This window comes from Trichogramma pretiosum, unplaced genomic scaffold (genome assembly GCF_000599845.2).
Source record: "Trichogramma pretiosum strain Unisexual culture from Peru unplaced genomic scaffold, Tpre_2.0 scaffold16, whole genome shotgun sequence".
Lineage (NCBI taxonomy): Eukaryota > Metazoa > Arthropoda > Insecta > Hymenoptera > Trichogrammatidae > Trichogramma > Trichogramma pretiosum.
In genome coordinates this window covers 2,306,992-2,441,866 of record NW_019641647.1, presented here as the reverse complement: position 1 = coordinate 2,441,866, position 134,875 = coordinate 2,306,992, and the positions used below count along the sequence as shown (strand labels likewise).

At 35.2% G+C, this 134,875-nt stretch overlaps 17 protein-coding genes across 30 annotated transcripts in view; 5 read left to right on the top strand and 12 right to left on the bottom strand.

Annotated features, from left to right (window-relative positions):
* Nucleotides 1-11,846, bottom strand: part of LOC106658768 (probable serine/threonine-protein kinase kinX) — a 23,323-nt gene extending 11,477 nt beyond the window's left edge. The window contains exons 1-2 of one of the 3 annotated variants that reach the window (XM_014380888.2): nt 11,697-11,846; nt 7,231-7,448 (exon numbers count right to left, since the gene is read on the bottom strand). In XM_014380888.2, coding sequence (XP_014236374.1) covers nt 7,231-7,326 — 96 coding nt within the window. In that variant the 5' untranslated portion in view covers nt 7,327-7,448; nt 11,697-11,846. The other 2 variants (XM_014380880.2, XM_014380897.2) reach the window with 2 other exon arrangements.
* Nucleotides 11,847-15,809: 3,963 nt separating this feature from the next.
* On the top strand, nt 15,810-18,375 carry LOC106658957. The gene is made up of 2 exons (XM_014381181.2): nt 15,810-16,831; nt 17,204-18,375. Exons 1-2 carry the CDS (start codon nt 16,136-16,138, stop codon nt 18,002-18,004), a joined length of 1,497 nt encoding a protein of 498 aa, XP_014236667.1. The 5' UTR covers nt 15,810-16,135; the 3' UTR covers nt 18,005-18,375.
* Nucleotides 18,376-19,873: 1,498 nt separating this feature from the next.
* LOC106659374 (phytanoyl-CoA dioxygenase-like) lies at nt 19,874-25,319 on the top strand. Of its 2 annotated transcripts, none has more exons than XM_014381906.2 (5): nt 19,874-20,182; nt 23,585-23,728; nt 23,810-23,923; nt 23,985-24,135; nt 24,753-25,319. In XM_014381906.2, exons 1-5 carry the CDS (start codon nt 20,162-20,164, stop codon nt 25,169-25,171), a joined length of 849 nt encoding a protein of 282 aa, XP_014237392.1. In that variant the 5' UTR covers nt 19,874-20,161; the 3' UTR covers nt 25,172-25,319. The 2 variants fall into 2 exon arrangements, with proteins under 2 accessions (XP_014237392.1, XP_023315623.1); XM_023459855.1 differs by lacking the exon at nt 19,874-20,182 and adding an exon at nt 21,558-22,095.
* A 74-nt stretch (nt 25,320-25,393) lies between these two features.
* Nucleotides 25,394-28,811, bottom strand: LOC106659373 (transcriptional protein SWT1-like). Its single transcript, XM_014381905.2, has 9 exons — nt 28,471-28,811; nt 27,476-28,381; nt 27,180-27,407; nt 26,873-27,097; nt 26,547-26,798; nt 26,175-26,486; nt 25,949-26,106; nt 25,725-25,865; nt 25,394-25,651 (listed from the first exon to the last, which is right to left on the bottom strand). The coding sequence occupies exons 1-9, from the start codon at nt 28,627-28,629 to the stop codon at nt 25,408-25,410; spliced, it is 2,625 nt and encodes an 874-aa protein (XP_014237391.1). The 5' UTR covers nt 28,630-28,811; the 3' UTR covers nt 25,394-25,407.
* A 2,198-nt stretch (nt 28,812-31,009) lies between these two features.
* LOC106659333 lies at nt 31,010-42,228 on the bottom strand. 2 transcript variants are annotated; one of them, XM_014381831.2, is made up of 10 exons: nt 41,143-42,228; nt 40,477-40,845; nt 40,012-40,379; nt 39,407-39,944; nt 38,996-39,327; nt 37,815-38,913; nt 34,244-37,744; nt 33,769-34,161; nt 32,321-33,685; nt 31,010-32,210 (listed from the first exon to the last, which is right to left on the bottom strand). In XM_014381831.2, exons 2-10 carry the CDS (start codon nt 40,769-40,771, stop codon nt 31,972-31,974), a joined length of 8,130 nt encoding a protein of 2,709 aa, XP_014237317.1. In that variant the 5' UTR covers nt 40,772-40,845; nt 41,143-42,228; the 3' UTR covers nt 31,010-31,971. The 2 variants fall into 2 exon arrangements, with proteins under 2 accessions (XP_014237317.1, XP_023315584.1); XM_023459816.1 differs by having other exon boundaries at nt 40,477-41,359; nt 41,433-42,228.
* Nucleotides 42,229-42,524: 296 nt separating this feature from the next.
* LOC106658679 (protein phosphatase methylesterase 1) lies at nt 42,525-43,928 on the bottom strand. Its single transcript, XM_014380742.1, has one exon. It carries the CDS (start codon nt 43,878-43,880, stop codon nt 42,732-42,734), a length of 1,149 nt encoding a protein of 382 aa, XP_014236228.1. The 5' UTR covers nt 43,881-43,928; the 3' UTR covers nt 42,525-42,731.
* Nucleotides 43,929-44,092: 164 nt separating this feature from the next.
* On the bottom strand, nt 44,093-45,013 carry LOC106658685 (transcription elongation factor 1 homolog). The gene is made up of 2 exons (XM_014380755.2): nt 44,578-45,013; nt 44,093-44,243 (listed from the first exon to the last, which is right to left on the bottom strand). The coding sequence occupies exons 1-2, from the start codon at nt 44,691-44,693 to the stop codon at nt 44,111-44,113; spliced, it is 249 nt and encodes an 82-aa protein (XP_014236241.1). The 5' UTR covers nt 44,694-45,013; the 3' UTR covers nt 44,093-44,110.
* Nucleotides 45,014-45,787: 774 nt separating this feature from the next.
* On the bottom strand, nt 45,788-48,537 carry LOC106658432. The gene is made up of 8 exons (XM_023459892.1): nt 48,459-48,537; nt 48,081-48,400; nt 47,701-48,009; nt 47,448-47,627; nt 47,083-47,134; nt 46,686-47,017; nt 46,287-46,607; nt 45,788-46,213 (listed from the first exon to the last, which is right to left on the bottom strand). The coding sequence occupies exons 1-8, from the start codon at nt 48,514-48,516 to the stop codon at nt 45,929-45,931; spliced, it is 1,857 nt and encodes a 618-aa protein (XP_023315660.1). The 5' UTR covers nt 48,517-48,537; the 3' UTR covers nt 45,788-45,928.
* A 173-nt stretch (nt 48,538-48,710) lies between these two features.
* Nucleotides 48,711-50,918, bottom strand: LOC106658424 (lipase member I-like). The gene is made up of 6 exons (XM_023459891.1): nt 50,838-50,918; nt 50,242-50,348; nt 49,874-50,178; nt 49,691-49,798; nt 49,387-49,601; nt 48,711-48,803 (listed from the first exon to the last, which is right to left on the bottom strand). The coding sequence occupies exons 1-6, from the start codon at nt 50,916-50,918 to the stop codon at nt 48,711-48,713; spliced, it is 909 nt and encodes a 302-aa protein (XP_023315659.1).
* Nucleotides 50,919-52,416: 1,498 nt separating this feature from the next.
* LOC106659122 (beta-fibrinogenase brevinase-like) lies at nt 52,417-54,283 on the bottom strand. Its single transcript, XM_023459862.1, has 4 exons — nt 54,176-54,283; nt 53,069-53,382; nt 52,707-52,991; nt 52,417-52,648 (listed from the first exon to the last, which is right to left on the bottom strand). The coding sequence occupies exons 1-4, from the start codon at nt 54,237-54,239 to the stop codon at nt 52,463-52,465; spliced, it is 849 nt and encodes a 282-aa protein (XP_023315630.1). The 5' UTR covers nt 54,240-54,283; the 3' UTR covers nt 52,417-52,462.
* Nucleotides 54,284-55,611: 1,328 nt separating this feature from the next.
* On the bottom strand, nt 55,612-57,056 carry LOC106658417 (chymotrypsin-2-like). The gene is made up of 4 exons (XM_014380377.2): nt 56,987-57,056; nt 56,490-56,905; nt 56,132-56,422; nt 55,612-56,066 (listed from the first exon to the last, which is right to left on the bottom strand). Exons 1-4 carry the CDS (start codon nt 57,054-57,056, stop codon nt 55,884-55,886), a joined length of 960 nt encoding a protein of 319 aa, XP_014235863.2. The 3' UTR covers nt 55,612-55,883.
* Nucleotides 57,057-58,413: 1,357 nt separating this feature from the next.
* On the top strand, nt 58,414-61,388 carry LOC106658816 (peptidyl-prolyl cis-trans isomerase FKBP4). Of its 2 annotated transcripts, none has more exons than XM_014380944.2 (5): nt 58,414-58,705; nt 59,079-59,415; nt 59,479-59,599; nt 59,674-60,434; nt 60,971-61,388. In XM_014380944.2, exons 2-5 carry the CDS (start codon nt 59,083-59,085, stop codon nt 61,136-61,138), a joined length of 1,383 nt encoding a protein of 460 aa, XP_014236430.1. In that variant the 5' UTR covers nt 58,414-58,705; nt 59,079-59,082; the 3' UTR covers nt 61,139-61,388. The 2 variants fall into 2 exon arrangements, with proteins under 2 accessions (XP_014236430.1, XP_023315593.1); XM_023459825.1 differs by having other exon boundaries at nt 60,958-61,031.
* Nucleotides 61,389-61,947: 559 nt separating this feature from the next.
* Nucleotides 61,948-88,818, top strand: LOC106659377 (centrosomal protein of 135 kDa). The gene is made up of 19 exons (XM_023459890.1): nt 61,948-62,423; nt 62,585-62,885; nt 62,976-63,220; nt 63,391-63,729; nt 63,800-63,995; nt 64,343-64,482; nt 64,560-64,661; nt 64,752-64,982; nt 65,054-65,143; nt 65,591-65,820; nt 66,010-66,220; nt 66,289-66,404; nt 84,968-85,247; nt 85,357-85,554; nt 85,784-85,960; nt 86,595-86,797; nt 86,867-86,998; nt 87,129-87,290; nt 87,649-88,818. Exons 1-19 carry the CDS (start codon nt 62,232-62,234, stop codon nt 88,682-88,684), a joined length of 4,581 nt encoding a protein of 1,526 aa, XP_023315658.1. The 5' UTR covers nt 61,948-62,231; the 3' UTR covers nt 88,685-88,818.
* LOC106659378 lies at nt 66,671-75,571 on the bottom strand. 3 transcript variants are annotated; one of them, XM_023459854.1, is made up of 5 exons: nt 75,446-75,571; nt 75,360-75,374; nt 69,618-70,019; nt 68,012-68,355; nt 66,671-67,939 (listed from the first exon to the last, which is right to left on the bottom strand). In XM_023459854.1, exons 2-5 carry the CDS (start codon nt 75,371-75,373, stop codon nt 67,227-67,229), a joined length of 1,473 nt encoding a protein of 490 aa, XP_023315622.1. In that variant the 5' UTR covers nt 75,374; nt 75,446-75,571; the 3' UTR covers nt 66,671-67,226. The 3 variants fall into 3 exon arrangements, with proteins under 3 accessions (XP_023315622.1, XP_023315621.1, XP_014237402.1); XM_023459853.1 differs by having other exon boundaries at nt 75,360-75,571; XM_014381916.2 differs by having other exon boundaries at nt 68,012-68,352; nt 75,360-75,571.
* A 205-nt stretch (nt 88,819-89,023) lies between the features above and the next one.
* On the bottom strand, nt 89,024-118,851 carry LOC106659338 (serine-rich adhesin for platelets). 5 transcript variants are annotated; one of them, XM_014381847.2, is made up of 16 exons: nt 117,135-118,851; nt 116,567-116,660; nt 103,217-103,314; nt 102,994-103,145; nt 98,916-100,523; nt 98,620-98,833; nt 98,336-98,534; nt 95,858-96,124; nt 94,955-95,140; nt 94,409-94,867; nt 92,774-94,278; nt 92,543-92,702; nt 92,301-92,465; nt 91,979-92,056; nt 91,072-91,163; nt 89,024-91,001 (listed from the first exon to the last, which is right to left on the bottom strand). In XM_014381847.2, exons 1-16 carry the CDS (start codon nt 117,257-117,259, stop codon nt 90,881-90,883), a joined length of 5,523 nt encoding a protein of 1,840 aa, XP_014237333.1. In that variant the 5' UTR covers nt 117,260-118,851; the 3' UTR covers nt 89,024-90,880. The 5 variants fall into 5 exon arrangements, with proteins under 5 accessions (XP_014237333.1, XP_014237339.1, XP_023315619.1 ...); XM_014381853.2 differs by having other exon boundaries at nt 94,415-94,867; XM_023459851.1 differs by having other exon boundaries at nt 95,945-96,124.
* A 2,222-nt stretch (nt 118,852-121,073) lies between these two features.
* Nucleotides 121,074-133,327, top strand: LOC106659349 (phosphatidylinositol 4-phosphate 3-kinase C2 domain-containing subunit beta). 3 transcript variants are annotated; one of them, XM_023459850.1, is made up of 26 exons: nt 121,074-121,183; nt 121,859-121,941; nt 122,267-122,520; nt 122,599-122,805; nt 122,880-123,108; nt 123,527-123,568; nt 124,119-124,455; nt 124,948-125,177; nt 125,259-125,367; nt 125,449-125,610; nt 125,682-125,911; nt 125,974-126,073; nt 126,152-126,571; nt 126,643-126,847; nt 126,917-127,084; nt 127,147-127,407; nt 127,484-127,898; nt 127,980-128,126; nt 128,209-128,457; nt 128,526-128,962; nt 129,034-129,190; nt 129,551-129,786; nt 129,950-130,150; nt 131,825-132,021; nt 132,143-132,390; nt 132,467-133,327. In XM_023459850.1, the coding sequence occupies exons 3-26, from the start codon at nt 122,267-122,269 to the stop codon at nt 132,635-132,637; spliced, it is 5,412 nt and encodes a 1,803-aa protein (XP_023315618.1). In that variant the 5' UTR covers nt 121,074-121,183; nt 121,859-121,941; the 3' UTR covers nt 132,638-133,327. The 3 variants fall into 3 exon arrangements, with proteins under 3 accessions (XP_023315618.1, XP_014237353.1, XP_014237354.1); XM_014381867.2 differs by lacking the exon at nt 121,074-121,183 and having other exon boundaries at nt 121,756-121,941; nt 124,963-125,177; XM_014381868.2 differs by lacking the exons at nt 121,074-121,183; nt 123,527-123,568 and having other exon boundaries at nt 121,756-121,941.
* LOC106659350 lies at nt 130,184-131,768 on the bottom strand. The gene is made up of 2 exons (XM_014381869.2): nt 131,447-131,768; nt 130,184-130,912 (listed from the first exon to the last, which is right to left on the bottom strand). The coding sequence occupies exon 2, from the start codon at nt 130,895-130,897 to the stop codon at nt 130,586-130,588; it is 312 nt and encodes a 103-aa protein (XP_014237355.1). The 5' UTR covers nt 130,898-130,912; nt 131,447-131,768; the 3' UTR covers nt 130,184-130,585.
* Nucleotides 133,328-134,875: the final 1,548 nt, after the last annotated feature.

The following is a 134,875-nucleotide window of genomic DNA, read 5'->3' as shown; positions in this document are numbered from 1 at the left end:
ATGAGACGTTGCAAAAGTAAATACGTCAATCCAGTCGCCTTCTGCATCAATTCAAAAAAAGCTAAAAAACGTCAATTTTGCGATTTTTCATCCCCCTTCATTGCCCCCCCATAACCGGGGGTTGGTCTATCGAGCTCTACATAATTTTTTTACGAAAAGTACATGTCTTGACCTAAAAAATGCGACCCTCAGAGTTAAAAAATATGCATCGGTGCCCGAGTTACAAATATTTGAATAATACGCAAAAATAGGTAAAAACGGCTATTTTTGGACCTTCGATGGGCCCAAATTTGGGCCCTAAGGCCCCTAGAGGGCTAAAAATTTACCTGAAGGCTATTTTCACATACCCAAATAACATACTAAATTTTGGGGCAGATCCGAGAACCCCCCGCACAAAAGTTGTACATATATGAAAAAACTGCTCATATATAGACTATAAAAAAATTCTGAAAATTTCTAACAATATAAATTAAGAATGAAATGTACTCACAGTACATCCTCTTTTTATTATCTTAGATAGAAGAATTATATTTATTATAATTAGTTTATCAATATTAAAAATTCAGTTAGTTTATATTAGTAGCCATTTATAAAATCGTAGTGTCTATTTAGAAAAAACTCCAGAGATCTCTAGAGTTATTTGGAGTTTTGTATACGAAAATGAAAAATGTCGTGTACAAATTTTTCTCCTCAATAAAAAAACCTTTATAAAAATATTTTTCAAGCCCTTTGCCAATGAAATTTTAATAATGAAATTGCAAAATCAGTGGACTATGTATCTATAAAATAATAAAGGATGAACAATCACGTGTAATTTCAAGCAATAACTGAATTCTTTAGAATTTCGATCATCTAACTACTAGTAATCTTTGTCTTCTACTCAAGTACGTTTCAACCGATTTGCAAATCCATTCTCAGAACGTGACTGCTCGTAAAATCATTCAACGTTCAGTCACCGCCTACCTACACGTCGACTCGGCGTACCAAGCCTCGCGAATTACAAATATATGCTGGCAACTTATTTACTCATCATTTTCACAGTGGTTATCTCGATTTTGAATTTTTCTTGCGAAGGTCCAGCTTATTTAATTGTTTGAAATACACAAAACAAACCAATGGATACGAAAAAAGAATTTTAACCTTACTCACTACAAAGCAATATTTTATCAATTCAATAGTGCATAATAAATCAATTTTTCTTGAGCTGTAAAAAAATACTTGAGATTCTCAACTCTCTGACAAACATCGAAAAAAAACACTACTGAAAGAAACTCTAAAACAGTAAAGCATTATGTAATATTTCCTTGAACAAGCTTAATTTTAAAAGAGTGGCTAACTCTTAAAATTATTGTCACACCTTTGTTTATATACAGTGAACATTATTCTATACTTTGCTACCGAATAAGGAGATTAGTTGGCCCACGCATTTAAGTCAGCTTCAAGTTAAACAAAAACAGTATACACATAGCACGAACACAAATAAAATAAAGTTGATTTCGTACTCGATGTGCGTCGAAGATAAGCTCGGTCTGCAGTTAAAAGACTAGTAATAAACCTTGACTCCTTTTTTTATTTCCTGACTCGAATTGTTGCCCTTTTTCAAGCGAAGCGTGTTTTACAGGCACGAATCTCGTTGCAGCGAAGGTAGACATGAACCTACATTAAATAAAATGTGGGATATTTTTTCTTTTACAATTTTTGCACACTTTGTTCTTCGAGACGTGAACTGCACTAGAAACGTATAATAAATACAGCACGGTTCGAGACATTTTTGCGCTTACCTATACTTGTAATACATATAATACATTAGCTAGGAGCGATGCCAATCGAAATATTTCGAAAAGACAGCGAGGGAAATTTTAAGGTAACGAATTCGATTGGGATTTAGATAGTGCGATCGCAATACTCGTGTTCTGGCTTGTATGTGTGAGAGTAAAAATAGGGGGAAAAATCTAGAGGGTATCCACTAGCATGTAGCTATCCATCCGTCAAGCTATATACGCAACGATTTATCGTCTTCGAGCGTTACCTATACAACCGGGCATTGAATTTATTGCATTGAAAAAGTTTTAGGCAAGAGAGTGGAGAGAGAGAGAAAGGGAGCAACATTTTCCACCTAGGAACTTTTTCGACATTTAAATCTGCAGATGAAAATGTTAAATCCAAGCTGGAAAGAGGAAGAAGAAAAAAAAAGATTACCGAACGAATCGATACTCGTTGACGTCACTCTAAACGTACGAGCATTAAAATTGGCATTAAAGTGTCACTCACGAAGTCTTGACTCGAGTTCTCGGCGCGTAGGTGTCGAAATTCAGCAACGGTTCAAGGCAGCAATGAAACGCGCTCACTTATCAGCCGCAAAACCGAGTCATTGTGAAGAGGCAAACGTTTTCTCGCTCGGTGTAAAGGTCTCGGAGCTTAGACTGGACCATTAGTCCGTGATTAAGATAACTATGCCTATACACACGAAGTCGTGCCGCGGCGATTTCGCTGTAAATGCGCTGCTGCGCAGCTCATCGTTAATAACGAGCGGCTCGGGGCGCGCGCGCGGCGCTATCTTTTTTATTCCATCATTTCTCGATAGTTTACGATCGCAGCACAGGAGTGCGCGAGTGCCGTGAGCTTTTTTTTATATGAACTTTCGTGTTATTATCGGCTTTATTGCGTTGCGTGATGAGAATTTCGAGAAAATGTTTACTCGAATTGCTCAGGACGTCGTCAACGCTGGCATTGTGTATAAATTCGGGTAAGCTTATTATAATACGCGCGCACGAGCTGCAAGTGAATAGCTTTCGCATTCTCTCGGCTCGCCGCACGTCGAATCGTCGCATTTTCATTTTCTTTTGGCTGCATTTCATCTTTCGAATAAAATATAATTCATGTATTACGGTACGCGACGGCTAATTAGCTTTCTAAACTCTTGAAGCGTCTCCATCAACGTCGTCATCGTCGTTGTCACCTTAAGAGACGATATCATTGCAATTATCGGTGCAATGACTAGCACGAGTATTCCGCATATATGAGCGAGACGCGGGCTAATAATTCTTGGTTTGCTCGAAGCACGAAGCATCGACTACGATGTGGCCATTCATGAACGTTATTATACACGTATACGTATAGCGAAAAACTAACACAACTTTCCACATCGACGCTGGATTATGTGCATTATGTGCAGCAGCCTATGCACATTGGCTGGTTCGATACAGCTTATATCCCTTCACCTGCTCTCGTGCATACATACTGTTAGATACGTATGCAGCGCAGTCGCAGCGTCTATATGTACTTGGGAGTTGGCTCGACGAGTTCTCGTACACAATATACGTATAATACGTGGTATTGACGTAACCATCAAAATCCGCTAATCACCTCCCATATACTTGAGTGCACTTTCGACAAAGGGTGATATCGCAAGTGTGCCTGGCTGTATATGAACGCGCTACTGCTCATACGCGTATGTAGGTATATATGCGCACGCAGTCCCATCTCGCGCGCGCTATCAGCCATTATAATACCATTGGGAGAGAATCGAATAATCGACCCCACGAATGCTGCTCGAGGCCTATATAAGCGTACACATTTGTACGTGTGTAGGCCAATGGCTTGCTGTTGCTTTTCGCGAGCGGCAACGATCGAAAAGTACATTTTCCTCCCAGCTCGTGTTTGCCTACGCATGACGCGAGCCAGGTGCATTTGCATAGCGTGAAAACCGAAACTGCCCTACGTTGAAGCGAGAAAAACCAATGAAACAAGCAAAACCAGTCGTTTTAAACGCACACCTATAAAAAACTTTACACAAACGTCTCTCTCTCTCTTTCTCTCTCTTTCACGGAGAAAAAGATAAGGAGAAACGAGCAATGTACTTGCAGGCACGCGATTGCAAGCCATTATTATCTACGACGTAGCTGCACACGCGTTACAGTCCTCGTATATAGCAATAATATCTATTCTTTCTCTCTCTCTCTCGCTTGCGACGACTAAATGGAACGCTCATCTCTGCACGCGGCAGTATGGAATATACCTAGACCGCACTATTTTTATTTCGGATGCGCGTGCGACTCCCAGTACTCGAATATTTCTTGCCATTTTTTTAATAGTACGCTGCTTTTACCAAGTCGGTAATCCATCGGTAATATAATGAAATACGCTGTATCGCACGATTATTTCATAAGAAAATCAGCTTTGCTTTATCACGCTAAGATACTCTGAAGAATATAAATATTACTACCAAACTCGCCAATCAAATAATTCCGATAATTTGACGCTAAAATTATTTAATACTTCACACTATCGATTGGCTGAATTTCGTACGTACAAACGCAGATCTCTACTAGCAATTACATTATATTTATACTGTAAATTATACGCTACATGCATTACGGTTTTAATAACGAATTAATGACAATCTAGTTATATCTCAATTGCAACTTAAAATTCTTATGCCATTCGTGTGCATCACATCATATAATATATTATAATAATATAATATATCTATTCGGTGGCAATCACTCATAAATTATATGCATTAATTACAATATAAGAGTAATGCGCGTGTGCAATGTATGAGAAAATTAGTGTTGCATCGTCTAAAAAAAAAGAAAGTGTGAATACACTCCACGCAAGCAATTAGAAAGTGCTATTTATCGATCCTAATTTGCCACGAGATGCTCGCGCTAATCGCAAAGAATCTTTAATTTTTTCTTTCGCTGTAAAAACATTCTCTTCTACCGAAATTAATATTGTTTTGTGTCACGTGTACACGCGAGATATGAGAAATTCTTTAAAAAAACGCATTTTTCAAGTATAATCGCGACAACATTTTTTTTCATTTGACGCATGTACTGATCATTGGCGATTGTTTTTGGTGGTCCCGAGAACAAGCGATATTTCAATAGGTTTTCTTATCAGCTACTTTTTTGTTTTAGAAGACGAAAAATCATGTTTTCACGTAAATATGTAGGTTGACTCAATTTCTAAGTCGCTGAAAATGTATCAAAATTTACCTCAAAAAAAAAAAATAATTGGTAAAATTAAAAGGTTATACTCACGAATTTCTATTACTCTGTTCTTTATTGACTGTTCCCGAGTTATTTTAAATGTGGCCATGCACTTCTCAATGGTGAGCAGTTCACTATTATCGACACTCGCTCGTATAACATTGCAATTCGTCTTAAAAAATAAACCGATATAGGACTTCAATTGAAAATTTTCTCAACTTTTCCGTAGTGCAGACAAACTTTCCGATTATTTTCGTTTTTACATGGAAAAATAAAACATGAACCTTTAAGTTCATTTTTTCCGCATCATGTTTTATGAAACATTTAGCTCTAGCTTTACGTGGCGATTTTCTCGCTAAAATTGAATATTTGGAAAAATCTAATACCACCGTCGGAAAGCTGAGGAAATTTCCTATCAAATAGATTTGTTATTTAATTTTTTTAGGTAATTAGGTAATAGTTTTGATACTTATTCAGCGACTTATAAATTGAGTGTATCGTCGTAATTGCCTGAAAACATGAATTCCGTTTAAAATATTACTTGTTCCTAGGACCACAAAAAAAAGTCCCCAATCGTGCATCAAGTGGAAAAAAAATGTTTTCACGATTGTACCTCAGAAAATGCGTTTTTGAAAAGAATTACTCATGTAACGTATACACATGCACGAATGCTGCAAAATTTTAGCATGTGTATGGCGTGATACGTAACGCATCCGACGTGTTGCACGGATTCTTTTTACCTGTACAGCTTCGTGCGTCCTTCAATGATTTGGCCATGTACACAAGTACGGACACGCGGATTCTCTCGATTAGGTAATACCAAGCGCCGATTTCATACATCTACTATAGTTTGCAGTGTAACTTAGACGACAGTGCGCCACTGCATCCTTGAGCCATTGCATAGCTACTGGAACGCAAGCTCTGCAGGAAATACACAAATTCGCATGCGAAAGTACTCGCAATAATTTCTCAATAAGTTTAGTTTTCAATCGATAGTTGCCGATTGTCTCTTCGTAATCCAGACGCTACCATTAGTACGCATAAATACAATGACTTAATCCAAATTTCGAACGATAAATATAAATATTAACTTTAGCTTACGCAGGCAATTATGGCTTCGCGCGCTTTCGCGTCATTACCATCATTCATGAGTATTTAATCTGGATTAGTGAAAAAAAGAACAAAAAGAAGGAAAAAAATGACGACGATGATAATAAACAAAGCGCCTCTAACCAAGGTATTTGTATATAATATGTATAAACGGGTACAAAAGATCGCATATATGTGCGCTGCCCATGAATGCAAGGCATCAATCCGTCAGTTTATTGCCTTATACAAAGTGCAGTTTCACATGCGTATAAATTCAAGTCCAACGTGTTCACGTCTACGTGTACAGTACCATGTTTATGAAAATAAAACTCAATTTTTTTCTTTATCCCTCTATAGCACATTTCTAAAAACGAAATATATGTATATATTGTTTATATTTGTACATATATAAATATTTGCACGAAAAATTCGTGACATTGCTTTTATTTTGTTGTTTCGCAAAGAAAAAAGCATCGCATACATCCTGCTTGTTTCAAACTGCCGAAATAATATGAGTGAGTAACGGAATTTCGATCGTGCATCATCCTACAACGGGTAACATTTTTCAACGCACAATAATTTCGCATGACGTTAATCATCGCTCCTGCCGTATTATACGTATATAGCTCCCAATGGTGGAGAGGGAACAAAGACCTGAACTACAGTCTCGAGCTTGTAATCATTTTTCTTCGTCGTTTATACTAAACAGACGAACACACACACACACACACGAGCTTCGAGCAATAAATGCTTCTTACACGGTATATCAGTAAGCTCATCGAACAGACCGTGCTTCGCACGCCTATTGGCCGTTAGAGGTTCGTAATAATATTACTTACATACAGGCCGCCGCCAAGCCGCTATACATCGCGTACGTGGCCTGCTGTAATTAGAATCAATTGACGGCGCGCAAAGATTTATTATGATTGTCACGTGCACGATCGAAGCGACGGCAGCAGCACGTCAAGCTTCGCTAATTATTGACTTTGGAGCGAACGCAAAAAATTAAAAAAAAACAGTAAGAAAGAAGCTTTAAGATTCGTCCTACCACCAAGCAAGCCTAGTCATATGAAAGAGTTTATTCATGAATTATTGCACTGCAAAAATTACTTGAAGAGCATAATAAAAAGCTACTATATATACTTACTCTGTGGGCGCATCGAACGAAAACTCGATCGAGTGGTGATTTCGAATCTTGAGCCTTGACAGATTTTTCTTTGCACCAAGTTTGACCCATTTCCATACACGTCTGAGCAGCCTGTTGTTAATCTTTTTCTTTCTTTTTTCTTTCTTTACTTTGGGGCAAATTTTTGAAAGTGTTTTCCGCTAACTTTTGATGCACTTAGCCATGATGATCAGCGAGACCTGCAAAAATCAATTTAAAGAATCGGCTCAATAGTCGATCAGATATCTTACATCGGTTACAGCAAAGCAAGCATACGATATGCGGGTATATGTGAAAGTCCATCTTATTTAACAATCGATCAGAAAATACTTAGAGAACATCGATGGAAAGATTAGGTAAAATCGTTACGACAGATTTATTCCAAATTTTTTTTAAATTCAGAAAATCTTGCTTTTAATTTCACGGATCTTAAGGCCTATTTTAAAAATTATTTCAACTTTACTTTAATAAATTGATTATAAAATATTATAAAAGTAATCAATAATCTTGTTCCAAACCCTGCTTATTTTAAACCCATGGAGTACAACTGTTCAAATAAGAATTATTATAACGCGTACGAAACTCTATAATATGCATTACACGCCGAGTTATAATTATTATCCGTCTCTCTGTGTTTTTTTCTAGATACTCTAGATTTTATTCTTAATCATTCAAATCTTACATAATATTCTGATTTGCAGTATTTTTATGTATAGTACCAATGGTATATTGTTTATTTTTTTATTGTACTTATTATATGACAAATTAATTTACCAAACAATGGAACTGTCAAAATTAACTATTATAAGCCTTGAAAAATCCAAATTTATATATATAATTTGTATTCCAATAAATCTCATATATTTTACGTACAAAAGTCCAAATCTTAGTTCACGTATGCTTCAAATGAACGCATATTATAATATCCCCAAATAAAGTTTGTAAAAAACGTATGATTTATTCAATTATGAAAGACGTTATAATTTAACTTTGAACGGAATTTATCTAGTTTTCATAATTTTTCCTCACTGACAAAAATGGTAATAGTTAAAACTTCTTTGATTTTACGATTAAGCCAATTTTATCAGCAGTTATATTTTTGTCTCTCAAAATCAGAGGATATCGGGATATTCAATTTGTATGTATATTGCTATTTGTCGTAAAAAAGACTCGAATGCAGGCAAAAAAATAGACAATGCTTCGGTCAATTTCGAGAAATATAATTCGAAACGGAATCGAGATTTTTTCTCAGTGTGTCCGGTCGTGCACTCGCGTATTTCAAATGGTTACGCTTGGCCGACATTGCGTTACACTGCACGCCTGCACGCGTGTACCTATGTACGTATAATATCATTGAATGGAACGTATCAGTGATGTGTATCGCCGCGTGTATTGGATTTGTAAAATAAAAAATTCAACGTATCGGTCACGTGAGTCATATTGGATAAGGATTTTCTCAAGACTGAAATACGCGTTAGATCAATTAACCGAGTATCATTAAATTGTTGACAAGTCCAAAAAGTAAATTTACCAAATTGCAGAATATTTTATAATAAGACGGAGGAGAAGAGCAGCTAAACTTGATTGTAAAAAGTAAAATTAAATAGCAAAGAAAGGAAGATCTTTACATTCTCTTTGCACGGGAATTCGAAGAAAGTTATTTATCATGGGCGGAGATGAAATAGTTACGGGTTTTTATAAACCCGCGAATTTATATTGCTGCTTTATTTCTGCGAGCCGTATGATCATGACAACGTTCGATCTCTAATGCACGCCTGCGCATGATACACTCACAAACATGAATGCGTCAACTACAAAAGACTCGTAATTCATAAAGATCGACTGAAAAGTCGATTCGTTGGGGATTGCAGTATAACACGCCGCGAGAGCTGTGCGTCCGGATCGTGCGTCGTCTTTGTAAATTGTTATAAACAACAATGTGTCAGCAATGTGTACATCTCACGCTTGCGCGAACACCAATTCGTTTATATGCAGAGCGCAGTGACGATGTAGGTCAGAGATAAAACGTTGCAATTATCGGAAATACTTTGAAAAGACAATTTTGTACATTTCTTATCGGCGTTTCATGTGTTCGTTAAATTCGATATATAACTCGAGTCAATTTGACAGTTATAAGTAACTACTATCAGGAGAGAAAATTATTCGTGTCTATTTTTGCTTGAAATTTACTCGATACGACTCGAAAAACCAACGTTCAATTGCTATTTAATTACATTATATAACTGATCCGGAACCACATAGAAATTGAATAAAAGTCGATCGTTTGGTATAAGCAAGTGACAGGCACAGGCATGTGTATAAAGAGATACGATACTCGTTACTAGTCGTTGACAAAAAGGATTTTTCAAGTTCACTCGTTCGTCGCGAATAAAAGTTTTATCAACGATGTACGAAACAACGAGCATGTCAACGAATGACGAAGCAGAAAATTTATACGTACACGTACACATAGTGCACATGGAAAAAGATGTATAGGATGCGATAGATAGATGCTAAATTGCGCACTGGCAGTCATATAAGCGCTTACGGCGACCAGTGCTACATGCAACAGTAGCAGCAGCTAAGCAGAAACTCGCGACGGATCAACAGGTTAAAATAGCAAAAAATAAGGTCTCGTGCGCCACAACATGCAGCACCTAACCCACATTCATACCCGCATTCCCGATGTAGCGTTCTCCTTTGAACGTGTGCCTGATGAGCACATACACTTAGAGGAGCGAGTGCTCGATTCTCTATACATATCCTTTTTTTGTATCGTTGTTCGGTTGCTTCGCGAGACTCGGTAACATAATCGTCGGTTGAATCGTAAAGGACCGAGTTTAACAAAAAACCGATTGTTCTTTGCTGAGCTTTCTCAGCGGTAGCTCGAGTACGCTCAAAACCTTGACCCTTTGGTCAATTGCGTCCAGTGCACTAAATTGATTGCTAGACAATTATAAAGAAAAAAACGTATCGAGATAAATGCACCGATAGACACGACGATCAACGATATATTATTTTATGTTCTCTGCACATTACATAGCTGAGCAGTAAATAGAGTGAAAGTTTTTGCGCGAATCGACGCGACAGCGCGCATCGGGCAAATAACGCGGCCGAGCTCCGCCGCAGCATGTAAAATACAACATTCGCGCGCGCGCTCGAACCGCGAGAGAAAGTATCTTTATACAAATGACGCGCTTTCGAGCTCTCTGCTGAAACATACGCGCGTGCAAAGGCAGCTCGGGTCCGCGCATACGCTGCGAGACAAAATTCTTCATTTTCTTCCGCGTAACTCTTGACTCGTACGACAAATAACGATATACCTAGGTAAGGAAACGCCACTCGTAATTATGCAGCGATCTCCAGCCTATGGAGTTGCCAAACTGAATACGGTATCTATAGGTGCACCTAAGAGAGCATCATCGAAAAGCCAATTCGTTGTATACAAATGACTCAAGCCAAACAAAAATAGTCGAGCGTCCGAGCTAGACTGCCGTCATCGTCGTTGTCGTAGCTTTTCCGAGGAGTTAGCGAATAATCAAATAAAGCCGTGGGCACGTGTGCTCTGCGAGACGATAACTTGTGCGAGAGCAACGGGGCTCGAGTGGCTTTTCTCTTTCGTCCGCCGATGCATCCGTATTATGTATAATGTGTGCGTGTGTCTGTTTGTACATGCGAGCCAGCAAGAATAAACGAAGCATTGACGAAGAAGAGAACGAGCAAGAGTAGAAAGAGAGGAGAAAAAGAGCAAGATGACGAGGAAGAAAATGGAGAAGAGGAGAAACGAGAGATGCTGGCTACTCGCTGCAAGCAACAGAGACATTGACCATGGCTCTATTACACTGCGGGATTTACCCTCGATCGTGCATTTGCAGACAGATAGAGCATATTATATTCCCATGCTGTATGTGTTCCATGATATAGACGTAAAAACGATTCAAATACCAGCTTGTAAAATCGGAGCAAAGAGACAGTCGCGCTGGATCGGTGAATTCTGCTGATGTTTTGGTCGTCGTGCACACCTTCATAAGTGAACAGACCTTCCTCGGCTGTGAATTTTACACACTCACAGACACTCGCAATACTTGATATTTTCAACACAGAAAGATCAAGTGCGCACAGAAACTCGAGGCACAGAACAGAAAAACTCGCGAGTCAAATGCCTAGCAGTGACTTTACGCAGCATTGTTCGCACAAGAAAACAGTTGTGTACACGATCAGCATGTGACATGCAGAACGACGTACGCGTAAATATTTATAATATCGCCGTCAGAAACGAGACTTTTCTAAACATGCGCGCTTGCGTATAAGGTAGGATCGGCTCGGTTTCTCGGCTTCTCGAGACTCAAAGTACAGCAGTCAGAAGCGGTGTAGCAGCAGCTCGGGCGCGAAACTCGCGCGCGCCGCATTCAACCTACGGACTCGTACTGCTCTGGAGACCGGCTCACCTTTCTTCGTCTACGTCCTCTACTACCTCGTCGTCGATATATTCTTCTTTACTTGTCTACCGCTCTCGGATCGCGCGTGAGCCAGACTCGGCAGCTCTCCATGCACAAATGTACATTCGCGTATAAACACACACACACTCGGGCACATACACTGTTACACATTCGCATGTACAAGAGAGCAGCAGCTTGTGTCGAGACGACACTCGTGAGCGTGTAAACATACACACACACACACACACACAAAGCCCCCACCTTGTGTCAGACTGCGGGTCCCTACTCCAATCGCGGACTGCTGCCGGTCTTATAAATATTATATGCTTACCCATACATCTGTTGCATGCGTAAAGTATACAGCTTGGGTCTTTTTCAGGCGTCTAAACGCTGACTCCCGCGGAGATAGCCTACGAAGCTCTCGGTCGCTTCTGTTTAATAAGAGACAGCTTTTGTTTATAATAATTTGTTTCGTGTCGCGCAGAGATATTTAATTACACAGCCAGATGGTCTGCCATATTTTCAAGTGCAATAACTATTATTTTTTTTCTCGAAATTGAAATAAAGCACAATACCGATCACGTAATCGCAATGATCGATTAAAGTCTTGGACGATTCTTATAAGGCTGTATTACATCACGATTCTTACGGCATATAAAATTCTCCGTGAGAAGGAAACGCCGATCGAGCTCGAAGAGAAAATAAAGAATTAAAATCAAGGGACTCGAAATCGTCGGCAAATCCGGTGTTGTTTTTTCACCTCGTAACGTATAAACTCGCGCACGACATGCGACACGACCCGCAGCAATTGCTCATTATAAAATACGGCGCAGCATACGTACGTCGTGGCTCCGATGCCCGGTAACTCGATCATTGCAACGCTAGCGCGCATTGTGCGCATCCTACCCGGCCAAGTCTATTTTCCTGTCAGCTCTTTTTTCACGATCGCTGCCTTGCATCGCTGAAAAATCCTATCCTATGTATAAACTTGTCTGCTCGCTGAAGTCGCAGATACGATCGGTATGTTATGCGCGCGAATTTCTCGTCCGATTTTGCTACCGGTTTTTGAACTAGTCGCGTGTAAGAGCGCCTCGCCGATTTTCTACATATGCTCGGGAAAAGCCCGTGCGTAAAAACAAAAACATTATGAGTGGATTAACGGTGTGTGCATATTTAAATGAAGCGCTCAATCGTCTCCTGTAATTTATATTCTGCGCTCAAGCATAAGTTAGATGGATTCGACGAGCATGTACAGAACGACATGCTCGTGTAGAAGCCGATCGCACATACGACATAAGATGAAACGACAAGAAGTCGTTACATTTTTCCGCAGACTTGAGTCGAGGTATTTCTTGTACCTTACCTATGTCGATCTCTCGGTGCATCTCGTGGCAAAAAATAGCTACGCGCGAGCCTCGCCAAACGGGTCCTATAATGCGGGATTATCGAGTCGTATCATCCATTGCATTCCACCAGCACTCCAGTCGACCGATGCATACAAAAAGATGAACGATTCGGCAATTTTTTCTGTTTTGTTGTTTCTGCATTCAAAAAATTATCAAAACATTCAATTTGGTTAGGAAAACTTTGGGGTAAGAGTCGAAATGAACCCTATAGCGAGATGGATGAACGCGAGAAATCAATTGGTTAGTTTGGCGCAAATTCGAAGCTGCTTTTGCTGCCGTTGCTGTTGAGGCTCGCGCGCATTACAGCTTGGAAATGCACCGAGCTGACGTTGCTCGCAGCACCTGCGGCACTTTGATACTTGCGACGCGCTGCACCGCCGCGACTGCTCATGTACGTGTAATAATTCATTCTTCCGCTTTCGGAGTTTACGTAAGAGCTCTTTTTTTCTCTCGCCCGCTTGATGCGACACAACGCCACTATTCGTAATAATATCTGCATTTTTTTCACTCGCTTGTACCAGCCACCGGTATATACGTTATAATACGGTATATACGAAGCACGATCTCTATGTTTATGTTTATACGCGCGCCTCTGTATGTATAATTACGGGAGAGCGTCAAGACTCGCGCAGCAAGTACATGTGCGTGCATGTTTTTCTTTAGACAGCGCACACACCGACAAGAGGTCGCAGCTTTCGCTCCGACATTACTCACGCATTGGGACTCGCGCATAAGTCCATATGCCTTCACATCATAAAACTCTTCAATTCTTTTTTCCGGCTTGTATATTATACGTTTATGAGCGTACACGTAAGATTATAATTTATAATAAAAAGATACTTGGATACCGAGTTCTTAAAATTAGGTTTCGAACATATTTCAACAATAAGCAGTAAAAATTTCAGAAGGGTTAATCAAGAGGTTGTTGCTGTAGGGTGACCGCCATTAAAAAAAACGTTAAATCGAAGAAAATGAGTTCAAAGTTTTCTTCTGATGACATAAAGCTACTTGCTTGCTCTCAATTCTGAATTTGACTGACTTGGAATTCGAATTTTCATACCAAATATTAGGAAATGATTCTTAAAAGAACAAGTGATTCGATAATGCGAAAAATCGATTTTCAAAAAGTGGTAAAGCAAAATGCTCCCTTAAGGTGGCTAATTGAAATTTTAAATGAACTTGGAATATTTCTATGAGGTATGAGTTACGTCCATTCGCATTCTATTTTAACATAAGATTAGAAAATCCATGTGATATAACACGTTGAAACCTATTTTTCCTGGCGCTGACAAGACAAAAAAAAGAACACGTTATCCTAAAAAACCTTGTGGCAGGACTGATTTCGAAAATATCAGAAACTAACGTCACGATTACTCTGCATTAAAAGAAAGAGAGAAAAAAGAAAGATGGGAGGAACTGAAGCTACTGCCACTGTATTGATGTGTGTGTATTAACGTGCAGCAAATGTAATTTGCTCGGCTCGCCCGATACAATGTCAAAGAGAGAGAGAAAGAGAGAAAGAAATCAAATCTAGCTTTCAAGGCTTCACTTGCTTTGATGTGTGCGCCAGTGTACAACGTATTGTATACATTTAGATTAGATTTTAGGTGTAAATTATATCATTATAATATACGAATCTTATGGGCTCATCACGTGCGAAAACTGGCAATATATGTATGTCTTGACTTATACATTCTATGTATTCGCAAAGTTAAGATACTTTGTAAGATGTATAATGCGGCAAAACTAGCTCGAGTTCTTGGCTATGAGAGTAGTAAATTTAGCAGAGAGAGTGCTTGCTGCGCGAGCAATCGTCCTCCTGACTTGATTCCCACAGCATTCTACTTCTATAACATGTGCATCTATTGTTTTTCACGGATTTTCATCAAGATACAATTATTGTACTTTTTTATAATCATGAATATATTCAATTTTATAAACTAAATTTCAATTTATTCAATAGACAGACAGTGCACACCTTACATCCATTCAATGATATATTGTATATAAGTAAGCGAAATCAAACCCACTGTATTATGTTTTACTCAATACGAAAGCACAAAAATGTTTTGTGTCAAGTATCAGATAAGACAGATTTGTTTAAAGGTTTAACAAAGAATATCTTTTAATCCACAAAAAATCAAAAGAAAACTCGATGGTTTTATAGAAGATGGACAATTTTCCTCTTTAACGTCTGTGTAAAGAAAATATATTTACAACGTGTCACCGTACACAAATTATTTCTCTCCGATTTCTTAGACGAATAAACGAGAGAGAGAGAGCAAGAACAAAATTTCGAGGCTGTCGATAGAATATATGTGAGTATTATATTATATATATGTTAAATTCTCGATGCGTATTGAAGCTATTTATTATCTCGCGCAGGCGGTCGATCAAGCGAGAGCCGTCGAGCAAATAATGGATATAGGCAGCCTAGCTGAACTACAAAAGCCGCCGAAACGTTACATAGGAACATACGCGCATAAGAAATCCATCGGAGCTATTGGGCGTTTCATCAATGAACCGGAACTGTACGGTGTCCGCGAGCTCTCTGCGTACGGCTGTTTACGGCGCGCAGCGGTCGGTGAGCTCTTGTTCGAGTCCAGCGACCAGCGCACGTACAATACGTATACGCGCAGGTAGGTAGCTCGAGTGTGGGCGGCGCAGCGGCGCACGCAGGGGAAACTCAGTCTTAAAGACGCAATATAATAACACGTCTCTTAGCTGTCGACTCGTCGAAATTTGAGTTACGATGGGCCATCTCGATAGAGAGCAGCAGCAACAGCCGCACCAGTAAGTATTGTGGCTCGTACGCATAAGGCAGCTGCGCCCCCGGTCCGATCATTAAGTAACGAGACCATCGAGAGCAGTCGAGCCCAGAGTTCAGTTCGGAGAGCACATCGCGTATAGACTCTGTCCACCCCGAGCGCAGCTCAGTAATAAAACTACGAGCATCGATCGCGACGAATCTCAGCCGTTCTCTGTGTTCCGTGAACTTTGTGTGTACGTTTAGTGTCCAAACTATATCCAAGTGCAAGAAAAATGGGCAAGTGTTGCTTAGCGGGAATTTTGCTGCTGTTCGTGTCGCTGAGCCACGTGCACGGCATGGATCTGACCTACTTGGGAATGATGAAGGACAGAGACGCGAACATCGAGGTGACTCGCTACGCCCAGCCGATCTGCCTGGTAGTGCCGGAAAGCGTGACCGCCTGCAAACCCGACGATCCCCTCTACCCGATCAAACTCACCGGACGATCCATGTCCAGCAAGGCCAAAGGCCAGACCAAGCTCCTCGTGTCGGACGATCGAATCAAGCTCAGCCTCGGACTGGACCAGCTCGAGCCGTCGAGTCTCGTCTATAAGGACGAGCTCCACGTGACGATGCCACCGCCGCAACGAGCGCAGCGAGCCAACTACCGCGTGATCAAAGGTGGCCGCTCGATCAGCTTCTGGCAGACGCGCAGGCCGATCGTCATCAGTCGAATCGTCGAGTCGCCGGTCACGGCCACTCTGATCGTCGCCGAAAATCAGTGCCTGCCCCTCGACTTGGGCATCGAGGCCTGTCCCGGATACAAACTGCCGACCGAGGCCGACTTGCCACCAGCATCCGACGATAAAACCAACCACGAGGAAGATCTACGCGTCGACCTTGACGTCGACGCGCCGATTCAAAACTACGACGAACTGGCATCTGCCCTTGCTACTGCTTTGGAGCGTGACATCTTCAACAATAACAAAGTAAGGAGCCTCGAATCGCTCTAGCTTCTTACTATACTCCAGCGATGATCGTTCAATTGATCCTACGTAAACAGAACTCGTAATGTTTATTTACTATATAATCAGCGGTATATTTTGTCGATATGTGGCCCAAAGTATCCAATCCGAATACGAGGCCTTTTTTTCCTTACATTCAATGCTATTTGAGAATGGAAAAAATGAAAACGCGTGAAATTTCGTTCATCTCTTTTCTCTTTTCTTCGGCCACGCCACGCCGGCCTCTCTAATTACTTCGATATAATCATCGTCGCAACTAATAGCTTCGTGGAACGCAGCGAGTACACGAGCTCGAATTCAAATACGAAAAAGTAACGATGTTATCGACTCTTTCAGATGAACACTGCTCAGCCCGAACAAACGTTCAACATCATCGGCAGCGTGGTCGACACTTTGTTCGGGCCAACATCCAAAGTACCAGAAGCACCGGCTACCAATGACGAAGAGTCGGACAAGTCCGAGTCGTTCTCGTCGTTCTTCGACGATGCTCTGGTCGACGACAATTACGAAGCCCACGCAATAAACACCGAGGAGACTACGTCGATCCCCGAGGGAGAAAAGAAAGTCATTCCTACGACGACGGAAGCGGTAATTACGGAAACCGAGTCAGGAATTATCGCCGATGACAGCTGGAACGAGGCTCAACTCGACGAATTTTCCATGAAATCGTCCATCGAGGTATCGCCTACTGCCGATGCGACCAACAGCGTCCAATCAAATCCATCGACCGCGTCTACGGTTCTACCGACGACTCATCTACCTTCGCTCGGCCACATTCAGAAGAGAAATGTCTCTGCTGCCGAAGTTGTGCTGCAGGCCGACGAATCGATGGCAACTGAACCGACTCCGAAATCCATAGAAGTGGAGAACGAGCCGAGGTCGAAAGTAACAGCTGTCGACGAAGAGCAAGAGCCCGAATTCAACATCGATACCTTCGTCTCGGAACTGCTGACCAATGCCGACGAGCCCAGCTCGGAATCCCACGACGAGAGCGTCTCGACGAATCTCCAAGACGAGCTCGAACGCAAAGATTCGCCAATGACTGTCGAGGAGGCTATAGAAAATTTCATCAGCGTGCCGGACATGGCAGATGTCGTGAGCGACGAGAGTTCCGCCAAGGAACCAAAGATTGCTTAAACTCGCCATGAATCTTTTTATTATCGTCTGTAAATAACTATTTTTTAATTTGTGATTTTTCATTATAATTTGAAAACAAACTGTATAGATGCATTTACCCTGTTTCGCTCAATGACTTGCCGCCAACTCCGTAATTTATCATAACGACAAGAGCATGCTTACTCTGAACATTATTCTCTCAATTATACGCACCTCGAGGACGTGCGTTTTTACTATTAATTTTGCATAAATAATTTACGAGCGAGTCACAGTCAGGCATCGTACTTGTTAGATATCTTTGTACTTAATATAATACATTTAATTTTAAGATTATTCTGTGTAAGACAATGACTGATGTAATGGAAAAGAATAAATAACAAACTATACGTAAATCAGGTGTACATATCCTTACGGAAACTCTTTATTGATTTGTGATCAATACTTGAGGTTATTTCGAAAGATTTTGCCCATTATAGCCCATTAATAAAAATAATAAAAATATAAATAAGCTGGGCAAAAATTGAAATAACGCACATATCGTCGTGCGCCATTTTCCAATCTTCATATATTAAATGTGTATATTTAATGGAAAATCTTATCTGTCGGCTGTGAAATGACGCATCGAAAATAGAAATCGCCTCGAGGCAAGTTGCATTTCACACGTGTACACATTTATATACATATACGTACGAAGCCTATAGGAATCAGATAGACGAGCGCGCAGCTGTCACTTCGGAGCCAAAAAGCTAGCATAAGCAAAAAGCATATCGACTCTCTCTCTCTCTCTCTGGCTTTGTGCTACGTATACGCGAGACATAATACGAAGCAGAGTCGGTCAAACGCCGATGAAGCCGCCGCTCTCGGGCAAAGGTGGGACGTTGCCGCAGTACACCGAGACGGTGGGGTGGCATGCGAGTGTCATAGAGCACATATGCAGCGACAGCAGCTACGGGTCAGCAATTAATTCTATAGAGGGACGTGCGCGCGGCTGGCCGAGCTCCAAGAGCGAGGCTCGATGCACTAATCGCTCGTGTGCGTTGGCTATATTTGCCGATCTCTATACTTGCCAGTGCGATCGACGAGTCTGCTGGGAGCCGTCGCTGCCCGACAAACCTTATTATCGTTGTCGTTGCTCGCTCGATACTCCAAAGTTTCGCTATCGGACGCCCGCAACGAGCTTTTTTTTGGAATTTCGATCGATTTCGCGGCCGCGAGCCCAACGTAGCACGGCAAAATATTGCTGCGCCGCTGCGAGCACGTAGCTCTGTTGCTCCGTTGCGTCTGTGTGTATGCACGCAACAGCTGCGTTAAATCGAGCTCGTGATTATTCGAACGAGCGTCGGGGCGCGGGCGCAAAATTTTCGAGCCCCGAACCGCTCGATTCCACGTAAAATCGTTCAATCAGCTCCCTCCTGCAAATCGACGCGCGCGTGCCTGTGTTTGTTTACCTACACGAGCGCTTACTTATAACGTTCACACGAGCCACGCATATTAATTCGGGAAAACTCGTTATTTCATCCGCAGTATGCGTATCCCACATACCTGTAAGCCATGCAAAGTTTTAATTTAGTACGCCCCTACGCGCGCGCGCGCCTAGCTAGCCCGATCGAAACTTTAATGCATCATGCGCCTCGCCGAATTACAATCACGAGTGAGAATATCAACAAAATCAACGATGAAATACGTATTTGCGAATCGTGTGCTTGTTACCACTGCTTTTTTCAAAGATAAAGAAATTCAGACGTATCGAAAGCGTATGCAACAACGAGAGTTTGGCAAAGCCAAACAGGCGTACAGGCCGAGCGAGCGAGGAAGCCAGCGAACGAGCGAAAGAAAGAGAAAGATTGACACGCGTAAGCGCATCGAACTCGAGACTTGATTTTGCCAACGTCGACATGTGCTGCATCGAAGCTTCAGTCGAACAGCAGATCTGCGAGCGGAATTGACCGACTGTCCGCCCAATTGTGTCTGCAGTGTGCAGTGTGCGAGCAGCGCATGTCGCATCGTGCCTTCTCTCTTTGCGAGCCATTTCTTTTTACGACTGCCCCGGCTATCGCCGCATACGCGTATAGTGCGACCGACCGATATCTCGAGCATTTTTCCCCCTTTGCGATCGATCGATTTTCTTGATCTACGCCGGAGCTCCAATACGCCTACCTATTAATATCTGCAAAAAAAATGCAACAAGTCGCTAATCAGGTAATGAAATCTTCATCTTCGACTAATTAAATTGTACAAATTATGACGAGGTGCACGATGACAATTGCGATATTTTTGCTCTTTCTGATAATTAGAATATCAGATCGTTATGTTTCTTTCTTGTTGTCACTGAAGAAAAACATTTTATTACGTAAATAAATCAACTCTTTCGCATTTCTCCATTTATAGGTCTCGATGTTTTCCACTCATTTTACAAATATTCATACCGATTCTACGTATTATTTCCCTTACTTATCGCTATCTTTTTTCTTCCAGCAGAATAACGTCACTTTTTTCATGCATGCAAGGCGTTAATCTTTTTTTATCGTCAAGTTAAAGATAACAAAAGTATGTGAGCAAAACTGGCTCACATAAGCACGAAGCTCTGTAACAGTTCATCCCAGCCTCATCTGCGCATACTTTCTTTCTCTAATTATCTAGGAATACAATTAACAACTTTTCTTCCTTTTCCTTTTTGTTCTATTCAAGCGTGACCTACATCTTATCCCAAATTAATTGTACATGCTCAACAGCTTATAGAGTTTATTTTCTAGTGCATCGTTTATTTATTTGTCGTATTGGCTCTGCGATATCCAAGAAGCTTTTAAATTTGCTTCGCTAATCTTTCTTTACTATTATTTCTCTTAGGATAATAACAATTCTCTTAAAGTTCCTCACTTTTAAGATGATCACAACCGCGTCAAGGTTCACCCTTTTTATCATTTTCTAAAATCGATTTATCGTTGCTGCATTTTCGAATTGCCTAATTTTCAAAGAATCACATCTCATAAATTTTTATACAGAAATTCATATTCAGAATGTTGATGGAATTTGGACTACCAAACCATTTCTCTTTTAACTTTTAACAGGCACCCTTCATTGCTACAGCTATGGCACTACTGGTCATTTTACTGATTTACCTAGAGGTATAAAAACAAAGAAGGTATTGCTGTTTAGTTTAATGAGAAACCTCTTTAGTTTTTATACCCACAGGCAAAGCAGTTACGTGGCCAATAGTGACGATTGTGAAATAGGCCTACGGAGCCTTTTTCAAAATTATGATACAAAAAAGAGGTTTAGAACAAAACAGGTTTTCTCAAATTTAAAAACAAATTCTCGTCATTTTGTCAGTTTTGTAAAATTTTAAAATCGCTTGATACGTGTTAAAAGCTATTGTTTAAAGCTGTTGTTTAAAGCTAAAATTAAAAAATAGCCGTATCTATAGAAATAGTTGAAATTTATTTATATAATAGTAAAATATGTTCATACTATACCTGATTGACCAAGACAACTCGTACCTAAGCTCTGGAATCCTCAATTACATTATTTTTTTCACAATACCAAATATTGTGATTGGATTGACTTGCCACGAGATTCTGCTGCGAGTTCTTCATCTCAACAATTTTGACCTATGGGGTTTAAATTTCTTAAGAAAAGTACCCTCTTCTGACATTGCAGAATTTTGAAAATATATTTTTTTCCTCTTCTAAGTGCTTCAAAGTGGCATATAGCGTTGATGAGTTATTGACTTTCTTAAAATTTGTTGTATTTTGACGTGTACATAAAGTTGTACGCAATTTTTCCAAATTCTGCTCCGCTCAAGTGGAAGAAGGTAATTATAAATCTCGTAAGTGAAACGTAGTAATTGTTTTCTCTTTGATGATTATTATTCCACAGGACACGGGATTGACTGAAAGTAAAAGTCAGAAAAATGCTGGGCTCGTTCATTAGAAATAACAAATGACTCAAGTTCACGGACATTGTGTTCTTCGAATAATCACGATTTCTTTGTGCTGTAAAAAAGTATTTCCAAGTTTAGTTTGTATTAAACATTGATTGGCTCCGGAGCTTTTGGAAATTATCAGAGTCTCGCGTGCGAATATGCGCAATCTCGAGCGAGTGCAGCAATGCAGGTGAGCGCAAACAAAGAGATCGACAGCCGCAACAAACATTAATGACATATCTGTCGTGCTTATCGTCTCGATGTGCGCACGTCAATGGCACAGCTGATTAGCCGATGGCTCAGCGAGTGCTTACGCACTCAGTTTGGCACTGATAAGTCACGTTTGCTACTAAGCACACAGCCCATAGAAGTACAATGATCAACTTTATTCAGTAAAAGTTTCGTTTTTTTATACTTTTCATTGCTTCGTAAAAAAGAAATTCAGACGGGCATACAAAAGAGATGTTGGATGTAAAGTTTCTTGGAAAATGATGGTGTCCTCAAGTGCATAAGTATCTGATCATTAATTGATAACTCAATCATTATAGTCGAGGAAATAAGTGCGTTTTTCGTAAAATTGTAATTGAATCGACTCAAATCATTACGGTTTTTCACTGCGAGGACCTTTCTTGCGATTTTATATTAATCTCAAACTAGGTCGCGAGAAAAGCAAAGTTTCTGCCTTATGTATACCGGAACGGAGAGGATATACATGAGTATAAACGTAGCGAAGCGACGGGTGGAGAATATTAGATAAATTTGAGTGCGCTACTTGCGGCGTATACTCAAGCTAAAGGAGACAACAATGCGCGCGCTTATTACTTATGTGGGATGTATGGCAGACTCTCTGCCGCAGCTAACTAAACTTTAGATATCATCATCGAAATTTCTCATTGCTCGATGTATTGTATACGCATAGGTGGGGATAGATTATTGTCACGCTGGTGACGAACGAAAGGGTAGCACAAGAGATTCGCCTATATCACCCAAGACTTTCTCCACGGATCGAGTGCGCTTTAATTTACCGTGACATTAAATTTATTGTTTACGCGTTTCGCGTGTATAGGCATTAATGTTAGCTGAATCGGAGTCGCGATTTAATCGTTCCGAAGAATAACACCACAATGTCACACGATTAAAGCCCTACCTACTCGTTGAATCGGATTCCTGTACTCGTCAGTTGAAAAGACTCATTCATTTGCGTTTTCAGCAACTATGATATTTTATTTGACTATATCGAATTCGAGGATAAAAAGTGAAATTTTTCTTTACTAAATGCGGCTGAGCGTAAACAATGCGTCAGAATTTTAATGCTAAAATCGAATAACGTGAGCTAACTGCGAGTAGCAACTTTTTACGCTTTTTCGCTAATTTATCCTCCCCAACGATGAATAAAGCAATAAAAGGCAATATTCGTTTCCGCAAACGCATCGCACACCTCGTTCCATTCTCTACTTTAAATACTCGCGTATAAATTATATGCTGCATGCGATTAATGCAATTATAACTTTATTAGCATAACAATTATAATTTTTCAAGTATAATTATATCCGTGTGACCTGGAATAGCTTATATAGTAGGAAAAATAAATCTTGACTTTGGATGATCGATCGTATTTTGTATTAAAAGTACTAGAAATAATCATATTTTCATTGTTTTTGGTTTTATTTTGGCCACAGTTTGAAAAAGATGGCTTTGTCGTACTGGAAAATTTCTTCAAACCCGAAGAAGTTGACGAACTCAAGTCGGCCGGAGAAGAATTCACTACAAATTTACCGCCCGAAAAAGACCGCAAAGTCTTCGATACCGTTAATCAGCGACAGGTTCGTCGATTGTCTAATTTCTAATTATAAATAACATAATAAAAGCTGCATTAATCTAAAGAGAGCATTTCATTATTTTAGAGCAAAGATCAATATTTCCTGGAAAGTGCCAATAAAATAAGCTACTTTTTCGAATCAGAGGCATTGGAAAGCGATGGGAAGCTGAAAGTTCATCCAAGAGTCGCTCTCAACAAAGTAAGAATTATTCAAATACTACATAAAATAATTTTCTAATTTTAATTAATACTATTGTAAGGTTGGCCATGCTCTGCACTGGCACCATCCTATTTTCAAGAAGTACACATTTAGTGAAAAAGTCAAGGAAGTTGCTTTTCAATTAGGACTAATTGAACCTGCAGTTTGCCAGTCAATGTATATTTATAAAAATTCTGGAATAGGATCTGAAGGTATATTTAGTCATTTAACGTACGCTTACTTCTTAAATATATATATATATATAAAATAAACTTTAATTTTATTATTGTCTATTTTTTTTTAGTATTAAAGAAAAAAGTTACATTACAGTTTTTACTTGTAAATAGAATTAAATAACCCTGTACACATTTTTTTGAGATAATGATAAGGTACACAAAATTATCTCCGCAGTTATAAAATTAAGTATTCAAACAAAATAGTATATTCTACCCTTAGAGAGCAAAAAACTGGAAAGTCTCAGAACACATGTAATTTATCAGACTTGGTTTCGCCTTAGCTGATAATCACGTGCTCTGAGACTTTCTTTTTTCACAACAAATACAGTTTTTGTGAGTCCCCCAGCCTAAAGTAATATTTTGATTTTGCTTTAAAATGTTACTTTAGGGTGAGAGGGTGGCACGAAAATTAAATTTTTTTGAAACAGTAATAAATTGTTACATCTTTAGTTGAAACTGTACAAACGCTGCACATAATCTAATTTTTTATATCTTATAAAACAATAATTTCCAAATCAACAAGATATAAGACTAAGAACAAAATTGATTGAAAGCGAACATATACTTCCAAAATTATATCTGATCCTTTGCAGTGGTAATGCATCAAGATGCAAGCTACTTATATACAGAACCAGTGAATCTTGTTGGTTTCTGGATTGCGCTGGATGACGCCACAGTCGAGAACGGCTGTTTGCACATAGCCGCTGGTTCGCACAAGAGTGGGGTACACAGACGTTATTTGCGTAACAAGGACCCATTGGCCCAAGAGCTGCTGATTTACGATAAACCACCAGCTTATTATCAGTTGAGCACCTTTCGACCGATAGAAGTGCGCAGAGGATCGTGTGTGCTCATTCACGGCCAGGTGGTGCATTATTCCAAGCCAAACAGAAGCGAGACCTCAAGGCACGCCTACACCTTCCACGTTGTTGAGACTCAGCACGTTAATTACTCGCGCGACAATTGGCTTCAACCACCAAAGGCAGGATTCCCCTTGCTATATATGAACTGATGTCAATAATACAATATTTTGTCTCTCTGTTCCTCAATCTTGTACGTCATAGAGGCTGTGCATTTAACATCATTTTCTCTCTTTTTCTCTTAATCAGAAATTGACAATATGTCAACAATAAAGCTTATTTATTAATATGAAACACTTAGAAATTTTAACTCATTATTTATCTACTACGATCAGTCTCATTTTCAAAGTAATTTTACGTTTATAAAATAAACACTTATTTTCCATAATCATTTATAAGTTTTACACTGTGCATTTGCTATTTGGCAAAAATGAAGTTTGAGAGTTTGCAGTTGATCTCTTCCTTTTTCTAGCTTGTCTTTTTTCAATTTTACGCAATAGTAAACGTCAAGAGGAGTCAATAAGCGAAGATCTTCGATGTTCAAATCCGAAGAAAATTGCAATAAAACTTCAAAGAGAGTCAATATTACTCGATCGTTTATTAACAAACCTTCATTTTCGTAAGCAAGAGCCCTATTTAGGTAATAAAAAAATTAAAAACATATAAAAATCGTGAAAAAAGTTATAAATTTGTATTCTTTCTTACTTTTCAAGAGCTGATAGTAGCTTATTTACGTTGATACCGACATCTTTTTGTTGTTCTACAGCAATTTTTGTGGTAATGAATGGATGCTTTTCTTTGTACTCGAATGATACTTTTATACCATAAAAACTGGAAGCTATACCACTGCGAAAAATTTGTATATTAAGTAACAAATTGTTTCAAATTAATGAATGTATTTAACATTATTTATAAGGTTAATCTCTTACCATGTGTCTCTAGCATAGTCATAAATTTCTTCTAAAATTCTGAAAGCTAAATCAGCCCTAACGTTTTGTTGATTTTCAGCGAGTTCCTCACCAACAGAATTTTTAAATCTGGTTTCATTGAAATTGTTGATGGATTCATGACAACGGTGTTTTAATTCCTGAAATTAAACTTTTCTGTTATTTTAGTTATGTACTACTATAAACTAATAACGAAGTCAAAACATACATCAATTTTTTTTATCATTTGCGGTTTCAAAACAGGATACTTGGAGCTACTTATTGTTTGGAACATATCTTCACATTTGCCCAAAAAAAATTGTACATCTTTCAACTTTCTACCGCCTGTTGGTATTATCTTTAAGCAATCAAACAACTCTTTTAATGTAGATTCAGTTTTTCTGGTAAAAGATTCAGAAACTGCAGCCATCCAATGTTTCAAAGCACATTTTAGAGCATCTATCACGGACCAAGGTGGTCTAATAATTACATGTGATTCCCAACCATCACCAAATAAAATATTCATTTCTTTTGATATTGTCTGAAATTAAAATTATTCATTCATTTCAAAATTTAATTATTATTTTGACGTCATAATTACCTCATCAAGAACTTTCTTCAGCAAAGCTTTGCCCTCTTCCATGATATCTTCTGCTTCTAACAATTCTTTTTGAACGGAATGACAATCATCATTTTGCTCGGTTTCTAAAAAACAATGAAGACTATTTGCTAAGAAATCATTTTCTGGTGATGTCTTTAATTCAATTTTATCTAATGGTTCATCTCTACTCAAAGTTGGTATATTATGCAGTAAAGCTTTGTTACAAAGATTTTTATCATATGATAGAAGAACCTGTGAAATTAAAAGTATCATTTAAATGTACTTCAATTAAATTTTTTAATATGCAATGTCAATAAGATAATTACAACAGATCGAGAATAATCTCTAACTTGTAAGCAGGTCTGAAGAATTCTGTCATCAGGGCAATCAATCTCAAATTTCTGATTATTTCTTTGAACATCTTCTGGTGTTTGTCCTAAAAAACGAGGATGTTTACTAGAAAAATGCTTATTCAACAAATCAACAGCTTTCCTGGCTTGGGATCTGAGCTGATGTGACCTATTTTTATTTTCTTTGATATAATCCAATTCCTTTAATCAAAAATGATTTTAAATTATTAGAACTTGATTAAATTATTTTATAGATTATTTTATAGATGGAAAAAATACTAACCTCTATAACTGTCCATGGTATAACTATAAATGGTCTACCAAATTTCTCAGAGTTTGAATCTAGAATTTCTTCAATAAATGATAAATTAGATAAAAAAACATTGGTATCCACAACTATGTACAAAGAACTTTTTTGTTCCGGACAATTTATGGATTGTAAAGTGTTACTTGGCAGTTCACTTGCATTTTCATTTGGTTTTCCAACAAGTTCAGATCTTACTAAATGAACCTTAATAATAAATATTTTCAATGTTACAATTTTTCTGAATTAATCAAATACAATTATATAATACTTACTTCTGACATAATTTTTTCATCTTCAATTGGTTCCCAATCCATATCTTCCATAAATGATTCATTTTTATGAATTTTCTCAGCAAGTCTCTTCGAGATATCAATTTCTTCTGGATCAATATCTGATTTATAATTTTTAGTTAATTGTAATAATGTATTTTTCTGTATTCGATTCTCTATTGAGCACAATCGAGCATGAGCATTGCTTTTTAATGTAGTTTCTGGTTGATTTAATAACTTACTGATTTCTTCTGCAAATTCACAATCATTATTATTCTCTTGAGGTAATGATAGTCGAGTACGTTTAACATGAGGCGTAGATTCATTATCAGTACTGAGACGTTTTCTAAGATTTTCTAATCTTTCACTTGCACAATTTCTTTTTAATGATTTCTTCAAGGAATCATTATCTGTAAGAATAGTTTCAATTTTTCCTCTTGATTTAATATTTTTTTCTTGGATAAGTTGTTGTTTATTTGATTGATTAATTTTTTTTATTTTAGGAAGTTTGTTAATTTTTGGATCAGTACCATTGATTATAGATGATCTAGGTATAGCTGCTGCTCTTATTTTTGATCCTAAGCTGGATACATCTGAAATTGCACTAGTGTTTGATGCTTGGGAAGATGTAGAGCTCGATCGACATTTTTTCGATGGACAAAGTTTAAGATTTTTGTTTAAATGCGTTTTTTTTGAATTTATTTTTTTAGCCTCTATTCTTTCTCTAACTGCTTTCATGGCAGGGGTATCATTCCCTTTGGTACAGCTAATTGAAGATTTTGATGAATTTTTATTATTTTTATTGTATGGATTGATAACCATTGATGAACTACTCTCATAACAGTCTGAAAATGCACCATCTTCATTACTTGTTGATCCATTTAGCGACTTGTGACCTTCGAATTTGTCCTAAAATGACCTAGTATTAACTTTTACTGTTCTAAACAAATTTTCTTATAAAATTTCATCAGATAATTAAATAAAATAATTTTACGTACCTCGCCACTTTTATCAACTGGAGGAAGCCAGGATGACTTTTTCGTCTTTTTATTATAATAATATGGTTTATCTGGATGTTTCTTGGAAATACGTTCTTCCCAGTTGGGAGGTAATGGTGGTTTCATTGATTCCTCTAAATCATCCGAAAAGGTAGACATTTTTAAGCTTTATCCGTGCTCACTATTGAGAATTCTCAATATCTACTGTGACTTTGAAACCTTCAAATTAGAATAAACAAACGTAAGACAGGTTTTGAAAGGTTGGAAAGGACGATTCTTGAGATCATTATAATGTTTAGCAATTTCCCACGAAAGCAGACATGTGCGCGTTCACGAATTCGTTTCGGTGACAGGCTACTAATCTGGCTTATATAATAATTCTTGTGTGTTGGTAAACCGTAAATGACGTTTTGTTTCCGGATTTACCGAACGTGCGCATGCGCGAGTGATTTTTCACTTTTAAAATTTTAACAAAGAAAGTTGTCAAGATGAACATATAATTAAAAATTAATGTTCTCATCAACGAAGGAAATTTATGTGAAATGATAGATTTAAAATTAATTTTTTTATTGTAAACAATGTATTTTACATATATTACTCCCAGCATGTAGTGTGATAGACATCGAAGAGTAAAGCTGAGGTGTAATCTTCGTCAATACATCAGTGATCAATTATCGCTTGGAATATACAATAATATATCTTTTGCGATGTATTACATAATCTATAATAATAATAATAATAATAATAATAATAATAATAATAATTTTTATATTATCATTATTACAACTGCAGTCGATAGAAAACACGCGACCTTCTGACGCATGTTTTTTCATAAAATATTAATTCTTTGTAGCATATACAGGCTATCAATTTAGTAAATCTACGTAAGAAATGTCGTGATTTATGTACAAAATTCGCACTACTCGTTGCATTATTATGTAATATTTTTATTATTACCATAATCGTGATATCGATAATATAAATTATTATATATATAATATATATTCATGATTAAAGTTAGTCCCACTTTTCTTTTCAAACCCTGCGCTTGTGAAGATTGAACGTTACATTTAGAGTTTATTCAATCTGATAATACTTTGTGGAAAACAAATCGATTTACAAGTTGATTGCTACGTAAAATTCTCCATCGTTGCGTATCTGTTATTTTCTGTACATAATTATAATTGTCTTATGTGAAAGATAGGTATGTTTCTTCTCCTCTATCCCTTTCTTCTAGTAAATTGTCACACGATTATATAGATTCGCATTGTTTCGAGCAATCAGCATAAATTTTCTAATTTGGTATGTACATTTTGAAATTTATGATTTTCTCAAAAATTTTTCATTTAATGATGACAAGTTTTAAAATTAAAAAATTAATTACGATCTACGGGCTAACTTATGTGATAATTATAACGCATTAAAATCATACATTGTGACCAAATTGGACAGACCGAGTCGTACCTTATTAAATTAAAAATACACATTGCTCAATGGTAATTATTAAATGCAATTATAGCACAATTACATACCATCATGTTATGCTTATTAGGATTTCATTCAAGCATTTAACATTTTAATCTAAATTTAAACTGTGAAAAATTCAATATCTAAATCAAAAGGCATTGTACAGCCTTGCCAGCAAAGTATACATAAAACATTTTGATTCTAAATATTTTTCATGTTAATGTTTCAGACTTCCGAGATGTTACGCCAAACAAATAAATCCTTTTCTTTTTTTTTAAAATCATAATTGAATATACAGCTAAATATTTGTATACCAAATTTTTGTGTAAAAGTCATGTTTTATATTGTTCTTTCATTGATACAAAAACTAATGAAGAAGTCTTAAGATTGTCGTGTAGCTAGCTAAGTAGCTTTAAAACATTCAGATTTCGGAGTAAAGCGATTGAAATCATCAAGATATTCTTTTGTTAGTTTCCTACTTACAAATTACATATTATAAATGTAATAAGCATAGTGATTATTAATATTAATATTGTAATTATAAGATATTACACTTTTTACATAATAACAACGGATAATTCAAATTAAAACGGAGTTACTCAAAAATTATTTAAATATATTCAGATTATACGTCATTTTTATATTCAGGAACGCTATAGTATGGTACTAATGTTATTTATAAATCCCAGTTTTTTTAATGCATTATTTTCATTTACAATATACAACTTTATTAAATGTCATTCGTACTCTCATCTGCTTTATAGTATGATGATGATGATAATTATATTAAAAATCATATCATCGGATACTCACATCATTCATTTACTCAAGCCTTTGCAATGCACCTTTTCCACTCAAATGAATGTTCGTACAAACCAAATTCTACTTTCATAAGGAACAATATACATAAAAGCGCACTGCTCTCCTGACTGATAGACAAATTAGAATTATCACAGAATCTTGAAATATAACGCTGTATACAATAGGCTCGTTAAAATTTCATTGCATTTTGTTTTTATTATATTTGTAAAAACATACTACACTCAATCTGTATTTTTTTTACTTTAGTTTTGGTTTTTCCTTTTTTTTCTTTTTGATAACATACATATGTCACGTATGTGTATAATTATCAAATTTTTTTAAAACTTGTAACATAATACACGATTTTTGTTACTGGCAGGCTAAGAAATTTATGTTTTAAAAGAATACTGTTTTAACGTACGTGATAAAAATCACATAACGGCTTTTAATGAGCAACATAATATCTTGCACTATGTATCAAAAAATGTCCATAACATTATAGTTGAATAAGCTATTTTATGATAATAATTTGAACACGGTCAGATCATTCACAAGTAACTTTCGAATAAGTTACAACAAAAAATTCTAAAAAGTTATATATTTCAATATGTGTCTATCGATATTATTCGATAATCTATACTTTACATATTTGCTGATTCAAAGTTACATTGAATAGTCAATAACACGTTACTAAAACTCTGATTGAAAAAAATCGTAAAAAATTGTTTTCTAAATTATCCCTATAATATACAATAGAAAACTTCAATGGAGATATTTATACTTCCAAAAATTTTATAAATAGTAGTATAAATGTAGCTTTATAGCCTGAATTAACGATCGCTTATAAAAGTTTTTAATAAATTGCTATAAAGCTAGTTTTCAAAATATAGCTTTTTTGGAAAATAATCATAACAAAAAGAATGAGTATAATCAGAATTAGGAGTATTATGGTCATGTATCTAGTATGACTCGGTCTTCCGTTTTACGATAAAACATTCACACACAATGATTGCACTTGGTTGTCTATAATCAATACAAATAACTATTATTAAACGATTCAGGAACGCACTTGGGCCTAAGAAACTACACTAAAATGCCTCTTTATGAAACTGAATTAGTTACAGTGCATGGAATTATTCACTGCTATGTTTGAAATACTTTCACTGATTTCGACAGTTCCAATTATCACAAACAAAACATATCTTCAAGTTTTACTAGAAGACGAAGACTGAATTATTGAGCCGGTGGTTGAGGCTCAGTAGGCACACCAGGATTTGAATAAGCTGGCAAAAACGAATAATTTGGATAAACAGGTGAAGCTGGAAAGGGTGAATAGTAATTCGTTGGATGTCCTGGTGCTGAAGCTGGTGGAGGAGGCGCGTAACCTCGATACGGATCAGGCGCTGGTGGAGGTGAAAAGGCTGAATATACGTTATACGCTGGACTACCGTATCCAGGATAGCCGACTGGAGCTGTTGAAACGAACAATCATTTTTATTATTCTCTGGTTTTGAACAACAATGTTTAATTTATGGAAAAAATTATTGTTAAATGATGTAAGTGCAGACGTTTTATCACTAACCAGGTGGTGGATAAGATGTTGAGCTTCCAGGTGCAGGTGCCGATGAATAATGCTGCGAGTACGGATCGTACGACGGCGGTGCATATGGTGCTGGAGGATAAGCACTTCTCACACTAGAAGGATGACTAAAAGCGGTCGGAGTTGGCTGCTCTTCCTTGGCAGCAGTTTTTGACTTAGAAAGTGATTTATTGTCGACTCCAGTTGCAGTGTTACTTTTGTTACTTGTCACTTTTTTTTGAGGTAGTGCACTGCTGACTCTGGGATAATTTGGTGGTTCAGCGCCGGGATTTGCTACCTCGTCAACGGGTTTACTAGCCGGTGCCGAGTAAGCTGAATAGCCGTAAGGATCATTAATTGGAGGTCTAGCACCATAATCAAAATACCTCGGATAAGGAGCATAAGGGTAAGCAGGATGCGCAGGAGTTTGTGGAGGTGTTGGCAAAGCCATATCAGATTCTGCAGCTTTGGCCCTTACAGGCATTGTTGTTGTGGCTGACGGAGATGTCAAGCTCGTTTGAGAAATAGAACTATTGACATTCTCGTGAGGCTTTACTATACGAACATCAGAAGTGACTCTCGGTGAGTTGCCGGTACCTCTTTGAATCATCTGTCGCGGAAGATTACGTTGGGATGGCGTTAGATGCGATTGGTGCTGTGGATTAGTTTGATGTAGAGACGATTGACGAGGAAGAAGGTGTCGAGAAGAATCATCCATGTGAATATCATCTTTACTGTTTGTGTGCTTATTTCTTGGGTGAGATTGAGACAAAGGTCGATGATAGGGATCAAACTTTTTTTGTTCCATATCTTGAACATGTCTCATAGCCGATGGCGGTCTGCCCAAATTGAAATTGGCTACCGGTCTTCCTTGCATCATTGGTCTACCTTCCATGATGGGCCTTTGAATATTTGAATCTGTGTCAGAATTGCTACGGCGACTACTTGATGGACTGTAATCCATGGAATTAGAACCGGTATCGTGCATGTCATCTAAATGAATTTCTTCTACTCTTGGACGCATTTTTTGGCTATCGCAAGAGTTCGAATTTTCGCCAATTGAACCAGTTTCGCTTACGTTATCCAGATGTTTTGGTTTATTAATTCTTGACAAGCTTATTTGATTTGTTTGGACTGGATTGACGTAAGATTTCGCAGCTGTTGTAGCTTTCGTTCTTTTATATACTTCTTTTTCTCCGTAAGGACGGTAATTCACTCCAGTTCTCATAAGAAGTGGTCGTGTCGGTGCTTGTTGTGGTTGGTTATTACTTGTATTTTTCGGAATAATAGATATTGCTGAATTGTTGCGCAGAGGAAATCCAATTTCTTCTTTGTTACTAGTATTTCTGTTCCCCTCAGTGACAACACCTTAATTTTTTAAAATTTTTAAAACCAATATTAATATATTAATGTTTTATTTATTTTAACTTGGTATTTGATTGCGTCATTACCTTTTTTAGCTCCCACTGGTTCATCGTCTTTCTTTTGTTGGTTCATTTTCAAAGCAGTTCTTATAGCTATGATTTTACCAGATTCTAATTGCATGTAAATGCCTTTAGGACTTTTTAGAACCATAACTCTTTGGCCTGCTTTGAGAACTATGCTGCCTTTGTCCGGAGAATTCGTAGGTATGACGACATCTAATGGTAGAGTCATTTCTTGCGCACTCATACCCTGTCTCTGCCAAACTTCAGCAGGTATCCATTTGCTACCACTGGAATTTCGCGTACTCAAACCATCAGATCCACGTTGCTGCATTGGTCTAACAGAAGCTACGGGTTTGCCAATAGGGTTGGCAGCGTCACGAATCTGGCGAATTTGTAAACTGCTAGCTGGCACAGTCACTAAAAACAATTATTATTTCAAAAATATTTCAAAAAAATAAAATAAAATCTTCATCAGAAATCGAATAAAAATATTCATTACCTCTGGGGGCTGTATTTCCAGGTATATAATTGTAACTTGGTTTAGCAGTATTCGCAGCCATCTTTTCAAGTTCGTAGCCTCTTCTAGCCAGCCTCTTTTCCGCTTGACTCAGTTTTTTATCTTTGCGATCGATTAAAAGACTCTCATGATTAAACGGCTCCTTTGTTAGTAGAGCCGAAAATTTTTCTAATATCAGACCTACCACACTGTCATGATATTTATCTTTCAAATCGGAGAAATCTTGCACTTCGCTATCTTCTTCCCATTCCCAAGAAAGAGTGGTAGCTTCTTTGAGTGACAAATGAGCGTCAGGATTACATTGGTCAACAACACGATCGGACATTCCTTGTTTGCTTATTTGACGGTCGTAGATTTTCCTCTCTAAACAATTATCTGTTACTAGTCTGTATACAAAACAACTTTTTTGTTGACCATAACGGTACACTCGGCAAACTGCTTGAGTATCGTGACAAGGATTCCATGAAGCATCAAATACAATTGCTCTATTGGCTCCAACGAGATTAATACCTAAAGATCCAGCACGGGTTGAAACGAGAAATAGATGAACTTTTTTATTGGCATTAAACTCGTTGATGAGTTTTTCACGTTCAAGTGCACTAGTCGAGCCATCCAAACGAAAGTAATTAACATTCCTAGCCCAAGATTCTTTCTGTCCTTCGACATTTTCAAAATCGTTGTTAGCCAAAAAATCTTCAATAAGATTCAATGTAAAAAGAGATTGTGAAAAAGTCAATACGCGATCTCCTAATCGTATAGCTTCTTCAAGAATTACGAAGAAAATTTTCATTTTGGCCGAGGCTTCAATTAAGCCTGGAACATAATTTTTCATCAACTCATAAGCCCAGTCATATGGTATCCCAGGATCTCCATCTTTCAAACTGTTCATTAAACTGCTACCGATCTTTTCCTTTTCTTCATCTCTTGACGCGGTCTCGTCATCTTCATCTGCTTTCTCTTTATCAGTATTTTTCATATCTTTATCCTTCAAGTCTGCTGTTGTTTTTTCATCTTTATTAGAAGTCTCGGTTAATACTTGTTCGGCACTTGACTGAGAATCAATGGAAGGTTTCAAATTCGGTTGTTGTTGAAGCGAACCAGAATTCGTAGTCATTTGAGTAGAGTTAACTCCATTAGATGGAGCAGTACTTGGGATAGATTGATTGAGTTGGGCAGGTTTTGTGTCAATCGTCGAATTATCACTGTAATTTTGGTACTGATTTGATTGACTAACTTGACTTGAAGTGGTTGATAATTGTTGGTTCATTGGGTAGTTACTTGTCCCAACAGCATTATTCTGATAATTATTTTGACTGTTTTGATTTTGATAATAAGATTGATTAGTGTTTTGATAATTTTGTTGCCAATATTGATTTTGGCCAGGTGTAGAGGATTGTTGTTCTGGTGGAGGAGGCTGTTGCTGTGACTGTGAGTCAAATTGAGCTTGGTTGTTTGATGGTAACTGAGTATTTTGTGGTAAATAATTTTGCGAAGGATAAGTGTCTTGTTGCTGAGTTTCAGTTTTTACATGAGAACCTTGAGAATAGTTTATTTGCTGATTTTGCGTAGAGTCTGGTGGTTGATTTTGTTGATAACTGGGGCCTCCTTGAGATGTAGGGTATGTTTGTGGCTGTGTATGAGAATATATAGAATTTTGGGTACTATAAACTTGTTGTTGATACGTTGGTTGCTGCTGCTGATTTTGAGGCGTTACTTGGGGAGGTTGTTGATAAGAGGTTTGCGGTGTTTGTTGCTGTTGTTGCTGATGAGGTACTTGAGATTGAGATTGGTTGTTAGTATAACTTGATATTTGCGGCTGGTTGCCCGAAGTTTGAGATCCATAATTTTGCACTGAATTTCGTGAAATACTATCATACTGATTTTGATAAGAGTGTTGAGCAGGTATATGCTGTTGCTGATGATTTGTATATCCGATTGCTGAAGATGAGGTAGCAGGAGGTGCATTAGATTGATTTTCTGGGCAGTAGCCTTGGTTTTGTACTCCGGAAACACTTGAATTATTCTGTGCTGAATATGATGAATGAGGTTGTATATTATTATTTGGCATTGTCTGTTGATAGTTAGAAGAATTAATAGATGAGGGTTGATTATTAGGATATCCTGCATTTTGTGTACTCGACGCATTTTGAGAATTATTTGAATAATTATTAATTCCACTTTGGTTTGAATCTGTCCCGGTATTACTGTAGTTTGTATTTTGTTGATTGGTCTGCGAATAAGTGTTGTAATTCAATTGATTTTGTGGATAAGACGTTTGCTGAACAGGCATTTGACCATCTGAATATGAGTAGTTTGTCCCAGATATTGTACTTGAAGCTCCAGCAATTGGTTTGGCAGACGGGTCAGGACCCGTAGTCGAGAGTCCATACTGATTTGAATATTGTTGTTGTTGTTGAGATTGGTGACCTGAATACGGTGTTTGAGGCGGTTGTGTTGAATACTGCTGCTGCGGTTCAGTGTATTGCTGCTGATGCTGGTTTGACTGGCTATGTTGACCAGAATACTGTTGCTGTTGCTGGTGTGGCTGGCTTTGTTGACCAGAGTACTGTTGCTGAGATTGCTGAAGTGGTTGATACTGTTGCTGAATTTGTTGACCAGTATACTGTTGCGGTTGTTTTTGTTGTTGCTGTTGCTGTTCAGAGTAAGGTTCTTGATTAGAATATGGCTCTTGTGTATGTTGTTGACTCTGATCATTCTGAGAGTAATTTGCATTTTGTGGGTAAGCCTGATTGCTCCCAGGCATAGGGTACTTTTGCTGTTGCTGATTTTGATTATTGTAGTAATTATATTCATTGTTTTGATAATTTTGATATGTAGATTGAGGTTGTTGCTGCTGCTGATAACTTGTTTGAGCATTAAAACCAGTAGAATTACTGGTTTCTGCTTGTGAGGGTGGGCCCATATTTTGAAAAGATTTTGGTTTATCAGGAGATTTCGAATTTTCATTAATTGATGAAGGTAAAACACTAGCAGCTGGCTTAGGTTTTGCTTTCCTTCCTCTTTTACCTTCACCTTTGGGAGCCCTTGGTTTAGCCGCTCGCTTAACACCGACTGTTGAAGTTTTATCACTAATTGTTTCTTCAAGATCAAGATCGTCTTCTTCTTTTTCTTGTCTTTTCTTTAAAAAGTGATAAAGTACATCTGGATGATTCCAAATTTTGCAACAGACAGCAAAAGCTTTCAGCGGATTTGGTACAGCTCGAGTTTTCACCACTTGATTCATGAAAGTGTCATAAAGTTTACGTTGATGTGGAGTCATTCTCACTAAAAGAATGTATTCTTCCTTACGCGGTAAGGACTGTTGTAACACAGTATGTGAGCGTCGTTGAACAAAACCAGCCAGAAGATCATGAAGAACGTGGGCGCGATAACGCATCAGTCTTATATCTTGAGGAGTTGAATCGATGCACTGTCCATTTTGAATGGGACGTTCAAACATGTTGCAAAATTCACTCTTAGAGCCTGAAAATAAAATAATAGAATATAATTATTGAATAACTAAATTTTAAACTTATAAAAAATAATAGCATACCTAAATAATTTGGCCTCACAAAGTCCACCATGCACCAGTACTCTAGTAAATTATTTTGAAGAGGATAACCAGTTAACACAATACGTCGCTTTGTACGCATTTGTTTAAGAGCCAAACTAATACTAGCGTGTGAGTTTTTAATTCTGTGTCCTTCATCACAAATAACCAAGTCAGGGCCAGGGCTTACCAAAGCTGAATGCATTTCATCAAGCAATGGTTTATTTTTGTCATCCTCTTCCGCGTCAAGTGATGGATCTCTGATGGGTTGCCCGCGTTTGCGTTTTGCTTTGTTAGCTTTTTTTAAAGAAAGTTGACGATAAAGCTCGTATCCTATGAGGAGTACACCGCCAATTTTTTGCCATTCTCGAATAACACGAGCTCTTGCTGCCATCGTTTTGTGAGAGTCGTTAAGTATATGCAAATGGAAATGACGAGGACGTACTTCCAATCCTTCAGGTACATCAACACTGAATTGCGTTTTAACTTTTTCTCCATTTTTAGATTCACTCGCAGTTTTTTCTTTAGCGGATTCATCAGATTTGTCATCCAACTCTTTTGATTCCAATTGACTTTTATCATTTTGAGAAAATTCAGTTTTTTGTCCTGCAGATATTGGCATGTTATATTTTCCACTATCCTGAGCTGGCAAAGGTATTTCTTTAGATTGTTCATTATTATAGTTTGGTTGTGTTATGCCCGAATTCGTTCCGTAATTGGAATAAGTAGAATTCATATTATGAGGAGCACTTGAATCCATGCCTACATAATTGGTTGGTGGATGTACATTAGATGGTGGATAATGACTATAAGGGGGTATATTATATGCTTCTGAATAATGAGAATTATATTCATGTTTTATCGGATTATATGATGGCATTGCACCAGTATAGTTAGTCCCAAATCGTGAATCATAGATGGGTGCGCCATAAGGCGGTGCTATGCCTGGATTAAAACCAGGTTGAGATCCATAAGAATTACTTCCAATTGGTTTACTTTCTGGAGGTAGTTGCTGATGTAAATTTGAATTCATAGTGCTTTGAGATTGATCAGATTTTTCATTTTCTTGATTTTCTTCTTTGACAACCTCTTTTTTATCGGCCTATAAATTTTTTAAAAACATAATTTTTGAGCATCAGATGTTGTTCTTTGACTCTTTCAATTATAATTAAATAAAATTATACCTTTGGAGCATTAGGATCTTCATATGGCAACCACATGTTAAATTCAGCCAACCAATTTTGTAACGTGTTGATAGGCATTATACAAAGTACAGTCTTAGCATCAGTGCAACGGAAAAATATATCACAAAATGTTGCAACTTGTAATGTTTTTCCTAAACCCATACTATGAGCCAATATACATCCAAAACCTGAGCTTGACTTGAATCTATCAATACTTTCAACAATATTATCGTACAAAAAACGTATTCCACCAATTTGATGAGGTTTAATAATTTTTGCTACTTGTGGTGCCAAAAATACATCTGGTTCGTTTTCAGGATGACCTACATTAACTGTAACAAACACATTAGATGGTAACTTACATGTAATTTGAAATTTTGAAATAACACAACATTTTGAAATTTTAAATACCTAAAACTCTGCCTTGTTCATCAGGTACATTGTAACGATCATTAGTATGCATGCCCGAATTGGAAGGATCTTCATCATCAACTTCTTCTTCTTCTTCATCGCTAAGTACAATGCAGTCATCATCACTGTTTTCGCTTGAACTAGATATTGTAACAACATCTTTGCCTTTTTGTTTCCCAGGCACTTTAGATGCTCCGGTGTCAAGAGGAACATCAGATTGTGAAGTTTTGATTTCTCGTGAAATAACTTCATCTGCTTCAGCACCATCCGATAGTTCAGAATCAGTATAATATTCTAAATGTTCTACTTCTTCTTCAATATCATCTTTTTTTGAAACTACTGGTAATATACTGACAGATGGTGTCATCATGCGAATGCGTTGCTGAAGTTGATTTGCAGAAGAACAAGTTGGGGAACGTGAGGTTTTTGAGCCTTGTTTACTACTTTTATGGTGCTGAGAAGTTCCACTTTGAGAAATTGAAACTGCTTGTCCACTTGGAGGATTGATTTTCAACTGTACTGAGCTTGGTAATCTTACCTAAAATTTGAAGCAATGATTCAAATATCATGAAGCTAGTATTAAAATAAAATGAATCAAATATTACCTCTCTTATAATCCTTTGTTGTTCTTGAACACGCCGCAAACGTTCCATTTCTTGACGTTGAGCAGCCAAGGTAGATTCATCAAGTTGAGTTTCATCCATCACTTCACGAATATTTTTCCTCATATTGGCTTGTTTTTTATCAGCTTTTGATTCTAAATCGTTGTTTTCGTTATTATCATCTTTTTCTTTTTTTTGTTTCTTTCTTCCTTTAGTTTTGTTTTCTTCATGCTCCACATGATGTTTTCCTACTTCAAGTATATTTTCTTCATCCACATCAACCATTGACTTTTCATCTTCTTCATCATCATCGCCATCTATTTTACCAAGAAGATCTGCTTCAGACACTTCTTGCCCTTCTATAGGTGCACCTACAAAAATAATATTATAATCATGTATTACTAATGAATGAAATAATGCTCAAAGCAACAACTAATGAATGTTATGCAAAACACATTAAATACATACCTTCTAATGGTAATGAGTCCAAAATATTTACAGGGTTTATCTCAATGTCATCTTCTTCATTTTCTCCAGTACCTCTTAATTCAAGGGGGTGCATTTGATCTCTTGGAGCTTCCATTCTTAATCTGATTTGTGAATCAATAGTTTCATCTAGATCCATGTCGTTTGGTGAACCTTCAGCTTTAATCTCTTCAATTCGTGAATTGGTATTTTCAGTCTTGCTTTTTTTTTCTTTTTCATTAACTTCACTGCTAGAGTCTTGAGAACATTCATTATTGCTGGCCAAGTGATCAGACATGATTTCTTGAAGTTGCTCGACAATTTCTGTATTCTGCACAGTTGAGTCTGGAGCCTTTTCTTTGGCGGATGGCTCTACGGTGACATTTTCAAAGTTATTAGAACAATAAGGATTATATTTATTTGACATAACTTTTGGTGTGTCCAAGTAAGTTCATTGTGTGATAAAAAAATGATTCAATTCTTATTGGATCATTTTGAGGCATCTTCACAAAGTAATTTTCTCAAAGTAATTAATGAACAATGCTAGCAATTCTAATTAGTATTTTCTTCTATGCATTGCATCGTCGTAAATTAGACTTAAATATCAAATTTTGTCAAATGACTTCGAAATAAACTACTGGCATAGTAAAGTAAACAAATCAAACCAACCTCAACATGTCAATGTTCCAGTTTAAGTGCTTGTTATTTTTGTATAGAGCTTTCGAAGCTGTTAAAATTGCTCAGCATAAAAATGGAGCATCAAGTATTTTGGCAACAATGACATACACAGGCACGTCAAAGTCTAAGTGTCAAACTAAAAACTTGTGCGACGTACAATCAATGCGAGATCCAATGATTTGGTTATTTTGTGGCCCTAGGAAGGTACCTGGAAACGATACAAGTGTAATGTTGCTGAATAGCATAAAATAGGCGATCGTGCGATTTCAGTTCCCACGCACAGCCGCGAGCGATTGTCTACACTATTTCTCGACACGATGCGAGACGAATCAACTGCAGCTTGTCGTTGAGCGCAAGGAATAGTTGAGCTCTATGGTACATGTCATTCACAATGTAGATAGCCCAGTAGAGGTAGACGTGGACATCGGACGACAACAATAGTCACACACGCACCCGCACGCGACAACACCCTTGATTACAAAGTGCAAACGACGTTGGAGCAACTTTTGGCGACCGTCTTTTTACTGCTCTTTGCAACTCCAGTGTGTACAGTGTTCACTGTACTGTACTACTACTCCTACTCACTAATACAAGCATTAAGGCGCACCAACACAAGTACACACGCGCGCCGCCGCCGGGGTAAAACAGATCTGTGCGCGCTTCTATTCGCATGTATAGGTATAATATAAGGGGCATATATAATTAAGGCCCCTATCAAGCAGCAGCTCATGAGAATCCTGCGTTTCTTTCATTTTTCTATAATAAACATACCATGATCTGCGACACTCACACACGCGCACACAGGTAAAAGTAAGACGGAGTCAAGCTCGTCTCAAACCTTATGCATACCTACGTATGAAAGTGTCGAGAAGAATCCGCGTGAGTCCCTTAGGCCTCTTTTCTTCTTAGGTGCAGCCAATTATTTTTCGAATCACAGGATAAAAGATGAAAATTGCTTCTTATCTTTTAAACACTTCGTAAAATCGAAATGATTTATGTGGTATACAATTTTATGCATAAAAAGCTTCATCGTACAGATATCGTTGTCCTTTCTTTTTCTCTAACATACATGAGCAGTTGTGTATAGGTGTATGTGCATACATAGCGAGTACACGCGATTTAATATATATAGTATATACATGGTAACATGGGTATTTTCTATTTTGCGGCCATTTTGTCTGGGAGAGGTAGTTCGCGCAGGTGAGCAGCACATAACTGTAGCGCTCACCACCCGGTATGATATGTATATAAATATTCTTTGATGGTAATTACGAAAAAGATTGAATATAATCAAGAAATAACAGTTAAAAATTTTAAAAAATTGAACGCATTTTTGTTCTACTATTTATAAAATGAAATAATAGAACGTAGACTTGGATTTATATTCATAGAGCTTTATTTAAAAACAGAAATACATGAAAATTCACTATTCAAAACATTGTATTTTTATAGACTATTAGTTTCAATATTCGTTTCTTTCAAGATATTCACTTAGATTAACTCAATATTCATATAAAGTAGTGAACTGCAAACCATGTACACAACTTAGAGTAATGAAAAAACTTATCCAAAAATTTCTTTTAACAGCAAGGTACAGTCCAAGTAAAATCAGCAGTTGGCTCTGCAAATTTATGGCGCACCAAAAATGTAGCAACAGCTTCGGCGACCTTATCTGGTGCATCCTCATGAATAGCATGTCCACAAGCTGTTAGCACTTGAAGTTGAAACTTACCCTGCATTTGACCAACAGTTAGTTCTTTATCAAGTCTATCTACTCCAGCTAGCAAAAGCATTTTTGGAGCTTCTAATTCCAAAAAAGCTGATGATAGTCCATGAAACCACTCATTCCAATATTTTTCAGTTTGAGCAAGATTTATTCTCCATGTGTATTTTACTGAACTTGATTCTTCTGTGGTAGACGATATACTTAATTCTCCTTCCACTATTGTACCTAAGGGTGCTGGAAGTGCACTAGTTGCAGAATTTGATTCATCGCTAGGATCAGGTTTCGGATCATGCTCTAGATCATCAGCACCTAAAGTATTATTTTCAATATTTTTAATTTGGCCAGGCACAGAAACTTTGGCAGAATTAACGTTGCGAATTTGACCACTACGAACACACCATTCTACAGCTTTTGAAATGGATGAAAATTGAGCTGGTCGAGATCTTAAAAATCCCTGCATTGATCTTAAGGATTCTATTGCTGTTCCTTCTACAACATCAATTACTATGACTCCGATTACGTTAGGAATAAGTGGAGCTGCTCTTACAGCTACAGCACCACCTAAACTATGGCCAATCATTATAATAGGTCGATTTTCAGATATAGCTTCTAAAATATGAACTACATCATTTGCCAAAGTATTAATTGATAAATCATCGTCTTTTTTAGTTTTTGAACTGCCATGCCCTCGAAGATCTATGGCCATAATTTGGCATGTAACTAATGCAGTTACAGCTTTTGTAAACTGGGCCCAAGTTAACCCACTGTACCCACCACCATGTATTAAAACAAGGAGTGGTCCTTCATTTCCTTGATGATAAGCATAAAATACATCTTCAGCTATAGCTATAGATTTTCTATCTTGAAAATATTGCGACCAATGAACAGGTTCATAGTCTCTTTTATAATGTCCTTTGTGTTGCATTAACCTTGAAGAGAGAATCGCTGGATTAGGCAAATTTTTTGCTCTTGATTTAACAACTTCTTTTTGTAGAGAAGACATTTTTGAGTGACTTTTAGAGTTACATATAAAATAACAATAAAAAATATTGAAAAAATATATTCACAAACAATTTTTATACTTTACTGTATAAAAAAATGATGAATTATTAATTGAAAAAAGATTTCTCAAACACTTTTAACACCACAATTTAATTAGTTTTCTGATAAGTTCAGTTCTTTCAGTCAAAGTTTAACGAAACTAATTAAGTTCAAAAGCCTATCTCAAGCACTTCAATTAGCAGTCTCACAAGCGTCGATCCAGTCATTGTAAACATCAAGAGGCTCAGAGAGCATATTTATTGTTGTTTGGAAATCTTCTAAGCAGACTCTGCAGGTAATTCTCGCTGTACTTCTTGGCTTATCCCTGAAATGTATTAAAAATTAATTCGTAACCACGGGCAATTTAACCTAACAAGTTATTACTAACAATTGAAAGTTGTCGATAAGTTTTATAAAGATGTTCGAAAGTGCAAAATCCTAGTCTTAAACGAAAGAAAAAAAAGAATCAACTTTTTAAGATTTTTGCGAAGCTTATTATTGGCAGCTGATTTTCTTAAGAGCAAGTTTCTATAGAGGGAGCGAACTGACCACGTGAGAAAGTATTTTACGAGGTATATTCAAAGTATTTATTGAAAAATGCGTGAAAAAAATTAAGTACCGACATTTAGAATAAGTAAAACAAAGAGAAAATACTTTACATTTTAACTTCGCAGGACTTCTCATGATTGCAAAATGGACAATTGAATTGCGTATCTAAAGGCTCAATGGCCTTACGTTTTGGTGGTGGCTTCCTTTTACTCTTTCTTCGGCCCATTTGTCAATTATAGTATAAAAAAAATGTTACGATATCCAAGCAAAACAAATTGCGTCGTATTTAAAGAAAAAATTTGATTAAAAATAAGTTTAAAAAGTACAATATCAGCAGTACACAAAGTCAAATCACTTTACTATCAAACGCTTGACTGCGTCTTGCATGGTATGTCACAGCTTACAGCGACTCTCATTATAAATACCAACTTTGAAACTCAAAGCGTTGTCAGAATTTTTGTCAGTATTCAGATCCATATTGCCATCGCGTACAGCGCACCCTAGTGGACTTGAAAATAACTCAATGTCACTCACAACTACAAGTCACAGTCGTAAGCACGTAGAATAGGGTAAAGTCAGCCATACTCTTCGTTTAATTCCCAATTTCTCAGTCGATCCTCTAGACTCTAATTCTTATGTAAATAATATTGAAAGCGCTGTGGTATCGTGTAATTTCTCACAGGGATCTGAGCGAGACGTAAAGAAAATTTACCATGATTACAGCTACAAACTTCGGAATAACAACATTTAATAGCTTATCTTTGTGAACCGGCACACAATTTAAAATGTACAAGTAAAGATCGATTCTCAATGAAATCGAAATGCGAATATTAGTAAATTTTTTTAGATCATTTATCACCCTTTTTTAAAAGTCCAAGCTTGCCAATTCTCCTAAATTCATGATTATTGCAAATATCAAACTTATTCCTTGCTCAATGTACAGTAACTTGAACGAAAAAGTGCAAGAGAGCTTTTTTGTTGGAAATTGTCCAAATTTTCGGAAACAATCGCTCTTAAGCACTCAAGAGGCTTGCTTCGATTAAAAGAAACACAAAACTTAAAATCTAATCGAGTTCTATACGGACTTTTATCTCCAAAGAATCGAAAATCGTGTCCGCATTTATGAATTCTTATTAGAACACGTAAAAAAAGTTTTTTTTGTTTATTTAATCAAGTATCACAGTGAAACATTCTATTTTCATATAAAGTTCGAATACAAGTATCAAAACCAATGTTTATTAAATGTGAAACTGTCTACATTTTGAACGAAACCCTCGAACCATACTTCCCATTTATTTACATATTTTTGTTTATTTTTTTATACTTCCAAATAACACTTATGAAAATCATGTAATTTATGTCGTATACAGAAAATTAATTAATTGTATTAAATATATCAGTTCATGCAATTTAATGTACAACAGCTAATTTAAAAATTACTTTATTAGTTTAAAAGTTTACCTAATTTATAGGTACTAAATCCAATTCATAATCACTCTCCTCATCTGATTTGGAAAAAAACGGCTGAAAACAAGACATTAGAGCATTTTTGGAGCAGCTCTTTTTCATAAAAACAATACCGATAGTTTGGTCGTCAACCATGTTCATAGCTGTTCTGATGAATCCTAAAAAGTGTGATACTTTTATAAATATCGCTGGCAATGACTGACCCTTCGAGCATATAGGGCCTCGGCTTAAAATTCCAATCACTTCATTATCTAACTCTAAAGGACTTCCACTGTCTCCCTTAAAAAAAAAAATAAAGTAATGGTCACCACAAATGGGTACCGAATAATTAATGTTTACGGAATTTACTTACAGGACCAACATTTTGCTTTACGTACGTGCAAATGTCATACTTTGGAAGGTCGACTTTTGCGCAAAGTAATTGTTTCGACATTGGGCAATTGATGTCGCTGAAAATTGTGACAATTTTCATGGGTAAAAAATAGCGCATTTCAGGCAATATAGGTAACTCAACGGATTTATTCATTGACTTATTCTGGAATTTCGTGTAGCCTACCGCACCAAATCCAGATATCGTAGCGCGCTTATTTTTGAATGACTCTATTTTTGCATCTGTCGGTAATGAAATAACTTTTATGAATACGTTGCCTAAAACATCCAATGGAGTTTCAAGCTAAAACAAATGGAACAAATTATCTTAATGCAAAATCAGGATGGACGAAAAAGTTGTTACGACCAGTTGTCACATCACCTTAAGGAGAGCGATATCCTGCGGATAAGGGTCTTTTATATACTTTTCTTTAACGACGACGGCTTGTACAAATACTGCTTCGCCATGATTGGAATACAATTTATTTGTCCCAGCTACTACTCTCAATTGTCGATCCGCAACATTTATGGATTCTTCATCAGATTCAACAATGAAACAATGTGCTGCACTCAAAACAAAATATTCCGAAATTATAGCACCACCACAAATGTGTCGAAATTTCCCAAAAGCTTCATCTCTCAACTGGATAGACACTTGATATCGGAACATATTATCTTTGTCAATATTGTTACGAGACACTTCCATACACGTAACTGAAATTTTACAATGATTTAATTTTTTTGTAAATGATTTTCTGTTTAAAAAAAAATGAAGTTACCTTCTTTCATCACGAATAAAATTGAATAAGTGATAATGAGCATTTTTGTTACCTTTAACATATTGTCAAGTAATGATGCAAATGATATGTAAAAAAATCTGGTCATACAATGAATGTTTAAAAAAATCGTGATACCCTAAACTCATTACACATTTTTAATTTTGTGAAATGAAATGTAAAAAAATTTATGTTTTACGCTATAAAAGTAATTTTTCTTTGTTTTTCAATATTTTAAAAATTGTAAGGATAAATAATTATGCATTGATAATCGTTTTCAACATGGTAATTATTGATAATCGGATTTAATTCTCTTTTTAAGGTTTCTTAGATTTCCCTATTCAATTGAACCGCAAACAAGAAAATACGGGACTACCACCGCATTTGACGATGCCTCTTTTTTCATTCGCCATGGCTTGTCGAATAAAATCCAAAAAAGTTGAAACTTTTATGAAAAATCCTGGATCTTCAGGGGTCATATTTTGATTAGCTCTGCTAAGAACGCCAATAATAGCGTTTTCGTATACTAAGGGGCCACCGCTATCACCCTGTTAGCATAAACGTTACAAGTAATGATGCGTAATTGTAGGATTGGAAAAAATTTATATTGTAATTTAATACCGGACAAACACGTTGATGCATTGGACAAGGGAATACGTTTGCATTTCCCGCGACACACAAAATTTTATTTGATCTGCATACAATATTTCTTGGCGCATCAATGATTTTCACGTCAATAAAACGTCTCCAGGGATCAACTTTCGGAATGAGAACTTCTTTTCCATTTGCGTCTATTTCACGTTTGTAGCCATTCAAACCAAATCCAGTTACCCTAGCAAGACAATTTTTGTATGATTCCGTTCTGCCCGTCGGTAGATCGATCTTACTTAAGTCTTTTGAATTTCGTTTAATATTCAAAGAATTTTTTAACTGCATAAAAACTATATTAATGATTATTCAAGCATATTTAAGAATTTTAAGAGTGGATAAAAAATGGATACTTCGATCACAGCTATGTCGACATGTAGTTTTTTCGGATATGTACGATCTATTACAACGGAGTTTATAGATCGAACTATTCCCTCTGCATTCACATTACTCGTTCCGGCTTTTATCTGGTAATTGTCTAGATCAGCTTTGTAATCCTCTCGAACGAAACAATGAGCAGCTGTTAAAATATGAAAATTGCTTATGATAGCCCCACCACACACGTGGTAAAAATACCCATCCTCTTTACTTCTTTTCTGGATGGAAATTTGGTACTTATATTTGTTTTGATAGTCATACGTTCCTCCTTCTATTCGTAATTTTTTCGAGCTGACTGCAAAAAAATCACAAGTTTGCTAGTGAGAGCATTTAAGTAGTTAAACAATTTTTACCTTCATAGAAAAATAAAATAATGCTGAAAAAATGGACAATCTTGAAAGTTGCAATCATGATTCGTATTATGAAAGCAAAACTACCTCGTTCTGCTTCTTTTGAATGTTTATTTGTAGAAAGAAATGCAAGCATTTGAAGTATAAAATTTTTTTACAGCTTATAAAACTTGTTACGTGTTTGCTTTATTTAATACTTAGATAATGACCAATTTTTTAAAGTCATCTCATAATATTAATTCCAGCTAAATAAATTTAAAAAGTCGTCATATTTAATAAATTAATGGAGATGAGGTATTCCATGAAATTATTTACATGCTGGAAGAAAAAAATTTTTCTATCAAATGCCTAAGAGAACACATCGAATTAATTACCAAAAAAAATTCATGTGATGTATAACAATAAAAGTCGGAACTTCTTTTCAAAATATAAATATTCTTTTTACATAAGGTCTATTTCTTTGTGTAATATTTTGTTTTATTAAAAAAATAATTTTTCTAATGTTCATTACCTTTTTTCGTGTTTCTTTCTTTCCCGAAAAAATTGAGAAATATTTCAATTAAAGTGAACATTTTTAAAAATTTTAAACTTTTGATTTAGATTTTTCTTAAATTTGTAGATAAAAAAGTCAGAACAGAATTTTAAGATTCATTATGAGAAAAAGTTTTTTTGTACTTATATTTCTTTAATCGTCTACATATAAACCAATGTTTGTTAAATAATTATACATGAAATTGCCTGCAGTATTAAATACTTCGTACCATACGAATGCATAAACTCTCCGCTAAAAAATTACCTTATATGCAAAGGCATCTTGCATCATAACTGGTGTAATTTCACGAATTGAAAATAAAATATTTCTAAACTAAGTAACCGATAACAAACAAAAAGGCTTTTCCCCACTAGTCGATGCATAAAATGTGTTATTTACCGACTTGTAATGCAGGAATAAATCGGCATTTATTCCCATCTCAGGACAAATCAAACTATTGCACTCGATCTTCTGAGCTGCTTTAGTTTCTTGGGGTGTGCTATACAGTCGCCATGGAACAGCATAGAATTTGCACTTTTTTTGCGTCGCTTGGTGAATTGTTTCGGTGAATATTTCCAAAGCTCTATTGTGTTGACAAAGACCGTTTTTAGCAGCTACAATAAAAAAGTTTTAAATTGTTTTTATTTTTTTTTTTTTATTTTTGAAGATTCGATTTATAATGCAATATGAATTATATAATTACCGTGAGTCAATATTTGCATATAGTTTATATAAGATTTGAATTTTGGTTTTAGGTTTGCTGCACAGTTTGGTTGATTGAAACCCCCATTAACGTAAAAATCAACATGTCCTAAAATACGTTGAGATTATACCATAAAGTTTTAATTTGATAATTGTTATGATGAAACAAAAATTGCATCACTACCTATCGGTTCTATTAATCCAAGTCCATGATTTTTTTTCATTGCCCCATCGGTATGTATAACATCGACAAAAGCAGCATCAGTTTTAGTTAGTCTTAAATCCATGTCCTGATCCTCAAAACATGGTTCAGCTGGATCCAGAGCTGTGATTCGTTGAATTGTAAATTTTTCTTTTCTTTTCAATAATCTACCTATTTGACCAGCAACATGAGCACCCAAACTAAACCCCACTAAGTGCACCGGAGCCCAATCTTTTGGTTTTACGTTGTAAGCAATATCCCAATACTGAATAAGTTGTTTGAAAAGTCTATAAGCATGGAAGCGTTATAAATAGTTCTAAATATTACATTGACCTTGCATGAAAACTTACAATTTGATGCGTGAAGCCACGTATTCAGTATGCACTACAGACTCGTGATACGCAAAAATGTCAGAAACAGCTTTCTCCCACCCAACTAAAATAACGTTCCTATTTTTCTGGAAAAAAATTAATTTTGAATCAAAAATGTTGATTTTATAAGTGCACTTCAAAGAGATTATTTCATGAGATCGTTCCTTGATTGTCTCTCCTCAGATTCTTGCCCACTCACTTAACCCATTAACCCGTCTAATACCAAGAGACCCTATTTTCGACTTATTTTTCCACGTGTTATTTTTTCATGAAACCATAGTCAAATTAATGTAAACATTTTTCAAATCTAGTGTCAGATTTAAGATATATGCAACCGTTTTAAAAATTTTTTATAAAATTGCCATATACAATATTTTTCAAAATTATTCAAAAAATTCAGAAAAATTCACACGTGTTTTTTGATTCATTCTAAACACTTTTTGTTCTATAACATTTTCTTGTGAAGTCCATTCTTACCGAGTAAAAACATACCAAAGCTTTTTTTTACATTTTCGGCTACAATCAGCTATTTTGGTGGCTGCCATCTTGAATTTGGATGAACCAATGCTGCTAACTTTTAGTTTAGGCCTATATGCCACCAGATCCAGAGTTTCAAGCCGATCCAAATGCGTAATCGTGGTGAAAAAACCGACCATTTTGAGAAAAATGTTCAAAAACTACTTTTTTTTGTTTAAACAAATGTATTTTTCAAACGGTTGCATATATCGTACATCTGACGCCAGATTTGAAAAGGGCGATAAAAATCCCATAAAATATGGTATTTTCACATTGATTTGACTATGGTTTATTGAAAAAATAACGCGTGGAAAAATAAGTCGAAAATAGGGTCCCGGACTTAATGAGTTAAAAGAACACACAATACTCTTAAAAGAACGAGACCTGTCGAAGATTTACCTGTGAAAGAAGTTGATTTCTTAAGAGTCTATATTTTGCTTCTTGCGGATGGTTTAAGAAACCATGAATAACAACAGCAGTTGGTCGGCGTGGATCAAAATTTATCGTACTTGGATCATAATTCATCCAAAGACGAACTTCTTGATTTTTAACTTGCCTCGTAGAAAAATAAGCTGTTACTTCGAATGATTCGCGCTTAACTTCTTCCTTCGGCCAACATTTCAAACTTTTTGATAGTTTCACGCTTTCAGTAAGAGAAAATAAAAAAAGAAACAACACTGAAACTAAACTGAATCGTTTTTTTCTCATCACGAAATATTGATAGACTTGATTTCAATAATCAAGTTTTACTAGAGATCCAAAGTAAAGTAGAAACCGGTTACGTGTGCACGAAATTCATCAGCGCCACAAAACTGTATTCAAAAATAATTAAATTTTTTTTACAATTGAGTTCAACTCAGTGATTCATTAAACCATACAATTTAAAAACTTCCATTATTACTCGTAAAACAAATACAGTTGATTGGATAATTTTGATAGATAAGCTTCGAGCTGCGTGATTTAGATTTGCTTTCTCGTGTCTTTCATGGTTGAGCATGTGACGTTTTAATTTTTAACTAAATAAGAATATGATCAATTCTCTATAAAATCGAATGGCCAAGCATTTTGTCTTTTTTCTTCATGACATACCTGTCACCCGATTTTCATTTTATTTTCAAACCATCTATCACTCTTTATCAGAAACCAGAAGTCGACGTTTTTCTTAAATTCATGTTCATTTCCCTAAATCAACTTTAAGTGATTTTTGAAAAATGTGCTGAAACATCTTTTTACCGGAAATTGTAAGAATTTTTCGAAAAAACAATCACTGCATGTGGATCTGAGAATATTGGGAACCTGTTTCTATAGAGAGAAACATAAAAGTCAAAATCAAATCAAAATCGATCAAGACTTTTATTACAAAAAAATTCACAGAACTTTATGACGTGAACTAATACCTCCTACATTTTTAAAGACCGCTCTAATAGAACCCGAGAACATTAAAAAACTTGGAAAAAACATCGATAAAATTGCTATTTTTACTATTTTCCACCTACTCGTTTTTTCAATGAGAAAAACATTTTTTTGTCTAATCGATTTTATGGAGAATCGGTCATGTATAAAAAATAAAAATGGCAAAAATATTATCATTTGCTTTAATATTTTTTTATTGCCTTTACGTCAATCATTATGATTTCTCAAACGTAATGGTTTGAGTAACAGTCACGATTATGAAGCAGTGAATTTACAATTCATGTATTCCAGACGGTTTTTCATAGTTAACTTTTTTCATGGACTCCTGAATAAATCTCAAGAAATAGGAAACTCTAGTCAAAAAAGCTGGTTTTTCACGAAGGGTGGTCATTTTATCTGACTGCCCGATAATGCCTATGACTTTATGATCATATATCAATGGTCCACCACTGTCACCCTGAAATAGCGTTAAATTGATTTGAAAAGTTCGTGAAGAGCTCTTTTTATTTACTTACTTCAGCAATTTCTTGCACAACTTTGTTGTATTTATTAGCTCCGACGCAAATGTACTTAGGATTATTTTTATTACAGTCCACAACAGGTACATATATGTATTGGCGAATCCCAGCAAATTTCGGTATTTTTGATATATGATTATTTTCGTCGACGACTGTTTCATACTTAAAAATACCAAAACCAGATGCTACTGTTAATTTTCCATCGTAATTCTCTGTCTTAGTGTCTGGTAAAAGCGCTTTCGATATACTTTTATCTTGTTCAGAGTTCAATTTCTCTTCCAACTTAAACGTGGAAAATGATATAATTCATAAAAAGTACTCAGACATGAATACAAATAGATAGAATAAAAAGATTTTACCTGTATTACCGCCAAGTCATTATTCCAGGGTTGATAGCTGAATCTTTTCTTAATGAATATATTTTTAATGACATAACGTTTGCCTCTTCCATCTAATCTATTCGATCCAACATAAACTACAATATTTCTAAGTTTACGTTTAGTTCCATCTCGCAATATGATACAATGAGCTGCCGTTAATATATGATGATCACTTATGATTACACCACCACATCGAGATCTAAATTTTGAGTCCTTATTTCTTCGTATTAATAACGCTACTTGATATGAATGGGCATTTGTATTATCTGATTCACCACCAACTATTGCATCAACTAAAAATTCAAATTTGATACTGCTTTGATTGTTTATTTCATACACTGAAAATCCAAAAGTATAAAATTTGCTGTGATATAGTACAACTTGCGCAGTTTATAATATTGAAAAGTGTTTCAAGCACAGAATCGCCCCAGCGCAGGAAGGTATCTATTTCAAATCTGTAGCAAGAAGGATACTTACTCGCGCGCAGAAGTAAAAAGGTATCTTATTCAAACGAAGGTGGCAAGAAAGTTTTGATGCGCTGAATTTAGGTTGGCAATGCAGCCGTAAATGATAAAATTTTGTTTCAACATTAAACATTTAACATTTAATTCAAAGTTATGTACAGCCGATAACTCCTACTTTCCTCTCAAAACATACAAACTTCTCCATATGTGGCAAATTGTGTCAAAATCGCAGTGAGATTGATTTGTTTGCTCGCATTACAAATGGATGAAAATCATTACACTAGCTCCCTTGTTTTTTCTCTTTTTTGCTTCAATACAAAAAAAAATTTCATTATTTACGGCGTCGTTACCAACCTAAATTCAGCGAGCAAAAACTTTCTTGCCACTACGTTTGAATAAATAAGCTACCTTGTTGCTTCTACGTTTGAGTTAGATACCTTTTTGCTTCTGCGCGCGAGTAAGTATCCTTCTTGCTACAGATTTGAAATAGATACCTTCCTGCGCTGGGGCGATTCTGTGCTTGAAACACTTTTCAATATTATAAACTGCGCAAGTTGTACTATATCACAGCAAATTTTATACTTTTGGGTTTTCAGTCTATAATATGTTTTAATAACTCTACCTTTATAATTTAGTAAAATGAAATAAAAAATCTGTGCAATAAAAATAACTAATGATAAATTCATGTTGTAAAGTACTGGTATTGTAAAAATACTTTCTTCAGAACCAGTTCAACAATATTCAAAGACCGAAGCTTTCAAATTAAACAAGGTATCTTTCGGCACTTTTCATTAATTTGAAAATGCACATAATTCAAAAACTCTCAATTTTTGAAATATTTTAACTAATTTAAAAAAATATCGATCTTGTCATTCTTGTATTAAGTTATTTATAACATCGTGACTTCTCCATTGAAAGACGTCATTTGAAAGCAAAATGTAGTAAAATATAAAGAGAAAATAATTTTATTGTTTAAAATATATGCTACAATATACTTCTTAACCATTCTGAGTACACAATAAGTTTGATTTTTAGCTGTTATTATTCTGATATATTTTCTAAGGTTCATCTCAAATAAAAAATGTACAAATAGAAATATCACGTTTTGATGTTCAATGTTGATTTATCTTAAATTATATTTATTTTGAGAGAGCTCAATAAAATTTATTTTTCTCTCAGCGATTTTGCTTAGCTTGAAAAATTCGGATTGTATATTCATATAAATTTCAACTTTTTGAATAAAAGTAGGTACGATCGAAAGAACAAAAGGATAGTTTAAATTTCAATCAAAACCTTGACGACTTTGGTAACTAAATAGACCACCTTAAAAGACCCTCCAATGTTGCTCTGTATAATATAAATACCTCCTTGAAATCGGACAGAAACACCTCTCAATAGCGAGAACGGAACTGTTAACGGACACTTTTTTCGTAGATTTTAATCATTTTCATGGACACTGGTTGATCAGATATAGAGAAAAATACTCAAAAATTTTGAAAAATAATCAAAAGTGTAAAAGTATCAATTTTATATGTTATTGATCATTAGCACTTATTTGTAATGATAGCCATAAAGCGATCGGAGATGTTCAATCAATAACAACAGGCTAATAACAATCAGCCTGTCGAAGATTGGTAGAAGATTGGTCGAAGGTGATTTTTGCAATTCGCCGATCCGATCTGGGTTTGATAATTTCTGATTATCGTGGCTGGACCAATGGTAGAAATTATTTATAATACGTTTTATTTTTTATTAAAAATAATATCTTTTTTCATTTTAGTCGCCGTTGAACCGTCCGCCATTAAAGTTCTAATTGAAACATTTATACAGCATTATTAAGAATTCTTTAGAAATTCATTCAAAGTTTCATTTGATCAAATTGTCTATATTTACTGAGAAAAGAAATGAATGTTGGGGGACGATAATTTTGAAAAAAAAACAAGAGATTAACATTTTTTAAGTCAAATTTTTCTATTTTTCTCATTGAAAATAAAAAATGTTGATACACCTAAGTTTAATATCAGTATAAATGTATTTTGATACTTTTTTACGCTAGTTTAAATTGATAATTGTCTTGTAATGCCCTAAAAGATTACATGTAATTCGTTCCAAATGTACATTTTTCTAAAATCAAAGAAATAGAATAAATCGTCCTTAGGTTTTGTAATTCTTGGTGTATTTTCTTTCGTTATATTGTTATTTAATAATTAAAACAATGTATGCCACTTGAAAAAACATTTCAGTCGTAAAATAGTTCTCTTTCAACCAACTCAATAAGATTCATTTCTTTTGTTATTTATCTTGGCTCATAAAATTTGAACTAATAATTTTTATAAAAATCGAATACCGACGTAATGTGAGTAACGAGTACTCATTGCCTCTTTAATGAAATTCAAAAAGTAAGAAACTCGCGTCATAAATGCAGGTCTGACTGAAAGTTTGGCTTTTTTATCGGACACGCCGACTACTCCGACGACGGCATTGCCCACAACGAGAGGCCCGCCGCTATCACCCTGTAATAATGTCGAACGATCGATTAAGGAAGCAAAAATAAATGTAAAACAGTTCTGAGCCTTACATCTGCTATATGTTGTCTCGTGTTCATGTTTTCATCCATTGATCCAACGCATATAAATTTTGGATTCCGTTTTTTGCAGTCAACAACCTTGACGTTAATTACATGCCTGATAATCGGGAAAACCGGACGCTCGATAACCATTCCTGTAGCCTCATCTTGATGCTGCTGATATTTGTAAACTCCAAAACCCGCGACGTAACCTGTCTCGTTTTCTAGCAAAAGTTCAGTTGGTTCAGGCAGTGCCATTTTCTCGAGAAACAAATCGTTGTCGACGCTCAGCGATTCCTCCAACTGCGTGAGTTTCATTCAAGTTCAGTAAAACTTTGCACGTTATGAAAGAAAGTTAGTTTGTCTGTACCGTAATGACTGCTATATCATTATTCCAGGGATCGTAACTGAACCTCTTTTTAATAATAATGTACCGAATAGACACATAACGACCAGGAGTATCCAATCGATTAGAGCCAACAAAAACGCGCATGTCGGAGATTCGGCGGAGCTGACTTTCGCGCGAAACAAAGCAATGAGCCGCGGTCAGGATGTGATAATCACCGATTATTGTACCGCTGCAGCGATGTTTGAAAACACTTGTGGCATCTCTCCTTCTTTGAATGGAAACCGAGTATTTGTGAATGTTGTACTCGTCGGCGAATCCACCGACTACTCTCATTTGCCGGTTTTTTCCCAATCCGGATTCAATAAAATCTTTTGATCTTTTTGCCTCTTGTCGAGTTAACAGCTGTTTTAAACTCAAATGCTTAGGAATTTTCAGCCCTGCGAGTATTATTTACTTATTATGAAAATAATATTAATGTAAAATATTTCCATGTGAATATTTTATGAAAATTGGCTTACTTTGACAATTGATAAAAACATTCTCTGCAAATAACGATAAAATAACAAAAAGGCATATTTTAAAAAACATGATGGTTTGACACAATTGTAAATTGAACAGTAATGAGAAAACGATTTTTAGCGCACTTGCAAAATTTGAAGTATTCGAGATTAAGAAAATTAAAATTTCTTTAAATATTCAGCAAAGCCATTCCATTACTAAGAACGTGACAATAAATTTATGTGCAAATGTGTAATTAATGTCTTTCAGTGACAATACGTATACCTTCATTATGACGTCAAATATGCACTAAAAAAAATATCCTAATATAATTAAAATCAAATAACACCAAAGTAAAAAATAGTATTTTTTAGCTGAGAGATTTATAATTTGTTTAAAGTAAATTACAACATTTCCGGTGGGTGGATAAGATCAAGGGCCCGTGAGCAATTCTTATAGTAACAACCCGAATCAGTGACGGCCGCAGCAAGAACCAGATGATCTCATCTTTGGGGATGATGCTCGTTTAATAGTAGGAGGAAAAGAGCAGCCGTCAGTTGGCATTTTGGACATGCAGCAGGCATCGACGCAGCCACGATCATTCACGCATACCCCTGGACATGGACCACGAGGACAGCCCAAAGGTGGACACCTAACGTTGCAAACTTCCGGTTCCATTTGCCTGTGAGATGTCGAAACAGTCTGTATATGCAGCTTAAAAGTAGACTTTTCTTGTGAACTTAATTTTGAGCTCAAGCTAATCGATACTATGTATAAGCAAGTGCAAAATCGAAAAATTAAAGATGATTTTCAATGAACTCACACCGACCGCAACCTGCACATCAGCTCCTTAAGCTCAGTCATGTAATTGCGATGTTTTTCTTGATTTTTATGACTCATTTTGTTTATTTTTTGGTTATTTTTAAGTTTTAATGCTTATAAAACGTTTATCATGAGATTATTGCAAGAACTTGGAATTTAAAGTCGTTTGGTTAATTTATAGTCGGTAAGTCCAGAAGTGAATGTCTGTGAAGTTGAAAGCGCATTTCGCTTTATGAACGAAAACAAATTCCTATCGATGCATATAACTTTATTCTTTTAATTTTGAATGGATAAACAATGGTGCGATACTGAACATGCAATTTTTGAAAAATAAGTTTACACAATTTTAATGAGTACAAAAATGTTAAGTTTTCTTAGAACGTCTTATTATAGTACTTTATGCAATTTACATATTTATGACATAACTTGCAATGTATTATTGAACTGAAAAAAAAAAATTTTTTTTTAGTAATTAAAGTCGAACGATTCTAATTTTTCGCGCGCCGCACATTTCTGTTTTGTTTTCGATACATCGATATTCGATACTCGTTTGCGAGACTTTTAGCCAAATATAATCAATTGAATGAAGCGTTGACGTAACGAAATCATTTAGTTAGCGGCCGGCACAACACAATATTTACTTGTTGTACAATACTAGTACAACTCAAAAACATAGAATATAGCCACACGCGACCGGCGAGGTCAAAGAGATCTGCGGTTGAACATCTTGCTATTCAGAATTTTCTAGCAAACTCTTCGAGCCTGAACTTTTGTGCCTCGTATTGGTCTATATATATTAATAATTTAGTTACCGTACTGACGTGCCGAGAGACGCATCTTTACGTAGCTAGTTACCCTTCACGAGAGAAGCTTAGGGAAATTTCTGGAATAACGCTTACTAACTTTCAATAATCAAAGTGAGTTTTTGAATTGTTTCTTCACGATTGAAGAGCACTTTTGAGTTTATACAATACATGTATTTTTTTTATATAGAAAATTATATGTACATTTGTTCAAATATAAAATTACTTACATGTAATTTACAAATAATTTTTCGTCTTTCACAATATAATTGTAAAATAAATTCAAAAATACTTTGATTATCAGCAATCAGATCAGAGAACACTTTTTTCTCATGTTAGTAAAGTTTTAAAATGTAAAACAATTTTAATTTTTCATTTGCTCTGAGAAAATAAGAATATAGTTGTTTTTAAATTTCATTTTTGCTTACTTCATATGATATTTTTAATTTATAATAATGATTTGAATCAATGCCAATTTATATTATAGCAAAATGGCAGTAGATATTACTCCATCCAAAGATGGAGGAGTACTTAAGGAGATTTTGAGAGAAGGAACTTCAGATAAAACTCCACAAGTTGGTGCTCATGTCATTGTTCATTATGTCGGAACACTTTTGGATGGGACAAAGTTTGATTCAAGTCGAGATCGGAATGAAAAATTTCAGTTTGATTTAGGGCTAGGACAAGTCATTAAAGGCTGGGATATTGGTATTGCTTCCATGAAAAAAGGTGAATTAGCTGTTTTAACTTGTGCTCCTAATTATGCATATGGTGCTTCAGGAAGTCCACCAAAAATACCCCCTAATTCAACTTTAAAATTTGAGGTCAGTGAATTTTAAAACTTGAATTTATGAAAATTATTGACAATGAATATTGTATTTTTAAAGGTTGAGTTGTTTGACTGGATTGGTGAAGATCTAAGTCCTGATAAGAGTAATGGCATTACAAGAGAACAAATTACAGCTGGTACAGGATATGCAAATCCAAAAGAGGATGGATTAGTTGATGGTATTTATGATAATTTAAATTAAAACTAACATTAGACAAAAAAATTAAATTATATCAAAATAATTTTTTTATAGTTCATTTGACTGGACTCTACAATGGTCAGCAGTTTGAAGATAGAGATGTAAAATTCACATTAGGCGAAGGTGAATCAGAAGGTGTGATACGTGGTGTGGAAATAGCTCTTGAAAAATTTAAAAAGGGAGAAAAATCCAAAGTTTTCATCAAGAGTAAATATGCTTTTGGTACCAGTGGCAAACCTGAATTCAATATTCCACCAAATGCTGATGTAGAATATATTGTTGAACTCAAGAATTTTGAAAAAGCACTAGAATTGTGGTCAATGGAAGGGCCACAAAAAGTTGAACAAGCTCTTCTATTCAAAGACAAGGGTACTACATATTTCAAAAATCAGAAATATGAACTAGCTATCAGAATGTACAAAAAAGTTGTAGAATGTGTAAATGAGGATATCGATTTTAAAGAAGATGAACTTGCCATAAAACGAGTAAATCTTTTGCTTTCTGCCAATTTAAATCTTGCTTTGTGTTTTTTGAAAGTAAAATCACCTTTGGAAGCAAAAGAAGCCAGTGAGAAAGCTATTGAATTAGATCCCCGCAATGAAAAAGCTTTGTTTAGAAAAGGTCAAGCACTTATGGATCTAATTGATTATGAAGAAGCTGTAAAGATTTTTCAAAAAGTTCTTGAAATTGAACCAAAAAATACTGTTGCTATGAAAAATATTCAAATCTGTCAGGAGAAAATCAAGAATAATTTAGCTAGAGAGAAGAAACTATATGCCAATATGTTTGAGAAATTTGCTAAACAAGACCAACAGGTTGGTAGATAAGCTATCTAAAAAATGGATGTGTAGACAAGGTCAAATGAAAATTTCATATTTAAAAGCAGGAGATTATCAGCCTAATACAGTTTTAACTATATAAAAACATTTTATTTACATTGTAGAATCTGTATTACTCAACTTTTATTCTCTATTAAACTCATAATTAATTGCTATGGAAAATTATTATTATAAATTACACAAAAATAGAAAAAAATATTTGTTATACAATTTAATTTGTTGAAACTCTAAATACTTTTTTAATCGTTATCATGAAAAGAATAAGTCAGACTTTATATTTCCATGGATTTGTTAAACTTTAATACTAAAAATTTCATTCTGTGGATAATTGATGTCTCAGTACTGTAAATAATAAATCATATGAAAATGATTGAAATAAAAAATTTTGTTCATACTTTCATTTTTATCTATTTCTATCTCATTTCAAGTTCTCTCTAAATTTTCCTTAGAATCATTTCTGATATAAATATAAGTTATGAATATTTTAAAAATTATCAAGTGATTGTTGGCAGAGACTCGAAGAAGAAGAAAGAAAGAAGCCTAATATTATGCATGGAACTTTGGGGGAATGGGGTCAAGAAGAGCGCCCGGGTGGACGAGATGCAACCGCATTTGAAAAAGAAAATCCGAACATACTCATGCTCAATGCTAATGGTAGTGGAGAGTTCAAAAACATGTAATTTACCTATGTATTCAATGCAAAATGCCTGTGTACTAAAAATTTGTAGTTTTGTTCAAAACAACCACTCTGCCAAGTTGAATAGTCAGATATAATTGTTGTCTTAAACATGTGTAACTACTTTAACATTCGAAATTTGAATGAAGAAATTCTTATTTTTTTTTAAATAAAGTTCTGAACTTACATAAAAATAATATTTTACCTATGACTTAATCTTAAACTGTGATGGAATAAAATTTTTATTCATTGGATTTGGAATAAAACCATTTAACTAATTATTAGTTTCGTTGTTTCCATTTCCATAAATTAAATTTTCCATAGTTTTTGTATCACTTACTCACATGAATCATTCAAAATAAAATGAGAATTGGCAAGACTGCTTTTCTAAAGCCGCTGCTGCTTATGTTATAGTTGTTCCTTATCACTCTTACTATCTTTTCGATAATTTATGAAAAACTGCACTGGGTTTTAAAATTTTCAGTAAAAAAAGTAGAAAAAATGTAAAGATATTAAATTAATAATGCTTTCATGTAGGTTGCATTTCGATTGTAGCCGTTAAAATTCATTCAGCTGCTTAAAGGTGGTACTATATTTGAATTTTATCAAAGATGGTTGCTTGACATTTCAGACCATAACACAACAAACGGAGCGCTCCGTTTGTGAACATTTTCAATTGAATGGATACTTTTCATTCCTTTTATTCATTGTTTCTAGTTGTAACAAATTGATATTAAGATTATAATTTGTTACTATTAATTTCAGTTTTTATCCAGTGATATTGTTTATAATTTCTTTATAAAACGCTTCTGCTTCGAAAATATATAAGTTAACAAGTTCATTTTACAAGTTTTATTGTAAAATGTTTTGAGAAAAAAGTTAAAGGTTTCCATGAAAAGAGACTTTTGTGTAAAATGCAATGATTTGTGTTTAGCACTTGATTTATTTGATAAAGGATGAAGGTTATATATAGTTATTTGAAATGCATTTATTATAATAGTACTATTATACACATGGTACATGATTGTTAAATTACTTAATTACAAATTAGAAAAATTTTAATAATTCAATCAATTAGATAAATAAAATATATAAAAATGAGTTCCATCAATGATAAATACAGTATTGCAGGGCGATACCGTACTGTTAGAAAACATTTAGATACTCTTGGATATAAACAAGCTCTGTCGTTAGATTCACTTCCTTTGATAGAGCTTCTTCTAGTTGATCTTGCTGAAACTAGAGAAACTATGAAACATTATCAAGCAATAGCTCAAAATAAAATAGATGTAAGTAATATAATCTAAAATATCCAATTTGTCTCAGAAAAAAACATTCATTAATCCTCAATCTTAGATTATATTTTTTTTCATTATTGTCTTTATTCATTTATTTAATTTAACCTTATTTCATTATTAATATTTATTTATTTATGTTTTTAAATGACTAGGCATGCGGTGATATTCATTCGGAGATAGACCCTTATAAGTGTAACAATTCAAAATTAGTACAAGAATGCAATCAACTCCATTTAGAGTTGATAGAAGCAAAAGAAGAAAATCAAAAGCTTTCTAATGATTTCAAAAAGAAAATCAGACGATTAGAATGTGAATTAAGTGATTTGCAGGCATCATTTGTAAAAAATCTGCAGAGAATAAAACAGTTAGAAACTGAATCTGCAGAGAAAAGTAAAAAAATTTTAGAACTTACTGGAAAATGTTGCAAACCGAGTGTTAGTAATGCTAATTTAGGTAAGAAATCAAAACTTGACATTTGAACTTATATTTCAGAAAATTAAGCCGTAATTTCAAATTAATATGAATTTGCAAATTATTTTACAGCTGATAGAAAAAAATCAGCTTATCCATTGAGACGGCCAGTTTTACATGCAGATCCTCTTCCACCATCGCCTAAAAAAAGCATCAATTCTTCATGCACCACATTTACTTCAAATAAAGTTGAACCTTACATGGTAGATTTTGTAAGTATGGCTGATAGAAGAATTAATGATATGACAAAACAGGTATCAGATTTGAAGGAAGAGCTATATGATAACTCTGAAATTATTGAATCTTTGAAATCCAAGGTAATAATTTATTTGTTCACTTTATCTAGTTAAGCAGAGAAAATATGACATATGAATGTTCAAAAGTATAGATATAATTTTAAGTATAGATTAGATTCTATTTTTTTAGCATTCTTCTAAGTAACATTGATTTATGAAATTAAAATTAAATCCTATAAATGTTTTTTTAGTTATCTTGTAAAGAAAAAGAAATAACCCGTTTGAGAAAAGTACTTGAAGAAGGTAGACCCTACACGTCAGACAGTAAAAAAGATCATTGCTACTTGGAAAGTGAAAAATCTAGTCGGTACAATAAAGAGCAGCTACTGTCAGAAAAAATGCATTTGGAACATCAACTTAAAGAATCTCTAGAAAAACAGCATGAAGCTATGACTAAAGCACTTAAAATGGCCAAAAGAAACGAAGAGTTGGAAAATCAACTAAGATGTGCAGATCGTATGGCTTTGAATGCTGAAGCTGATTGTAACTCGACTGTAAAAGAAAATAATAAAAGAGTTTGTAAACTACAGGTTTGAATCAATTAACATTTTTTTTCTCACTCATAATTAATAACATACTAACATCTCCCATACTTTTTAGAAAAAGTTAGAAGACCTAATGACTCAGGTACATACTTTAAAAAGTGAATTGACCATTCAGAGTCGTGAAGCTCAAGAACTGAGAGCGGATCTAGAAGCTTGTCGATTAGAAAAAACCAATGTTCAAAGAATCTTAGAAAACACTTTGGAAGAAAAGAAGCAGATGACGGATAAATTTAACCAGTTAACTATGACAGGTATTATTGGATTTTCAAAAATAATTTTTTATATTTATCTTTCACACAATTGATTTAAAAAATGTAAATATGCAAATGTGCAATGAAAAATATGTAAGACGAAAATAACTATTACGTGATTTATAAATAAAAAGAAAACAATCCTCAATTTTGAAATTCAGGTAAAAATTATCCGGTTAATACAAAATCTGCATCTAAAATTAAAACCTGTGCATCAAAAAAAAAAGAAGAGAAAGCTGAAGCAAATTCAAAAAAACAAATGAATAAAAAGTCAAGTTGTGGTACCTAAAGACCATTTGTATTACGTTATCATATTAATGACCAAAATAAATTTTCTTTCTTTATAGCTGATAGACTGTCATCTGGATCAAGATGCTACAAAGAAGTAAATCAAAACAATATGCCAAGAGAATGCATGTGTCGGAGGGAAACTGAAGATGGATCTAACGATAAGCTTATTCATGAAAAAAATATTATAATTGATTCGGTGAGCTAATTAATGTTAATTAATATGTTCTTACGATTTTTGGAAATGTTTTATAAATTAAAGTATTTTATATTTAGTTGCAAACTACAATAGAAAAGGTAGAATCGGAACGTGATCATTATAAATGCGAATATTTCAAATTTAAAGAATTATTTAAAAAGGACGCGGATAAAGATGACGTGAGTTTTTACTGCCTGAATGATATATGGATCAAAATTTATTTTATTTGTAAATTTTATTAATATTGATTATTAATTCAAACGGAAAAGAACGATTTGTGGTCTCAGGTTTGTGAACTGCGGGCACAAGTAAGCGAGAAAGAACACACAATATCCAAATTAACGCGAGAGAAACGAGAATTAGTAAACGAGAAGTTTGGCCTTAAAAGCAAGATTCATACATTAGAAAATCAGCAAAATCGAAATATATCGCCTACCAGAACATGTTTCTGCGATTCTATAGCTCATGGAGAAAAGCTGAGTACTAGTTCAAACAGTAAAGTTAGTGAATTGTTAAAAATTGTTCAAACTTTCCCACATAGATATTGTAAATTAGTTTTTCAATTTTTCAGTTAGAAAGAGTTGAACGGGAAAGAGATATCGCAAAAGCTGACGTTGAAAGGCTAATACAAGAACGAGATTCTTTGCGTGAAAGATTGCAGGTGATATTACGTGACGTTTCTTGAAGAATTTTAGTAACATTTTGGAGTAATATAGTTATCAATCGTTAATTGCTTCGTGAATTTTTTTATAATTATTAACAAATTTATATCAAGTATTAGTTATTAAAATTCCAACTAAATATTAATTGTAAAAATGTGCCTGACTAATTTTATTTTAGTTAATGTTTGGTGTAACTTATTATTGTTCAATCAAGTAAAAATTAGAATAGTACTTTAACATTCACTCAAAAATGTCTAAACCATGTTAATGATTTTCTTTGTTTCGGAAAAATGATCTTACCTGTGCCATACCTACGTGTGATTCTGCAATGCTACTAATTTTTACATGTCTTCAACCATCTGTCTATCATTCAATCATTGGGAAACTTCTGACCATGCATGCGACCTATGAAATTATGATACAAAAATAAACGATCTCCGTTGCAGATAGCAAGCGCATCTCAGATGTCGGAAATACGTCGAATGTGCACAAAATTAACCGACACTGAGACTAGACTTGAAAATTGCGAGCGCGAAAGACGTGAACTTTTGATTGCTCAGGGTGGAAGAAAGGCCGCACTTCAAGGGATGGATGAAAAATTCGACGATTTAAAAGAGGAATTAAAAAGAACCAAACAAGAGCTAACTGAACAGCGAACGCAATATTTCCAATTAAGGTAAAAAGTAGTAAAAAAAATTGTTTTAACGGTTTCTGAAGTTCCAACTTAACGTCTGGACAATTACAAAATAAAGATGTCGAAAAAAAAGTATTCATAGAAAATCTCGAAAAACGGTGTTTGAAAATGTGCATATTTACTTTGATTTATGTATCTTCTTATTGTCTGATGATCATCCAAACTTTTTAGAACTCTGCAAGACCAAACGGATCAAGCTTTGAGTGACATTCAGGGTCAGCTGGCACAAACCGAGGGTGAACTCAGTACTGCAATAGAACGTTGTAAAAGTTTTGAACGGCAACATCAGCAGCGCGACAATAAAATGAAAGAATTGCAACAAGAAATATCGACGCACAGATCACGTATGGCACAAATCGATCGCGATAAAGATCAACTTTTGGTAAGTAATTAATTTGGTTGCTCTATTTAATTTAAAAAATAATGCAATATAATCGTATTGCAATTCAGATGGAGCTGGATGAAAAGACGGAGAAAATAGCTGCTCTGGAAAGAGAAATAGTTTTTAAAGAAACACAGGTCAACAGTTTAGAACAGCAGATCCGAGATGTTTCACACAACAAACAGTAAGCTAACATTTATTTTATTTAACTTATACTTGTGACGTTGATTATCAAATCGCAACATTTTCCGTTTGAATTTATTAGTAACTTGAAGAACTCTGAGTAAAATTGTTTAATAGTTGTTTATTTACATTGGCGTAAAAAACCTCGATGTAAACATATTTTACACTTACATTTTCTCTATCAATTCTCATAAATACAAAGTTAACACTAATTTATAAATAAGTATTTACAATTTCATAAATAGATGAAATTAAATATTTAAATATTATCACACTGTAACTTTAAACATGCATCTTATTATCACTTATTTTTCGTAAAAATGATAAACATATGCATATGTTAGATGTACATGGAAGTTCCTATTGAGGGAAAATTCGTGCACAACATTTTTGATTCTTGTATATGAAAATGACAATTTTTCAGGGGAAAACTAGGGTTGTTTGGAGTTTCGTTTACCAATTTTTGAATTTCGTATAGGAATTTTCCCTGAATAGTCAGACTCATTATATTAACAAAAACAAACTTATTCACTGTTATAAGTATTTGAAGGCGAAGTATTTGAACCTTACACAAATAAGCTAAATGACGAAATGAGTACATTTAGTAGCATAAGTACATTTTGAACGTTCCTAAGTAAATTATAAGTGTCACAATCTGCAAACATTTATAACTTAGTATTGTATAAATAGAATGGCGTCAGTATTTTTCAAAGAGTGCAATTTAGCACGAGCTAAATTCATGTGTTCAAGACTCGGAACTTGTCAATTGTTTTATATTTACACTTAATCCAAAAGGATATATCACAGCTTTTAGTTTGGAGCACTAGAGCTTAATGTGAAATTGTTCGTTGAGAAATCTCGCAATACCGACGCTCGGGGCTTGACACTTGCCGACCGTCAAGAGGTTATTGCTCTCGATCTCGTTGGTTCTCGTGTAACCGGGTTTGCACTCGCACCTAGCTTTAGGCCCGTTACCGACGAGCTCTTGGCCAGACCAGTCAGTCTTGGCTCGTCTTCGAGAAATCAGCCACTCGCCGTCGCCGCAAGGTCCTCGAGTATAGAGCTTGTGGCAGACCTTGTCGATGAGCACCATGCCCGGTGTCTCGTCGCATTTACCCTCGAGCTGGCTCAGGCCTTCCTGGCACTTGCCGGCGTTCTTCATTGCACTGGTGCAGCCGCACACTCCGTTGTAGCTTATACCGTCGATCGACGGCCTGGCGCTGTAATCGTAGAGGACGACCTGGCCGTTGGGGCAGGGTCCGCGCGAGCCGATCTTGTAGCAGGTGCCCTCGAGCGGAAAGTAAAGCCGGCCGCGCTTGCACGGGATCGGCACGCAGCTGGTCGAGTTGAGCAGCATGGAGCCGGCTGGGCACGGGCCCTGCGTGTACGTTCGATAGCAGAGTCCGTCCTCGTACGGCACGTTGTCGGCTTTGCACTGGCAGCTGGCGTGGATCACCTTTTTATGAGTGCTTTTTGTCCCGTTGCTGCTCTTTATCGCTGTAAAGCGATGACCTGCCGAGCAAGGACCTTGTCCGCCTGCAATTCAGGTCAACTTATGTAAAGCCCAACGAACAAGATAATCTATCGATTTTCGTGATTTTATCTTACCGAGCTCGTAGCACATATTGGTCGGCTTGTGGTACTGCGTCATCTTTTCGTTGCATCCGCATTTACCTCCGGGCAGAAACAATTCCCCGGGCTCCTGGCAAGGTCCTCTCGTGTAGAACTCGTAACAACCGCCGCTGAGAACGGAGTAGTACTTTCCCATTTCACCGTCTCGCGAGCACGAACAGGCGCCCAGTCCATCCTTGTCTACGCTCATCAGCTCACCCTTGGCGCACGGTCCGCGTGAAAATTTCCGATAACACTGGCTGTCGCGCGGATAGAATACATCACCTGTATTGCTGCAAGTCTCAGGATCGCGACACGTACCCCAGCGTTTTTTGGAGCTGCTGAAGCATACCAATACATGTAGCACACAACAATATAAGGAAATTTTCATTAATGAAGATGAGATTGAATGATATCGTCTCGTTTTGGCAGCTTTATAAACGCTTATTTTGTTTATTGTCGAACAATCCGAGGTATCGTTTGGAAACAAAATTGTACGTGTAGATCAAAATGTGCAATCATCTTTGTCTCGCGTAATCGACATAATCCAATCTTAGCATTGTTTCATTGCTTAACTCGTGTTGGAAATTTCGTATTTAGTTTGTCGTATGTGGTCCACCGCGTTTTTTTGGAAATCAGCTTTTTTCGAGATGCTTATTTCATTGGCAAAAAAAGGATAATTCTTTGGTGAACTATTTCCAGGTGGAAAACGAGGCTGAAAATCGTGCTTACTTGCGTATATATAACTCAATACTTGAGATAATTGAAATTGTGCAAGAGCGATGAATTTTTGACCTACTTCGTTCTTGTGATGTTCATGACATTATGCAAGCCGTAAAATAAGGAATTAAGAAGTTTCAAGTATGTTCGCTCAGAAGAAATATAATTTCACGCGTGCAGCACATGCAAAAATTTTACTCTTACTTTTTATTTACGTAAACACGAGCGCGTGCACGCAAAGCGATGTAAATTTTTTCGGATGTAATTCAATGATATTATCGGTGTTGTTGTTGTTGTTGTTGTTGTTGTTGTTGTTGTTGTTGTTGCAAAGACTCAATAACGAGCCACTCGAAAAAAAAAATTAATTAGATCCAGTTGTCGACATAAAAATCAGCAAATATCGAAAACGTATGGTTTGTAAACGTTCTAACGTGCTCATTTTTCTAAGTATGCTAATTATTCAAACTTGCAAGAAAATCCAACAGGTAACGAAGGTGCTTAGATCTTTGTTAAAGCGTCAATAATAACACGTTTGCATATAAAACAGCAGCGAGAAACTTGGGGCAGTTTTTACGCTTCAACACTTCTGCTTCGAGTTTTGCACATGTGATTTTTGCGCGCTCGTTCAACGAATTTTTAGTTTCGCAAAGTCCGCTCATTGAATGCAAAGTAGTCGCTTCAGCGCGAACAATACGTCCTTGTCCTTTACTGCGCTTATCTTTCAATAAACTGGTTTAGCCAATCTGTTTACGTATAAATTTATACATGACAATAGTTGTTTCTCAGTTTGGAGTGATTTGGGGCAACCTCTCTTGCCACTTTACGACGTAAAAGCGAAATTTCCGGATTCGAAATCGATACACGGTACGCACTGTATACAAACCTCTGCTTGGCGCTTGGCTCCGGTATGGGGGCGAAAAACTGGCCCTTCGAGCAGGAAGCCCGCGTGAAGATCCGATGACAGAGAGCATCTCGCGGTGATTGGGCCGTGCCCGGCGGGCAGCGACACTCGGCCTTCATCATTCCGCCGCTGCCCACGGCCGAGGGGCTCAGCTCCATCGTTTCCGGGCACGGGGCGCCAATCTGGAAGATTCTGTAACATTTGCCGTCGGCTGGCCAGTACAGCAGCTGCCAACCCCGGGGTTGCGAGGCGCACGGATTGTTAGCTGGATCCGCCCAAGGTGGTGGCACGATTGCCCCCTCGATCAGTGCCAATGACATCAATAGTAACAGCACCGAGGACGGACTAATTTCGGCTGCGGTGGCAAGCTTACACCGCCAAGTTCTGTGGAAAAAAAAGTAAACTCATTTTCTTTCTCTCTCTCTCGCTCTCGCTCGATCATTTAGAATTGATTTCTTTCAATTTATAACGCTTTGTTTACGCTCATATAGGGAAAGAAAATCAAGAATTTTCTCTTCGGCCGATCACCTATTTGCTCATATTACTTTTCATATTTCATATAAGAGAGTTTTCAAGATTCTGCGGAACAAAGAGGAGGCGATTGATAGCGTTCAAACAGCAGGAAATGCAATTATATACAGAATTTTCAATGGACATTTAATTCAAGTACCATATTGACCATGCTTTATGTATAATATATGGCATTATGTATTGTCTATAAGGTAGTCAAAATATAAATTAATGCTCAAATGCGAGCATAAAAAAAGGTTCAACTCAAAATATATAAACAAGCTTGACAAATAAAAGAACGTCAAGTTGTTCAGAGCAATTATATCGTTTAAGGGGGGAAAGGTACCTTAAACCTACATTTATGAAAAATTTATTAATTATGAAGAAAAAAATTTTTTTTGGAATATACAGAGAAAACTCTGTTTTCTTCACTCTTTTTTCAAAGTTTTTCTCTCTGGAATATGAAAATTGAGGTCCCAGTCACCATAGAACCCTCCTCGATGAAGCAAGCCCACAGTCCTGACAGGTACCCCTGTGCCGTAGGATCCAGCTAGAACCGATGGTTCAATCATGGTCCTTGGGGTCTCATTTTGATCAGTAGATGTGTGGTTACAAACGCAAGCACTTTCAGATTTTTTAATTAGTTATACACAATTTGCCAGCCACATATGCACATTTATTCATTAATACTATATAATAAAATACAATTATGCTAGGGATGTAGCCTGAAAAAAGTGCAAATTTTGTCCAATACCTTTGAAAGTGCTTGCGTTTGTAGCCATTCACATGTAGAACAACCCCTGAAAGTTTCAGCTCAATTGCTCAAACGGTTCTCATTAAAAGTTACGGCATGCAAGCAATTTTGAGATAAAACGTAACTGCCCAAGAGTTGAAAAAAACCAAAATACATCAATATATGTCATAATGATACTCTCATGTCACTGAGGCTGCTTAAAACTTTTTGGACGATAAAGAACAGTAATTCAATTTGAATTTTCAACATATTGGACCCACAAGGACAATGTTTAATTATCCCAGACAGCCACACAAAGCCAAATGCGCCAATTTCATTACTACATTTTATAAGTTGTACTAAAATGTTAGTATACGCTAATATGGGTTTTATGTGGAAACTGGTAACTAAGTTGATTATGTCCAAATCAACTTTTCACACAAATATACACAATCTCACATTAGAACTTGAACCCAGTCTTCTACCTATTCACTAACATTCATAAAACATTTATCACTAGATACTTGGAAATAAATCACTACAAGTTGATCAATTATCACTAATCTTGTTCATCACATGCAACATACAATAATATATATGATACAGTCATATACACATACATAAAGTACAGTGACATACATATACACTGATGTATATATGTCAATTTACATATGTACTTCTGTATTTCTTGAATTAGAACTGCTAAAAATGTCACATTTTTATAACAAGCTATTGAAACTTCTTCATAGCTTTATTATGAAACACTATGTTGAGTTGCAAAGATATAATTGCACTCTACATATACTTTTTTCACTTTAAAAAAAATGTAATTTTTAGCCATTGGAAAATCAAGAAGCAGTCAGCAGACTGTTGTTGACATTTGATCAGGGCTCGTGCACGAAACCGAGAGAGACAGAAGATATGCCGAAACCCACGTGCTGCGAGTGGTGGCGTTACTGTACACCTATAGCCATGTAAACAAACAAATTTCTGCTGGATGTACTCTAACCAAAGAATAAAACGAGTATCAATAGATGGCGCTACGGACTTATGAAAGTCTCGAGATTCATGAAAGATTGGCCACGATATATCTTTGAGTCGTTTCATTCATTTTTTCTAAATAATCGTTAAAGTATCGGTACTAAATAACCTGTACGTCACGGTACAGTTAACATTTTAAAATTCCGATCACGGCACTGGAAAGCCAAGGAAAAATCCTATCAAAAAAGTCAATGAAAAAAAATTTTTTTTTTTAGATTTTAGGTGCCTTTCCCCCCTTAAGTGTTAAGTGATTATACTATACACTTTCACTACTTATAAATTTATCTCTAATGTCAATGACATTGTCCCGAGCTTTTGAGTAGATTAAACTGGGACGTTTCTAATGTGCGCGTATCCAGAGTGCAGCTTCATTTCTTAGCGCTCAAAGCATTAGCTTTAATAAACAGTAGCGAAATACAGTAACAATTGTAATTTTCGTCAACTCTTCCCTCAACATATTAACGCTATCTGAAACATACTTGTATATCTACTGGTCGAATTGTAACGTATATCTACGCGCTATATGAATATGATTATGAATTCATAGAAAACTAGGTGGAAGATAATTATCGTTAATACATTTAATATTTATTACATCATTTTAATATGATCATATACATGCTCATACACACACACACATTCATATTTTGCCTCATAGTGTATCAAACTTTATTATTATTGCGACACGCTGTTACATTATACGCGCAACGAGCCAAGTCGAAAATCTTACATCATATTGTAAATTCTTCGCACGGTAAAATCATTTTAACAGACTTCTTTTTTGATTATAAATGTCTAATTTGTGCCCGCGCGAGAGCAGCGACTTTAAAAAAATATATTTAAAAGCACAAGTTGATAGATCAACTGCATCTCGTTATAACGAACATCACAGATCGCCGAGCATCCGTGCATGTGATGTGTATATGAATGTATGCGCAAGAAAACCTTGAAAACCCACATCTGAATATGCACGTCTATAATACACCTAAATCATCATTTTTATGATTTCGTTTCATTATATTTACGTACTTTAAAAACACGAGCCTTACAGTAATCTTTCATAAAAGCTGTTGTTTCTCCGAGAAAAATTTTACGGCGTACGCGTCTGTGTTCGCGACACCGCATGATACAAAGGCGTCACACAAGGTCTTTATCGTAACTCAAAAAGTGATCCTTAGTACAGGGTAGTATACATATTACGCACACATGATCGATACATTTTCATATGTGTGTGAGCGAAGCGCAGACATTCTACGAAGGTCAGCCAGGCATGTATGCGATAGCCAAGAGTGAAAGTGATATAGCATATTTGAAACAGTAGTGTACCTTCAGAAGTTTTTTACAAAAGGGCAATTCTTGTCCGCGACTTTGAATATTTTTCAAGTCTTTACAAATATCTCATTTCTAATTTATAATCAAATTAATCTTGAAAAACGTAGTCATTGCCGAAAGTACTATATCAATTCGTGACAACCATCGAGTTGTGGTAATTCAAAAGTAAAATTTTTCAGATATTAATTGGACAGCTCAAGTAATTTTACGTATAGCTAAGAAAAGCTCCGTTCATTATTTGAATTTTCGACGGATAGATATAGACGACATGTCGACTTTCAGCGATTCCCATGCGCATGTACGCGCGCACATATATCGAAAAAAATATTAAGCAATTTAATTTTATATAATATGCATCTAGTTTGGGTCTACCCTAATGAGAAGAGTCAACGTACGACAAGAGCGGCTGTAACAGACAAAATCTCTAATTACAACTGAACTCTCGTGCGGAAAATAACGAGACTTTGGAAAAGAAGACGAAGAAAGCGAGTGCACCGAATCAGATGTCTATCCACGGCAACCTGTACGGTAGCTTTATTAAAAAATATGTGTCGCTATTTAAATTCAAACCCCGATTATCGTAAGTTTTCAATGTTGTGAGATACTCAGTCCATAAAAAATTGTGTAATTGGCTTTCCTATGTACGTTTATGTGGAGGTCGTTTTTGGCAATTAAATTTTATGACCAAACGATTAACGTGACTTATTAAAACTCAACAAATATCGAATGTACAATAATCAAGAAGTTCAAAAGTCCGTCTCACTATTAGAAAATTAATCAATTTTTAAAATATCGCTAAAAGTAAACACATCGAAGGGCGCAAGACATAATGATATAAAATCGTTTTCCAATGCGAAATTCATTTATTCGCAACAGCACTAAAAGCGGCGCATCGACACTTCTTCGTAAGTAGATCCTTTACAATTTTCTCTTCCTTTGTTACGTAAGTTTCTCGCTTCATTTTCAGTATTTCTCATCCAAAGAAAGTTCGCATACTAGTGTGCGCGAACTATTATTCACGCGCGTACTTTTTTACTAACTTTTATAGAAAACGTAATGCTTTCGCTGTGTGCGCGCGTGTGTGTGTATGTTGTACAAGTATGTGTGTCATCAAGTGTGAATTTTCCGAGCTCCTTACAAATGAGAGCATTGTGTTGTAAATTTCGATGACGAAATAGTGCCCGAATTAATTTTTTTCTTCCACTTACTCATTTTTTTTTTTATTAACGAAGTTTTTTTCGACACGTGAGAAGATTTGTTGAGACGAATAAACACGACAATGTACTTGTTTTGAAGCTAATGATTTCCAGAGACGCTTATTACAATATATTTGAATTTCGTAACCCTTATCGATAAATAAGGCTCGCAAAATTTCTATAGTAATGACCAAAATGAAATTGTAATTATTGATCAGTAATGCGTTAAAAGCCGTTACGGCTAATAGTTTAGTACTTTATGCAAAATCTTGGAGTTAAAAATTTCATTCAAGTTTCATGAATTTCCAATCAATGTTACAAACGCACAATTATCCTCTGTATAAGTTAAGACACATTATTCGACGTTGCAAGTCATTTGACACTTTATGGCCCAACATATTTTCGTAACAAAAGCCCGATTTTTTCAACTATCGGGGTATGCAAATCACATAATTAGTCGATACAATACGACCGATATTGTGTAATCGAAAACTTGTATTTCTAAAATCAGCTCAATCCAGCATTTATAACTAAAATTGTAGCGCAAATCTTGTACTTAGTGATTTAGTATTTTGGAAATTTGGACGCTGCAGTTTATGCAAAATCAATATCATGTATTATCTGTATAAGAGCATCTTCAGTTGTATTAAATTGTATTCAAGTGATGTTTTTTACAGTTTATTTCCACAAAGCACGCTCGTGTGAAATGTTGAATCTTTAATATGGCATTTATAATACATACTAATCATAATTTATTACAATACGATACTTCACCAATCGACACGTCATTAATCTCAATTTTACATGATCTTATCGTGAATGTAGTTTACGGGAATGCTCAAGAAAACCAATTTCATCTAAAATACATGTTACGCCGAATAAAATTTGACAGTTAAAAAGTCACAAACTTACGTGTTTTTTCTCATTCTAAAAAATTTCAATTGATATTTAGTCAATAAAATCACACAGCATTAGAAGTAAAAAACAATCCATCACACCAATCACTTGGAAAATTTATTGGTAAAATCAAGCGAACATTATTACTCGTTCCTGTTTACTCTGAGAACGCGAAAAGTTTTTGTCTCCACATACAGATGTTGTTCTGAAAATGCGACCGTACTACGCGAGTCACGACGAACGACTGGGCCGGCACGCGTGCATTGTTACTTAACCGAGACTTGAGCGCGCGCTCGAAATTGAATCCCATACACCTCCCAGACCGCCGTAGTCGTCGCCGAACGATTGAAAGAACCTTCACTTTTATATGTGTATATATACGCTCACATTAACACTTGCTCCGTGCAGATTCAAATTCTAACAGATCCAGTCTCGACATCCTCGACTAGCATCTAAGGCTTATCTTCGATTCTCGTGTGGTGGGAGTATACGACATGAAGCGCGTCGGTGGTGGAAGTAAGCTTTTTTTACATAGAATTCTTTGCAGCGTTCGTTACGCGCAGTTAGCGCAATATTTTTGCTACGTACTTACGGATAAAAAAATGTGGGGATTGCAAGCAAAACCTCTGACTAATTGCGAGCGTCGTGATAATTTGTAATTAAAATGATGTAAAATATATGGCTACAAGTGTATCGAGGGGAAATCGAGAGAGTAGAAAATTTTGCAATCGACAATTTCGTGCCTAACACTTTGCCAATGAATTCTTGGGACTACTTGACTCCTCTCCTACAACATCTGGTACTAAATCGTATACTTTTCAATTATACGCATTACGAAACTTTTCTGATTAGATGACTGTCACCCAAGGCGCTTGCGAATATGTTTTTCAGCTAAGAAATATCGAGCATTTCAATAGGAATCGTTTAAATCCACTTCAAAGAGTCAATGACTTATGTAAAAATCTTGTAAACTCTGATAAGTGATTTTGAATGTATTATAAAATTTGACATTTTATAATATTTTAAGAATTAAATAGTAAACATCTTTATAAATTATTTAGTCACATGATTTTTTTTATTGCTTTATTCTACTTCACTTCATCTCATCTGAGAAGAGAGTATTTACATAATAAATGTATATGAAAAAGCGAATTCATATCTGATTTTAATAATTAGCCATTATTAAGGAAGTATTTTTTCCATTCTCTTTCATGTACTTTTGATGAGCCAACATCGTCAGAGGGTAGTGAACTTTTTTCAAATTCAGCCATAAGACAAAAACTGAAAACGATTAAATGATACATTTTCTAATCGCCTTACATCGATATATTGTCAATAACAACAATCTGTTTTATTGAACGCTTAGAAAGTTTATAAATATTTTTTTTATTGAAAAATAGAAGAGATCAAAATGAAGTGGAAGTCATTGATATAGACTTGCATAATTTTCTCCATTCACAATCAGAGTAACACTCAAGCGCCCTTGGTGGACGGGTTGATTGTTCATCGTTAACAACCCCTTCATCATTGTCGTCATTGTCATCTCAGAATACTTACGAGAATTTTACTTACTTTAAAGAAAAATTACGATCGAATCACGAATGATCATACATTACTTACACAAAAGAACGTTGTTAGACTTAGAGGAGTGGAATATACGCGCGTGGTATAAATCGCATAAAAATTTCATCAGGTTTTTAGCTGAGTGGGTGTTTCTATTGTCGGCTGATTAGCATTAGGCGCAGCCACTTTGAATCGCGAGTATATACGTACTATGCTTCAAATCGAAGATCATATCCCGAGCGGTTATTTTTACGAGTCGATGGTGGATGCTGTATTTACTATACGTATAACCCGTTCACTCAAGAATCGTATTGATTATAATCTGCACAGCACGTTATTTTTCAAAAGCTGTTTGACCCGCGATGAATTAGACTATCGTCATCTTGGTACGCGCGTCCATAATAGGCAAAAGTTTAAAATCATTACGCTCGCAAAGCTTCTTCATGTTAAAGCCAATTGCAAAAATATCTTCTACCCAAAACACTAGGCAAACAAAAAGTTGTATAATGTTATGATACGATACTAAAGATCAACACGCTGAAAGGCCGTTTTCCGCAATTCATTTTCTTAGCACCTTGTTTGTGACAAATTTCAAGTAATGAAAGATTAGGGTGTTCTTCGAATATCTGTTAATTTTCGAACAAAGATGCTCGCGTAAAGCAGACTGATTTTTCACACACAGAAGGGCAAAAAACATCAACTTTCGAAATTTTTCAGTTGGCTGTAAATTATACCTGCAGACGAAAATTCCAAGTTATCGAATTTTAGCGCTTTCGTGCCAAGCCTGATGTCGACTTGTATTATATATGCTTAGACCTTACTTTCTTAGATTTGACTTGAACTTTTGAGACGCACGTAATAGGCAAGTTGTCTCGCTGCTATACGCTCTAAGTTTGCGGGGGTCTATCCTCGTTCGAAAGTTGATCGTCGAAAATACGTTTGCACTTGCGCGAGCCTGGCATTATATTTCATATCTGCGATTCATCATCAGAAAGTTCCATCTATTATCTCGTAATATTAGGCTTTTAATGGTCTGATTAAAGTACTCCAACCGAAATCGTAGCAAACTCATACTCGTTGCGGTTCGACCCCACGACACTCCAAGATCATCGAGAGATTTTTACTTTATCGAGTTTTTTGCAGAGGAGCCTTCTTATATTCTTGATCCTCACTCTCGTGCCACACTGGTAAGTTAATCCCTCCACTCGCGCGCGAATTACGCAACGCGCTACACGTTTGTGCACGATGCACGAAATGTAGACCTAATACACATCGATCTGTGGACTATATTATGGAATAACACTATAGTTTTAAAAGGACTCAAACCTATTTTTACGTAGTTATGTAATTCATGATGTACTAATTTATTTGGTGGGGATCGAGCCTGCGATGAAATCAAATTTATATTTTCGTCTGCTGGAATAGATATTTTTTACTGCATAAAACTCGTTTTTTGCATTCGACACTAGAAATAAATCATTACATTTTGTTTGATGATAAAAAATTTAATTTGAATTCCAAAACTATCCGACTCATTAATCTCTCATTTAAATTGTTTGGTTCTACTCTCTTTTTTCCTTGATTTCTCTCCGCCTCTATCTCTATCTTTCTGTCTTTTCTCTCTCTCTCTCTTTTTTTTGTTTACCATTATTTGAAGTTTTAATTTTAAAAGAAAATATCTCTGTACGACCTTCAGTTTAACGTGTCCATCTACGGTCATTCAACTCATTATTGTCATAATTTTGATTACATCAAAATCACTTCGTCTTAACTCCATGTGCACACTTATTATTTCTATGGCCTTCGAAGGAAGAAAGTCAAGATGTTTACGAAGTTTACGCGTATGTTTTTGTACAGACGCAGACGTATCGAATGAGATCGAAACGTAACTTTTTGATGCCATTTTTGCCGCAGATTCGATAAAAAGGCATTCTTTCTTACGTCGCTTTAATTTGGATGGACGTAAATATTTTATACATCTCGTTCGCAATACCTAATGGACGTTATATAGTAGCTGTAAGGCACACGAAATTTTGCAAACTTTTACAATTTCAAGCTGTAAATAACAAAATCATTATGCATTGAGGAATACGATGTTTTTTTTACATTTTGTTGAGATTTTTTGCGAGCGGATGCACTTTGTGTCGAATATAAAATTATGTCACCCTACAGATACTCAATGCAATTCATGCTCGATGTATCGTAACATGGCGTTATGTGCTGCCTACCCTGTCAAATTCATCTCCTACATTTGATGCCGATCTAGCAATTTTGCAATTTTGTAATTTTGCAATTTTCGATTGTTTCATGTTACGTGTCGAACTGTAACGAAAAATTTTCTAATACCATTTCCGAATTAAACGAAAAAGGATTAAATCCATAATGGTTTGCAATGGATTCGATGAAGGACGATATTATTTGTAATTAATATAAAATATTAAAAATAAATGACTTTCAAGCTAGAATTTTTTCGTCTTTCACGTCAAATTCATTCGCACTGGAAACATAATTAGTTCGACTACGTGCTAACTAGTGAAACTCTACTTTAGTCATTGACTTATTGTTCACGTAATTGTTTTTTTTTTTTTTTTTTTGCAAAGATAAACGTAATTCTGAACTTTAACATTTTTTGAGGTCGTGTATGTTTGTAGTTGCTCCGACAATTTTTCTATTAACCATAAAGCAAACAACTATTTGGTAAAAGTCAATAGTTCGATTTAACAATAAAAAAATATTATTAGTATTGATTACAGCTAAACTTACTTTGTAACGTAGAAAGTGAAAATTATTTGTGGAGTGCCCAATGCATGTATGTAATAACACAAAACTATTTTTACTTTGCTCTTTGTTTAAAGTCATTTTATAAAAAAATAATGGTGCAATATTATAAGTCATTCGAAAAATTATTCATAATTATCAATTAATCAGTTTAATAAAGACAATTAGTCTCTCGGTTGAGTGTAGTGTATTAACTCGTAATTCGTTTTTGACGCAATTGTGTGCACTTGTACTCAACTCCGCACTGGCTCGCTAAAACCGCAAAATTTCTAATAGTCCAATGAAATACAGTTTACATTTGCTTTACCAAATTTTCTTATTATGTTACTTCGTCATGTCGATGGACGTTTATGTGTATTATACGGCTTTTTTTGTCGAAATGAAGCACCGCCACCGTCACCGCCGCGATGCAACTTTCCATTATCCTTGAAAAGAGTGTGTCACCGCAATTCGAACACGCCCTTGAGAGTCAATCCGGGTCTATATAAACATATAGGTATACATAAAATGAAGTCCGAACGCACTTTTTCTTGGCGTTCGCGAGAATTTCTTGTCTTTTCATTTTTGAGAATAAAAGCCTGAAATGGAGCCGAGCAGAAAGAAAGAGAGGAGCTCGCGGGCGCGCGTGCAGCCACACGACGAGAGCGAATCCTTGTAACCGTTTCTAACGACGGAATGTTAAATGCGGTTTTCTGCACACGTACGATCGACTCGACGGCTAGTCATTGCTGTATGACTATATAATACGCTTTTGGGGCTATACCAATGACGCACCGAAAATACTCCCCGGTAATTTGAACAATTTTTCAAACGTTCATTTTTTAGAAGCAGTGAGCGCTTTTAAATTGCACAAATTTGTCGCTGCCGCAATGCGCCTGACTGAATTTAATTGTCGTTTATTAAGACAATTGCATAAATGTAAAAGTACTCGACAAGTAGAAAACCAACTAAATTCGCGCAAGGTTGTGTGCTTGGAAACAAAGCATTTTTGCAACTAGTGATCTTACCTTACCTCTCGAAATTGAATGCCTAAGACTCATATTTGATAACTAACACTATCATTCAACATAAAGAAAAACAGTATACAGTTAAAAATTGATGATTATCGATTGGAAATGATTCAAAAGTTCCAGACAAAGAAGCACTAATTAAAGAGTTATTTTAAACAAAAAATTGACTCGTAAATTTTGCAAATGGTCCGATCTCATTTTGTTTCGCAGCATGTAACTTTGACAGAATATAATCCTTATAAAGTCATAGCTCTCACTCTCGCAGAGTATAGCGCATCTGATTGCACGGAAGTTTAGCTGTATATACTTTGTAGACAAGACTTCTTACACACACTCTCACTCTCGCGCTTTATAAGATACGGAAACGTAATTCTCGGGCAAAGCGTCAGTCACCTGTTGGCGCGTTTGTACGTGTCTATGTGTGCGCACACTTTGATGAACACGATATTAGCTCCTATGGAAAAAGAAAACTTGGACTCACGATGAGAGAAGTTTGTCGTGCTTTTTTGCTATTATGGATCGCGAGGCGCGTGCGTGATATACAGCTCGCGATTTGTAAATTTTACAGATTACGATAGTCTCGCTTTGAAAACAGCCATACCTTATGAATTAAATCTAAATCATAATTTAGCGTATATCTTTAGCGTGCCTACTTTTGGCTGAAAATCAACAAGTAAAAATAAAAAAATCTCGAACTAATTATCAACACTTTATTATAAAGTACGTACGTAGCGTCCCGACCAATTGTGTCAAGCTACTTGAAATTAAACGATGCTAGAATATTGCATCTGAATCGGCGTAGCTTGGCGCACTCGAATGATGTAGAGCCTCTCGGACGAATATAAGTAGAACGGCTCATACGCAGGACAATAATAAAATTCGACGGCTCCCAGCCTAACAAGTATTACGTTAAAAAGTTGCGTGTCGCGTAAATCACCGTCGACGTCATACGTGTTTGCAGTCGCTCGCTTGGCTCGTGCCAGGATGATAAATAACTCGTACCAAGTGCCGCTGTATCTTCGCTCGGCGTTCGCTTTCGAGCATCGCCGTTTTTTATTCTTCTCCTTTTCATCGCGGCAATCGAAAGTCCCCGCAGGGCGCGCTAAATGCGCGGAAAATTTCTCCTAGTCCGGCAAAAAAGCATCCGAGCATCAATTTTCTATTAAAATCTTTCTCTACGGCGTACACGTGCGACGGCCCCGCATCTCTTATGCGCTCGCTGCTATATGACGAAAAAAAAATACAATTTTTATTTATCATCTCGCATAAGCCTCGCATCATAATGCACGGCAAAAACACCTTTTATGTACGATCTATAAATGCATGACTTTACAGCCTCGAGCGGTACTGCATTCGTCGATACATAAACGCTTTAACGTTCGGGAAAAAAATGAACAAAGTTGTATAACGCTTCGCTAGCGTGCACGCGCGCGCATCGATAAAAAATATATCTTTTTTCGTTCATCCATGTAAATTTAGCCAAAGCGCGGTATGTTATGCGATTCAACTTTCCTCGAAATACTCTTAATTAATCCAACTAGCATGTCTATAAGTACCCACGACTAATGCAGCAGATGATACACTAAAAAAGCCTTATTGGTGTTTTTAGCGTTGCATATTATAAATAGTTGGTACTGATATAAAAAGCCAAATTGAATGTGTTTGGTTGTCGCAGGCTTGAAAGCGAATCGCGATTAATATCTCCGCTAGATCCTAATGATATATCCGGATGATTTTTTCTTCAGTTCTTGGATCGCTTTATGCTAGAATCGTGTATTACTTGTCAATTTACAATTTTTTATGTTTTTTTATTACTGGAGTAAAAGCATATCTGGAGATAAGATATTGACGCGTTCGAAGGAATAACTTGAAGTTATCGAATCATATAAGTCTATAGTACCTGGCAATTATCCTGTAGTATTATGCGTAATATACGGAACAAAAGCAAACACTAGATGAATCTATCCTCTTTTAGTGCGCGCACGGGCTCAATCGCGCATATATGTAAGAAATAATAACAACGAAGTACGTGTGTGTGTGTGTGTGTGTGTGTGTGTGTGTGTGTGTGTGTGTGTGTGTGTGTGTGTGTAAGCATACAATGCCACTCCACATTGAACTAGAAAAGCAGTCGGCTGCATTTCACTTTCGTTATGTACATGCACACACGTGCAGATGCTGCACATGTACATGGGCTAATGTACGCTGCAGTCTGATAAATCCTATAGACATACGTATGTGTGTGCATGCACACGGCGCTGCACTATTCGCGCCCGGGTGAAAGTGCGTACGCCACAGCTCGCGCGAATACAATAATAATGGGAGCGGATTATAATCGATGCAACCGCGCGAGTGCGAGCAAAGCAAATCCCTTTGCGCCGTATCTTGAGTTTCGCAAATTACGTAAGGATCGTTTCATCGCGTAAGATGAGAATGAAAAAAAAGAGAGAACGACTAGGCCGCACATACACATTGTTGTTTTTTATACACAATGTACAAGCATAGCATTCAAGACAAAAATAAACGAATAATTTGTAGGACTAATATTGATCGATATAGTTTTAATTAGTACGTAGTATATGTATGTTATGAGTTATAAATTACTCTCAGCTGAACGTGAAGAATGATGATTAATTCGCTGGGTCACTCTACTGCGTGCGTTTCTCAACTTCATTATTCGAATTATCAATTTCATCAACGAAATAAAGATAATATTATCGTCTTACTTTTTCATAGTTTAAAGTATGATGTGTACTTGCTTCAATACATGAGACAAATTGCCAACATTGTTTTGACGGACAGGATTATTGGTTGTGAAGACAATTGCCTCACTTCTTCGACGTAAGGACTATGAAATTCATATATTGTATCGCAATTGTTGTCTCTACTTCCGACGAAATAATTCTTCTCAACTCAAGAATGTTGACAGAAAGTTTATTATTAAACAAACGATAAATATTGGCCCACTCAAAGTATCAAGATTATGTTTTTGAGTAGCAGTAATAAACAGCTGTAATATGCTAAGCGATTGAATGCGTTGATATATTATATACGTATGAGAATAAATATTGTATACCTATGCGCTTAGGTATGCGATTACGATGCTATACTTTTTTTTGTTACACTTCTACTTACGCAACTCCTTTCTTACAACTCGATACGTATTCGTGCAGCGCGGGCAAAACCTTTCTAACTCGCGAGAGTTTGGAAACTCGAGATACCTTCCTGCTTCCGCGCGACTAATCGATCCAGCCTAGTGTTTTATACGCAGATAAAAGAATTACGAACAGGACATGATTAAACCGAGTGTTTTATGATAGAAACACAAGTACGATGAGTTTTTATTATTTTTTATGCACAAGCTGAAAGCAGAAGTTCGGATACGTTTAGTTGCGTACAATTTAGTTGCTCGCGCGCTTCTCTCTTTAAGTTTTCATTGTGCCGCTGAAGCCGCAAAATAAATCGTTCCTTGAGTGTGGGTCAGTATGAAAAAAAAAAATAATAATAATAATAAATAAAAATACAAACAAACTCTTTGTCATTCGTGCACTCTCGCACGTCTCGTGTCATTTGGCCAACAAGAGAGCATCTTTGACTGCGGTTTCTTGGTAAAAAAAAGCTTGTAACGCGTTATTGCGTTGTGCAACGACGATGGCGACGACCTATGTCATTCGCCTAGATGACGCGATGATTTGCACGCTCTTATCACATAAATCGCGCATATTGCCGCGACTTTATGTACAATGAACTTCTCGTCTCGCTGCAAGTTCCGAAGGTGCTGTATATATAACTTCCGTATTTTATCCATCGGCTGTGAAAATCGATAGTCACGAAATAATGACAGATTGATGTCGATGATTGGGCTGACTTTCCTCCATACGACGTATCGATTTTTGACGCTACTTTATGTAAGCACCTGCAGCGAGTCTAAGTTATTACATCATTTATTCCATACAGGCTTGATTTTCTGACTGACGTCCTTTTCATTGGTCAAAATTTTCATCACGATTTTCGTGCGTAACGCCGTGGAAAATTCGATCGCACGAAATCGCTCCATTATGCAAAAGATTATCGAAAATCAAAAGAATCTTGAGCACATGTACACTCTTAATTCGACAAAAGTGACATGCGATAGTGGAGAGAAATGCAGGAGCTCGGAGATTTGTTTCTTTTCGCTAACGCGTTTTCCTCACTCGATAATATACCAACTCATTACATACTTGGCTCGCTTTAAATATTTTCAATGCTGCAATTTTGTTCTCGCTAAAATTTCAGACTCTGCTTGGAGCAGGCCAACGAGATGGAGCATCACACGCGAAGCCTGAAATTGGAGCTGGAAAATTTGCAGCGGCAAGTGCAATCGGTGAGCCTCGAGCGCGACACCACCATGCAAGAGGCTCACCGGTTGGCCGACGATTTGGCGTCGATATCTTGCGAGCTGCGCACGACTCGTAGCGAGCTCGAGGCCTCCAAAGCCGAGGTCCAAGATCTCAAGCGACAGTTGCAGACCTACGTGAGCGAGGTCAGACGGGCCGAAGAACTCATCGGTCAGAAGGTACGTACGGCCAGCAACCAGCTTATACAAGTACGAGCAATTTTTTGTTTATTTTTTAACTCGCTTGCTTCGTCGTTGTTTTGTTGGCCCGGATCACCTACGTCTACAGGAGAACGAGCGTACGGAGATGCTCAATCACTTTCGAAGTCTGAGCCTCGAAGCCAGCGCTTTGGAGAACAACAATCACAGTTTGGAAACCGAAGCCGCTGAGGCCCGTAGCGCTTTGCAATCGGCACGAGATCTTGTGACTGATCTCGAGAGGCAACTCTCCGACAAAGATGTTCTCGTTCGCGGTTACGAAAATCAGGTATGAAGCGTTACAAAAACAAATTGTCAGACGACTCGCTTCGAACGCTCCTTTTTGTTTAATCATGATCAAATAGTGACCCGCGTTGCCTATCTAAAAACAAAACAAAAAACGATAACATCTAACCTTTCCTCGTCCCCATCTATTCATAACCTGTCCAATTGTTTTCACTTTTTTACAACAAAAATTTATGAGTAAATAAAAGACCGTTGATGATTCGTCACGGCAGATTATCGAACTAACCCAGAGTGTGGCCAGTTTGGAAATTCAAGTGCAGCAATTAGAAGATCAGAGGCTGCATCTCCAAGACGAGCTTCGTACCGTACGAACCTTGTGTGTGACGCTCGAACAGCAGAAGGATTCCCTCGACAAAAAGCTCGACGAGGCCATTGAACGCAAAACTGAGGTATTTTACTGTGATGATTATCGCGTCCTTTGACAATAATGAAATTTACAAAAGAACTTGTAAAAATCAATTCGACAGTAAAAAATTTAATCGTAGTATTACAAAGATAAATATACTTTTATTAAAAATAAATTCATTCGAAAATTAAATCATTCTTATTTTCAAATACTCACAAAAAATATAATCAGATAGAGATTTGTTTACTTCGAGATTGATTCAGGTACACTTTATGTAGAGATTGTTTCAAATACACTTTATGAATTGAAACGTCAATGTTACGGAAACGTTGTGCATTCAATAGATTTACTACATTTTTGTATGCGACGAAAATTCAACATCTTGCTTCATTTCGCTGAAGCTTACCGTGAATATCTTCCTGATGGTTTTGAATTATTGTCCCGCTAGAATAACGCCATTAATTTATAGTTGTTTTTAATGACGATTGTTTTTCATAATTTTTAAGTTTATAGATTTATCTAAGTAACTTTTGTTACAACTGGACACTTGAATATTGGTCATGAACTTATTCATTCCAAGTTGACTATAACTTTGATTATTCAAGAATGGTTTTTGCTTACGTTTAACTAATTTAGAAGAACAAAACAACAATAACGATTTGTATTATTCATTATAGTTGGAACTACAGCTGGATCGCTATCGATCGGAACAAGATATATTTCACGATCAAATGAATAAAGACCATATGATGATCGATCGTCTGGAAAAGTTGCTGGAAGAATCGCGCAAGGAAACCGCCACGGCTCAGTGTAATCAACGAGAATTACAGAGCGAAATAACCAGATTGAAATACAAGATATCGGACATGCAGAGCAAACTGTGAGTTTTTGTCTCTTTCTTTTTCTTCTCGTCCGAGATTATAAAAAAAATGCCTTTTCCCACGTGTAGGAGCGCCGAGACGAGCGAACTGCGAAAGTATCAGACTCAAGCCAGCGAATACGGTAAGCAGATAAGCGAACTTCGACGACAGGTTACCAACGAGCGATACGAGAGAGCTAAGTTACAAGACAACCACAGTAGGTAAATGGTCTATTTGATTCACAACTTATGTACTTACAATTTCTTTTAAATTCAATTCGCGCACCTGATCGTTTATTGTTCTAAGTTAGAGACGGTGATTTTCAAAAAATACTGTTATTACTCTGTAAAGTAATGTTATCGTAGCGTGTCTTAGTAATAACGGGCGTGAAGCAGACTGCCAGAGTCGTCAACCGAAAAGTACAACAAGTGCTACAAAGTACCGTTGTAACACTGCATGTAATTGCGAGCCGTTGGAATCGATAAGGCGATGCGAGAGTCAAAATACGGACAGGTATGAATGATATGAAATTCATGTACAGCAAATCGCGATGAACGATGTGTAAGCGGAGCAAGTGCAACTATAAAAATTTACTCTGCATACGTAATAAAGTAGAGACTTTCATGCGGGCAAATAGATCGGTATCGAGTTATTTCGTGCTCTTTATCTTGACTGTTGATTTGCGTGCGCACTCTCATTGCGTTCTTTTTTTTCTGTAACAGTAGTGAATTATTTTTATAACATCTGTAATAAATTTTTAACTCTGTTGCGATGCTTACTCTGCTTGCAGGTCACGAAATTCATCACCCGACAGTTACAATGTCGATCTCAACGTTATCATATAAACAAAACTCTCTAACAACTTTCACAGACGCAGCAGCAGTTCTAATAGCAGAAGCAAAGATGGCAAACTCGTGAAAATTCGCGTAACCGAGTTGTCGGACGATACGGGTCGACTGCGTTCCAAAACTTTCGTGCCTCGAAAATATGGCAACGAGTTGACGCAACAATCAACCTGCTGCTGTTGTTCCTGCACGTCTGCTTTGGCAAAAGTTGACAACAGTCGCTTTAAAACTCGTAATGATCTGTCGCCTCGATGGATCATCGAGACGTTGGATCTTTTAAATAAAGTAATTCTTAAAAGAAAAAGGGCTAGGCTGAAGAACTGCAGTTCAATCTCCATTGTTGAGAATCAAGATAAGATGGTTCAGACGTCCATGAAGTATTGTCCGAAAGAAAAAAAGCCACAATCGCGAGAATCTAATTGTTCCATTTCGATGCAGACTTGTGTGAACGATGCTACACAAAATGACTTAGACATGTCCAAACCGCATTTGTTAACAGTACTGAGTGAAATTCAATTTTATGCCGAAAGAATCAAAGGTTATTTCGAACGTATAAATGAAAATTGCAACGAAGATGCTTTAGAAGAATGTAACAAGTCCAAAGTTCGAATGCGTGAAAATTCATCTAATAGGTCGATTAATGATCCACTAACTCAGACGATCGAAAAAGTTGAACCACTGTTATTGAAAAAACGAAACATTTCTTCGAGACATAAATCAATAGTACCCAGCACTTCAACTCCACGGAGCAGTCAAATCAATTGCGAAAGTAATTTAAACTTTTCAAATCGTAATTTGAAAAAAGACAATTTTACGGGATTAAACAAAAATATACCATGTTACGAAAACAGTGACTCAGATTCAACAGATTATTTACAATTACCTGGTCGACTTAAAAGTATTAACAGTTTAGTATTTGAAGATTTGCCTGTCGTTAATAGTAGTGAATTGGAACAAATTCAAGAAAAAATCGAGCTGCTTCGAAGGGATTTGGCCATGGATTATGCAGATAGTTTCGAAGAATCTGATTGTGAAGCAAATGCAAATAATAAATTTTTATAAATAATTAGTCAATATTAACGCGATAGAAACGTGTACCAAAATATTATTTAAATTGATTAGATAAAGTCATAAAATTTAATGGGCATGCTATTTGTACGTACGAAATTGTTGACACATTTCTTCAAAATGAATTTTTTGTTACTCTAACATACATATTTGTGCACCCCAAAATTTCCAAGTTGAAAATTCTGTGCGAGTTATAGACAGTGTATTTTTTCTGAAATAATCGTCAATTATACTGTACTCTTTAGAAAATGCTATTTGAATTATACTTTTACTTGTAAATTTATAAGTTTTAACTTTATTGATGGTTTTTTAATAAACGAAAAATTTGGTAAATTAGAGAAATACATTAATGTCTTTATTTAATATAAAGTGAATACAATTAATCATTTTGCCATGTCTTTTTTTCAAAGCACAGTTTTTTATTTGTAACATTACAGAAATAAAAAGTAACTTTGATATCGTCGGATGAAGTCAATCACCGGCAGAGGCTTTTTCATGTTAGTGAATCCATGAAATTTAATTCATGCAATCAAGAAGAACTATGAAACAATTTCAAAGAATTACTAAAAAAAATTAAGGTATCCCGAAATTTTTTTTTTATATTCTACACTTTCATTTTTGCATATAAAATACATGATTGAGATCCGCGAAAAATTCGTGGTTGATCTTCGCTCTTCAATTGAGTAAGTCTTAATTTATATTTTTACAATTGTTTTTTTAAAAACATTTAAATTTTCATTAACTACTTAAGTAGAATGACATTTTATTTTTGTACAATACAAAGTAATTATAGTTATCAGTTACCATTTGTTTTTTCACAATTTTATAAATAAGCTATAATTTACTGCGTTGACTTCTGAGAAAAATGTACACATTTGTAATGTTTTTAGTAACTAACATTGATAGTATTTACAAGTTTGTAAATCTTTTTTGCAAAATGTTAAATGTTAGTTTATTCCCTATAATAATGAAGTCTTTAAATATATTTCTTTTTACAAGGTTATTTATTACATGCTTTATTTCACGCAATTCACACGATTCAATTCGCAATACTCTATCAAGAACTAAAAAAATAAAACTGATAATTACATAAATGCAATGTGTCATTTTCGTGTAAACTCTAGAAAAAATGATCGAAAAGTCCTAATTAAACCTATATTATCTGATTATTCTCGAATGTACTTGTCAAAATTTGTAGCTGATTAAATACATTAAACACATCATCTTATGACGTTGCAAAATAAATCAAAAATGTAAAGATATTTACATATCCGTTAGGAATACGTTCAAGCTAGAGCTCAATTACTATCTAAATAACATGGAAGATGGATATAGAAAATGAATTACTTCTCTTCTTACGGATTTCATGTTGAATCGCACTTATTCATAATATAAAATAATAAAACAAAAAAGAGAAGCATCTTACATGTAAGATTGTAGAATGCAATTTTTCAAGCCAAATTCTACACTTTCTAAAAAAACATAGAATAAAAAAAGATCATATATTTAATTCTTTTTCCTGTGACCGCAAATGAAAAAAGAATTAAACGAATGAATTACAAAAAAACGCAATTCGTACAAATGAAGTAACATTAATTGTAATTACTTATCTACAACACTTCATAGCGAAATATCTTCAATTATCCACTATGTTTTTTTTAATATTTGTCTTTATCCATTTTATACACATGTAATCTTTATCTGTTGCATTTCACTGAGAAAATAAATAAGAGGTATCTTGGTTATTTCATCTTTCGTTTTCTACTAAAAGTGTCCGAGTACAATCACCAGGCGAATTTCTGTCTATACTAAACAACATCCCTTTAACATAAAGACATGCATTTCGTCTTCTCTATTTATTGATTTTTATGAGTTCTTTCGTGTTATGTTATTGGCAAATCAATTTGCCAATTATAAGTTCATAGGCCTTTACTTTTCAGTGCGTTTTGGATTTCCTTAAAAATTTTACATATTCAAACTTATGGAGCCTTTGGACATTCAGATTTTAATCACAAATACATTGAATTTAAATATATTCTTGATGTATTCAATTGTCATTTTAAATTGTGTAAATTTCTAATATCTTAAAGAAAGTGTATCTTTAGCTCTCATTTATCTTCGTTACATTGTTATAATTAATAACTGTTCAAGCTTTTTTAAATTTTATTGAGTCTGAATTTTTTACTGTGGTCACCTGTGACCACTGCTGCTCTGATCATTCAAATCGTATAAAACTTGGGCAATAGTTCTAGAAGATTCCACTTTGCTAAGTGCTACGCCAGCTAAATGAGGTTCGTATGCTCTTAGATGTCTGAAAAATAGTAAATTTAATAAGTAGTCAGATTTTATACCGAAAGTCCAATTAAATATTATTTACGAACCTTCTACCGTGTGCAGAATATATGACTAGGTTTCGCAGAATAAGGGCTGCTGTTAAACGAATACTTTTTGTGACGGGTCCTTCATTGTCATCCTGTAATATATTAAGTATTTCTATACAAATTTCTGAATTTTAAACGTAATTTGAATACATATAATTGAAATTTGCGAACATGAAAATTCTATATTATTTTTAAACATTGTTAAGGAGATACTAGTTAGAGTAAACATTAAAATTTTCAAACATGTTTTTTAAGATTTTTACTGAATATTTTCATAAAGAGCAACGTCGATCTTTAAAAAAGAATAAAACAAGTGACTGCACATAGCTTTTTACAGACACTTTCGATTAAAATCTCAAATAAGTATTTGAAAATTTGTATTACCCTTGATTTTTATATTCGATTAAATTCAGTGGCAGTTTAAGTGAAAGTGTTGGATAAGAAGTTGCTGTGGATAAATGAGGATTGTAAGGTGCAGAAGTGCAAATGCTGCGTGATATAAAGTAAGTGATGTTGAAGCGTATGTAATAGCGTCTACAAAGCGTAATAGGCATGAAACATGCGCTTCAAGAAAAGTAACTCATCAAACCTAAAATATTCCATGCAAAGATAAATGGGAATAATTATATTTTTTTTGTATCTAAATAAAATATCCAAATCACTCCTAACAAATTTTAAAATAAATTGAATAAATTGAATAAAAATTATTTCATAATTTGAATGAAATATTATTTCTACCAAAATTAAAATTTAATCATAATTGGTCCAATAACATTTCATAGATGTATGGACAAAACAGAAAAAGCAAAACCACACGTAGCGCGTATATTTCTAATCTAATACACAAGACGACAACGTAAATTTATTTAAAAACGATTAGAAAGTTTTTTTTTCAAGTCGTCGTTACCTGTTCCGGCGAAGGATTTTGTCCGGGTCTGGGGGAAGAGGAGCTAGTAGTGGCTGCAGCTGGCTTCGACGGCCTTTGCTGCTTTGCCAAAAGGAGAACAAGAAAGTTCGTTTTTAGGTTATCAGAAAAATTTGCGTACAATACATTATAGAAAGATAGTATACATTATTAAAAGATTATTTTAATTTCAATTCTAAAATGCGAGAGAAAGATATTTTAAAATAGAAATCTCTCAATGAAAATTTGAAGATCAACTATTTAGAGCAAGTAAGATATCAAAATTGTCTTTGATAGAAAGATGGATAATGATTTTAAAATTTACCAATAATTCCTTAGGATTTACGAATTCCAACGCATGCCTTTTGATGGCATGTATAGCAGCGTTTGGTGCGTAACCAGAATTGACAGGCGGCGTTAGCGGTGCCGTAGTCGTCGAAACTTCCGTCTTACCTGACAATGTTAATTGCTTTCTTCTAGCAAGCATTATCTATTAAATTATAAAATATTAGCAAGTTTACCAGAAAAGGTTTTAAAGAGGAAATTTTAACTGAATTCTAATTTTACCTCGTCGCAACAGTGTCGATCGTACAAATGTGTCATTAGAGAAAATCTTCGGCGTTTTAAAGCATCGCAACTAGCCCACTGACAGATAGTTTCATCGTTACCACTGGGACAGTGAGCTTCACACACGTGCATATAAACTTGTTTAGGTGTCTTGAATTGCCTATAAAAATAAATAGTAATGTTAGTTACATAATAATTAATATAAAATTAGGATTTACATTAAACACTTACTTCAAGCAGCCTCTCCATTCACAAAGAAATTTGTTAGGATCAATTTTAATAGTGATGGTTTTTGGTGTATTGCTAGGTGGAGTAGGAGTTTGACCTCTTGCATTATTGTTGCTAGTTGAATTCGCGTTCGTCGTCGTTGTCGTCGTCGTCGTCGTCGTTGTCGTCACCGTCGCTGCTGTCGCTGCTGTCGCCGTTGTCGTCGTCGTTGAAGAAGTCGTCGAAGATAAATTATTCTGTGGAACACTTTTTTCCGATTTACTAGGTGTTTTTTCGGTTTCTTCTTTTTTTATTTCTTTTGGAATTTGTTGAATTTTCGTGGCATTGACAACAGTTGTTTGCTGTTGTAAAGGTGTAGTAGGTCTCGACGTTGGTGGTGTCGGTATCGGAGCAGGTGTAGGAGTAACAACACGCACGGGCATGGGACTGGAAGGTTGTTGCGTTGTCATTTGTACCGGTAATGAATTAGTCTTAACTTGTTGCTGGACCATTTGAGTAACTTGCTGAACTACGTTTGGGCTGTTAACGACAATAGTTCCAGCAGATGAAACTAACGGCGATTGTATATTAGCCACAGTCGAGCCTTGTATAGCTGCTCGAGGTACCTGAGTAACAACAATTTGCTGACCCTGTGGCGTCACAGCAACCATTTTTTGGGCCTGCGCCGGTGACGATGTTTGCGGTTGTAAAATAATGATAGTTTTAGTATTTGTACCTTGTTGCTGAGCTACCAATACAGTTTGAGGCTGTCCTTGTAACAATGCTGTCTGGGGCTGTGCTAAAACATAATTTTGACCACCACCACCAGATATCACGTAATGCGTCTGACCCACAGCACTTTGTGGTACTTGAAGTACTTGCTGCTGTTGCGATTGAGAATTTTGTGTACGGACATTTGCAAGTGCACTGGCAGGAACTGCTACAATTTGATTGTTACCTGTGCCTATATTTTGTTGAACAACAATTTGTCGAGGGACGATTAAACCCTGTTGTTGAAGCTGCTGTTGAAGTTGTTCACGAGTTATACCGATTTTTTGTGCTGCAGTATGAACTTGAACTTGTTGCTGTAACTGCTGAGATTGTTCAGATGCTGCAGCTTGAATTACATTAACTGAACCAACTGCTGAGGTAACTTTTGCAACACTTTTAGGCGGTTCTTCTTTAATTTCCTGTTTAATTTCAGTTTTGATTTCTGGTTTAATTTCTGGTTTAGCGGTAGGCTCTTCTATTAAATCTGCCTCGTCTTCAATTATATCAGCAGCAAGTGCAGCATATAAATTGGCCGCAGTAGATGATACAGTTACCTTTTCTTCTTCGGCATCTTCAGCTTTAATAGTACTTTCAGGAGATGATGTACCATTAGCATACTTTGATTTTTTACAATTATTCAAACCCTTAGGTTCCGAACAATCTGCTGACAATGCACGTTTCATAACCAAACGAGGAGCAGATTCAGCATTATCCTCAATGACTTCTCTTTTAATTTTAACATCGGATTCTCTAAGGGCCTGTAAAATCAATTAATTTGTTTAGAAATAGTTTGTATTTTAAATACAATGTAATATAATAATATAGCAAAATATCAATCATAGTGTGATTAAAGTAGAAAAAAGTATTGGTATCATTTTGTTTACATACCCGTACCTTCTTTATATGATTCTCTACGAGATCTTTAGTTCCAATAGTTCCGTTGGGTATAAGTTCTTTTTCTGATTTTCTTTCCAACAAATCAGCAAGCATTACACTTTGAGCAGATTTATCTTTAAACCCTGCACAATTGGAATCTTTGGACGAACCATCTTCTTGAGCATCTATATCTAAATTACTTGGAGCACCATTAAGAAGTATACCTTCAAATGAAGTGAGAGAATTTTCTTCCTGAGTGCCTACTCCTGAACAATCACGACTTCCACCGATACCACTAGAGGATGCTAGAGAATTATTTGTCGAATCAGAATCTTCTATGACTGGTGTATTTTGGATTTTGTTCGCATTAATGTTTGCACTTGATTGACGTAGAATAATATGATTAGAATCCGTCGAAGAAACAAACAATTGAGGTGATTGATTACCGTTATCAACCTCCATAGCTTCAATCTGAAACGCACGAAATATATCAATATTGAAATCATCAAAATTAGTTCAAAATATATAGGTATGATAAAAGTTAATAATTAAAATTACTTTTTCTCCATTGTTTGACACCATTAATTTAGCTCCATTTAATCTCTGAACTTTTTTTACTGCAACCACTGTCTTATTGGGTTTTACACTAATTATTTTCAATGGTGTAGTACCAATAGTTTGGACTTGCTGAAGCTGTTGCTGTCTCTGTTTCAATTGCTGTTGCTGTTGCTGTCGTTGGGCCACCTATTACATTTGTTCATTCCAATTATTTTTTCATAAATAATATTGATTTAATAATACTTTGATATTAAATAACTCCATAATAAACCATGCTCTGTTAGTTAATACTAGAATGGTTATCAGTGCCTTTTGTTAAGGGATAGAAGGAAAAAAAAATAGTTTTAAATTGAGGGGATTCCAAAGCTTTTGGTATCTCCTTATAAAAACAATATACAACAAAACAATTATAAAAACAAAAATTAATCTAGGCATGCCAAAAAATCTAGACTACTTAAAACACACATAAAAAAAATCGAAATTAAAAGAATAATAACGGTATGATTGATAGTTCTCACGCTGCAAATATCCTTGAGATGCAGTAACAGCTTTTTCATAATTTAAAAATATGAGTTTAATTAACTAAGAATAATGATAATATCAATAATAATAATAATAATAATAATAATAATAATAATAATAATAATAATAATGATAATAATAATAATAATAGTGTGTAATTTGTGTGTGAAATAGAAAGGATTTAAATAAAATAATAATAATAAAAAATTAAAAGTCAATAAACCATTCCACAATTGAAAGAGGTTAACACTGATTTGAAATTAACTGATAAAATTCAAAATTAATCAAAAAACTATAGATAGCTTTTGACCTAATAACTTTTAAAATTACTACACTAGTCTATATTAGAATACAAAACAAAATCAGCAGGTCACTAAGTACCTGGCCGGCAGTTAGTAGCTGGTTGGCACTGATGCTGGCTGTTGTTGTAGTATTGGAAGATTGCACACACTCATTTCCAACTGTTACCTTAGTTGCCAACAGGCTTTTTATTATGCTCGATGATGTTGCGTTACCACTTCTGATTGGGTCTTCTTTCAAAATTACTTGAACAGTTTGTGGTTGTTGTGGTTGAGTTGATGAAACAACTGGTTGTTGAGTACCACTTGCAAGTAGTGCATGACTGAGATGTGGGTGAGCTACAGAAACCTGAATTAAAAAAAGAGCTGTTTGTGATTTGATTTAATTTGATTTGATTCGATTGTTTTACTACTGTGAGCATTACAATAGATACAGTTTTGAATAGTTTATCCAATTCTAGAAATTTAATGCAATTCTAGAGGATTTTCAGGAATATTATTACCATAATTATCAGAATGTAATTTGAAATTAAATTCTATACTTTTTTTCGCAATGTATAAATTTTTTTTTAAACTATATAGATATGATTAAAACATTGTTTCAGTCAGAAGTATGAATTAAGATTTTTGATTCAGGGTGAAATTCAATTTTATATTAATTAAATTTGACCATTGATATGATAGATTTAGTTGACGTTCAAAATGAACGTTTTTGACAATTTGTATGAATAGCAGTATTCGTTTATCATTTTTGTTTTAAAAAAATAAGTTTTTAAAATGCTAAAAATTTTCATGCAAACATGAATAAACGAGAGCTCATTAATTATTTTTTTATAAATCTGTCCATGATTATAAATGTATTGTTGATCTAAATTCAATAAAATAGACTTATAAAATTTATCTTTCAAAATTTTATATAATAAGCATAAATCATAAATGATAAGGATCTATCACAATTCCAACACCAGTAAACAAAGGTCTTTGTTAAAAGGTAAGAAATGGTTTGAGTTCTCTTCAAGTCTATATTAGAAAATGTATAAATTATGAAAAGAGGTAAATTAGATAATTATAGTCAAATAAATATTAGCTCTCTCGATTGATAACTGCTCGAATCTAGAAATTTCTCAAATTTTTGAGTTGAATTTTATTTCATTTAGATAATGAGCTGCTTAAAATTAATTGATGAAATGAAATGAATTGTTGAGCATTTTGCAAAAATTGTTTTACAAACATTTGGAAGTGTTTGTTGTTATTATTATCGTTGTCTTTAAGCATGATTGCATTTTTCATTCGTGTATGTGTATTTGAATATTTTTCGTAGTATTAAAAGTATCTAGAATTTATGATAAAAAAAATTTCATAACGAAATCAACTATTTATTACAATTTCTGTTAAAAAGGAATGCTTATACAATACGCAACAAAATTATCGAAACAAAAAATTTTATCGAAAGTTGTCAATTTTCAACTGTTTCTATCTACGTCTGTTTATTTAGATCGTATCAAGACGAATTTTTATGTGATTTTTTGAAAATGTTGTTCCTTTTAAATCCATGTACACTATGAATGAGCTCGAGTCAATATCGAGTTACCAGTAGTAGTTGACCTACAGGGCGCAAAAATAATCGTAGAGAGCTCTATTTTTTATTTAAATTTCTCGTTGAAAAGAGTACTTTGCGATGGTGTATGTTAGATTTTGATAAACAAATTACTGTAGTCCATGTACACGTTTAAACAATCAATTTTTTTTCAGCCTTTTTTCGTGTTGCGCTCAAATACTACTGGTAACTCGATTTTAACTCGAGCTCATTCATAGTGTACATGGAATAAAAAGGAACAACATTTTCAAAAAATCACAGAAAAATTCGTCTTGATACGATCTAAATAAACAGACGAAGATAAAAACAGTTGAAAATTGACAACTTTCGATAATTTTGTTGCGTATTGTATAAGCATTCCTTTTTAACATACATTGTAATAAATAGTTAATTTCGTTATGAGATTTTTTTAATCATAAATTCTAGATAGTTTTAATACTACGAAAAATATTCAAATACACATACACGAATGAAAAATGCAATCACGCTTACAGACAACGATAACAACATACACTTCCAAATGTTTTTAAAACATTTTTTGCCAAATGCTTTTTTGCGATAATTTTTTTGCCTAGTGTAATATCATTCTAGAACAGAAAATCTATCAACATGCTAATAATATTTTCACGCCCTTTAACCATAAAAAAGCATTTTTAGAAAAAATATGCATTGTTTGTTAAAGAAAAATATCGAAAGCTTTGAACGAAAGTAATGACTATATCTAATATTTAAAAAATACATTAAGAGCAACAATAGAGAGAGTACAAGTCAAAAGTAATAAAAACTTGATGCGATGCAGATCAATAGATAAAGAAAATATAGACATCGGAGAGAACCCACCTGACTCGGGGCTCTTATACACGGGATTGTGGCTTTCGCCGGGGCGGACAGTTGGGCTTTGAGGATGGGGGATGACGGCGCCATTGTGGACGCCGTCGAATTATCGTTAAGATGATGTTGCACCTTAACTGGCGTTGTTGTTGTCATCGTAGACGTCGATACAGCATTGTTCGAAGTTGTAGCTGTACCAACTGCGTTATTAATTGTAGAAGTACTTGCACATACCACAACTGGATTGGGATTAGCTCGAACAGAGATTCCTTCGTAATACTTAGAATTGTTGATACCTTCGCTTCCAGAATTTATTCCACCAAATACCGATCTGTGAAAAATATACAGATTTACCAGTTTTATTGTAAAAAATCTTTTAAAGATAAATTAAAGTAACATCGTGAAATATTACGCACTTTACACATCTTGGAAAATGTGCGGGAGCAATGACACCTCTTCTTCCCGATTGCGTGCAAAAGCTAAAATATTTTTTATAAACTTCTTCTTGTTCAACTTTTCCTCCCACAGCGGGTTCATAATTAGCTCGAAGAAAGTTGACGGCAAATTGGTCATTTTCTTCAATAACTTGCCGATGGGAATATTGTTGCTGTTGAGCAGAAGCTGCTGCTTCTGAAAAAAAAACAAAATCAATTATGTAAAGTTTTAAAACGTAGAAAAATGCAAAATAATAATTTATATAATGTCAATTTACTTGCTGCAGCCGTATTTTTGGGCGTGGAGGGTCTAGAATTATTGGCAGTGTTACTATTTTTAATCGGCGTCGTCGTTTGTACTTGGTGCACTTGTTGCGTTGACGGTTGAGTAACAGTTGCTGTATTCGTAACCTGTTGCTGAGGCACTGTCTTAACAGCCATGTGTTGCTGCTGAGAAGCAATCAACGACGAAACTGATATCGTTTGGTGAGGCGTAGGTGAAGGGCTACTGTTAGAACTCACACTTATAGCCGTCGGAGCCGCTGGCACGGTACTGTGTTGTACGGGCACCGTAACCACTTGTTGTGAATGAGGTGACGGGCCATGCTGACCTATTGTAGCCTGAGGAGTTTGAGGCGTCGATGGTGTCTGTGGTTGCGAGCTTGCTGGTACAGACGACACCGTTTCGACTACCTTCATGAGTATACATGCTTTAGGTCCGTAACTTTGAGCTTCCACAGTAACAAGCGCTACGAGCGTATCGATAGCTCCTCTGACTCTAGAAACACTCGTGCAAGGACGCTCACCCAGCGAGGTCAAAGCATAGAGGCATTCGAGAGTATAAACTAACAAAGCTATGTCGCTCAAAGCCAAGAACCTGCATATAGTCTCGTACACCTGATCATCTAGACTAAGTGTGAGCATTTCTTCGTTAGCGTCTTGTTGACTGATTTTGTTTAGGACGTCCAAACAACTTATGACTATAAATCTGTCCTGAGAGTGGATACCTTTGGTTATACTTTCTAGTACCATTTTCGACATATTCTCGCCAACTTCTCGCAGTACTATTTCGTTGGCGATGTTTCCAAATGTATCGAACCCTAATTGATGAAGACAATTCCAACTTGCTCTGACACACAGCATGACGAAACGTAGCAAAGATATATTTTTGGCCAGAACAGGAGCATTTTCCGTGGTAAAACTGAGATTACGAAGTATAGTAGCTATTTGCAGAACTCTTTGACCATAAAGGTCTTGAGTGCCAAGTGTTCGACCAACACAAAACAATTCCCGATCATCGTCATCAAATTTGATGGTGCTAGCAGCGCGTTCTCTGAGTGCCGCTACAACATCGGTTTGTAAGTGAGGCGCAAGATGCTCAGAAATTATTTCAATGTCGTTATTAAGATCCCTTTCTATGTCCATAGAAGCATCGTCAAGATCGATCGAACCTTGCTCGGTGCTTTCGATACTGGTCGATATAGGATCGTTGAATTTCCTCCAACCAAAAACTTTCTTCCCGGAATCTTTTTCACTTTTCTTCATGTAAATTCTTTCGTCGGTTAGCTGAAGTAGATTACCATCCTCTACAACATCGTGCCAAAACGAGTTGATTGAGTAGTTTCGGACTTTCGAGTAGCTTTCCACGAATAATTGTCTCGTGCCTGGCGAATCGTAGACACCCGCATGAGCCAATAGGTGATTGATAATTCGTGGATAGCGATCGAGCCTAAGTAAGTGTTTGCCCTCGCTCGATAATAGGTTGCATACATTAATAGCAAAGTCTTGCTCGTTCGGCAAAGGCGAAAGCAACGAAAGTGCCAGTTTATCGTAGGATGTTGGTTTGTAGAGATTCGACGACAAGCCATTATATTCACGAAGAGATTCTGAAAAATATGAATGTCAATTTATTAGAAACTACTTTTCACTCAATTAAAATTAGATCATAATTATTGTCCATAGTTTAATAAAAAAATTAATGCAATCAAGAAATTTTTGACCGAATGAAGGCACTGTAAATGTCGCCTATTATATTAAATTATTGGTTTTATGAGCTGGTAACTTTTTTCATACATTTTACCGTGACTTTTTCGATGAAAGAGCAAGCTTAATTTTTAACATTATGCACGAAATTAAAAATAAAATATAAAAATTAGGCAAGATGAATGCAGCCTCTTCGTAAAATTTTATAGAAGTTTATGGAAATTATGGGAAGAACTATCAACTGTTCTGTAATATGTAAGAAAATACAGTGTTAAGCTCCAAAAAGAAACTATTAAAAAATACACTGAAAATGTTTTATCAATTTTTTTAAGTGAAACTTCGATTCGCGCGTCGGATATGGGAGGTCAAACCGTGAAAAACAAGCGTCCGTCTGTCCGTCCGTCCGGGCAGGAGTAAAGATTGAATGTTTTTTTTTAATTTTTACAGATAGAGATATAAAAATTAAGTGTATTTTTAGTGCCCTCATTATATAAAATATGGTATACAGTAACGCATGTATGTTTTTTAGCAGATTCAATAAAACTTGTGACAAATTTTTAAATTGTTTTTTGTTCATTTAATGTGAATTTAAGCGTCGGTAGAAGATATTTTTTTTAAACATAGTGCGTTATTTCATTTTTTCCATTTATCATAAAAGGATTAACAATTTTCTAGAGAGAATAAAACAGTTATACAACTGAATGCAGTAACAATAAACTCATAATTTTTTTTATTTTTACGTGTATGTGTATTAGACCGGGTCGTTTTTGCAAAAATTTTTTGTATCGCCTGGGCTCATGGCTGAGCTAAAAGTTCAAGGTTTCAGATAAAAAAAGCCGGGCTGCAGAAGTCAAAAAAGTGACCGGATCCGGTGTCGATAGGCTTTTGAAGTTTAAAAACGTGCTTCGGAAATTTAGCAAAATCGCTCTGAAAATGGCAATCATATATTAGATTGCTAACATTGTTCAGAAGGTAAAATTTATGTCGACAAGACGTTTTCTTACGTATTTTTGTGTGTAGAATCGAATTCCGTAGTCAGTTTTGACCTAGGAGGACGATTTCATTGAAAAAAATGCACTTTTTCGATATCTTTATTCTGCGTAAAAAACAAAAAATCGTCTTGTAAACGTTTAAAAATGAACAGAAAAAATTTAGAAAATTTTTTGACACTGCTAAAATTTAGGATTTTTTATGACAAATCCAATGGTATAAATTAGTATACACTTTGAAATTATTTTAATGCAGAAAAATACATCTTTATCCCAAAAAACGACATTACGAAAAATTGAAAAATCGAAAAGTGTATTAGTTTCTTCCAGGAAATGGCTAAGTAGAATCAACTATGGAAAAAATTGCACAAAACTATCTGATAGGTTTTTTTCTCACCTTTCCAACGCCGGTTTCAGAAGTTAAAAATTCGCAAGATTCGCTGAGATACAGCTATTTTTGTACGATGCATTTTTTAAGCTTAAAATTCAATAATTCTGAGCTAGCTCTATTCATTAAAAAACCAGCGAAGCAGAATTTAAGCTAAAAAATGCATCGTACAAAAATAGCTGTATCTCAGCGAATCTTGCGAATTTTTAACTTCTGAAACCGGCGTTGGAAAGGTGAGAAAAAACCCTATCAGATAGTTTCATGCAATTTTTTCCATAGTTGATTCTACTTAGCCATTTCCTGGAAGAAACTAATACACTTTTCGATTTTTCAATTTTTCGTAATGTCGTTTTTTGGGATAAAGTTGTATTTTTCTGCATTAAAATAATTTCAAAGTGTATACTAATTTATACCATTGGATTTGTCATAAAAAATCCTAAATTTTAGCAGTGTCAAAAAATTTTCTAAATTTTTTCTGTTCAGTTTTAAACGTTTACAAGACGATTTTTTGTTTTTTACGCAGAATAAAGATATCGAAAAGGTGCATTTTTTTCAATGAAATCGTCGTCCTAGGTCAAAACTGACTAGGGAATTCGATTCTACACACAAAAATACGTAAGAAAACGTCTTGTCGACATAAATTTTACCTTCTGAACAATGTTAGCAATCTAATATATGATTGCCATTTTCAGAGCGATTTTGCTAAATTTCCGAAGCACGTTTTTAAACTTCAAAAGCCTATCGACACCGGTTCCGGTCACTTTTTTGACTTCTGCAGCCCGGCTTTTTTCATCTGAAACCTTGAACTTTTAGCTCAGCCATGAGCCCAGGCGACACAAAAAATTTTTGCAAAAACGACCCGGTCTAATGTGTATAATTTCTTAATTTAAAAAGTTTCAGGTAAATAAATATTTCTAAGATAATTTCCCAAATTTAATATGTATTCGATCGAAAATTAACCTACTTTTAGCAAATTAATTTATTAATTTAACTTACCAGCTATATTATGTTGATTGTGATTGTAAGTCAATGGTACGGAATGAAGTGATCGAGCATTCCATTTCCGATGTCTTGAATCGTCATCATCATCGTCTGCTTGATGACCATCTTCACCAAGGAAATGTACCTTTTCGTATCTATCTAGGTACCTGTAAAGACAATCATTGTTTTAGTTCAACGATTTTATTTCAGTTTACACAATACAAAAAAGAAAGTTTACCTAAGATAAATTTGTTTGAGACCAACACCGCTATTAACACAGCCACTGGGCAGATGAAAATCTTCGCAAAGTTGCGTCCATTCATTTTTATTGTTTACCTGTAAAGTAGAGTATTTGATTTTAGTGATGAATAAATTATGATTGTAATAATATACTAAAATAAACGTCCTATTTTTAGAATTTATAATTTACAAGTTTCAAAGATGTTCATTTCAGCAATATTTGTGAGTAAAGAGATATACATAAGTAAGAGATAAGAAAACATAGAAGATCATTATAATGTATAGCAAAGAATGAACAAATCTTAATACGAGGAGCTCTAAATTATGTGGTATGTTGGACTTTATACGAATTTCAAAGTATATTTTTCTAGGAAGAATGTATTTCCTTTTCATGTTGCAACTTTCTTCACTTCATTTCCTTTACCGAATAACGCATTGAAGTAAATTTTTTAGTGCATTGACGAATTTTCTGTCATTTTTAAACTACAAATAAAAAAAATGTTTTTAAAATTCATTGTCAGCTAGTGCAAAATAATATAATATTTAGACAAAATTGCACATCAATATCTTTACAATATCTCTGCAAAGGTACTCAAAGTCTTTAAACCGTGTCGTTATTCCCATGATCTCGAATAGAGTTCCATCAAGTTGTTATATGAAAATTTTTATTTATAAGTCAATTCACAAAGCCAAAATATGTTAAATACCAAAGAGAATGAATGCTTCATCAGGCTTTTGCTTTTATTATTAACATATATTTGCTCGTGTTAAATTCAAAAAAGGTCATTTTGATTAGTAGTACTAATTCATATAAAGACCTTGTTCTTCTTTGGATAACAATGAATATATATCAGATAGATCAAAAAAGTATGTAAAGCACCAATTAGTTTACTGAGTACATTTCAAGACAAATTTCAATATATTTTGAGTCAAGACACGTGAAGAGAGTTGATTACACATTTATCACAGTCGGGGGGGGGGGGGNGGGGGGGGGGGGGGGGGGTCACTGACCCTAACACTGGATTGCCGATAAAACCCAAACAAATCGTTACCGGTTTGGGTGTTTTTTATTTAGAAAATCGAATGTCTTCAACGGTATACGATAGAGACAGATCAATATCGAGAAGAACTGTAAACTGATCGTATTATTTGGGCGTGAAGGTAAAAGATATAGAGAGGGAAGAAACTAAAATATCTTTTATTGTACACCTAAGCCAACAAAAATTAAATAGGGGCATTAAGCTGAGCTGGGGCTGTAGGAACTAGGAACGTACCATGCGGCGTGTGCATATAAACGCACGCGCATGCGCTTTCAGTGAACACGTGCGGATTATGATTGTATACTTATTATTGAAACCTTGGTTGGGCATGAAAATGAGTTGAACGTATGTAAAGTTGTGTTACGGTTAATATAAGGAATCAGTTGAAACCATTTAAAGTGATTAATTTTTTTTGGCATTTTAAAAACTTGATAGTATCAATAATTTACTTTGATTTAAGAAAAAATAAAAATTAGCGTACGAACGAATTACGAGGTACAAAGAAATTTCATATGCATTATTGATCATTTAAAATTAAATTAATATTTTATCTATAAATTTGACGAATGCAATAAGATGTCGAGTTGTCAAGAAAGCATCATTTTTTATTTGGGTTGTGGCATTTAACTGTTTCCATGTGACATTACACATCCATATCAAGCTTCAAAATAAAACGATTTTTAAGAAAAGCAAAAGGGAGGGTTTCCATAGGCTCAAACTGTTTTTAGATCTGTGTGGTTTATTTGCGTTCGATTGATTTTGAATTATGAAAAAGAAAATCTAGACAGCAATAGAAGTAACGGTAGTAACAGTACTGAGCAATGCTAGAGTCTCACTGCTATTAAGTACATTGAACATTTCAAATAGTATTAGTTACTAGAGCGCTATAGTAAAAAAATTGACTGATGGTAATAGTAGCGGTAACTAGATTTTTTGGTAGATTACACTACATACTCCAGTAATTACATAACAGATACGTTCTAGTAACTTGAACTAGAACGTTATAGTAATCTTAGCTCAGTCGCAATTTTTTCGTAGATAAATAAGTTACAAATTAGTTATATATCGAACCAAAATATTATAAATATGGGTCAAAATAATACTTTTTTACAAAACCGTGCGCACGTATGTCACCGATCTTGACGCGCTTTTGGTATGTTATAGTACATGGTAAAAAGGTCCCAAAAAAAAATTTTTAGACCCCCTCCCCCCTCCTACCCCCCACTTCCGGTATAAACGTCCATTTTCGATCTATATTTTTTCTGAGGACATGAAGCAAGTAAAAAATCTGAAAAAATTCATAAAAATACTTTTCCACAATCCAAACAACCTTGAATTTTTTCAGATTTTTTGAGTGCTTCAGGCCTTCAGATAAAATCATTGAAAATTTCAAAAATCGAGATACGGCGGTATGAGCCGATGTAGTACTCGGAAATTTTTTCAGTTATTTTTCGCATTAAAAAACATAACCTCAATTTTTTTCAGATTTTTTCAGATTACCTAACGCACCTTTTGAAGCCAAAAACCGATTTTTTTGACGAAAATAATTTTTTTAGGACAGTACGGAGCCTCGAAAAATCTGAAAAAAATTTTTTCTTGTTTTTTTCATCAAAATACGTAATCTCAAATTTTTTCAGATTTTTTAATTGAAGGCGATAGCTTCTAGGGCCGAAAAATGCTATTTTTAACAAAAAATGGTTCCTAGAACCCGATGGTTCCGGTGAAAAAATTTGAAAATATTTTTTTTGAATTCCTTGTCAAATTTTAATAAATTTTGACCGTTTCAAAAGTTCGATTGAAGCTTCCTAGCTCATTTTAGAGCAGGACAAAGATTAGTGCAAAATATCTGAAGACGTTTCTGAAGACATTAAGGAATGATAAAACTCGTTTGATGCTCTAAAATGAGCTAGGAAGCTTCAATCGAACTTTTGAAACGGTCAAAATTTATTAAAATTTGACAAGGAATTCAAAAAAAATATTTTCAAATTTTTTCACCGGAACCATCGGGTTCTAGGAACCATTTTTTGTTAAAAATAGCATTTTTCGGCCCTAGAAGCTATCGCCTTCAATTAAAAAATCTGAAAAAATTTGAGATTACGTATTTTGATGAAAAAAACAAGAAAAAATTTTTTTCAGATTTTTCGAGGCTCCGTACTGTCCTAAAAAAATTATTTTCGTCAAAAAAATCGGTTTTTGGCTTCAAAAGGTGCGTTAGGTAATCTGAAAAAATCTGAAAAAAATTGAGGTTATGTTTTTTAATGCGAAAAATAACTGAAAAAATTTCCGAGTACTACATCGGCTCATACCGCCGTATCTCGATTTTTGAAATTTTCAATGATTTTATCTGAAGGCCTGAAGCACTCAAAAAATCTGAAAAAATTCAAGGTTGTTTGGATTGTGGAAAAGTATTTTTATGAATTTTTTCAGATTTTTTACTTGCTTCATGTCCTCAGAAAAAATATAGATCGAAAATGGACGTTTATACCGGAAGTGGGGGGTAGGAGGGGGGAGGGGGTCTAAAAATTTTTTTTTGGGACCTTTTTTCCATGTACTATAACATACCAAAAGCGCGTCAAGATCGGTGACATACGTGCGCACGGTTTTGTAAAAAAGTATTATTTTGACCCATATATATAATTTTTTGACTACGGAAAAAAAATGAAAAACATATATTTCTAAATTTTAAACACATATTTGTGTTATTTGGGTAATTTTAAGCAAAAAGTGTTTCTGGTAAAATTTTCGTAAAATAATTATACCGAGATATAGAGACTCAAAAAGTAAAAAATGCACATTTTTGCAATTTTTAAACACTCGCAACTTTTAAAATAACAAAGTTCAAGCGATTTTAGACACGGCATTTTTAAGTTAAACCTTGATCTATAAGATCATACTAATATCATAAATGATTCATCATACTGGACATGTTTTTTTTGCACTATAAACATCGGCGTTTCAGAGCGTGCTAACTGCAAATAAGTACCGACCCGTACGACCGTTCCGATTCCGACCCTCTCCCCTGCTCCATGATTTAGCTGCACCTTATCAATTAAGGTATACAGTCAGTCAATAGTTATACTATAATAAAATAGTAATGCTCACTAGAATACAAACATGGAAATTTTACTAGTACGGTAATAGTGATGCTTACTAGAACCTCTTGTACTATAGCGCTCTAGTAATTATAACTAGCACAATTAGTTCTGGAGACTATTTGAAATTTTCAGTGTAGCTACTATAGCAATACGTGGATTATTCCCGTGCCGGGCGTACGCTGTCTGTCTGCATGTGTATGAGTGTACTGTTGTTGTTGCTCTCTCTCTTTTCCTCTCTCTTTTACTCGCTCGCTTGCTCGTGGCATCGAGTGTGACTCGACTCACTCGTTGGTGTGTATATTCTGTATGTACCCCGCGGCCCCCGAGTTTGTGGCTCGAGCAGCAGCGCGACTCGACCGACTGACCGACCAACTGACAGTCAGCTGATCGTCCTCTCTCGCGTGTGCCAGAGGTGGAGAGGAGGAGGAGGAGGAGGTGGAAGAAGCGCGTGCCGTGTGCTTAAGGGAGAGGGAGAAGGGGGTGTCGGTGGGCGACGTGCAGTCTAGCTCCACACACACACACACAAACACATATACCGGCCGGCATTTTGAAGCAGTAACAGCAACTCGAAGTATGTTATATATATTTGCTAGTGCTTTGCACTCGAACGTAGTCCAAAGACAGGGCAACGGCACGCGTAATCGAGATACGAGGCACGCACATGCATACAATACACACACTCCCTCAGTCAACGCGCTCGTACATGGTGTCGTCATCGAGAGGAGCGACGTATATAACATCGCCAAAGTAGATACCGGTATTTTTTGTCTTTGCGGCACTATTATAATGTCGCTGCTTCAGCCGTATTCGTCGTTGTCGTTGCTATCAGCGGATCGGTTGTTTTACTTGGCCTCGGACGCAGATACTTGCAGCTCTATGATTTTTAAACATGATGAAGTACGATTAATCAAGCTGAAAGCTGATCGAACTGCTCAAATCCACGCATTGTATAATGAGATGCATGATTAAAAAGTTAACGAATGCATTTCATATTAAGTGAAATTTTAAGTTGGGATCATTTCATATTATAGTGTCTACAGTTCCAAAGTATTGTAAATACTTTATAAGTCTAATATCTACGTCAACAAAAGAATCGGATTTTTTATAAAGAAAGCTTTCACTTATCCTCAGCTCTTAGCACATTATTTGCGACTGAACCATGCATCGATAATAAAATAGAACCATGTTTACATTTCAAAACATTTTAAAGAGCCCAACTGTACACGTGTGTATAATTTTCTTTCGAAAAAAAGTCAAGTTTCGGTTATTTTTGTGTCGGTTTAAAAATTAATTTTTATTATTAAAATGCCGTTAAATTTTTATTAGCACTGCGAAAGTATACCATATTGCACGTGTACGCAGGAGTTCGAATGATAATCGAACTTCTGTCATTCTCTCTAATCACCATCATTTAAAAACATTCAGTTTAGAATGTAAGTAAAAAACACATGACATACTTGTCTCAAAAGAACCCGAGTTTTACCCAATATGAAAATAAAAGTAATAGTAGATTACAAGTTTTGAGGCTTTTTAGTTTTTCACTCTCTGGGCATGAATCATACTAGTTCTATCGTCTTTAAAACATAAAAAAGACTTATAATAAATTATAAGGTTTCAAACCGGAAGTATAAATAAAATTAATAGTAAATAAGTCACTAGATATAAACAACAATTCTTATCTTTTTAAGAATATAAAAAACATGTATTAGTTGATGGAACTCAAAAAACATTATATATAAAGCTCTACTTTCAGTCAAGTTTGAAATTCGTTATAATTAGTCACTTCATAATGAATTCCTTTCGATGGTTGAAATAAAAAAGGCAAAATTCTTTATAACGTAGTAAAAATCTCTGTATAATGAATTTCAATAGGTTGATTGAAAAACTTCATCAAAATAGTTATTTTCATCGTACTATTGCATAAAATATTTTTGTTTTTCTAATCTATATTTAGTTAGATTTACTCATCAAAACAGGGTTGTAATCATTCCAAATATAAGAATTTGATTAAAATCAAATTTGATTCACAAATAAATGTTGATTTGTGATCGAAAAAAAGATTAATTTACGAATAAAATTTATTCAAGAATTAAACTGAATTTGAATCGTAAATTGACTTAAATCTTTACAATCTTGCTTTAGAATTACTTTTGAAACGGATTCTTCAACGAGTAAACGAAAGTGTACATGCTAATCCTTTTTACAATTTATATCAGATGAATCGTGAGCTTGTTTTGTAATTGGTAGCTGCAGAATTTATATGAACTAAATTTTCAGAGCAGTATATCATACACCAAAATGTCGAAAGATGAGAAAAAATCGATTTATCCAAAAGTAATTAGCAAGAATAGAAAAATGATTGATTTTAATTCATACGTTGCTGAAGTTGAAGATGATCGACGGAAATAGTATAGCTAGTGTTTTGTGTTGTAATGGCCGATAAGAGGTACACATGCATACATTTTCTTTCCGAATCAAGACATAGTACGTAGTTTCAGGGCGATGAAGCACATCAAAAGATTATTTACACATGCACTGATACATATTCAAAATAGTAGAAGAAAGAGAGAGGGAGAGACCGTATAGAGCATATAGGCTTTGTCGTGAACTCAAGGTGCAGTGACCTCTAAAGCATTGCTCATATATATGTCGATAGTTAATACAATCGATAGAAATGAGTGTGTGTATGAGAGAGAGAGAGAGAGAGAGAGAGAGAAGGTTTACCCCTTCACCGCGACTATTTTTCATGTATAAGCATGTGCAGGGGTAAATTGAGTTATAATCCTCCTGCTCAATAGTGTCGATATTTTTGAGAGAATAACATTGGTCCGGCTTTGTTAAGCGCGTTAACCTGCTTCGGCACGTGTTGTATGAGACAGCACGTGCTTTTTAAACGCGTGTAATAGTATATTACTGCCCTAGGCCCTAGTGTGTAAATTATTTATTAACTTCACTACCGATCACTCCAGATAATATTGCGATGTGATCATCGAGAGGAAAACTTTCAAGCAAAACTGTTGCACAAACACAATATAAAAGTAAAATAGGGTAGAATGCCTAACATCATCAGTTCGTTTTTATATGGCGACACAAAACGCTTCAACTGGTTTTTCGAGGAATGCGACTTGTCGAAAATACGAAACTTTATGAAGATTTTTTTTACAAGCATAAAATAGGGAGCGTGTGGCATATGCTTTTGTTTGCGAGGTGAATACACAATTTCCCTTCAGATTGTAACATTTGTTTACTGCCGAACTTTTCCATGGCCACATTTAAAAAATATATAACGTGTGAAGTTTTGCTAAGAATAAATGTATGTTAAAACAGTTACTCAATGGTTATAGTGGACAAAATTTGAAAAAAATGTTTATTGCTAAGGATTTTCTCAAAAGCATTAATCTATCAGCCTACGAGTATTTTATTTGCTCGAATAATGTTTACGTAATCATTATTTTGACAGCAGTCATAATATTTCGAAGCAAGAGGATTTATAATAAACAAAAATTTGCAGCTTTATTTATTTAAATAGATACGAGCGAACATATTGACAGTCGTATGCGGTACGAGAGCTCGTTCATCGCAGAAACAGTTCCTGGCAGTCGTGTATATCTTTCTCTCTGCATGCGCATGCTTATATATAGCCGCACGTATAATATACACGGGCATATAGCATGGGGCGCCGTGTTGCCACATCTTCTTCTTCCTTGCGCGAACGGTCGACGGTATTATACAGTGTAAATGTCTAGTACACGGACTTGTCGCGCACTTATACGGCTCATCCTCCTCCGTATACGTACAGGCGTGCACTGTACACATACGCGTGTGCATATGTGTAAGCGTGAGCAGCCACCACCACACTCCCATACGTGTTCTGTGCTTTTAACTCTCTTGTCTTCGCTTGTCGCCGCTACTCTATTATACATCCTTTGTCGCGATTGCACGCGCTCGTGTTTTCTCGCGCGCATACGCGGATGTGAACTTCATCATTTAGAAATCTAACAGCCCCATCGAGCATGACATTGCTTCTACGTTATCATCCTTTGAAACAACAATGTATTAGCAATATATTTTTGAAAATAATTTTCAAATGTTCTGTTACTTTAAAATATAAGTTAGCCAAGACTTTTTTATGCTAGCACTTGGTTTTTTCATTCATTTTTTTTTGCATCTGTCAAAATCTATCTATCTACCATTTTAATGTAAAATAAATTACATCCTTTAGTACCAGCTGACTATCCTGTTACATTGTACTTCCCAACATAGTTTTAATTGGCATATTGAATACTTTTTTACATTGAACGAAGTAACTGCATTTAACAAGAAAGTTTTGCAAACATTAATAGAAACGGTCAAATTGATTCAGTTGTGAGAAATTCGTTTTGAAATTAAATTTTTTTACTTAAATGAAATATTTGCCTCTGACAGAAAATTCAAAAACTAGGTAAATCGAACAATGCAGAAAAAACGAGAGAGATATCACGTAATAATAATAATAATAATAATAATAATAATAATAATAATAATAATAATAATAATAATAATAATAATAATAATAATAATAATAATAATAATAATAATAATAATAATAATAATAATAATAATAATAATAATAATAATAATAATAATAATAATAATAATAATAATAATAATAATAATAATAATAATAATAATAATAATAATAATAATAATAATAATAATAATAATAATAATAATAATAATAATAATAATAATAATAATAATAATAATAATAATAATAATAATAATAATAATAATAATAATAATAATAATAATAATAATAATAATAATAATAATAATAATAATAATAATAATAATAATAATAATAATAATAATAATAATAATAATAATAATAATAATAATAATAATAATAATAATAATAATAATAATAATAATAATAATAATAATAATAATAATAATAATAATAATAATAATAATAATAATAATAATAATAATAATAATAATAATAATAATAATAATAATAATAATAATAATAATAATAATAATAATAATAATAATAATAATAATAATAATAATAATAATAATAATAATAATAATAATAATAATAATAATAATAATAATAATAATAATAATAATAATAATAATAATAATAATAATAATAATAATAATAATAATAATAATAATAATAATAATAATAATAATAATAATAATAATAATAATAATAATAATAATAATAATAATAATAATAATAATAATAATAATAATAATAATAATAATAATAATAATAATAATAATAATAATAATAATAATAATAATAATAATAATAATAATAATAATAATAATAATAATAATAATAATAATAATAATAATAATAATAATAATAATAATAATAATAATAATAATAATAATAATAATAATAATAATAATAATAATAATAATAATAATAATAATAATAATAATAATAATAATAATAATAATAATAATAATAATAATAATAATAATAATAATAATAATAATAATAATAATAATAATAATAATAATAATAATAATAATAATAATAATAATAATAATAATAATAATAATAATAATAATAATAATAATAATAATAATAATAATAATAATAATAATAATAATAATAATAATAATAATAATAATAATAATAATAATAATAATAATAATAATAATAATAATAATAATAATAATAATAATAATAATAATAATAATAATAATAATAATAATAATAATAATAATAATAATAATAATAATAATAATAATAATAATAATAATAATAATAATAATAATAATAATAATAATAATAATAATAATAATAATAATAATAATAATAATANCTTGACTCATATTAAGCTCAATAATGAATTCTGTTTGTCTGCCGATAACCAAAATTTATCAGAAGTTGTATTTTGGTGTATCGATGAACATATTACAATATGGGTCTAATCGAAGGATACGAACACATTTTTTTTAGTACATTAATATGATTAGGACATGAAAATATCATTTTTATGGGGACTCCACTTCTTAATATGATTTTTAAGTACAAATTTGAATTCTACATCAAATTTTACATTAAAAACCATGATTCAACAATTTTTTCATATTTACCCAAGAAAATCAGAATTGCAAGCAAAATATCATCAAAAAAAGAAAATTCAACTTCAAGACCCTGAAAATCCAATAGGGTTGGACCTAGAGGGCTGAAACTTTCAGGATTTTCACTTTTCAATGTACTCTTCAAAAGTACATAATTTGAGAAAAAAAATTTTTTTGACCATCACGCTAATTATGGCTTAGCCCATATATATATATACACACATAGCAGCAGTGGCAGCCGTCAGAGATCGGAGTCGCTCAACGCCTTTTAGCTATGTATGTGTGAGTATAGGCGCGCGCATGCCTCCTCTCCTTGCGCACTGTGTACATGCACATCTGTGTGTTATGAGTATGTACGTTTGTATATGAATTTAATGCATATGTACATTGTTGTCGTTGCGATCAGGTAAGCAGGCAACGATGTGGTAGGGGAAGATCTAGCAAAGAACCGACACTGCTGCATTCACACATGCGTGCATATACTATATACAGTGGCGAGCATACGTCCTGATGGCTATGGGCGCTGTTGCCGCGCGTATCGACCGAAACTGCAGCAGCAGCAACTTGCGCTCGGGGCTCTGCCCCCGCCGTGTTGTGTCTGCCGCCTGCCTCTATAACTACATAGTAGTACATAGCAGTTTTACACTCGCGAAAGAGAGTTATTCGGATTAACTTAACTTATTTCGATAGAATGGATTCGTTCGCCTTTGACTTTTGAGCGCGCGTGCGACTTTCCGTTCCTTCAATTCAAGATGGAGCTTTTTTCTGCTCTTTAATTTTTTTCGTGCATTTTTTCAAGGAATTTCATTTTTCACCTCGTGAGACTTCATAAAAACAGACTGTTACATAAATTTTAGTTATATATAACGAAAATTCATTCAACTTTAATGAGAAATGAATTCTTCAAACTCTTTGGGTTATGATTCGAATGGCAACAACGGACCCATATGAAGCCATAGCGATATGATGAGCTTCTGGAGAATCAAACTATATCAGACCCGTCATTAGCACGAGTCGCTATATCACCTGAGTCAGCTCAGACTACGATATTGCATTGGCCTTTTTTATTCTAAATTTGTCGTCTTTTTACATGTATGCCTCGATCGACTCATTTAGACTTTCGTCTTTTGCCTATAAAGCGTGCACTTTTTCTTTATCGACCAATCTTGACTACAAAGCTTTTTGTGTGTTGATGGTGTTCTGATTCGACATCGTTTTTGCGAGTTCTTTGTGTTTTTTCGAAAAAATTTTGTTTTATTTTAAATCATAATTTTAGAACTGATCAGATCAGTATGAGTTTTTTAATTAATAATTACATATATTCTCTTACAGTATATGTATCATTTGAAATGATTCTATGTAATTAGTAAATGAGCAACTCAAAAATATAAAGTAGTGAATAATACCTATAACAAAATATATATTAAGATTTTTGCACTAGTTAAATAAATTGTTTTGAATGGACAAGATTTTGTAACAAAAATCAGAGATAAAATTTTTTATCACTTTACAAACAAGCTTGAAAATCAAGTGAAAGTTTAATCTATTGGCAAATTATTGGGAAATCCATCAAATTTATTTCTTCAGTGCAGCAATCATATACATATATGTATATTGCTTTGAAAAATTTTTAAATCTATATTTTTTCTCGCTTTTCCTTAATTCTCGTTCGATTCTTTAAGTTGATCGCGATTCGCGTTTGGTGCACTGTAATCTCTCTCTCTCGCTCTTTATCTTTCGTTCTCGTGCTTCTTTCTGCCGTCGCGTTCTCTGTCTTTCTCTCTCTCGCTCTTTTGGATAATAGTACTCAACGCCATGTGCTCACCCCCCACACGCCCGCCCGTTAACGTTAGCCTGACCGATCTCGCTGTCGCTCTCTCTCTCTCTCTCTCTCTCTCTCTCTGCCTCCCTCGCCTACATGTACACTACTATGCACACCGCGACGACCCTGACCTTGCACCACTTCCGCGTTATCCTAGTGCGCGCACTGCGCTTCGCGTATACCTACTACCAATAGCACATAAGTTGTCGCTCTCTCTCTCTCTCACTCTTTCTCGCTCGCTGGCGCGCTTTTCAGGCCTAAAAAGCTCCCCAGCGTGTATCAATCGACGGTAACTGCAGCGAACACTCGCCGCTGTACCGCACCGAGCTATTACATTGTACTTGTGCTCAAGACGGGGATGCGCATCGTATCAGAGCTGAGCTTGTTGAGATGAGCTAAGAAAGCTGAGATTATTTTGAATTTTTTCAAATTTTATTAATGCTAAGTTTGACCAAGCATTAATGAACAACTTTGGCTTAAATAAGGGTATTTATTCATATAAAAGTTTTGCGCCGCGATTCCTAAATGGTATTTTTGTAAGTAAGTTCATTATTCGATATGTATTATTATTCTAGACGATGGTAAAATATCTTACCAGTTGAAAGAGCTAATAAGCTTTTTCTATTAAGCTCTTTTTATTAAGACTTTTCGATATCTGTATATGAAAGAATATTTTACATCATGCACTGCATTATTTTGATAATATAAGTTTTTCCTTTCAAAGAATTTTCATAAAATCTGAAATAAAAACTTTACTACACATTTTTTTAAATGTTGTGCACTCTTATTACATTCAACTTTATTCAACTCTATTCCAAATCAAATTATAAAATACATACAACACCATACTCAAGTTAGCAAGTTCATTGCATAAAGCACAAGAATAAAAATCACAAATACTTTTGCATTATTTATCATACTTAAAAATGATTTGTAAATTGGCTCCTTCCAATGAAATGAAGAATGTTTAAAAAATATTAGGTTTTCAAATAAATTTTTTCTTTTGTTTGTTGCTTCACAGTTATTAGCAGCCTTACATTATCAAGAGTTGAAGTGCATTACTGGATGAATTTGTATACAAAAAATGATCTTTACTTTCTGTGAAACATCTTTAATGCTAATTGAAGTAAAAGCAATATCTCTTAAATTGATATGTAAAATTAAAGAGACTATCGATTCGCACTTTAAAATAACCAATATTTGTTAACCATTATATATCATATTGTGTACGCGACACAATAATATTATGGGTTATTATAGAGAGCGAATGGACAGTTTCACAATTAAAATAAAATGGTACTAACCGATATCCACCCATTTCTAGCGGTGACTAATGTATACAGTTTATACAAATCAACTTCTTTTCCATCGATTTTAGGAAGTTTCTTAAAAGAAGTCCTGAAACAAATCAAAATAATTTAAATGAACTTATAATTTATAAATAAAAATATCAAATCAAAATTCTGATAATAGTTTTATTTTATTGAAACAGTCATTTCAGTAAAAAATGAAAGAAATAAAAAAACTGACATATAGATAACATTTTTTTAGAAAGTTTGGTATAATAGCTAAGATTCTACCAAAAGTTATTCATGTATACATATATGTATGTATACTATATGGTATATGTATACTACAAATCTATCAAAATAAGTACAAATTAGTATCAAGTGATTTGCAATGTAGCATAATTCAGTATATTAATTATTTTTAACAATGAATTATGTTTCAATCAAGATATCTTTCATTGTGATTCAGATTTTCAAAATTTGACATCAGAATAGATTCAATCTTCAAATTACATTTGATATCCACTATTTCTTTTTTTCAAAATATCTACCGCATAGTATCATCAACGAATAAAAGACTTACCCTCTTGTATCATGGAATCGATGCAAATCCTGAATGAATGCATCCCGGAGTCTATCATTGCTCACAGGATCCTTGCCAGTGGCCATAGCCGCCTGGCTAATTTGTTGCTGAAGTGGAAGGGCCATTATCCTTTTGTGGCTACCTCACGTGAAGTGATATCTTGATCACTCAGCATTTAGTAACAACAATTTAAGCAGCACATCAACACTGAGAAAATAATTCACTAACAACACTAAACACACACATACACGCACTTTTAGTAACGCTATAACTTACTTATTACTACCAACCTCGGTCCAATTTCAACAGTAAAATCCAACGCTTGCGACACCTTGACATTGCACTAATAATCATAATTTAAAATGTACTTTTCATCACAACAAATAGTAAGAATTCCCTTTAGGTCGAAAAACTCGATGGACGTGTACAACACTGCTCGGAAGCTAATGCTGTGGCTATATACACTGAGCATAGAGCAGCAGCTCGGCCGAGAGCGAGAGTGGGGGGTTAGAGCAGAGTAGGTAGGTATTGTAGAACCTCGTTTATTTTCGAGCGGAGGGCGCTCACCTGGCCCCCTTCTCTCTTCGTGGCGAGTTTTTATTTACGATGATGCAGTTTTTATCATCGAGGGTCTCTCGTGGCTGGGTCTGTCGCGCGATAAGAGGCGCGTTAATAGATGCCACGGCTGAGAGCGGAAAAAAAAAGGAAAAAACAAACGTATCTGTACGTATAGGAACGAGAGAAAGAGATGCTCATTCCGGTGTGGCAGCAGCCAGCAGCGCGAGAGTCGTACACAGTACGTAGAGCTGACTGAGCGAGTGCAGCGCCTTTGGAAAGCGAGACGAGGCCACTGCTATGTGCCTCGCGTATACTATTCCCTGCTATCGCATATGTATATAGATATATGTAGATGTAATGTACGAGCGTACACTGTATATATCTATACTAGCTCACGCGATTTCGAACGTTTTGAATCACTGCACCGCACTGGATTGCTAAAGGATTTTGATTTTTTTTTCTAACGAACGATATTCACGTACGTCCACAAGTTTGCCCAAACGTAATTGTCAAGTTGAATAGACGAAAGGTTGGCACGACAATGATGATTGCTCGACGTCGAGTATCGAGAAAACTCAACTTGTCGAGCTGTCCGTGTGCAAGCGCTTACATGTGTGCACTAATATGCACGTATAAACTGTGCGATGACTATACGACAATACGAGATGCTACGCCGAGCAGTACACACAGGATATATGCGTATACATACATATATATGTAAGTAAGGTATATAATAGAGCTGCTTTGAAGCGAGGTTAGGCCCGATGCTTTCGAGCGAGCACGTCGAAAAATGTATCATGAATTGCCTCGGTGAACGAGGGAGGATTGTCACTTTGACGGGTCGAGCTGAGTAGACGGAAATGCGGCTGAGCACTGCTGACAACGATGAATTGTGTATCATGCACTCGAGCTATAACTGCATGGCACTGTGCAGCCTGTAGATGTGTAGGAGCGAGGCGGCTGATGCAGGATTTTTGTTTTTACTAGGCGCGCGCGCGCTGTACGTTGCGATTAACTCGAAAAATATTTCACACGCCGGGAACACAAGCCTCGAAGCGCGAACTCTGAGAGTTGTGATGCACTTTGTACACATATACAAACACAGACACTAAATATATATTCACAGTTATGATGTATATACATGTACATAGAAAGTGATAGAGAGAGAGAGAGAGAAAGATAGACGGACGAGCGCGCGCAACACCTCAAAAAATATATATGTCTTTATACTTGTGTACGTACACACACGTACGTCTACAAGTGAGACACTGCAGGAGCGCGCGGGGGTGTGCAACGAGAGCGGCTCCTTTGATAGTAGGTAGCACTTGGCTGTGCTGCTGCTGCTCCGACTCTCTCTCGAGATATAGGTAGGTGCCTGCGTGAGCAAGCGCCAAGCAGCGAGCAGAGCACACACGCGCGCACACGTATACGGAGTCGCTCGCTCTCTCACGCGCGTTGTTAGGCAGTCGCAACTCGCAGGCAGCACGTAATACTCGTGCCCGATCTCACAGTCACTGTGCGCGGCTGCAATGGGCAACGTCGTCTACGCGCGGCTACCTTTTCGCTCTTCGATCACAATGTTCTCTGCCCGCGAAAACTCGGAGCACTCGGACGCTGGCGGTTCGGTTCTGGCTCTCAGCGCCACACGCACATGCACAATTACAAACTGGCACACCGATAGTCGATTTCACCGCGGTTAGCGACACGCGCACACGTACATAAATGCATCAGCCGCGCAGTCAGCAGTAACGAATTTGCTGCTTCGACTTTATAGCTATATATAACCTAAACACTCCACGACTCTGCGTGTAACGATGAGTCGCTGGGGCATGTACTATGTATTTGCGCGCTTGGCGGGGTGGGTTACTATATCGCCTACTGTATAAGCGCGTCGACTTTACAGCGTGTGCTGCTGCTGTTGCTGCTGCTGCGATAGGTACGGGGGCGCGAATTCGAACGCGGCTCGTGTGGGAAAGAGAGAGAGAGAGAGAGAGAGAGAAGCGCGCGGAGTAGCAGCTCCAACGGCGAGTCTGTATTGGTGTGTGCCTGCGTTAATATGCACTTCACTCGGTCTCGATGTATGTATTCGTTGGGGCGCTACTACACTATCTATCTCGCGGCCCGTCACTCCAACTCGTAGTACAAGATTCGGAGTAGTGGGCACACAACGAGGAACTACGTTCGTACCTCAAAATGGCGCCCGACGTGTCGTCGCGCGCGCAGCAGCTCAACGTAGTTCGCTCGATTGTCGCTCGTGCGAAAGAACGAGACAGACTTATAACCTCTGTATGCATTAGTAGATGCTTTACGGCGTTACTTGCGTGTTATTCTCTATCTCTTTCTCACTCGGGCCGCTACTGCTGTTCCTGCCTCTGAGCTTTGTACAAGTAAGCGCTATGCTACATTGCACACACACACACACACACAAGATGTACTTACGTAGGTAATGTGCATCACTTGCAACGAGCATGATGTTGTGAGAGTGTGAGCGCGTAATAAAGCGCAGCGCACGCTAAATAGGCGCGCGCGGGCCCTCCTGCGTATACTTCGAGACTTCCTTAGATGCGTTTCCCTGTTTACATATACATCGTGCAATGCAATCGCATGCTATACCCTCTACTCGTCGTAAGCGAAAAAGTCACAAGGCAGAGTCGAGCAAGCTATTGTCGAGCGCGACTTAAGCTCCATGTATTTGGACTTTTGTTCGATTCAGTGATTTTTTTTTCATTAATTTTCTTACTAACGAATTGTGCAAACTCACATTTTATTATTATCTCTCATTATTTTACATATCAGCTTTGCTGAACTAATTTGAATGAACTTGCGTTCGAAATTTTCTTTAAGCTCATTTATTTGGTAAAAAATCCCTCTCTTGAACATTTTTGAATATTAAAAAGAATTTTGATATTAATTTATTTATAGAATAAAGTATTTATTTGTTCAATTCTCGAAATGTTTATTATTCGCATCTTCGCATGAGACTATGTTTGAAAATCGAAATAGATGACACTAGCGAACAGTCGTTGCAGACTTGCGGCAACTATCGTATTTGCCGAGCAATTGCTATCGTGTTACCGTTGATACGAGGAAAATCGACATTATCATCGAACGAAAGAAAAAGGAACTTGATTATTGGTTACGAGTAACTGTGCTGTGCTTGTGAATTATAATAACTAACGAAATGCAAAAATATGTCAATTGACGATAATATTTCCAATCAGCTAATAAAAACAATACCAGAGATCAGTGTTTTGGATTTTTTTCTGCAGTTGTCCATTATTTTTTATTATTTTACGTAGAATCCTTGAATGAGTCACATTCGGATGGAAGAATAATTAAATGATTCGACGGTTACTCTCATCAAATATGAAATTGAATCATCAACTCTACAAGAACTCGCGACCAAATATAACTAAAGGCAATTCGCTTGATCAGTTCAGAATTAAAGAGCTGGCAACGCATAGTAATTGTATATCTCTCCGAATCCGAAGGTAAATATGAACGCGGAGCAGACTACGACAACACATGCCCGAGCTTGTGAGCCGTGACATCTCTTACGCTTCATTCAGATTCGAGCGTTTGCCGCATACCCCTCATTCACTAGTGCGTGAATGCAAATTCCTATGCCTATATGATAAGCAAGATGGAATGCGTGGGCGACGTGGAATACATTTTATACATATAGGTATAGCGGTTCGCTCAAAGTCTCCTTCGGAGAAAGGAGTCTGCACAATACATGAGTATATCCTAATATAAGCAAGCGGCCTGCTTATCACACTCTACTAATGCCTCTACCTTTGTCGTATGCCACTGAATACGTATATTTATATGTGTGTGTGCGACCTATACAGTCCCTTCAGAAATTAATTGTAAAAACAGTTCTACCTCTGATTTGTGCAACTGCAGCATTTCAGCTCGGATCTCGCGAGCTCTATTGTGCAACTGTAAATTTTATATATATAGATATATATCTATATATACATAAAGAGAGACGGAGAGAGACAGAGAAAAAGTAGTGAGTGAGCGAGAAAGAAAGAAAACGAAAGAGAGAGAGAGAGAAAGAAACTGAGAGGCAACAACGACGACGAGATGTCATGCACTAGTAGTAGTGTTGGCGATTATTCGACGACGCGGTGAAACTCTATAACGGTTCCTATATTTTTCAGTGGATCTTGGTAAAAGATACAAGCAGAGGCCACGATTGTCATCGAAGGTGCCTTATTGACGCAGCGACGACGATGCTTTCAGGGTAAGCATGAAAACGCATATACGCGTCCGAAAATTAATTGCAAGGAAGTGCGTGCGTGGATAACACGTATCATGTGCATATATATGAGAGAACGATATTAAGACATTGCCAGTGACTCCTTTCATTTTTATTTATTCCTATTTTGCTTCTATTAACTCCAGCTTCTTGTTCTCAAACAAGTAAAGTTTGTTTATTTTCTTGCAAAATGATAAACACACATTCTTTTTTTGTATAAATAATTCTGTTTTCACTTGTGCAAAGGGTACAATTTCAACACAACAAGATTATTAGGCTCATCATGCATAAATAATTATTATTTCTTCAGATGTCAAACTACAACAGAAATTCAAATCAGAGAGCTGCGGTGATTGACTATGATCGACAGTTCCAGGAAGATCTGGAGCGTGCTCAGGCCCTCAGCTTAGAGAGCTTGGCATTAGAAAAATTTCGCATACAAAAACAACAACAACAACTTCAGTCATCCAACAATGGCCATGAACATGATAGCTATAGTAGTCAGTGTACTGTCTCTGTCACTGGTGGTAACAGTTCAGAGAATGATGCACCTGTTAATGATAAGTAAGTAGAACTATCATTTAATGTTAGATTAAAAAAAGTTTTATAAATTTTTATTATAACTCATTTTTTCATTTAAAGTAAATTGCAACTAAGAAGTCGGCCTCGACCTGGTAGTAATTCAAATCAGTCAAGAAATGCAATGATTGTACAGCTGCAGCCACCTCCAATTCCAACACGTAGAAACTCATCAAATCAGGCTCAATCAGCTGATTTAATTAATTTTACCAGTCCTGTTAAGCAAGATAGTTTGACAGAGTATTGTACGGCTCCACCACCATTGCCTTTGTATGTAATTATTTAAATTAGTATGTAAAATATTGTTCATTGAAACAATATAACTTGTGCATTATACTATATAGAAAAACAAAAGTTGAGCCAAAGTGGGAGACTCATCCTGCACTATTGAGGAAAAATTCAAGAGTTTCACGAAGTAACAGCTCAGCAGCTGCATATCAAGACTTTAGGTATAATAATGCGCCACCTTTACCTGGACCAAAATGTTCTACTGCACCATGTACACCAGGTACTCCAGTTGCAGGATCAATTATGTCAAGAGTAGTTAGTAATATACCAGATATCATTCCACAGGTAAATGTTAATAATTTATTATCACAACACATAAATGGTATAAAAGCCATACTTTTTGAACTTTTATGGACTAATTTAATCAATTTTAATTATATGCACCCAAAGCTGTACTATAACATTATTACACTTGAAGAAGTTTTTTATGACTTATGTAATCGAAAGACCATACCAAATTGTATTAAAGATATTTTTCTAATTTTAATATTTAGGATTATGTTATAAATAGGGTGCACATAATTTCATTGATCAATACAAGAAAAGAAGTTATATTTAATATAACTTTTCTAAATTAACCTTCTAAACTTTTTAAAATATATAAATTACTTTTTTTTTAATGAGCAATTGTGTGATCATTAATTTTTTAAAAGAAATTTAAAAAATCTATACAATTTTATACAATTTTACTTTTCTATTCCAGCCTACCTGGAATCCATACATGTTTAGAACTTATATTCTTCAGGTATCAAATTAGTTGCCTTGTGTTATTATGAAGTTCATAAAAGCTAGTTTTACATAGTTTTAAATTTGTTTATAAACCAAATATTTTTCATGCTTATGAAATACTCACCTTTAGTTTCAAGTTTAATTTTATGTTTCATCTTGTCAAAAGAATATTTACAAAATAGCTGATGAAACAGTTGTAATATAAATTGTGATATGTTCATATTCATGTATTGATTTGCTTGTCTCCACATAACACTATCTCACCAGAAGTGATATTTTATTCGGAAACAAGATTACATGAGGGTTGAAATCTGCTTAAAAATCGTAACGTTATTGGTATAAGCTTGCATAACATAAACAACTTTTGGATGATGCAAATATTGCAATTAGGTCCGACACTACATAAAATAAACATACAGTCTCATTCAGATACGTGCATCATAAAATAGATTTAAATAATATATACCATTACAATAATCGTTTCATTGATTGACCTTTTTTAACAGTAGACCTTATATTAAGAAATCGGCGTTATTTATGCGACGTGAAAAAAAATACATTTTCAGATACCGCCTTTGCCAACAGCCTACCGTCCAGCAATTACAGCAGGATCAGCATCGGCAGCAGTAGCAGCAGTTCCGTCAGTAACAGCCACCACTCCAGTATTGAGTAACAACGCAGTACCTGCACTAACGTATGGACCGCAACAGACGGACGACAATAATCAATTATCAGTTCTCAAGGTCATTGAAAAAAAAGCAAATAGTAATCTGATTGACTTGACCGCGTTCGAACACTTGGAAGATCGGACTAATGTCAGAGTAAGCGTGCTCGAGGCATTCGATCCACTCTTGGAAAGAAGCGAGGAAAGTGATTACGCTTGTTTGAAAGGATGTAATGATGGTAAGTTATTCTTTGTATCTTTTTCCGTTATTTTTTCCTAATTAAATTTATTGTATTCATAAGTATAATTATGGTACGCGGAAATACACGTAAATAAGTTCTCGAATGCATATTACGCATCAACTGGCATTGTATAAGATGAGATTTTCTTTAGATAATTGATTTCGTTTTATGCGCAAGCTCTGCTTTTCTCTTATCTTATTGTACTTAAAAATCAGAATGATTTTTTCGTTTTCCTAAATTTAAGAATCTAAGCCCGTCCTCATTTAAAAAAAATCTTATCGTGAAATAAAAATGTTAGTATACTTTATCATTGGAAAAAAAAATTATCATTTAATTTCATTTTAAATGCGCAAGGCCTCTTTGAATTTGTACTATTCAGATGTGTTTGTATAGTATTAAGAAATACTTTCTAATATTTAATTATGCCACGTCTGAGTTCATTTAAATCATTATGGACAATGTGTTATTTCACATACGACTATAATCAAGATTTCTTGCATTCAGATTCGCGGATGGAGGGATCTGTGTACGATCCGTTCGATCCGTTTGACTATATGTACAGCACGAGCGAGACGGTTAATTCGGATCCGGTTTATGCGGCGGTCGACAAATCGGCGAAATCGCCAGCCGCGTCACCGGCGGCGCCGCCGCCGCTGCCACCAAGGAATTCATCCGCTTGGAACACGATTGAAAGAAGGAAAACCTCTTTGGATAGACGAGTGAGTTTTGCATTAAGTAATACTTTTTTTGACGTTATTATTCTTCAATTTTCAGGCAATTAATTTTTTTTTACATTATAGCAAAAGCGACAAACACGTTTGTACGAAAATGTTCAAGTGACAAAAACGAGAGCTTCACTTCACGATCCGGATCTTCTGGCTTTTCACAAAATGGTCAAATCTGTTAGAGGTTTGTACCCACTTATTGGATGTTTTTGAAACAGGCACAAAAAAGACGTTTATTATTAATCTAACTGTTTTACATTATAAGGTGAATTTCCATTCAATGATCCAAGCACCAACATAGGTCACATTGTAAGCACTATTATGGAGAGCACTTATCCAGAAAACACAAGTGTCAAGTTGATAGTACATCCTAAAATGCTGAAAAATTCAGTAGATACTGTACAATCTATATCTTTCACTTGTGATGGTAAGTGATTCCTCAACATATGAGTAATCTATTATACATTCAAAATTGCATTACATTTTTGTGTTTTTCAGTAACTTGCAGCGTAGAACATGTAATATTGAATGTGGCTTGTTCTTTGGAAGATGAAAATACAGTGAATGCAGATCAATTTTGTTTACGAGTTTGGGGTCTGGCCGAGTACTTAGCTCCAAATACAATACTCTCACAATACGAATACGTTCATCAATGCATTAAATTAGAAAAAGACATTGAATTTGCGATAGAAACCAAAGTACAAATGAAGAAATCAATCGCTAGAACAGTCAGTATATTATTGCATTTTTTTCCTAAAGACAAAATATTTAGCAACTATAATTTTTTTAGTTGCAAGATGACAATCGGGATCAGTGCCTAAAGCTGGAAGATTTACTACCGCAAGAACCAGCACAACCCATTTCTTACGATACGTTACTTATTTTATTGGGTAAAGTAAAACTGATTTATTGATCAAACAATTAGAATTATTATTTGAAAACTAATTTTATATTTATTTAATTGTTAGAAACCGTAGAAAAAGAAATGGAGCGCGTCGAAACCACGGCGAGTCAATTAGCCACAGCGAGTCATGGTTCGGGTCTTCTTACACAGCTCCAACCTCGGGGGGTAGTCCAAGCGGTAAAAGCCGTTTGCGCATTAATGGGCAGTGTGGAAACTTACGAGATTACTGAAGCTGTGGATAATTTTGTTAACGCATGCTGCAAGTTTCTTCCGCAGGTTCATGCATCGAAAATTGAATGCAAGAAGCCTGAGATTTTAGACGAAGACGGTGATTACTCGGTTGTTACGCTCAGGACGAAATTTCCAGACGTCATTTCGTCCCATTGTAATAAGATAAGGGATGCTGTACAAGATCTCGTTGAGACTTATTGTCATGCTTTTAGAGTCGATTTTCAAATAAGCAGTCGGGGCGATTATCCAACGAGTAAGTGGCGAGGATCTACAAATCATTAACTTTTATGCAGATTAAATAATGTTTGATTAAATAAATTATAGATAGCTTAGTATCATCACAAGTGATAGATACAGTTTTGGTGCGTGTTGGTGCAATACACAGAATTCCTGCGTCTTGGAAGCACGATGACTACATTGTTGCAGCACAAATTTTTCACGGTACTAGACCTGTGGGTAATCCTGTGTTGTCGGAGCCCATGACTACTTCAAACTCAAACTTTTATCCGAAAATTTTATTCAATTCTTGGTAATAAAACTCTAGAAACACTTGGAAGAAATAAAATTTTATATTAAAAATTGAACAAATTTTTTATAGGCTTGAATTTCGTGGTACAAGTGTGTGTCAAGTACCTCGAGAAGCCCGTTTAGTACTTGTGGTTTATGGTCGTACTGTGCAACCGGAAGAACACGAATCTAATGCCTCGTGCTCAATGGAAAAAGAGGAACTTGGATGGGGTGCAATGCAATTTTTCGATTTTGACGGGTATTAATAAAAATTTTCTCCAAGATTCATTAACACCTATATTAATGCAACTTTTTATTTAGTGTTATGAGTCAAGGCAGTTTCTTTTTATCGTTATGGCCAGCTGCCGCGGATAAGCGTTTGGGTCCAGCACCTGCGCCAGGTATCCATCCTCACGGTGATACACATCCTATTATTAGTTTAGAATTACCTGACTACGGTGGTAAAGTAATGTTTCCTTTGGAATTGAGAGATCACGACATCGAAACTTTAGATTTTAGATCTTTAGATCAAAATACTCAAGAGTTGTTATCTTACATCACAGAACAAGACACGTTTTCTAGGTACTTAATTATTTGTGCGTTAATTTTTAAATAAATAATAGAGTATGTTTAAATATAAATTCCAACATGTGTATAGACCACCAATAGAAGAAAGAGAAATATTATGGGAAAAAAGACATTATTTACATGAGAAGCCAGAGGCTTTACCAAAAGTACTTTTAGCTGCTCACAGCTGGGACTGGGCATGCTTACCGGATTTACATGCTTCGTTGCGTGTTTGGACTCCTTTACCGCCTGTTCAAGCATTGCAATTACTCTTGCCCTGTTTCCCCGATATGCAAGTTAGAGAAATGGCAGTTAGTAGAATAAAGGAATTAAGCAATGACGAGCTTGTCGATTATTTACCTCAGTTGCTTCAAGCTCTGAAACATGAAACTTATGAGGCATCTCCATTAGCAAAATTTTTGCTAGAAAGAGCCTTAGTATCGCCAAGAGTTGCCCACCACATTTATTGGTTGCTAAACCAAGCTTTACCCGGGCACAATCCTCAAGTAAATTATTTTTTCATAAAATTTGTTTGTCTCTTAATTTTACTGATTTGAATGATTAGCAGATCTGCTCTTTTTTCACAGAATACTCCCGAATCGTCTTCTCAAGATGATAAGAGTTTAAGTTTAGCAAGATATCATCGACGATTACAATTAATGCTACGTGCTCTATTAGCTGTAATAGGGGATGCTTTACGTAATAGTTTTTTAGCTCAACAATTCCTTGTAAAGGTAAATACATTGTACCACATCAATCGATTTTTATTCTAATATGAATATGCAATCAAAAAAATAATGATATAATATTTTAAAGAATTTACACGAAGTAGCTGAGAACATTAAAACTATTAAAGAATCTCTACGGCTGGAAGCGCTGAAACTGGGTTTACAAAATATTCACTCTCAACTTATAGAAGAAGAAGGAACTTGCTTACCTTTGTCACCGAGTCGACAAGTAGTTGGAATCAATATTCAAACTTGCTCATATTTCCCATCGTTCACTTTACCTCTTAAAATCAACTTTATTGGTTGTGATAAAGACATTAGTCCAGCAATTTTTAAGGTTTTTATCATCAAAGTCTTGAATGATAAAGTAATTTTAATTTAATTATCATAAAAAATATTTTGCAGGTTGGCGACGATTTGCAGCAGGATATGCTCACTATTCAGATGGTTCGTATAATGGATAAGCTCTGGTTAAAAGAAGGCCTCGACTTGAAAATGGTCACCTTTGCCTGCGTACCGACAGGTTACAAACGCGGCATGATCGAAATGGTAACCAATGCTGAGACACTTCGAAAAATTCAAGTTGAATTTGGACTTACCGGTTCGTTCAAAGATCGGCCTATTGCCGAATGGCTAGCCAAACACAATCCGTCCGAGCTCGAATATGAACGAGCGGTAGAGAATTTCACTGCGTCGTGTGCTGGCTACAGTGTAGTCACATACATTTTAGGTATCTGTGATAGGCACAATGACAATATTATGCTCAAAACCTCTGGACATTTGTTTCATATCGATTTCGGCAAGTTTTTGGGAGACGCTCAAATGTTTGGTAACTTTAAAAGGTAGTCAAAATTTATACATTTTCGCGGTTTATTCAGCTAGTGTTTGTAATATATCTTAATCATTTTTTTAGAGACCGGACTCCCTTTGTGCTAACATCGGATATGGCTTATGTAATCAACGGCGGAGATAAACCTTCAGCCAAATTTCATAATTTCGTCGAACTCTGCTGCCAAGCCTTTAATATTGTCAGAAAGCACGGAAACTTGATCCTTCATTTATTTGGCTTGGTAAGTGTCGATTACAATCAAGCACTAAATGTGATTTCCCAGCTTATTTCACTCATGATATCGCGGAGAAAAAATCCCTACAAACAAGAAGTATCTAAAAACGGAAATAAATAGATTAATTTACTATCAATGTTTTTTTATCTCCCACGGATACAGCATATCACAGGCGACTGTGAATGTTTGTTTTCATTCTCTATGCAACATCATTCTCGCTTGAGTCAGTCTTTCAAATTCAAAGTTGCAGAAATTAAGTTTAATTATTACACAGAAACATTAGTATTATATAAAATGTCGATACAATCAGAAAAACCGCACTTTCGCGGATGTATGAATAATTATCAAACGAACGACGATTCGCAGATGACATCGTCGGGTATCGGTGGTGTTACCATGGACGCAGTTAGTTACGTCCAGAAGGCACTGCTGCCGGGACAAACGAATCCGGAGGCTGCGGCAACTTTTGCTCGAATGATCGAGTCGTCGCTAAAGAGTTGGTTCACGCAGTTCAACTTTTTCTTACACAATTTAGCTCAGTTGAGATTCAGTGGTGATCATAGCGAGGGAGAGTTATTGTCCTTCATTCCCCGCACTTACACGTGAGTGAATAAAAATGATAACACTGAAGTAGTCTTTCATTTTAGAATTTATTTTTGAATATCGTTCAACTTCGAACATACAGAAATTAAATTGATCGATAAAAATACTTTTTTCTTTGTAAAAAGTTAATTCTAATTTTAAATGAAATACCTTTTTTTCTAGAATGCAACAAGAAGGTCAGTTAACTCAAGTTCAAGTTCACGGTTACCAAAAGAGATACGATCCAGAAAAGTATTACATGTACATATTGAAAATACAGCGTAAAGGCCAAACCGATCCCACCTATCTCTTCAGATCGTATAAAGAATTCTGTGAATTCTATCAAAAGCTGTGCATTCATTTTCCTTTAGCCAAAGTGGCCAGGTATGTTAGCCTTGTGTATATATACTTTAATAATAATAATAATAATAGTAATAATAATAATAATAATAATAACAATAATAATAATAATAATAATAATAATATAAATGTTACTTTTCTCGTGATTGTTTGCTCAAGTGTTATCGATTTTGATACAACTAATTTGTCGTGCGATTAGCTTTTGGCAACATTTTGCGAGCATGCATACAAGTTTCGATTAATTATTTAGTTTAATTATATAATCGTACTTACTACCTGTGCAATTTAATCTTTTCCTATCATTACTATTGGTCTCGAGTGAATTTTATAATTTTCGTTATTAGAAAAGGCATAAAAAAGTTTTGATTTTATTGATCAATTGACTGTGCTCAATATCACGTTTAGCGCATCAATCGCTGTGAAGACCGATAAATATATCTGTGAAATTGTCTAAAAACGTCACTTCTCCTTGTATTCTTCGATCACGCTGTCGTTTGCTTGTTTTATCTCGTCTTCGTCGTTGTTATCCTTGCTATCTACCAGTGACAAATTATTCTTTGCACCATTACTACCGTTCACGGGTATGGTCGACGCTGACGCCACGCTATCGCTCTCTTCATCGAGCTGTTGTACCGTTTTTTTTCCATTTATGGGATTAACACGGTCCCAGTAGCTTAGATTTTCAAAACTTCGATAAAATCCTTGTGATTGAGATGTGAATTTTGTGCTTTTATCCACATTAAAACTTTCCTTGCCACATGATAGGCCCATTTTCAATTGTGAGAGCTTTGAACATAAAAATCTCAATTTGAAAATCTTCAAATTTTCACATCTAACGAATTTTGATAAATAAATGATAACCAAAAAGTAGAAATAAAATTTTAATTATTTTTCATAAAAAACTATTTATAATTTAAAAACTTGTTAAATCAAATATTTCTATTGAGGTAATTTTTCTTAGAAAGCCTCGTATTCTACACTGTTTACTTTGTAGGCACATATAGATAATTTGAATGCGTCATGCGGTATTAATTTCATACATTTCGATATGCTGAACTCTTTGTCGCGTACTTACTATTATTTTATTGCAAACATCATAGATATTTTATGCTTGGTTTTCACGAACAAATTTTACTCAGTCAAAATTTGCTACTTTCAATCCTTAATTTCAAATTTTTAGTTAATTTCTGGCAGTTTAATTTATTATTAAATGAAAACGCAATAGAACTAAGTGTGCGTGTTTTTGGCTTCTCAAAATTTTATAAAATTGTCTACAATTTATTTTCAATTTTTAATAACAACATTATAATTTATGCGTACATGCCTTCTAAAACACACTCTGCCACGAAATCCTTATATATTCTTTAATGCGTCCATCAAATTTACGTTTGAAGCATAAACTGTTCACTCAATACAGTCATTCTTCTATTTGGTAACTTTTTTAACAACTAAATGATAAACACAGGCTACTTTCAATGCAGGTCCCCTTTTGACTGGTAATTTGTATAGTACCTCCATAACGTCTTATAATTTCTTTTTATCTAATCTGATAAAATGTATCTTATCAAGTATATATACGTAGGGGAAGTGAGAACTCATTTCAATTGTTATGAACAAATATCAATGAATAATTTTAATTATGCACGCCACAATTCTTGTTCACTGAGTAAAATGTTATATCCGATTTTTACTTTGCAGTTTATCCAGTGGTATGAGCGTTGGCAGATCAAACATTAAGCAAGTTGCGGAAAAGAGACGAGTGGACATCGAAAAGTTTCTCGTCAGTTTATTTAAAATGGCACCGGAAATTTCTCAAAGCGATCTGGTGTACACATTTTTCCATCCACTCTTGAGAGATCAACAAAATGCTGATATACATCTGAGAAAAGTTAAAGGTATATATTGTGCATGTATTTGTAGAAATATACATGCATACCCGATTACAATGATCTACGATATTTAAATATATTTTTTACACGAAAGATATAATAATATGAATATAATTTAAAATTGTAGTAGGAAATTGGTGGGCAGAGAAAAAGTTGCGTGAAAATGTACAGGCTGGCCAAATCAAATTGTCTCTCCATTATACTCGGGGTACTCTCAGTGTCATGGTGTACCACGCCCGGGGATTGCCCAAGGTGGCCAATGGTCAGGAGCCAAATACATATGTCAAAGTTTACCTCAAACCAGATCCGACTAAGGTGACAAAAAGAAAAACTAAAGTTGTGAAAAAAAATTGTCATCCCTCTTTTATGGAATCAGTAAGTTTTAACACAGTAAATATTTTAATCTTTTTTTAGAGATGATTATTGATAACGTGAATTTTTTCTGTTAAAGTTGGAGTATCGTATGCCCATAGACGTCATTAAGGATAGAACGTTAGAAGCGACGATATGGAATCACGACACGCTCCAAGAGAATGAATTTTTAGGGGGAATTCGTCTGCCACTTGCTAAAATAAATTTAGCCCATGAAATCGTTGAATGGTTTCCACTTAATGGTGTCTAATGCATAATGGCATGATTAAGGCGATATTCACTTTTTAACCCAAATGACTCGTTTTTTTTATACAAGGCTGTGGTAAAATGTTTCGTAAATGACTAAATTTCTCTTTATGATGAATGAACTATTGTGCACAAATAATAAAACATTTAAAGAACATAATTACCAGCGCCGGAGAAATAATTTAAAATCATCGTAATTGTAGATTTGGAAAATGATGTTTTATATACTCAACTCATGACCCTCAATACACGCGATTTATACTTTAATATATGTATTAAGTAACACTAGCGAATGCAGTATACAGATGAATGAGATGTGAGAATGAAGAAAAAATTAGACTTGTTGCTTGTGATAACGGTTTTTAAACAGTTCATTGGAAGGTACATTATAATATTTTATCATGTACATCGGAGATGCTTCAATTTTTTAATGAGTCGTTTTATTATTGGGTTTTTGTCAATAATGAATTGTACATAAATTTTTATATCATGAATGGATTTTTCACCGCTGTTAGGCGAATCTTAATGATTATGCGTTTCAAAAATCGCGACGTTTTTCTCTCAGATTCATATTACAGCTTATACACAAATGAATAATGTCCAAAAGTATACACGCCATGATACCAAAATATTATCATAATTTTTATTAATATAGCTTTAATTGAAATAAAAAATCTGTGTATTATCAAAATTATACGTGAATTATATATTATATTTATTTATATAATTTATTCATATTGTTCGAAGTCTTATTTTTTCAGTTCCCAAACAATAATAATAATTAATATAAAATATAAGTTATAATTAGGTGTAATTTTGGCAAGAGCAGCTTCATTTTTTGATCTTTGATTGTAAATATTACTTTTAAAGTACCATAATTTATAGAGGAGGGTTTTTAATTTTTTTCTGGTATTGATAATTAAACTTTACCGATAGATATTTTTATTTTAACAATTACTTTGTGATTTCAAAATGATCAAGATTTCATTAAACTTTCAACGTTGCTTAATAATCTATTATTGTATCGAGATACTAGACTCATTGAGATGGAAATTGCAGACGTTTCCGGAAACTGGGCAGCATTGTCTCAGTGATCGAAGCCGGAAACACGTTCCAACCTACCGTATTTCGATCTGTTGCCGTATAAAAGAACATTCTCAAAGTTGACAACGATTTTGCTCGTTGCTAAAATGTCAATCGAAGCGTGTCTAAGCAGCCCCAGCGGCGCACAGCGAGTATGTCCAGTAGCAGTCTAGGCACAAAACTCGATTTGCGAGCTCGAAAAAATGCTAATAATGCTTCAGAACACCTGTAGAAATATTTAGCAGAACATAAGAATAATTCAAAGATTATATGAGGGAAATATTTTGAAGGAGCGTCATCGAGTTAATACCTTTTCTTGCTCCTTTTTTACACGATTGCAAAAACTTATGGGATTTACCAGCGTTGGGTAAAAAAGCCTTTGTTCGACTCTAGAGAGAATACTTTTTGCCTCCGAGTTGAGTGAGCGATGCTACTGACAGACAATTGTTTGAAGGTATTATGAACACTGAGCAGCTATATCGGTACTTTTTTGGCGCGTGGGCGTAATTTTGAAACGAGCCCTTTTGCAGGAACCCATGGATATTTGTATATTTGGTTTACGCGAACGAAGCGAATGTCGCGACGTACAAAACGTTTTGTACTTGCCAGAAAATAGACACTCAACCCTTTGTAGCAGGTGTCTGCGCGGCTACGCTCGAGACTTATTTTGAGAATTTTGTCTCGCTCGAGAAAGTAAGAGTATACTTGTTCTCCTGACTTATAAGCTGAATCAAAATCGTGGTTGAAAAAGCGGAATTGTGCGTGCTTTAAGATGATCAAGCGTTGGAGAGTCAGGGCGAATCTCTTAATGGCTATCTGCCACATAACTGCTCGATGCGCGTCTATAATATCTGTACGTACTTTTCCAAAAATCTAACGCGATGCAATTTTTTCTGGTCCGCGCAGCCACAGTTGGAGTCCGTGTGCATGGGAAAGGCGTGTGGAAAAAGGGACTGAATTATTGCGCGCACATAGCGACTTCTTCCGCTTTGATACATTTGTACGTATTGCGGGTAAAGTCGAATAATAATGCACTGACTGGAACTCACGTCGAATGACCGATTAGAGCGACGTTGCATAATGCGCGCCTGTGTTTGTGTACAAATGCAAGGGTGGCGAATCAACATAACAGATGCCTCGCTCTTTCACAAAAAATGTT

Bases quoted from the DNA above. Each gene is read 5' to 3' on its own strand.
- LOC106658432 (XM_023459892.1), bottom strand. From the start codon at position 48,516: ATGATTGCAACTTTCAAGATTGTCCATTTTTTCAGCATTATTTTATTT. The intron at 48,010-48,080 runs GTATCCATTTTT...GTTTTTATGCAG, and splicing joins TCGACATAGCTGTGATCGAA to TTAAAAAATTCTTTGAATAT. The intron at 47,628-47,700 runs GTATTAAATTAC...TTATGCTAACAG, and splicing joins TGCATCAACGTGTTTGTCCG to GGTGATAGCGGTGGCCCCTT.
- LOC106659374 (XM_014381906.2), top strand. From the start codon at position 20,162: ATGCAACAAGTCGCTAATCAG. The intron at 20,183-23,584 runs GTAATGAAATCT...TTTTGGCCACAG, and splicing joins TGCAACAAGTCGCTAATCAG to TTTGAAAAAGATGGCTTTGT. The intron at 24,136-24,752 runs GTATATTTAGTC...GATCCTTTGCAG, and splicing joins TTCTGGAATAGGATCTGAAG to TGGTAATGCATCAAGATGCA.
- LOC106658679 (XM_014380742.1), bottom strand. From the start codon at position 43,880: ATGTCTTCTCTACAAAAAGAAGTTGTTAAATCAAGAGCAAAAAATTTG.
- LOC106659350 (XM_014381869.2), bottom strand. From the start codon at position 130,897: ATGGGCCTATCATGTGGCAAGGAAAGTTTTAATGTGGATAAAAGCACA.
- LOC106658685 (XM_014380755.2), bottom strand. From the start codon at position 44,693: ATGGGCCGAAGAAAGAGTAAAAGGAAGCCACCACCAAAACGTAAGGCC. The intron at 44,244-44,577 runs GTAAAGTATTTT...AATACATTTCAG, and splicing joins AAGTCCTGCGAAGTTAAAAT to GGATAAGCCAAGAAGTACAG.
- LOC106659338 (XM_014381847.2), bottom strand. From the start codon at position 117,259: ATGGCCCTTCCACTTCAGCAACAAATTAGCCAGGCGGCTATGGCCACT. The intron at 100,524-102,993 runs GTAAGTTAAATT...CATATTTTTCAG, and splicing joins CAATCAACATAATATAGCTG to AATCTCTTCGTGAATATAAT. The intron at 91,002-91,071 runs GTTCGTAAATAA...ACTATTTTTCAG, and splicing joins TATTCTGCACACGGTAGAAG to ACATCTAAGAGCATACGAAC.
- LOC106658816 (XM_014380944.2), top strand. From the start codon at position 59,083: ATGGCAGTAGATATTACTCCATCCAAAGATGGAGGAGTACTTAAGGAG. The intron at 59,416-59,478 runs GTCAGTGAATTT...GTATTTTTAAAG, and splicing joins ATTCAACTTTAAAATTTGAG to GTTGAGTTGTTTGACTGGAT. The intron at 60,435-60,970 runs GTTGGTAGATAA...GATTGTTGGCAG, and splicing joins TTGCTAAACAAGACCAACAG to AGACTCGAAGAAGAAGAAAG.
- LOC106659349 (XM_023459850.1), top strand. From the start codon at position 122,267: ATGTCAAACTACAACAGAAATTCAAATCAGAGAGCTGCGGTGATTGAC. The intron at 126,848-126,916 runs GTAATAAAACTC...AATTTTTTATAG, and splicing joins AAAATTTTATTCAATTCTTG to GCTTGAATTTCGTGGTACAA. The intron at 132,391-132,466 runs GTAAGTTTTAAC...TTTCTGTTAAAG, and splicing joins ATCCCTCTTTTATGGAATCA to TTGGAGTATCGTATGCCCAT.
- LOC106658424 (XM_023459891.1), bottom strand. From the start codon at position 50,918: ATGGTCGGTTTTTTCACCACGATTACGCATTTGGATCGGCTTGAAACT. The intron at 50,349-50,837 runs GTTAGCAGCATT...ATTTTTTTCCAG, and splicing joins CATATAGGCCTAAACTAAAA to AAAAATAGGAACGTTATTTT. The intron at 49,602-49,690 runs GTAATTATATAA...TTTTTATTGTAG, and splicing joins TATGCAAATATTGACTCACG to CTGCTAAAAACGGTCTTTGT.
- LOC106659122 (XM_023459862.1), bottom strand. From the start codon at position 54,239: ATGAATTTATCATTAGTTATTTTTATTGCACAGATTTTTTATTTCATT. The intron at 53,383-54,175 runs GTAGAGTTATTA...TTGAATTTTTAG, and splicing joins CATTTTACTAAATTATAAAG to TTGATGCAATAGTTGGTGGT. The intron at 52,649-52,706 runs GTAAGTAAATAA...ACGCTATTTCAG, and splicing joins TTGTGCAAGAAATTGCTGAA to GGTGACAGTGGTGGACCATT.
- LOC106659333 (XM_023459816.1), bottom strand. From the start codon at position 40,900: ATGTCAAATAAATATAATCCTTATTGTTCTAATAACTTTGAAAATGTC. The intron at 34,162-34,243 runs GTAATGAATATT...AATTGTTTTTAG, and splicing joins TGGAAATACAGCCCCCAGAG to TGACTGTGCCAGCTAGCAGT. The intron at 32,211-32,320 runs GTTAGTGATAAA...TCGTTTCAACAG, and splicing joins AACATCTTATCCACCACCTG to CTCCAGTCGGCTATCCTGGA.
- LOC106658417 (XM_014380377.2), bottom strand. From the start codon at position 57,056: ATGTTTTTTAAAATATGCCTTTTTGTTATTTTATCGTTATTTGCAGAG. The intron at 56,906-56,986 runs GTAAGCCAATTT...TAATACTCGCAG, and splicing joins TGTTTTTATCAATTGTCAAA to GGCTGAAAATTCCTAAGCAT. The intron at 56,067-56,131 runs GTAAGGCTCAGA...ACATTATTACAG, and splicing joins CGAGACAACATATAGCAGAT to GGTGATAGCGGCGGGCCTCT.
- LOC106659377 (XM_023459890.1), top strand. From the start codon at position 62,232: ATGAGTTCCATCAATGATAAATACAGTATTGCAGGGCGATACCGTACT. The intron at 85,248-85,356 runs GTACGTACGGCC...CTACGTCTACAG, and splicing joins AAGAACTCATCGGTCAGAAG to GAGAACGAGCGTACGGAGAT. The intron at 86,798-86,866 runs GTGAGTTTTTGT...TCCCACGTGTAG, and splicing joins TCGGACATGCAGAGCAAACT to GAGCGCCGAGACGAGCGAAC.
- LOC106659378 (XM_023459853.1), bottom strand. The intron at 68,356-69,617 runs GTTTGTATACAG...GGTATGCTTCAG, and splicing joins GAGCCAAGCGCCAAGCAGAG to CAGCTCCAAAAAACGCTGGG. The intron at 67,940-68,011 runs GTAAGATAAAAT...CCTGAATTGCAG, and splicing joins CAATATGTGCTACGAGCTCG to GCGGACAAGGTCCTTGCTCG.
- LOC106658957 (XM_014381181.2), top strand. From the start codon at position 16,136: ATGGGCAAGTGTTGCTTAGCGGGAATTTTGCTGCTGTTCGTGTCGCTG. The intron at 16,832-17,203 runs GTAAGGAGCCTC...CGACTCTTTCAG, and splicing joins ACATCTTCAACAATAACAAA to ATGAACACTGCTCAGCCCGA.
- LOC106659373 (XM_014381905.2), bottom strand. From the start codon at position 28,629: ATGTCTACCTTTTCGGATGATTTAGAGGAATCAATGAAACCACCATTA. The intron at 27,098-27,179 runs GTTAGTATTTTT...TTTTGATTAAAG, and splicing joins TACCATGGACAGTTATAGAG to GAATTGGATTATATCAAAGA. The intron at 25,652-25,724 runs GTAAGAAAGAAT...TTACCTAAATAG, and splicing joins CTACTATCAGCTCTTGAAAA to GGCTCTTGCTTACGAAAATG.